Source organism: Clarias gariepinus, chromosome 8 (assembly GCF_024256425.1).
Source record: "Clarias gariepinus isolate MV-2021 ecotype Netherlands chromosome 8, CGAR_prim_01v2, whole genome shotgun sequence".
In the NCBI taxonomy this organism is placed as follows: Eukaryota; Metazoa; Chordata; class Actinopteri; order Siluriformes; family Clariidae; genus Clarias; species Clarias gariepinus.
In genome coordinates, this window is record NC_071107.1 from 19,472,599 (window position 1) to 19,601,401 (window position 128,803).

The 128,803-nt window shown below is 37.1% G+C and overlaps 6 protein-coding genes across 10 annotated transcripts; 2 read left to right on the plus strand and 4 right to left on the minus strand.

The window, feature by feature from the left end:
• Positions 1-34,111: 34,111 nt before the first annotated feature.
• Positions 34,112-46,864, minus strand: ipmka (inositol polyphosphate multikinase a). 2 transcript variants are annotated; one of them, XM_053501606.1, is made up of 6 exons: positions 46,415-46,864; positions 42,876-42,961; positions 39,789-39,885; positions 38,657-38,829; positions 35,232-35,313; positions 34,112-35,106 (listed from the first exon to the last, which is right to left on the minus strand). In XM_053501606.1, exons 1-6 carry the CDS (start codon positions 46,575-46,577, stop codon positions 34,547-34,549), a joined length of 1,161 nt encoding a protein of 386 aa, XP_053357581.1. In that variant the 5' UTR covers positions 46,578-46,864; the 3' UTR covers positions 34,112-34,546. The 2 variants fall into 2 exon arrangements, with proteins under 2 accessions (XP_053357581.1, XP_053357582.1); XM_053501607.1 differs by lacking the exon at positions 46,415-46,864 and adding an exon at positions 44,995-45,077.
• A 3,752-nt stretch (positions 46,865-50,616) lies between these two features.
• cisd1 (CDGSH iron sulfur domain 1) lies at positions 50,617-54,413 on the minus strand. Its single transcript, XM_053501610.1, has 3 exons — positions 54,261-54,413; positions 53,565-53,770; positions 50,617-51,106 (listed from the first exon to the last, which is right to left on the minus strand). The coding sequence occupies exons 1-3, from the start codon at positions 54,286-54,288 to the stop codon at positions 51,017-51,019; spliced, it is 324 nt and encodes a 107-aa protein (XP_053357585.1). The 5' UTR covers positions 54,289-54,413; the 3' UTR covers positions 50,617-51,016.
• A 1,045-nt stretch (positions 54,414-55,458) lies between these two features.
• Positions 55,459-70,396, plus strand: dhx57 (DEAH (Asp-Glu-Ala-Asp/His) box polypeptide 57). Its single transcript, XM_053501605.1, has 22 exons — positions 55,459-55,891; positions 56,539-56,736; positions 57,094-57,989; positions 59,963-60,147; positions 60,247-60,368; positions 60,453-60,648; positions 62,018-62,142; positions 62,223-62,356; positions 62,458-62,512; positions 62,934-63,151; positions 63,998-64,114; positions 64,418-64,514; positions 64,594-64,767; positions 64,893-65,093; positions 67,816-68,092; positions 68,175-68,270; positions 68,370-68,453; positions 68,731-68,868; positions 69,043-69,117; positions 69,198-69,332; positions 69,422-69,622; positions 70,004-70,396. Exons 1-22 carry the CDS (start codon positions 55,470-55,472, stop codon positions 70,145-70,147), a joined length of 4,290 nt encoding a protein of 1,429 aa, XP_053357580.1. The 5' UTR covers positions 55,459-55,469; the 3' UTR covers positions 70,148-70,396.
• A 113-nt stretch (positions 70,397-70,509) lies between these two features.
• Positions 70,510-75,896, minus strand: galm (galactose mutarotase). The gene is made up of 7 exons (XM_053501608.1): positions 75,601-75,896; positions 74,460-74,614; positions 74,130-74,336; positions 72,064-72,145; positions 71,315-71,465; positions 71,028-71,202; positions 70,510-70,854 (listed from the first exon to the last, which is right to left on the minus strand). Exons 1-7 carry the CDS (start codon positions 75,785-75,787, stop codon positions 70,777-70,779), a joined length of 1,035 nt encoding a protein of 344 aa, XP_053357583.1. The 5' UTR covers positions 75,788-75,896; the 3' UTR covers positions 70,510-70,776.
• Positions 75,897-85,962: 10,066 nt separating this feature from the next.
• Positions 85,963-102,874, plus strand: atl2 (atlastin GTPase 2). 4 transcript variants are annotated; one of them, XM_053501916.1, is made up of 14 exons: positions 85,984-86,085; positions 91,320-91,376; positions 91,471-91,811; positions 92,016-92,150; positions 92,240-92,344; positions 92,471-92,521; positions 95,177-95,233; positions 95,377-95,469; positions 95,550-95,688; positions 95,770-95,897; positions 98,794-98,850; positions 99,281-99,352; positions 100,135-100,566; positions 102,013-102,874. In XM_053501916.1, the coding sequence occupies exons 1-14, from the start codon at positions 86,013-86,015 to the stop codon at positions 102,130-102,132; spliced, it is 1,860 nt and encodes a 619-aa protein (XP_053357891.1). In that variant the 5' UTR covers positions 85,984-86,012; the 3' UTR covers positions 102,133-102,874. The 4 variants fall into 4 exon arrangements, with proteins under 4 accessions (XP_053357892.1, XP_053357891.1, XP_053357895.1 ...); XM_053501920.1 differs by having other exon boundaries at positions 86,063-86,085; positions 91,281-91,376; XM_053501917.1 differs by lacking the exon at positions 91,320-91,376 and having other exon boundaries at positions 85,963-86,085.
• A 3,696-nt stretch (positions 102,875-106,570) lies between these two features.
• Positions 106,571-115,364, minus strand: hells (helicase, lymphoid specific). The gene is made up of 23 exons (XM_053501266.1): positions 115,071-115,364; positions 114,808-114,905; positions 114,619-114,716; positions 114,314-114,436; positions 114,057-114,104; positions 113,889-113,913; positions 113,722-113,783; positions 113,585-113,623; positions 113,198-113,422; positions 112,322-112,504; positions 111,445-111,588; positions 109,999-110,195; positions 109,813-109,909; positions 109,533-109,694; positions 109,252-109,400; positions 109,013-109,157; positions 108,813-108,896; positions 108,591-108,710; positions 108,384-108,500; positions 108,106-108,265; positions 107,917-108,013; positions 107,284-107,360; positions 106,571-107,167 (listed from the first exon to the last, which is right to left on the minus strand). Exons 1-23 carry the CDS (start codon positions 115,076-115,078, stop codon positions 107,076-107,078), a joined length of 2,550 nt encoding a protein of 849 aa, XP_053357241.1. The 5' UTR covers positions 115,079-115,364; the 3' UTR covers positions 106,571-107,075.
• Between the last annotated feature and the right edge of the window lie 13,439 nt (positions 115,365-128,803).

Genomic DNA, 128,803 nt, shown 5'->3' on the forward strand with positions numbered 1-128,803 from the left:
AATTGAACCCGGACCCTGGAGGTGCAAAAATGACAGTGCTAACCACTTTACCATAATTATTTATCTGCACTCAAGCATTATACCAGTATACTGACTAAAGTTTAAACTGGACTGGACATTCATCTACACTGTAAAGTTTAGGGTAAAAAATATATTGTTGGGGTTAATAAAAAGTTTTGTTTTTTTACTGTCAGCAGCAAAATCAGTTTTTTTTATTCCATTATGACCTTTAAATGGCTAAGCTGTTATGTTATTTTGAATCTAGTGAGTTAATGATGCTGTTCAGGTTGGCTTGGTGACAACTGGTAGTTTAAACTTATACCAATTAGCCTGGATGTTTTCTGTAAATTCTAATTAAATTAGCATTTTATTAGACCACACTTAAAAATCTGAACTGAAAACTGAAACCAGCCTGAAATAATTCACATATCTAATGCCCCTTCCAAGCCTCCACCCACACACACACACACATCATTCGGTAGATCCCCATATCCAGAGTGACTTACATTTTTATCTCATTATACACCAGGCAATTAAGGGTTAAGGGCCTTGCTCAAGGACCCAACAGTGGCAGGCTGAACTGTGAAGCTGCACTCAGTAATCATTGTGACATTCAAGTGAGCTATCAGGCATTGTAGACACATGAATTTTTATATATACCGTATTATATACGGTATATATATATATATATAAAAATAAAGCATTACAGGGCATGCTCTTATAGGAAAATAATCAATGACAGGATGGCATGATGCAGATTTCACAGAAATCACCTTCTATAATCTAAATCGACTTCTATTAATCATTAACCTAAAATCAAATTATGAATTAATAGTATTAAATTTAATTTTGTTGCTTACCTTATTTCAAGTTAATAACAATTATATTATTGTAATAATTGTGTGATTTGCAAAAAGAAAACTATCAATATTTATCTCTAACATACGTATAGAAATTAATAACCACTGATTAAAGATAATTCTCAATACTTTTTCCTTTTTGTTTCCTTTCCAATTAATGGCTGGAGCTCTTTGTTCCCTGTTTAGTAATTATTTCTACATTTTCTCACAGATGACTTACTCTGACATTGTTACATTCAGAATGTAGGTGGAGTAAGCCTCTGTGCTTGTCTTGTCCAACCCTGAGAGACAAGTCAATTACTTTGATCAGGATGAACAATGTGGTAGAATCTGATTAAGTACAACACATTCTCCTTTCAAGGACTCCCCAAAGCTTGCTCTACTGCAGCTATTGCAGCCCTGCACAAAAGTGCATCAGGCTAAATCCTTCCATCCTAAATCACAGACCTCAGTGTCATAGTGCTGTTAAAGATGCGCAATTGATAATTGCACATTAATTTGTCATTTATAGCCTCAATTAACATGAAATCTTTGATGAAGGTAGCCCACATGAAGTATATTTAAAGAACAATTGAAAATCAGTGTTGTTTAGTCAGTATAATTATTAGTGAGGGGAGGTCACTCATATTCTGTACTTTTCATAATATTTATATGCTGGTAAAAGCTATATAAAGATGTGCATTTTAATCTTTTTCAAATGCTGACTCACACCTTTAGTAACCGCTTATTCTTATCCAACCACTCATTCTTATCTTTTTAGTAACCACTTTATCTTATCCAATTCACCTACAGTTATATTTTTAGAAGTGGGAAAACAAGAGGACACAGAGGAAGTGCTACAAATATAGGGAAAATACTGCACAAAAACTCTATAGAGTAACCTTGATCTTAGGATCAAATAAAAAGACTGAAAGGCCAAACATGCAAAAGCTCATCTTGAATTTATAAACCTGTTGCTATTCACTGAAGCATTGTAATAATTAAAAATGAGTGTTTAGACCGAAGTTGTTCACTACAGTGGATGAATTTTTAAAATACGTTTTCTCCAGTTTCTCATTTTTAATCTATGAGTACTACAACACATGACTAACTTGCTTCCTAATACCAGAACATTACTTTTGTTGAATAATGTGTGCTTAGTTTAAGCTCAGCTTTTTGCATTTATACTTACTGTATACAATTTCTGTATACTTTTCTATTTTTAATTTTCTATTATACATTCTTTATACCCAAACTTTGTTTTTTTTTTTTAAGTCATCACTACTTTGAGTAACATTGGAGATGGCAATGCAAATTAAAGCTGTTCCAGGCACCCTTGCCTATAGCAAAAATTCCACACATCAATCAAATTCTTATACTTGTGCCCTGAAAATGCTGATAATTAAAACTGTCTGCACTTAAGCTAAAAATACAAACAGCCGATGGCATCAGCTAGCTGCTGCAGCACATATCATTATAAAAGCTATCAACAACTTTTTATGCACTTACAGTAGGTAAAGAGGTCCACCTCTAGTACTGGCTTTCAACTTTCTATCCTGTAAGTCTTTAGCTTGGTAGTTTTACCACCAAAATATTAAAGATATTTAAAATAATTCTAATTCCAATTCTAAGCCTTTCACAAGGTTTTTAAGCAACAAGCAAGGGTTAAGCATCACAGGCATTTGATGGATAACATAAATTGTGCACTTAGTCTAGCACCGCATCACTGCACCTAACTTCTCACTCTTCCCATTATTTTACTCTTTGTAACCAACAACCTTCAGGTGCTATATTAAGCACATGTAGTATAAACTCTAAAGTTTATAACTCTAAAGTTATTTTGATGTCAGTTTAACAACAGACAGGTGCATATAAACTGCCTGGCCAAAAATAAATAAATATATTTATATTTAATAAATGTCACACATTCTAATTTTTCATGGTGGTCAATTTATGTGTAAAAAATTATTGCCCATGCTTTTAGGTCCACTCTTTTATCATTTGAATCCTGGAATATGCCCATACCTACTGGAAATAAAAAAACATTGATGTGATATCCTGGTCATTCAGTACATTCAGGTCATTAGCTGACTTCATTTTATTGCCACATAATGTTGCTGAGCCTAGACCTGACCACCTGAAGCAACCCTACATCACAACACGGCCTTCACAGTTGTGTACAGTAGGGCATTCTGGGTACATCACTGTATGCTTTTCCCTTCTTACTCTGATGGGCCCACTACTCTAGAACTCTAGAGAAGGTCAATCTGGACTTATCAGTGTAGTCTGGTTTTCTCCAACAGTCCAAAGACATTCAGATTAGCCTAACTGGCATTTCCAATTAGCTTAAATTGTATGAGTTAATGAGTGAGTGTGTGTGCTTGTATGCCCTATGATGGATTGGCACCCCATCCAGGGTGTACACCACTTCATGCCCTCATGACTCTCCTGGGATAGGCACAGGGCTTCCAGTGACACTGAACATGATAAGCAGTATGGGGAATGAAAGAGAGAGAGAGAGAGATAGGGGTATGTGCTGCTTAAACTTAATATGTTCTGTGGAATAGGACGTTATGCAATTTGTATGTCAAATTAAAATGTTATATGTCACATTTACAACCATATACAGTATGACATGCAGTGATATCCGTTTGGCTGTTGTGCAAACACGGTGTTATATCTATATAAATTAAAGCAAAGTTTTGTCTTTATATTAGTCAGAACTCACTCTTTCAATGATATCTTTTTTAAATGTTGGAGGACTTAGAAAAATGTTTCTGTATGCCTACAGTATCTGTCTGTATGTCTGGCAGCCCATCCAATTTTGTCACATGCATCACGCAAAACTGGCTAAACAAAATTTAATGAAATTTTGCCAGTTCTTTGGTATTTGCCTATAGTTAAATCTTTGCCATAAATTATATCAAAAAACGTTGAGTAGAAGGGATGTTATGAGCAGTTATGTGCCAGATTACGTGACAGCATCCAGCACTTAAAAAAAAAACTAATTTCCTGTCAACAATACAGTAGGCACTAACACTAGCGATTAATAAAGCTATGTGTGATACTGTAACATAATTCCGTTTCACCAAATCAATATTTTAATTTTTTCTACTTCTGTTGTCTCTACAAAATCATGCTCAAAGCACAGCACACACTAATATTGTATATAACATCTAAATCAACATATTATTGATAGTAAATTGCATACTTAAATTGCCAGAAACACAGCTGCACCTATCCATTTTGACAAAAATATAGGTGATGCGGTTATAGTGTTTTGCAAAATCACACAAAATTTACAATTATAAAAGCATACTGTTTTGGCCTTCGTGCTTTTTAACACTCTTGCAACTATAAAACATGTACAAAATATTAGCCTTTAGTGTGCGATACTTCTTGCTTCGTTTGAAAAAAATCTAATTCCTAAAAATCCATAAAACTATTCATTTGGACATTGGTGTTTGGTCAGTTTTATGTGTATTGGTGACTGTTTGTACAGACAACAGTAAGAGCAGCTTTTTAAAAGTGTACTTGGCTAATACTTAGTGTAAATGCAAGAAGGAAGAGTTTTTAAAATGGCAAAGCAAGGGTTATTTTAGTTATTTTGTCTCAGGGACATGTGCTATTAGTGCTTATCTGATTGTTTATTTAAAATGCCAAAATTGACATTTGATTTAATGTTATTATATGCCAATGTCCTGATTTTAGTGAATGTTACATCTTAATTAATGTACTTTTAAAATACCTTTTTTTTCTTCACTTTTTGTGCCCTAAATTACAAATTGTTTGAAGAAGAATTGCAAATTAATTATTTGAGTTATATCAATTTAATATCTGTTTCTTTCTAAACATTACCTGTTTCTGGCTAATCAGTGAACTTTACCACATAATTAGCTGCTTTGACGCTAAGATAAAATAAGACAAGATAAGTCTGCATGATAAGACATCTGGTTGGTATTTTATACTCAAGAGACCAGAATAAGCTTAAACAGATCTAAAACAAGAATGCATCAACAGTACAGTATGTCAAGTTCAGTGTGGGTTATACAGTATGTGTTTGAAAAAAAAAGATCCATATCAAGAATTAGAATATTTCAGAGCCAGTGGATTCTTTCCTTGATCCTAACCTATAGTGCAATCATTTTTATAAATTAATGATAAATCAGCTGGAACTGGGCCAGAATGGTCACGGGATAAACCATGTTGAACATACAGAAACAAGGAATACTTGGAGAATGCATAGTGCTGTGCCTGAGCTAAATCTAAATATTCACATGGTGTTTTACTGTAAATCATGAGATGCATAACTATTGAGCAAAACATAATTCAAGAGATAAATTAGATATGTCAACAGGACAAATATCTACTCATAACAAATGATCTCAATGCTGATAACTGCATATACTGTATTTAATTACCTGTCAAAATCTAGCAGAAACTTTACATTTTAAATTAATATGAAATCTATTACCTACTAGCTTACACACATAGTACAGAACTATAAAGAGGAAGGTATGTTTAATACATATATGGCAGCCACTGCAGTGTTAAAATAAAATGGTAAGTAATTATTATTCACTTTTTGTAAAACATGCATATTGTCTGGCATCAGTTTAAAATACCCTGGTGTAATATTGATGAACATACACATGGAAACATTGTGTTGTAACACAGCCTGAAATATGTATTTAATATTTTGGCTTGCACGGTTTGGATGTATTGGAGTTGGAAAGATCATAATTGTGTATTGTAAAGAGGTTAACATTTGTTTATTGTATCAACGAACCTGGTTCTACATGCCAGCAGAATTGTAGGAACCACTGGTGTAATGTTTTCAGGGCTGAATTAATGGCCAGGCTTTCACACAGTAACTCTGCTGGGTTCTCTGAGAAAATGCTGATAAGCTATTTGACTTGTGTTTTGTTCTCCTCAGAGAGAACTACTCAGAACTCAATGGCCCAGTATGATTTGTCACCAAGCTGGAGGTGACCATTACTGGTAGTTTTTTACCAGAATTGCACTGGGGAATTGTTTGACATCCACTATATTTTCTTTGTGCAATATCTTTTTTATTCCATCACACCCACGGATTCATGACGTGTTACTCACAAAATAACTCTTACATACTCATACATGGTAAAAAGAATGCAATTTCATTTTAACTTACACCCAAATCCTGCCAGATATTTAGAAAGTTTCAGAGTGCTCTGGGGAAAAGAATTTAAAATCCACATTAAGGTTTAGTCACTGAAGTGAGTGTGAGAAAGCTCTAAATGTGTCAGCAATATTAACCTCCTCTTGTAGAAGTCATTTTATAATTACTGTCTGATCTTTATGTTTCTCTGATATCAATGAGTCACAGAGTGGTTGGTGTATAAAGGCCTTCTGATATACATATGACCTACTTAGAAAGGCTGCAGAGGTTGTAAATAACCTTTACTCTATAAACTAGCCAAGACAAGTCCTATTGTATTCTGTTAAATAAATTAAGCCAGCTTTATAAAAATCAGCAGAGATGATTACATAGCAATGGCAAACTATATAACTATAGAATGTTAAACACATGAACAAATTTATAAAGGACATCCAGGACACATGCTGTAACTGTGGTAATTTACTCTTTGGAGATATTTCAAAGGTTGGCTTTTCATGTGAGAATAAATGACTGAAGCTACGGAGAATAAACAGTAACATTAAGTTACTGTAGGATCTCAATTTACACATTTTATTTTATACCTTAGTGAAGTATATACAGTACATTACATTTGTTAATATAGCATTGGTCTGTAACATGATTAGCTATAAAAAAAAGGATGTCTTAGAGAGTCTCTCAAAAGTAAAAATGGACAGAGACTCTTTGATTTGTAAGAAAGTATGTAAAAAGAAGTGTGGAACACTTGAAAACTACGTTTCTCAATGTCAAATTGCGAAGACTTTGCAAATTTAATCGTCTAACATCATCAAAAGATTTAAAAAAACTGAAGAAATCTCTGTGTGTAAGGGCCAAGGCCAAGGTCCTTTTTTGGATGCCCGTGGTCTATGGGCACTCAGATGACACTGCATCACTCATCAACATATTTGTGTAACTGACATTTCTAAATGGGCCCAGGAATACTTCCAGAAACCACTGTTGGTAAGCACAAACTGCCGTGCCATCTGCAGATGCAGATTTAGCCAACTAAAGCTCTATCATGCAAATAGAAAATTGTACAGTATGTAAACGATGCTGTATTCTCTGGGCTAAAAAGAAGGGGAGACCTTCCAGCGTGTTGTCAATGTTTGGTTCAAAAGGCTGCATCTCTGATGGTAAGGGCGTGCATAAGTGCCTACTGTATAAACAGCTTGCCCAGCTTGTTTGAACTTTTTAACCATCAACAAAGGGTACATCAGCTAGTAGTAAGTAATCAGAATGACATGTATTCTTCTTTCTATTTTTTTGATAACAAAAAGGTTTAAGTGCCAGCAAATATACAGAACTATTTTCATTGTATAATATACTGCAAAGATTACAAGAGGGAAACTGGGATTGTAAAGTGAATAATGTCCAATGTACACCAGAGATGAATGTACACTAGGCGCCACCACTAGGCGCCACCCTTTCACATGCAAAGACTAAGAACATCATGAGGCGTTACAGAGACTATAGTCTTTTTACTTGATGATTACTGGTGATAGATCCTTTTGAATCCTCCATGCGTAGCTGCCTTATGACCTTATGCCTGCTACTTGTTGGTCTTTACCTTTCTTGGTTGCTAGATGTTATGAGATACTGTGGGTGAAAATCATGTAACAGCAAATTAACAACTAATTTGAGAGAAGCTGAGAGTTATATGCCTTTAAAAAAGGATATTAAACACATGTCTCTGTGTTCTTCTTTACACTGTACTGTAAGTGCTCTTTGCATGTACAGCTTAATGATACAAAAAAAGAGGGGTGGTATGGATTATCTTTAATCACTGATCATGTTTTTGCTTTACTCCTCCAATGTATTCATTGCCTTATTGTTATCTGGTATGTAATACATCTGTAACGCAGCATAGATGGTCTACAGAGACAGGAATAAGGCAATGAATACATTGTGGTGCATTAATAAGGGTTTTTTTCCTTGATGCACACCTACCCTTTCCTTTACCCAAGTCTCATTTTCATCCTCATATATTGTTCATGAGCTGGCCCTCATGTTTTCTGCCCTTAGAGAGGGTGCTAAAAAGCTGAGGTGGCGTTACCCACGTTCATCTCTTTCACTGGGTGTAGCCTCTAGAGCCCAGGCCTATTTATCACACTCAACATAAACATGGGCAGCTACAGAAATGGAAGAAGAGCAGAGATAGTACTTACGAATAGAGTAAAGAGAAAGGGCAAAGAGACCCAAGTGGTAATTGGGAGGAGGGAAATTAAATATAGGTATGAGTAAGCAAAAGCTAACAAGCACTGCTGCTGTAAATGGGTAACGAAAAATGTAAAGGAATTATGCGTTAAATATTACAACTATGCATATAGTATATTATATTTTTATACTTATGTGCAATTCAGTGTGTATTGAGATTCTATATCCTATATCACAGTTTTTAAATCTTCCAATGTGATTTTTTTTTTCAGATTATTTTACATTATAATTACAATTCTACACAAATTAGAAGCATATAATTTACAAATTTACTAATAATTTGCTCCTACCACACAGGACACCTGGCAATGTGTAGATAATTTAGAGCACGCCACCTGATGATTAAAGAGAAACTTCGATATTTCACCACCTCAAATGCTAGCACAAAAGAATCATGTAATACTTCAGGAAGTAACCAGAGATCATAGTACAGTATATGATAAAATTGCATTAACACATAATCCAGAAGTGTGAAATGTTAATAAGGTAAAAAAAAAAAAAAAAAAGGTATTTGTTACGACCCTTCGTGGTCTAGGGTTATACGGGCCGCACATTTACATTTGGTAGACATTGGCTAGTCGAATTCCCAGCACGGGTTGGAACCAAAGTGATGACACGCTCAATACTTTATTAGCAAATGGGTGTTTATTTACATAAAGTGCAAGAGGTAATACTAAGTGAAATATTTACAAGTTAAACCAATTGTTTAAAGGAAGGCACTAATTGAGAGACTAGCAATGGGTGCTGCTGAAAATAAACCAAGAAGAAGAAAAAAACCCAGTCTAACTAATCACAATACCCCTCCCCATCTAGTCTCCTCTAAAAATCAAAAAGGAAAAGAAAAAGAATAAATAAATCAGATAAGCAAAAACATCCCAACTAGCTACACTATCTAAATCAAAAGGGATACATGGGTTGGCACACACCCTCTTACCTAGTGTATCTCTAGACAGCTGGTTACCTACATGTTGACATGTATACCACGTGGCTTACTTCCCTAAACCAGTCTCTCAACCACAAACATTTTTACCATATTGGCTGGGGAAAGAAACAGTATAGCCAGAACAAAGTGAGTCTCAAGACTGCCTCTACTTTCTGAAATGGCTTCTTAAAAAGACAGCTGGAGGATGGGGATTGGTCGAAGCACTGGGATGTGCTGCAGCCAATCAGAAGAGTGGAATGACTGGATTGGTCCCAGCCCTGAGATGTAGAGCAGCCAATTAGAAGCAGCAAGCACTGGATGGAACCACTAAGAAACATGAAAAAAAAAGCAAAAAGGGCAACAGACAAGAAAACAACTACACAATAATGTTCTGGAACGTAACAGTATTTTTAATTAATGTTACAATATTGACTTAATCTGTCTGACGTCTGATGGATTGGATTCCAGGGTGTAAAATAGCAAAATGTAGTTTAGTCTCATGAGACTGAATTGAGCTTTTTTCATTACAAGCTCGACTCTATTTCTCCTAATCCCCACTTAGGAGAAACAAAGAGACATAACTGAGACACAAAGCGAGACATAATTTTGAGAAACAGTTAAGAAATCTGACATGTACACGAGTAACAGAACTGCTTTTAAAGGAGAAGCAAATGAGCCACATACCGTATAAGATTATGATGAGATTAAAATCAGATTTAAATGAGATGCATGAAACAAATTAGAAATATTATAGTTTTATTGAACATATCAAAAGCAGCATGCATGAATGAACATATCATGACAGCATACAGTGAAATTATTTTACAATTCACACAATGTAACAGACACCAGCAAAATCTGGCAAATCAAGACACTAAATGATACAAAATGTCATAAAACCTGATAAAGATATTAAGTGTTACACTGTTAAACTTAAAGTATAATTTATACAGGGGTTACACAAAGTCCACAGCATTGTGACAATCTTCCAGCGAAGAAAAAAAAATCAAAAAGGGGTTAAAACATTTTAAAGGAAAATTGGTTGCTTGCTGTATGCAAGGGCTACAAGAACGAGCCAATGCCAGGAAAAGTCTTCTCTTACTGGCTCTCAGTCTCCTCTTGTGGTGGATGTCCAAAGTCTGCAACTCCTGGAGTTGCTATCTAATGGAAACATTTGAGATTTACCGAAACACCATTCAGCTACTCCATTCCCAACTTTCTGAAGGTTGAGAGATGGGCTTGAGCTTGCTCATGGTCTGGTGCCACCTGTGGGTGGTTTAGCATGCGGAATAGCATATGCTAAACCATATGCTAAACCACCCACAGGTAGCATTTAAATTCCTTGTGTAATTAAAAAAAAAACGTAAACTGTTTAAATTTTAGCTAAGTATACCAAAGGTTTTTTGTTTTTTTTTTAACCCAGCTTCACAGTCCGCTTTATCTTCTTCTTCAGTTTTATCTGCGGCAGGCAAAGGTGGTGCGCTACCGGGATAAATGATAACGAGGATAAATAAAGTGTTTTTTTTTTATTATTATTATTTAAAATGCCCTGCACATACTGGCCACTTAACCATTTTCAGGCTTAGAGCATGTGTGGGATAAATTGTGGAAAGTTATGTCTTTATTAGAATCTATCTGTACTGTAGGCTTCATTAGGTTGGCCATGAAAAAATGTTGAACATTTAGTCATAAATGTATAATCAAAAATAGGTTTGGTCTTAAATGATAAGTGTAAACATTATCGCATTGCTTCACTTCTTGATGAAAACATATTCTGTATATTGTATTTTAGTTCTTTATTGTTCATTGTTGTATTTTTAAAAAATAAACAAGCTTTCAAAATAAAACATGTACAGTATCTATTACAAAGCAATTTTGTAACTGACTTTAGTTGTTACCAACCTACATATCTTCATTTCAGAGATCCAACCTACTAACCCTCCACTCCATCTATCTGTATGGAAAAGTAAGATGAAGTATATAAAAAAGTACTAACACTCTTTAGTGTAGTTGGCACTGTTTGTCAGAGAACCCTAGCCCTTAAACCAAAGGCATTTTTAGCCATTCTTCACATTATGTTTTAATAAATATACTGTATATGAGTCAGGATTGTGCAATATAGAGTGGCATTTTTCCCACAGAATCTATTCTTTAATATAAAGAACTAGATTTTATTTTAACTAACTATACACAAACGACTAAGCAAAAATTTTGAAAAGGAAAATATCAGAACATATCAGAAAACCCAAATGCACAGTTTACAATTATTTTATACTTTATGTGGGAAACACTGCTTTGGGGAAACAAAAAATATAGTCGTACACAAGACAAATGTAAACTATCTCTGAGATTTAAAGGTAATGAGCCACATTTGAGACACCTTTGAGAAAATGCAAAAACGGCTAAATCTCATTCAAGTGTCAAAGACGGCTCATTTCTGTCTAGGAGACAAAAAAGAGATTAACATGCAATCTCATCTTGGAGTTTCTTTGCTATGGGCCGCCTTGTACCCTAAGTCTCCTGGGATAGGCTCATGGGCCGCCTTGTACCCTAAGTCTCCTGGGATAGGCTCAAGGCCCCACTGTATTTAGGATAAGGCAGTTTAGACAAGAAGTCAGTGAGTAATGTCTGATATCTGTGAGATATATGTAGTATTTTTTGCCATTTTTCTTCTTGCCGCCTATATATGATTGAATTTGTAGCTATGTACATGAAACCTATCCTCCAAGGCTGGTGATAGCCTACCATCATGCCTTACAATGTCCTTTCATCTCCTTATGGCTGTCATGAATATTTCATACATTGCGCGTCATTTAAAACTCCAGTGCTACTAACTTGAGTTTCCTCATTAGCTTGATAGTCTTGTTATCTATCACTTCCACACTGTCTATGAGCTAGCTACGATGCTCCCTTTCTACTTATTTTGGTTTGTATTTCTTTCGTTAATGAATGTGAGCTCATACTTTGGCTCCTTTCACATGCTTTGAACAAATGTGACTAAATGTAGGCACTGTTTATCAAACAGCAATATTTTAATTGTAAATGTTCTATGCCGCTAATTTGTAGCACTAGATCTGAGAAACATGAACCTGCAGAGCATCAGAGCCAGTTCTTTTCAGGATTAATGTTTTGCAGCAAGTCCCTACACCGCTACATCTCATGAATTTGCTAATATTGTAGCATGAAGCCATCCCTCAGTCAGAGAAAAGTTGCAGTGTGTCTATCGGTGGATAGACCGTGGATAAACAGTAAAATTGAAGCAAGATAGAAGAACAATATTTAATCCTACTGTTTTGAAGTCTTTTGGTCAATTAAAAGTCAGCCCCTTGCAAAAATTCAAAGTATAGACTGCACAGAAAAGAGCTTGGAGAGATCTACCACTTGTGCAATAGATATGTTATTATTATTATATTATATATTTTATTTTTAATATAGTTATCAGAGTTATAAGATGTACCAAAAATATGACAAGTATACAGAATAGTTTAAAAATACTTTAGTCTATAATGTTTTGGCTTAATAATAGCAATATATACTTTAAATATTATTAAATATTATTGTCTTATACTTAAAGTTCAAATATGCTGTCTTGTAGTTTGGGTTAAAATAGAGTAAAATAAAACAAATGTAACTTTTTCCTCTAATAATACACAGAATAGTATGTACAAGTTAAAAAAACAGTTTCTTGATTTTAACTATTCTTTAATGGATGTCGTTTTATTGGGTAGCTCCCTGGTTATTACACCCTCATCACTAAAAAAATCTAAGAAAAAAGCAAAAAGAGCATGCTGCTTTAGGATTCAAAATAGTCATCAATCTTGAAGAAATGTTGTTAATATTTAAATTCAAATAGAAAATACTCCCTCTCTCACCTCCCACATTGCCGCAGTAGAAATGGAAGACTCTCACAGTGAAATGAAACAACATGCCCCCATAACCAATGAGCTACATAAAAGAACACAAAATTACACAAGACTATATCACTGCCAGAACCTGTTACCTACAAGTTGAAGCACTACAATGATGCATCACCCAATGCCAATGATCGGGGAGGGGAAGCACTCCAGGCAGGCAGGGGTCAAAATGCTAATCCTAGCCTAAAATCTATAACTATCTGACAAACTAGTGGACTACGCAGCATGAGGGCAGATCTACACATGGCAAGAGGTCAGCTGACTCCCTTACTATACGGTTTGCCCTGCAGTTGCCCACCAATCCCCAACCAATCCCCATTCCCATCTTATAAGTTTTCTAACATTGTGAATTTAAAAACCAAATCACAGCTATGTCCATAAGCTGTTTATAACTTAAACAAACAGGATCGCTTTAGAGCATGAGTGAGCTTCAATCTGTACTGCACCTGAATGCTTCACACAGTGCTGCTGCAGTTTTTCAAGCTTCAAGTGGTTTCTCAAGAGCTTCTCTTTGTGGAGTTGTGATGGACTACACCAGTTAAACTCAGTTACATGTTACATTTGTTAAACAGTATTCAATAACATTGGTTTGTGCATGTGAAGTCACTCACTAAATGGATTTCATCATAAAATGGACAAATAATCAGTCGGCTTTATGCCCCCTTTATTGCCAGACTGGGAATATATAGATCATGATATATGAAGGTCACTTGCACACCGGCAGTTTGCCCCCAGTGAAAAAAAAATACACTTTAGTGTATTACAAATATATTGAAATCCTCAATAGTACATTGCAAATATATAAAAATAGTACCATCAGTTAATATATAAAAGGTATACTAACATCATGCTTTTACCAAATTTTGGAATTATACTTTAAATATACTTCAAAAAAATTGTATTATAGTACACTTTCCAAAAAAATATTATTGGAAAATATCATTTAAGTGAAAGTTTTGTTTAATTTCCAAAGTATACTTATTTAAATTTGTTTTTCAATGTATTTTTGGTATGTTTTCTAAAAATATGCTTGAAATATTCATTGTACAAATGTACAGAAAGTATACATTAGAATAAAATTTTTAATATACGGTAGTCTCAGTATATTATCAGTTAAATGTAAATGTACTTATTCATATGTACTTATATTTAGTGCACTACTTTCTCGTGCGCATGCTTTTAGACTCGTTTTTGCACACTGAAGCTCTCTCTCCCGCGCGCGCCCTCAAACTCGTTTTTGCATGCTGAAAATCACTTATGCCTGTTCAAGATCATTTCTGTGTTTAAACTTTCTTCTATGCGCTCACTGTTATAAAGCGACACTTGCACGAACTGCAGGAGTGATATAGCTCTTCAACTATTCCAGTCAACAAGAGACTATAATCAGTGCGACACCAGCCAATCAGAAGCGGGAGGCGAGCAGATTCGGACTGTCTGATTGGCTCCCCAGTCCTCCGCTTCTAGTTTGAAATAACGGGTGGAAGCTGCATCGTTGCGTGCGTTCGTTGGTATCGTTATTATTTTATTTTTATCGACATAAGGTAAATTTAATGGTTTTTATTAGGTAGTTTGTAATTAAGTACATACTTTAAACTATAGAATGTATTGTCTAATATGTTGTTGCTAAATCTTATGTACTTTGCTTTGGTATAATGGCTCCGTAGCTCTCGGCCTGTTTTCAGTCTCCGTGTAACAGCTAGACTCAACACACCAGGTTTAAACTAATACTGTACCTGTATACTCTAATACTAATGTCTGTCTGTGTTCACACAACAGTTTAAATTTTAGTCTGTGTGTTTGTAAGACAACCTGACTTTTGTTGAACATAAATAAACTATAGTAGTGCTATTTTATAACCTTGTGCAAATTAAATCTGTTGAACTCTTGAATAAAATCTGCCTCATAATTACTGATGTAATGCTTTTATATATCTGCTATAGAGGCAGATTTTATTCATGATTTAACAGATAAACCAAGGCAGACATTATTATTAAAATATTTAGGTACAGAGTAACGCAGTATCTGCGAGTAACGCAGTTTGCAAGTGTTCTGCAAGACAAGCAAAGATTTTCAATAAACTTTGACTTTAAAAACAAGCAATTCTTGGCTTACAAGTACTGAGTATCATGTATAACGTATACGCTTCTTGTTTTGACGCATAGCGTCATGTGATTACAATTGAGCCAATGGTCTTTCTCTCTCTTGCGCTGCAAAATTGTGGGTAATCATCTCCCCTGCGCGATCTTAGTGCTCGTTTCTTACTGGTATAATCAACATCCATGCACACATATACTGTTTACCACTGTATAACATTGTGGCCCTGTGTGCGTGTAAAACATATTTTATTTTGTGTTTGTATGCATGTGTACTGTTTATTATAACACACGTGTTTGTGCGTGTGTAAAGCAAAATAAAGTCTCATTTGAGAGGTTAAAAATCCATTTTCTCTCTCTCTGTTTCAGCATGCCATTATGTGTGTGCATGCATGTCATTGGACACTGTTCCCCTTCACACACACCCCCATCCTCCTCTCACCTTTACACACACACACACACACACACACCCCTCCTTCTCCCGCCTTCACATACACACACACACTCTCTTTCTCTCTCTAATGGAAGCACTGCTCTGTCACGATTCTTTTCAGAGGTAAAGTGCAGGTTAATTTGTTTTATTTTTACTTTACAGCAGTGATTCCATTAGTGAGAACTTATGCAAGTGTTATTAGCGATGTTCCTCGTTTATTTTCTGATAAAACAGTCTTTCCGTTAATGTGTGTGTGTGAAACCTAAATAAGAAAGAAGGAGAGGTTACAGTGTAAGATGAGAAGAGGGAGGGGGGTTTGATTCCTCCTCTCCGCTTGCTTTAGCTTCACAAACATATACATAGTGCACAAATGGAAACCCTTATCTGTCGGGATTTATTTTTACTTTTTTTTTAAAGGTAAATGCATGTTAATTTGTTTTATTTTTACCTTTTAATCAATTTACCTATTAATTATTTTTATGTATATATTTTTTGGGCTGTGGAACGAATTATTTGAGTTTGCATTATTTCTAATGGGAAAATTCGGTTTATGAGTGTTTTGAAATATGAGCCCACTTTCGAAAAGAAATATGCTCGTAATCCAAGGTTCCATTGTACATTATTAGTTTACCCCTGATGTGTTGATTCTAGCTGTTACACAGAGACTGAAAACAGGCAGAGAGCTACGGAGCATTATACCAAAGCAAAGTACATAAGATTTAGCAATAACACATGTCAATACATTCTATAGTTTGAACTATGTACTTAATTTTACTAATTAAATATATACAACTACAGTACAACAAAAAACATGAAATTTACCTCATGCCGATGAAAATAAAATAATAACGATACAAATTAACAAACTAGTTAAACTAGAAGTGGAGGACTGGGGATCCAATCAGAAAACAGACAGCCCGAATCTGCCCGCCTCCAGTTTCTGATTGGCTGGTGTTGTGCCGATTCTAGTCTTTGGTTGGCTGGAATAGTTGCAGACTGCAGAGTTCTAACGCTGCTGCAGATTTTGCAAGTGTAGCTTATGATAGTGAGCGCACAGAAGAGACAGAGTTCAAACATATTAATTATCTGGAATGCATAAAAGTGATTTTCAGCACGCAAAAACGAGTTTGAGACCACGAGCGTGGGAGAGAGATTCAGCGTACAAAAACAAGTCTGAAAGCGCACACGCATGAGAGAGTAGTAAATACACTAAATATGGGGTAATGTCGTGTAGGGACACAATAAAGTGGGCAGTTTCTGCAGTTTAAAGAGTAAAAAAGTTTAAAATGTTAGGTTATGTTGTTCGTTTTGCTTTTGTTATGTTTCTTCAAGTGGACTCATTTCCTCTTGGGTGTGTGCAGTCATGCTGTCATGTGTTTGAACAGTATGACAGTGGATTGATGATACTGAAGTGCAGTAAGTGCATTAAGGAGAATCGTAAATAACAGAATGGTGTTGTATATCCCTGAGGCAGTGTTGTTAGATAATTCATAAAACACTCGCTACAACACTGTGATACATCAAGCAAACCATTGCAAAAAAAAGTGAAACATTTCCATTTAGTTGAACAGTTGGTTGGATTTAATGGTTCCTCTGCCTTTGTTATTTGCAGAAATTGCAAACAGAACAGACCTTGTTCATACTACTGTATGTGTGTGTGTGCACGTGCGTGTTTCAACTGAAGTGTTAATTTCAGTTATTGTATTTTGGTATCAGTGCAAACTTTGATGTATAAAGAAAATAAACATGTTCTTAATCCTGAATATGTATTTTTAATTATTTAGTGTAGTCCACTGGTAAGAGTCATATTAGTTATTTTCAAGTCTACTTACAGTTTAATTAAATGTATATTTTAGGTTTATTAAGATATATCAAGAAATTATATCTAAACAGAAACCTAATAATAATAATAATAATAATAATAATAGAAAACTACATTTATGATGTTACATTTACTTGAAGAAAACTTGCATGTAGAATTTTTGTATAAAACTGCTAAACTAGAATTTTCCTGAGGGTCTACTTGGAATGATACTTCTATAAATTAAAAAGTGGGCTAGAAGTCATACCTGTAAGTTCATCAATAGTATACTTTAAGGTATAGCTACAAAATAAAATTTATATGTAAAGTTTAAAGTTTTAAAGTTTTACACATAATGTATACTTAAGCATTAACTTTAATTTCCAACTTGACTTAAATTTAGTTAATTAGATGAACTTTAAGTATAAGTTTTTGATAATAGTGCTAATTGCCCCCACACCACCAAACCCCATATTGGGAATACACATGCTATGAGACATTACCTAGTGTTTTGGCTAACTGAAATCTGCCATTTAAAAAATTACAGTAGTATAATTGTTACAAGAATATTGATTTTACTGGTGACAGAAAATAATTATAGAGCTTAAAGTCATAACAGACTGAGCTACAATGGCTTTACAATCATAACAAAAAAAAAAAAGCAAAGAACTCCCTGCTGGGGGTTTGTTAGAACGGTTTAAAGCAGACAAGGCTTTGCAAAAAAAACAAAAAAACATATAAAGAACTTTAGCTTTAGATCCAGGTTGAAAAAGGTATACCCCTTTATAAGGCTCCTTATTAGATGTATTCTAAGCTCCTGGGGCTAGTACGCCTCCCAGGAACCTATGGCCATCGGATTTAAACAGAAATCCAAAGTGGAAACCAAAATTTTTAAAAAAGGCACTACAATTTTGACACACAGTAACAGATGAAGAGCATAGATAGTGCTCTAAAATTCATATTTTTAAACAGTGCAAACTATGGTATATTGGTCAATGGCAGGAATGTTAATTTAATTACGGAATATTTTAATGCCAACAGAAACTAATATCCCAAACTAAAATCAAAAGGCTGACTACAATACAAAAATAGGAATTAAATGTGTGTGAGAAGTTTTATTTATTTTCCAAGTTTTTTTTCATGATATTAGAGGCAAAACATGTAATTTTAGTCAGTTTACCCAGTAGGAAAATGAAGTTGGTAAAGGAAGTATTAGGTGCTGAAATGAGTAAAACCATATAATCTTGTAAGCCCTTGGCAAGTTTTACTCTCCAGTGACTCTTCAAAAATGTCCTGGGTGAAAAGGTGTGGTAAAGCCCTCTCTCTCTAGTCATACCTTTCATTACTTTTTGACTAATGTACAGTATGTTATATGGACACACTGTTTCCATTGTTGCCAAGTTGGAAACATAGTTATATACGTAGAATGTCTTTTTATGTTGTAAATAAAATCCCCACAGCAACAGTCAAGAGTGAAATGCCTTTCCAGAGTAAAAGTCATTAAAGCAAGGGGAAACTAAATCTGTAATGCAATGTTAAATAAGAATTAGCACATTTCATAAATTCTGTAAGTAGATAAATTGTTCATGTTGTAGGGATGCAGGTTTTTTTTTTTTGCTGAATTTTCATAAACTGATCTTAATCTTGTTTAAGTATGAGATCTTGTTTGTAGTTACTAGTAACGTGTAGTTATTGTCATTGAAGTTTATAATTAAAATGGTTACTGAATAATGATGTGATAAAAAAATTCTGCAAATCAGCAAAAGCACCATCATTTATTCTTAATCTTCAGACATGAATTACATTGCATATAGTTAATGCACTTTTGTAACCCATTTCACATTGTTAAACTGAACACTTAAGCAGAAAAAATATCATAAAGGATGAGCAGTGCGCCTTTTTTTTTACCTTTTCTCCCCGTCCATAAATTTCCCTGTAGCTGAGCAATTGTGACACATGTCAACCACCAGGAGAAAAATAGTTTATTGAATTTGACAGCAACTCTAAAATGTACACAAGTGGTATGATTACAACCAAAATATAGGCTTTGAATGTCCATTTTCTTTTGTAGCTCAGAGATAGTACGTATGTAGGCTACACATTGGTTCCATATCATGTGTTTGTATGGATTTCCTTTGAGACCTTTATTCCTTTTAATAGCAGGTCCTGTTGCCACCATGGGGCTTAAAATGGATTCAGACTAAATCCATTAAATTAAGTCCTTGTTTCTTTTTAAAGCAAATTCTAGAATAAATCTTTGCCTGTAGACCAACTCTGTGTTTAAAAATGTGGCAGGGATGTTATACATATATACATACGGTACATACATACATGCATACATATACACCCACATTCTTTTTAGGCAATGTACTGTAAGTGATCAGGCAAATGTACACAGTTCCACAAAGTATGTCACACATTAAGAAATAAACCTGATTACTTATCCTAAAACCTAAAATATTTTTTATTACGTTTTTTCCTATCATTAAATTAGCTAACATGTTCATGTAAGCATATTTGACAATAGATTACTTTGAACATGTACATGTAATTACTGCTAAGCTGTATTTCTTGTAGTCATCAATTGCCTCAAAGCTACATTATGGAAGATAAAAAAACTAAATTTAAGAAAAATATTACATTTGTATTGACCAGATCTTACACTTTACTTTAAATAGTCCCTTAAGTCTGTCCTGAAGTATTGTAGAATGGATTACCTTTTGTACATTCACTTATCTGGTAGAGATTGGGTCCTAGTTTTTTCTTATGGTGGAAAATGAGCTGCGATCTCCAGAACTGAGAGCACTCAAAGGCCCACATAGCTAATCAACATGAGAGATTTGCAGTGCGTGTGGCAGAGAGATTGTTCTGATCACAGGTGAGATGAGAGGGCAAAAATGAGTGTCCTTCTACTTTCCCTCTCTCTAGCACCCACAGCTCTTCAATCTTTTATTGAAGTCTATTGTAAGTGACTCTGGTAAAAGAATTACTTTTCTTTCTTTATTTTGCTTTCATTTCGCAGAATGTTAAACAAACTGCTTGGGAGAAGAAACACTGCCTTTAAAAGCTGCACTAGTACCTCTGTGTTTAATATATCACAGTGTAGACATAATTTCTTCTGTAACTATAGAAAAAAAGACTATGAAAAATTGAAGACTATGCCTTAAGTCATTCGGTAATGTTAGATGCTCTGGGAGCTACAGCTGCAGTCTTGTACTGACAGCAAATAAGAACGGACGTGTGTGTGTCTGTGTGTGTGCTCCACCCAGTGGCAAAAAATGGGTTCACATAAAATTTATTATATGCGGCATATCTGATACAAAATAGAATCTAGACCAAAAATAAATCCATCTCCGTTTGTCATACCAGACACCACAACCATAAATTATTTCCTCCTATAACTGTGATATATGGTCGAATGTGCAACAGGAAATGTGTTTTAGGTTTTTTGTGGGGGAGTTTTTCCCTGATTTTTTCTCCCTAATTTAGTCCTATCCAATTCCTCCCCATCACTAGGGGCTCTCACATTAAAGCTATTACAACCATTTAGTCAGGAGGGCAGAAAATTTTTTATTATTTTTCGAACTGCTTGCTCATACTGGCCCTCGGCTGTGAGAGGCTACAGCATCACCCGGGGATCGAACCAGCGATCCCTGAATGATAGGGAGAGCACTTACCCACTGTGCCACTTGGGGGCCCGTGTTTTAGTTTTAATAGAAGGCCCACTTCCTTAAGTTGCGTTGATGAAGACTTGGGTACAAAACTGTTTTTGGCAATTTTATTTGCCTATTATTGTAATTATTTTAGGAATTTTAGCAATTGTAGTTATAATCCACCATAGCAAAAAATTTTATATAAATGCAGTCCAAAGCCATCTTCTTCATGAATAAGTGAAATCATCAGTGAGTGGTCTCCATGTGGTGAAAATTCCAACCCGAAATGGGGTACCAGATAGGACCAAAAGAAAACACGGACATGAAGGCTCCCTGGTATGTAAAGCAGCCAGCCATTAAGAAACCTGAGTAAAATCAAAAGAGTGGGGGAGAGACAGCAACCAAAGATACTGGGCCCGGTTTCTCGAAAGCTTTTTATCGCTAAGTAGTTCTTAAGTTGTACCTTAACCTCTCTCCTAACGTTATGGCACATTTCCGAAATGTTCTTATGCTAAGTATCTCTTAGGTAAGTCACACGTTCGTAAGGTTGGTCTAGTGCAGTGATTCTCAAAGTGTGTGGCGCGCCCCACTAGTGGGGAATACAGGCATGACAGGTGGGGCGCAATGAACAGGAGGGAATTCGTGGAAAATAATAGGAAAGTACCTATTCTAATTCACGCAAAGAAATGGATCATTAATACAAGTAAATTAAAATAACATCAGAGAAAAAGTGGAACCATAGTGCAACAATAACGGTTTAACGTCGGCGTGTTAATTGCAGAGGAACAATATATAAGGAAACATTCGGTAATATATACGTCATTTCATTTATTCCTATGTGTATGCTGATGTTTTTGTATTTTTGTTAAACATTAATATTTTATCAGGCAGTACTAGTCTGGCATTTCTAGTTTCCAGTGTGGCAACAAAGTTGCTTTTTGATCCTTCAGGCGCTGAACAGAAGGGAAGATCAATATCGTTCTACGCTTTTTGTTGCTGTGCGGCATTTTGCGATGATCCCTAAATCATTCGTTGCGCCGTAGAGAATAATGGTGTTTATGCTTCTAAACGTGTATAATTTAAGACGGATGTGGCTCAAAGACAATGTAGAGAGGAAATATATGTGAGTATCTTATTCGGGGGTTTATTTACGCAGCTATTGAATTCGGAGATGCAAATATAAAACTAACTTTACAGCGGACACACACAGGTGTTATGCGCTAAAATGCCCCCCTGCCACGGATTGCCCCTCTACATAATCTCTATCAAATATTATATTAGGACATACATTCAAAGGTTTATTATTATCGAATATATTATTGCTATTATAATTAACCATAGGCACGTGACAGCCGTCGATTAATACAAATCCCCCAAAGGGATTATTTTATGGCACATTTATTTTGCAGGGGTTTGTCAATGTACAAATAACTAATTATGTATCAGAAATTACACTAAATAAATATTGTTTGTGGTGAAAAATTACAGGAAACGATTTTTATTATAAAATAAGCAATATAAAAATATACATGTTGTAAATGAAAAAAATATATAATTTATATATTTTTTCTCCTATACAATTTTTTTTATATTGCTTACTTTATAATTTAATTCATTTGTTATAATTTGTAATTTGTAAACCATAAACCTATAAATTTATGTTTGAATTCATGGTGGGGATGGTGGGGGCAGAGGAGAGACCTCTGTGTGTTTTGTGTCTTAAACCGCTGGCAGCAGACAGCATGAGACAAAGTAGGAAGACACTTGGAGACAACACACCCCAGTCACGTTAATAAGCCACTTGACTTCTTTGAAAGAAAGCTCTAGATAAGTAACAAAGTAAGCCTGTTATAACAATTGCACGTGTATATTATCTGTTTTGAACTTGGTGTTATTTGATCTTACTGGTTTAGAAATTGATTTTTCAATAAATATTAAACTTGGCCGTTTTGGTTATCATTTTGTTGACAAGTGGGGCTTGAAAATTCTCCCACCCCCTTAAGTGGGGAATGACAGAAAATGTTTGAGAACCACTGGTCTAGTGTATGGAAGCACATTATGGCACGTTATCAAAGTCAAATAAATGATGGAATATACTGTAGGCCTGTTTAAGAATTTTATTTTATTTGATATCAGAACTAATAGAGTGACTTTTATTTAGCCTATTTCATAATGTGACTAATGCATTAAAATTGGCAATCACTTTTAATATTAAACAGGTGGCAAACAATTTGGGAGCGATACAGCGTGTTGCTGTGCTAAACTGAAGACGGCGCCATCCGCGGAGCCGTGTGGTTCATGTAAATTTTGCCTTTAGACAAAACTTCAGCCCTTTTCATATTTTCCCTGAGGTCGCTATTTTTTTATTTTTTTTAAAGGTTTCTAAAGGTAGGATTCATTATGATTCACAGCGAGTTTTTGCACTGTGATTACGTTTCCATCTTTCCGCGTGAAAAATTAAACGTTTAATTTTTTGGCAGTTCTCGCGGAAGCTTGCAGGCGTTGCAGAACTTCGCGGAACGTCGGCGGGCAATCGCGGCAGCTCACGGTGCCTAACATCGCATCTTACCGTGAGTCAAGCCGCATAGGTGAGATAGGGGTACTGTATTAGGCACCGTGAGCCGCCTCGAGTGCCCGTCTGATGTTCCGCAAAGATCTGCAAGGTCCGCGAGTGAAACCGTGTAGATGAGATACTGAAGGGGAATTAAACCTCTACTCTGGCATCGTATCCATTCTATAAGTGCGCTATACAACCCCAACCACTGACATCTTTCACATTGTTTCTGCTGGACAAAGAGCTGGTAAAGCTGGTAAAGAGTATTGTCAGCTGTTTGTCAACCAACTATGATTGTATACCAGGTTCGTTTCACTGTCACCTGTACATGAAAATATTAGCGACAGTTTGGTGATTTCATTTATATATTTGTCTATTATGGCATGCTATTGATAAGTTAACCCATGTCGAAATAAACGTTATTAAAAGAATTTAGTGCCATGTTTAATTTGTATAGAAAGTGCCATCTTTCTAAACGCTGTCATGCAAAAGGAGACAAAAATCGATTCCTGAGCAACCGATGTCAGCTAATTCAGTACCTTTACTGTAGAGAGTGCCTTGTAACGTCGGACGTAAGAGGCAGCGACTTAAGAAGACTCCTAAGGGACAGTTCGAGAAATACACTTAGAAAAGTTATCACTTTACGTAAGATATATCTTAAGAGTCTTCTTAGCGCGCGAAGAGTCCTTAGACTGAAAACTAAGGAAAAATATTTACAAAACACTTGACTAAACAAATAAGTTTTAGCATAGACGTAAACAATGAGACTGTGTTTGAGTTACCAATACAAAATTTAAAGCTGCTACATAGCAGTAATGAAAAAGGCTTTATAAGAAAAGGCTCTGCCACTCCTTTTAGTATTCATTATACAAGGGACCAACAAAAATCTTTTAATCAATGAAGGCATGGCAGATTATATTATACCATCCGTTCCCTTAGGTACTGTGAGGTAAGACTGTTTCCTGATTTATATGTCAGTGTTAGTATTTTCAAATGAATGCAAAATTTCTCTGAGTATCCAGCTGGTCTCTGAGTATGATCCATGCTGTGTAGATAAGACAGGGGTGATGTGGTAATATTTTCTGGTTCTAATAAGGACTTTAGCAGCAGCAATCCAACTGGACTAACTGGAGTTTGCTTATGCACCTTTTGAAACTAATGAGTTTAACTATAATTAAACTAATAAAAGTTCAAGGTAGTTTCTCCACAAGTGTAATATTGCTGTTTATTTTATGTAAATTTTATCTTTCAAACTATTTAAGATTAGTCATTTATTGGTCCAGGTTAAACCTTTTAATTGCAGATATTATATATATATATATATATATATATATATATATATATATATATATAATAGACATGTTTCTACACATGTCTGTCTATATTTGCCTATTCAGATTTTTAACTGAGAATGTCTGACAAGTAGTGAGGTATTTCAATCGTTAACCTGTTATAATATATAACAATGTATATAATATTGATGTTTATGTTTAGAATATTGATCCGCTGTTGTGGATAATTAAGTGATATGACATGAGAGGGAGTGCTGTTGTGTTTGAATATCAGCACAGCTGTGACGTAGTCATAGGCAAGCAGGAGAATAACTTAGAGGCAGTTATTAAGTGGAGAAAGTTTTGTTATAGAGGACATAACAATATCTGATGTGTTTTCTTGGTAAAAGTGCTTCTATGTCTGATTTTAAATACTGTATGAGTTTTAGCAGGCCCTTAGTAATGGCATACTTTTATCCATGCTGAAATCTGACAGCTAATGTAATTAACTACTGTGTAAAGAACATCAGGTACACATAGTGATACACATCATTAAACAAATGAGTGCTGTTACCGAGTCAATCTGATTGCCTCTCGTCCAATCAGACTGCTCGGTTGGAAAAAATATTTGCAAAAATGTTGATTTGTGTTTTTTTTTTGTGGCACTGTTGTGGGTTTTACCACATTTCATTTAATGTTTGCAAAAAAATACAAAAGTATTTTGTTATTGTTCAATAATTTTTTTAAATGACAAAATATTTGAAAAAATACTTTAAATGCTAACACTTTAAAAATAGTTTCCTCAGTAAAACAAATTATACAAACTTTCTTTAAATTATATGCATCAACTTTCAAAAGATTGACTTCAGTTTGATTAAAGGAATTATGTTGGTTCAGATTGACAAGTGTGAATCATTACCTCAATACAGTGGGCCTAAACTAGAACCTTGTAGACAACCAAACTTTACTTCAGTATGTATGAAATACATTCATATTTAAACACTTTAAACTTAAACCAGCCAGCCTCACTTGAAAAAAATAAATCTTACTTACTGTAAAAACACCCCACTTACAGGACAGTTTTTCCATTTTTATTTTAAATATACTTTTTTAAATGTTTACAGACATAGAGCTGAATAAATAAATTAACAAAATAAAATGACCTCAAACTAACTTTGCAAACCTCAGAAAACACACCGTAATGTTGTTTAACAGGCTAAGCAGGTTCTTAACTGGTGACCTGCTGGGGCTACAAAGCTTGTTCTGCCTATTTTAGCAATCTAAACTCTAACCTAAGCATTACCTGAAATGTCAACAGTTCGAAAATTGTGGAGATAAAAGAATATTGGACACTCGTAATTTGGTGAGAAAGTGAAAGTTTACCTTTCATTTGAACTCCATGTGGAGCAGTGAAGCAGAACCGAAGCTGTTATCCAAAAAGAAGCACTTGTGATCTTGTTACTAAGAAAATTTGTACTTTTTTATTTTACCTACAATTATCGATAAGAAAGCAATGATTAGCAATTAATATATAACTCAAATATCAACTTGATTTATTTTGTTCATGTTACTTAACTTTTCATTGTTAGTCAATCGCTATTTGGTTAAACAGAACAAGAATAACATTTTTTAACAATTGTTTTGTCAACAGCACTGCTGTGATTTGACTTTACAGTGCCCAGATGATAAGGAAAATGTTTTTTCTGTTGTGTCAGTTTCAGGTTGGTTTTGTTCTGCATTGAAATGACGCATCAGTCTGAGCACACGCATGGAAGTGGTGCTATAGTATTCGCCTTATCATCTGGAGAGTGTGCCTTTGAATCTCAACAGAGCAGAGTGGGATTTCTGATGATCAGGTGGGACTAGGTGTGGGCAGGTAGTATTGTTAACAAGATATTTATTTAAAAAAAAATTCTTGTTCTGTTTGATCAAATTGTTTTTGACCCACAATAAAAAGTTAAGTAATGTGAACAAAAATACTCAATTTGGGTGGATTTAAGACTTTGAGTTAGATGATTATTTAAAGGGGTCATACAGGCCTACATGCACTTTTTTAAGCTGTTTGGACTGAACTGTGTGTTAGGAAAGTGCTTACACATCCACTCTACGATGATAAAGAGCCGCCCAGTGGTTTTCTTTTCATTAATTACAATAACATGCCCCTTCTAAAATCAGGCCAATCGCAAATGCCTGTCAATGTGATGCCACATGATTGACACTGGTGTTTTAGCAAAGACCCGCCCCGAGTAAGAAGAAGCTGTTGGCCATTGTTTTTCGCCGCTGGAGCAAAATGGCGCCTAAGCGAGTGTTGTGTACAGTTGTTGGGTGTAATAGCGGACACAGCAGTTGTCATTTACTACCTAGGGTTAGTGACCTAGGGTACCTACCTAGGGTTAGGTGGCTGAATTTAGTTTTTGAAGCTAACGTCCCGGCCGATTTACCTAAATGCGTTCATGTTTGGGATAATCATTTTTCACCAGACTGCTTTATAAACGCGGGTCAATATAAAGCTGGTTTTACTAGGAAGCTGCTTATAAAAAATGGATCTGTACTAACGCTTTGTGTTCGTGCTTCATCTTCACCAGGCTCAGTGAGTTATTTATTTTTCTATGACTCTTTGCAGATCGCCTTTTCTAATAATCACGATGAATGCGGAGTGTAAGTTAACTTATACTCTCATAGAACATGATCATGGCTTTTTCTCTGTGTACATCCTTTTCTATATAATTCCTAATCGCCCATTTATAATAAACAATGGATTAAGGTGATTGTCTAGTTGCAAACTGTGTGGGTAGTCGGAAAACTATATTATGCTTACCTTTGTTACGTTAGATGGTTTATAACGATGTCTGTCGAAGATTAAGAAGTCATGTAAACACATCAGTAAACACATCGCGTCCGTATTTCTCTCGGTAAGTTTCTCCGCTTTATGTTGTTGTTGCTCGCGGCAGCGTAACAGCCCGTTAATTCATGCCCATGCAGTGATGAGAAAGACAAATCGAGTCAATGCATGTTCATTCTTTTAATTTCTGCGTTGTCAGGCGATATTACAAACTTCCGCGTAGGTTCCGTACTTAAATCAAACCAAAAACTACTTAAGAAAACAGGCTTAGGCTCTATATTCCAGCGTTTTCCAGTTTGGACTGCATTACCCACAAAGCACTGCGTTGTGGGCAATGCTTTGTGGTTAATGCAGTCCAAAGCATTGCCCGCACTGGACTACACTTCCGTGGCTATACCCCACGTGTGTTGTGAAGACACGCCCCACAGAACTGGGGGGGCGGGCTCAGCAGAGGTCATGAGCATTTAAATTAGCATGTACTGAAACAGGTTGCTGAGAACAGAGCTAGTTTTTACCAGGTAAACCAGGTGTTTTTTTTACACAATAATTTAGAATTTTTAATTAACGTATAATACAAACTTTTCATTAGGACCCTAAAGATCATATTAACATTTAATGAAAAATGTTTCTGGATGATCCCTGGACGTTTTAATCCTTCAAAGTCTTGTTGGCCCGGGAATCGGCTGTACATCTGACTGATCTCATTTCATCGCACACAAGCATCAAGTTACAAGTTATTTTCTACTCCATTGTTTGAGCGAGCGCCGCTGCTTAAGCGGGATTTTTGGAAATTTAAGCCCGTAATGTGCTTGATTATTGGAGTTGGACCAAGAATTGGATTTAAAACTGTTTTAATCCTTCATGGACTCGGCTGATAAAAGCCACAGTTTTATTACATCGCACACAAGCGTCAATTCCCAAGATTTTTAGTTCAAGGTACTCGCGTATGAGCGTGATTGTGTGTCTTTGTCGGAGCAGGAATCCTGGAGTTTTAGGTTCAACAAGTGCCAGAATTTGTTTGATTGGGATTTGGATTTAAATCTGACTTATTATATCGTGCATATCTGCGTACTGTTCATATTACATCATACGCAAGCATTCAAGTTTTCAAGCATTTATAAGTGATCCGGCCTAAGTCATTTTGTGTGCGTGATTGTGTGCCGCTGTTCGAGCCTCAGATTGGAATCTGGAATTAAATCTGGTTTGTTGCATTGCACACATTTGCTGTATCGCGCACAAGCATTCAGTTTACGAGCTAAATCTGACTGTGTACTCGGGATCCTGGACATAATATTTTATTATATGGGACTATATATATATATATATATATATATATATATATATATATATATATATAATTTTTTTTAAAAACTCTTTGGTTGATAAATTGCTTGCGTACATTATGTGCGTTTAACTCTTGGATGCATGTTATTTTTAAGTTTATTCTTTTGGATACCTTGTCAAGTTCATACTAGTGGCAGTGGGTATGTTTGAGGTTTATTTTCAGTGTGTAATCCATCAACTGTAAATTCTGATATTCGGACACAATATGGAGTACCTACTAACTTTGTTATGCTCAAACAATACTATGAATTGCTGTACCCCATGGATTTTAAGTATCTGGATTTTATGAAATGTGCTTTATCCAGGGAGGAAAATTATTGTATGACTAATATAACTTGTTTGGGGTCTATGGCTGGAAGAAGAGTGAGGAATTCAGTTAAACAAAGGAGTCTAATAGTTTTAATGTTGTACAATACATTCTGGGAATGTATCTCCAAACCCAGGGCCTTATACTGCCATAAGTTTCACTACTCCAGCTTGAGTTAAGTTAAAAACAAGATCTGCATTGGGTTTTATAAATTTAAATGTTCGTAGCTTGTTGCCCAAATTGGATATGGTATACATCTGGGCTAAAAATACAAATGCAGATGTGATAGTTATATCTAAATCCTGGCTTAACAAATCTATTTCAGATAAAGATATCAGTATTACTGGTTATAAGGTTTTTAGATCAGATAGATTAAAAAAGGGTGTGGGGGTAGCAATTTATGTCAAAGAACATTTAGAGGCATCATTGCTACTCTCAGTTTCAATAGCTAAACAGTATGAACTATTAGCTTTAAATCTTTCTGTGTCCAAAACCCTTCAGATCACTAAAGCTGGTTGTTATAGGCCTCCTTCGGCTACTAGCAATGCTGTACAGTCATTAATACATACATTGACCTCTTTGGAATATAAGGAATTGATCATAATGGGTGATTTTAATTTGAATTGAATGCATTATTACTTCAATTCCGGATGTTGAGTTTGCTTGGGAATATTTTTATAATAGTTTTATGTCAATTATTAATAAACATGCACCTTTGAGAAAATATAGAGTTAAATGTCGGGATAACCCATGGTTCTCAACCGTCTTGTGTGAACTTATTCAAGAACGGGATGCAGCATGGGCCAGGGCTAGACAAACACATTTAAACTCTGGTTTGTTATGTTTTAGGCAGCTCTGAAATAAATGTACAGTTGCAACTAGAAAATCGAAATCTGATTATTTCCTTGATAAAACCACAGAAAATTTGACAAATTCTTGGAAGTTGTGGAGGAATATTAAACTGTTAACTGGTAATAAATCCAATTCGGGGTTTCCTTCTTGTTTAACGATAGATTCTACCAAAATTACAGATAAAAAACAAATGCCTAATAGTTTTAATAGATGTTTCATTGCATCAGGGTCTGTATTTCAGATAAATAATAATACAGTTTTTGACCTAGATTTTCTTAATGCTGAACGTAAGCTATGGTCTAGTGAGTTTGCTTTTCAGCATATTACTTCCACTGATGTTTATTCGGCTTTAAAGGAACTAGATGTTAATAAATCGTCAGGTCCTGATCATATTGCCCCACTGTATCTAAAATTAGCAGCTGATTTGATTTCGCCTCCATTGACATATTTATTTAATCTCTCATTATTAACTAATATAATTCCTAGGATTTGAAAATCAGCATTTGTTGTTCCTTTGCCGAAAGGGGGAGATTCTACCCTAATGGATAATTATAGACCTATATCTAAACTGTGTATTCTCTCAAAAGTCTTAGAAAATTTAGTTAGTAAACAGTTGGTTCAGTACTTAAATTGTCATAATATTCAGAACTCAATGTGTTCAGGTGGAAGGTGCTCAGTCAGATTTTCTGGAGATCATTAAGGGAGTCCCTCATGGATCTGTGTTAGGGGCACTATTATTTAGTATATATATGTATATAAATTGTTTTGATTTTAATATGGATAATGCAAACTTCCATTTCTATGCAGATGATACTACTGTTTATTGCTCAGCTCCTTCTAAGCAACAATCTGTGGCTTCTTTACAGTCTGCTTTTGATACGATTCAAAATAGGTTCTGTGCTTTGAAGTTGGTTTTAAATATTGACAAAACAAAGTGTATGCTATTTTCCAATTCTAGAACCTCAGAGAAACCTATTGTACTCCAAACTTATCAGGGGAGCCAAGTTACATTGGTGTTGGAATACAAATATTTGGGCATTATTAGTGACAACACATTGCATTTTAGTTCACATATTAAGTATTTGCAAAATAAATTAAAGAAGCAGCTTGGTTTTTATTTTAGAAATAAGTCATGTTTTTCATTTAAGGTTAAGAGAGAAATAGTTTCTGCTATGTTTTTACCAGTTCTTGATTATGGGGATGTAGTTTATCAGCATGCCCCTTCTTATCTTCTTTCATCATTGGATGCTCTGTATCATGGAGCTCTAAGATTTATAACTGGATGTAAATTTTCAACACATCATTGTGAATTATATAATAGAGTTGCATGGCCTTCTTTGAGTATTCGCAGAAAAATGCATTGGGATTTGTTGATATATAAAGCAATTTTGGGTTGTTTACCACTTTATCTCTGCTGTCTTATACAAAGGACTTCGTTTAGGAGTTACTCACTACGTTCTCAATCAATTTACAATCTTTGTGTGCCTTTTGTTAGGACTGAACTTGGTAAAACTTCTTTTAAATATGCTGCTACTTCAGATTGGAATCTTCTTCAAAAGGAGATAAAGTTACAGAACTTAGTGTCACTTAAAAATTTTAAGTCATTATTGTGTAACTTAGAGAGAAATCAAATTGTGTGTGATTGTTTTTAATATGTCAATTGTCTTCTTTGTAATGTCTGTTGTTATTTGGCTGCCTATCTTGGCCAGGACACTTCTGGAAAAGAGATGTTAATCTTAGTGAGTTTTTTTTTCTGGTTGAATAAAGGTAAATGAAATGAAATGAAATCATTCCTGCTAGATAAGATCATTACTTATATTGTTCACTCTTAATAGATGAATTCTTTAAACATCAGAGGAATTCTTTCTAACACCTTAAAGAACACGTCATATTTTTATGCTACACTCTCAGTCAATCACTTCCTCCACATTATCACTTTTATACACTACCTGTGGCAATATAAGAAAAATGTTCTATGCTGCATGTGCTTAAAAACAATGGAAGCTATCTGTCACTCAGGCCATGAATAATGATTTCATATAGGTTTTAAAACCGTCTTGAGTGTAACACACACAGACAAACACCCACTTTCTTTACTAAGAATATTATTTTATAACATTATAATCTTGATAGTATTTGAAAATGATGGCCTTCGACCAATTTGTTAATGATTAAGATTGGAATTTTAATACATTTTACTTGCCCCTTCTTTTATTTGATTATAAAATCATGGCTTTTTTTCTCTTTTGCCAAGATTTTGCATATCCAATTAGGTGGCCAAGAAAAAGAGTCTGGTGAAACCAAGTGATCCTAACAAGAATTACAAAGTCAGATTACTCATTTAAAGACTATTAAAATGTTTGTCTGCAGCAAAAGAATCATCATTTGAAGTGATGTTAAAATGCACAACTCACTTACAAAATAGACATTTTAAGTTCATAATTCAAACTTTTGTGGTGAAATATAAAGAAGTAACAGCAAAGGTTATGGCTGGAAAGAATTTAAAATCTTTGGGTTTAGGTCTGTGCTCTAGGAGTTTACTTTATTCTTCCAGTTATTTTTCTGAAGTCATCTATATTACATTCACTATCACCTACATTCAGCTGTTCCTTGGGGTGAAGTTTGGTGATTTAGGGTTAAAACATTAAACATACTTTCCTTTGTGTTCTAGCACCAACACCAGCAGTGTCTTATGTATAACTGATTGTTACACAGTAACACAGTACATATCCTTCTCTATATAATGCAGTCAGGTCCATAATTATTTGGTCAGTGACACAATTTTCATACTTTTGTTTCTATACACCAAAGTAGAGTGTGGAGACTTTCAGGTTTAATTCAATGGATTAAAAAAAAAAACTTTGTATTACATTTTGCAATACTTTTTAACAATTACAGTCATTTAAAAAAATCAAGTCTCTTTATTTTTACAGGCTCACAAGAATTGGACAGCATAATGATGAGCAGATTCATGCTTGTTATTTTGAAAGGTACAAAAAAAGTACAAAGATAAAAAAGTTAATTACAAGTGTAGAATTTGCATTTGATAGCTGTTCATGGAAGCTCTCAATACTATACCAACCAAAGCAAGTGAAGGAAGATGGAAAACAAATCTAGAGATAGCAGATTACAAATTTGGTACATTCTTAAAAATAAAGAATGCACTGAAGAGCTTGTCAATGCTTAAAGGCCTGTAAGACAACTAAAGTAAATGGTCACTGAATTCTTGGCTTTGAGAATAAAATCCACTTGTCAACATCTAGTCAAGCCAAGAACACTCTGAAGGAGGAACTGTAGGTGTATGTGGGCATGGGCCTGTATGGCTGCCAATGAAACAGAATCATTAATGTTTATTAATGATGTGACTGCTGGATAGAAGTAGCAGGATGAATTGTGGAAATGTATAGAGTTATTACTTTTGCTCAGGTTAAGTAAAATGAAAACTAATAGAACAGCACTTTATATTAGAGATGGATAATGGCCCCAAAAGCAACAAAAAGCTAATGAAAAGATATGGAATTTTCTTAAGAGTTTGAGCCATTCACCTAACTTACAACACAGCTCAGTGTGTTTTTTTATTTACTGAAGATGCCCAGACCTACAAACAAACACCAACTGATGGTAACTTCATTAAAGGAAAATCATCTCAAGAGAGAAAACTCTGCATTTGGTCATGTACATTGGTTTTAGACTTCAGGCAATCATTGACTGAAAAGTCACTTTCCAAATGCTTATAGACCTGACTGTAGCTGCCTCCATCACCCTGTTTTAACAAAAAATTGCAGATGTCTTGAGCCACAATTCATTTCTTCATATAAAATTAAATTAAATTATGTAGATGAAATTAATTAAAATAGGGTTAAAATAGGATTAACAAGCCGCAAAGTGCTTAAAGATACAATTTAAAAAATGGTTGTTTATTAAAAAACCTCAGCAGCAACCTAATTTCGCCTCTTATCTGTTCCAACCACTCAGAATTCAGTATTAGCAGTGTACTAATCACCTACCTGATCATCTCTCATTGTCTGCACTTGTCTCTCACTGGTTTATGCCTTAGATGTTTTTCATGCTTAAACGATTCATAAGTCATTGTGGGGCTTAACATATACAAGTATAGGGACTATACTGAAAATTAAAGCAAAAAAATTGCCAAAACTGACTGCCAAAAAAGTCCCTCAGAAATACTGGAGAACTATTCCTCAAGACTACATAAAAAAAATACCCTGACACTTTGGAAACAAAATATGAAGAAATGAGCAGTGCATCAAGCCTTTTGCACAGTACTCTATATAACATTTAAAAAAAAAAATCAATTCTTGGGTGACCTGTAGTCAGTCTTGCAGAATCTGCTCCAGAACAAATAGGAGGCTTTTCAATCCATACATGTAGCCATCATCTGAACTGTTACTAGGAAACACATGGGCAAAGTCAATCATCTTGACCTCCACATTTTCATCCTTTCTTCCATTTGAGCTCTTGTTTTCAACTGCAGTGTTTATGTTTGCCTCCATGTCAGCCGTGATTCCCTTAGCCTGGTGATGTAAAGAGTGAGATCCAAACCCATTCGCTTTCCTCACATAATGAAAGCCTTCAAGAATGCTATTACAGCTTACCTGCCCAAAGGAGCTTTTCAACTTTGAGCTAGTGAGGTCAGCATTACATTTGTTCTCTAACTCAGCTTGCCTATGTCTCTTTCCTGTCAGAGTTACACTTATGTTTTTTGTATTGGGTCTGTAAAGACAGCCCTCATATACAAACAACAAAGAGCTGGCATAAAAGTGGAGCTGCTTTTGGCCCTCAAACCAATGGAGGATTTTACGGATTTTATGGATGCTTAGAGAAATGGCATCTTTTCTTAGCTCCTCTCCATTATGGAAAAATCTAGCTAATCCTGCAAAGAAAAAACAGAACACTTTACTTACTATCTGCACAGGAAAAATATGAAACTTGTATTCATATTTCCATAAATTGTAACTGGAATAATGTGAGAAAAAAATACTTAAATTTAATCCATACCATTTTTAATTGTTTCCTTTGTCAGACTGCGTCCATACAACTGTTCATGGGTAATATAAGTTCCTGAAGCTATGTGGTAAACCTGAAAAGGAGAAAATAAGACTGTGGAGACATCACATGATATCTTTGATTGCACTGCTAGTTGTTGTTATGGAAGTAATTAATGGTCAAAAACATAATCAAAACAAAATGTAATGAATATCCTTGTGTTAGCGGGGGTGTGGTCAAACATCGATCGGAAGCAGGGAGAAGCAGGTGGAACCGCAGATAACACGTAATGATTAATGTGTGTCTTTGTGTGCCTACAGGAGGGAGACAGAGAGCCAGTGACCTGAGAGCTCAGCTGAGAGCAAGGTGTCTCAAGGTGTCAGTTCATCTGTTGCTGCTATTGATAGGGTCCAGTTCACTTCCTACCACCTCCCCTCCAATAAAATGCTGGTGTACCCCAACCTGAGAAAGGTGAATATGTAGTGGGTTGGCTGGACCCCTGAATGACAATGCCAGTGCTTTCACTATGACATCCAGTCAATACTGCCATTCACTTGTTTGTCTTTGCACAACAGCTCTGGCATGCTTTTCATAGGTGGCTGCTGGCAAAGGAGTGCAAAATTGAGGGGATCATCTACCAGGTGGTGCTGGCACTGTTCATTGCCCAGCTGCCACAGAAAACACAGTGCCCGACCAATGCTGCCAAAAGAGGAAACGCGACTGGCTTAGGACCATTTGGCAGTGGATCTGGAAGCAGTCAGTTGTCTATCAACACAACTTTCTTTCTCTCTTATCCTAATGTTGGGCTTTCCCCTCCCATACCTTTCAACTGGTAAAGACATGCCATATCGGTTAACACTCAAACTAAAAGGGCACTATCCTCTTTTTGATTTAGAAGATCCTGAAAGGGATTCTGACTGATCAGGGCACCATGTTGGGTGGATTGGTTGAACAATTTATTCCAAAGACTTGAAGACATGATTTTATTCTTGATGAGAATTAGAACTAGGATAAGTGGGTTAAATGCCACAGGCCTCCATGAAATTTTTCTTTCCTGAATAAATTACTGTATGGGTGCCAGCGCGATGGAATCCTAGACATCAATTAAGAAAATTGGGGGGAATACCATCTCATCATCTAGTAAAAATTCAATTTAGTACATTTAGTACTGGGGCTCCCCACCAGTGTGTTTGGGTCAGGAATACACACCATTAGATGAAGTGTTAATACCAACAACAACAACCTAATTACTTGCCAAGTCACGAGGACCCGTTGAGAGCAGGGTGGGTATGTCTATATGGTTAATAACTACAGTGGAACCTTGAATTGCCTGTACCTTGGTCTGCAAGTGTTTTGCAAGACAAGCAAAAATGTTAAATAAATTTTAATTCGGTAAACACGTGAGGCCTTAAAATATGAGCAGTAGCATTGTGGGTAATTGTTTACCATGCTTGGTCTCAGTACGTGTGCATCTCTCGTATAGTCAACATCTGTGCGTACTGTTTACTATAACACTGTGGCATTTTTATTTTGTGTTTGTACAGTATGTGTGTATGTGCGCTTGTGTGATTTAGAGTCTCTGTCAGTAAAGTGGTGTGTGTGTGTGTGTGTGTGTACATGTGTGAAAGTTGTCCTACACAGTAGCCCCCTACCTCCTCCTCTCCTCTCTCTGGCTTTGTCGGTAAGCTTGTGCTTTTGTGTGTGTGTGTGTGTGTGTGTGTGTGTGTGTGTGTGTGTGTGTAAAAGTCGTACTACACAGTAACCCCCCCCCCCCTTCCTCCTCCTCTTCTCCTCTGGTCTCAAACACTACAGCTACTATTCTTTTAAAAGTTATTTCATTTATTTTGTATTCATATTTTTATATATATTAATGTATTTTATAATATTTTTAGGTGGTGGAATAAAATCATCAGAGTTTTCATTATTTTATATGGGGAAATTGGTATATGAGTATACTTTGATATATGAGTGCTTTGATATACAAGCATGCTTCTTGAATGAATTATGCTTGCAATCCAAGGTTTAACTGTAGAAGGTTATAACTATAAGGTTAGGTGAATGAATAGAGGATGCACCCAGATCTCAGCCCTATGACACCTTGGAGGAATGTAGTTTCAACAATGGTTGTTCCTGAGAGAGTACAGACAAAGAGAGGTAAATCAAAAAGATGTGGTCCAATTAACCCCATTCGTCTGAGGATAGTACCTCCATAAAGAGCACCAGTTTTGCTTAAAGAACTGTCTGATGTATTCTCGCCTTTGCCGAGTGCCACTAATCTTATCGGGCACATGGTTGTGCAGCCAACCTTATGGATTACCTCAGCACAGAAAAAATGTTGTTCAACGTCAACTCAGAGCTGTTCTTTATATGGGAGAAATTAAGGAGTTGTAGTGATTCATGAAGGCTTGTGATCTTCGTGACTAAGTCTGATAGGTCAGTCTGGTTCTTTGTTCACTATAGGAATGTGAAAGCAGTGTCTCAATTTGATGCATAGCCAATACCTCAATCAAATGACACTGGAGATTAAAAAAAAAAGAATATTGTCAGATTTTCTGGACTCTTTTTCAGACTGTTTGGCTTACACAAATTCATGACTCTTCTGTTTAGGTTGTTTGGGGCTCTAGCAACATTTCAGCATCTAATCATACCTCATCCAATCATTGGTATTTGTATTGTTTTTAACCATTAGAATTTGAGGTGATCCATGGATCAGGGGCACAGATTAATGTGATGGGTTTGCATTCTCATAAGGGGGAAACATCAGCATCAGGCCAGAGTGGTTCAAAGTGGACAGAAGCAGGTAATGTGGAATGATTTTTACTGTGGTGGCTTAAGGCTCTCTATGTGCCTACAGGAGAGATCCAGTAATCTAAGAAAGAGCTCAGCTGAGAGCGCAACATGCTGTGTGTGTGTACAAGCGTGTGAGTGAAATTAAAGACACTGAAATCTAAAGCAAATTAAAGCAGAAATCACAGTGTAATTTCCACATGACTCCAATCCTTCATGGGGGGGTCACAGTCCTGTTTTGATAACAACACATACATAATTAACCATTTTGAATGTCCACTGAATATCCCTCCAGAATGGTTACTATGTGAATAAGTAGTCATGGTTCAGCAGCCCAGAAAATGTTTATCCTGGTCAGGGTTTTATGCTTGATAGGATTCCACTCTATCGCTGGGCAGCTTTAACAATTGCTATGCAAAACATTTAAAAGGGTTCATTTTAATTAGATTCAATTTAATTTGTAAGATTTCCCCACATCTGTAGCCCATGAGACTCATGAGATAGTAACTATATAGCAAGTTCATTAACATAAAAAAAGTTAATAAAAATTTATTTTAAGTCAATGATGATACCGCGTATAAGGTAAATAATTAATGAATATTTACTGTATGTAGACAAAGATTTGATACTGAAAACATACACAGTCTCACCCTCATTCCTAGGATCAAGAACCCAATCTCTTCCATTAGAGGATACTTTCTAATGTGCTCTTCCTGTTTCTCTTGTGAGGCAAACGGATCATAGCTCTTCCTCCCAATCTTCACATCCATAATACATGGACATGCAAACCTGCCGGCCACATCCTCCAGCTTCAGATACAGCTCTAAAAAAGAAAATGCATAAAGGCAGAGAATGTTTTTACAGATTAAATGCACAAAGAAATTTGGATATTAAATACAGTAGATAGTTACTATGTATGATAGTAAGGTGGTCCAGCACTACAATAACTGGTTGTCATTTTCACAATTCTGACTAACAGTAATTTCTTGACTAACAGTGATTTCTTGTTCAACATAAGTAGGAAACATGTAACAGTCCTATATCAATTTAGTCAATGCTGTATGAGATGGTTGTGATGCAGATTCTTTGCTGAGAGACTTGATAAACCTTATAACAAATCGATTCTTTTCACTGAAGCTGATATTCACCGGTAAGTCAATCCAAAACCTTGAATCAACTGATTAGAGTCTCCATGACAAAAACGCTTTATTGTGTTATTGTGTGCTCTTGTTGCGATGGTTTAAAGTTTAAAGCTGGCTAAAAGTTATACATTAACATATATGCAAAAAGGTCAAGATGTAGAACTATCCTGTAAATACATCCCCTTGTCTCTCTCTCTCTCTCTCTCTCTCTCCTTTACACGCACATATACACCTTATTTATTCTTTAAATGCCGATTCATCCATTGACTCATAGACATGTCAAGGAATATACTCCAACCCTTATGTCCCTCTCAGATTACATTCCACTAACTTCTCAGATAAAACAGGCCTTCTAGCATTGCATCCTGTTCCTGTCTGATATGATGTCAACTATGCAAACATAACACATTTACTGAGAGGTGATTCCAATCATAAATCATTAACCAATGAATCAATAATTTATTGAGGAATAAGTTAACTAAATCAGGCTTTCGTCAAACCTTAACATTTCAATGTATAACATAACCTTAAGCAAAACTTTGTTGTCAGCTCAAGCTGTTGTAAATACATGGCCAAAGATTGGCCAACGTTCAATTCCAGATTAAATAGGTAAACACTGGGCAGGCGTATCCTATCTCACCATTTGGTTTATCCGAAGTTGACCATATACCATAGTATTTGGGTAAGTGTTGTTGTAAGGCCCGTAGGTGTGGATCTGTGCAGTCTTGGGCAAACACCTAGAAAAAGACATTTACGTGAAGGTTAACAAAAAATAATAGTATGTGAGTCACATTGGTTCTAGTTCCTTTAGTAAATTCCTTCAGTATAGCATATCTGCTAGTTGGAACACTTAAACAAGGAAAAGGCTGTTTTCACAATTTAGTTTGTCAACTATGCTATGGGCAAAATACAATATAAGAAGTATATAGAATATCTACATCTTTTTCATCCTTGTTTCTTCCTAGACGTGTTCATACATTTCATGTCTATTAATAAGTACACTGCCTGGCCAAAAAAAGGCACATACTACATTGTGCACGCAAGATTTATTTCAATTACAGCACACAATGTGGTGGCCAGTTTCTGTCTGAAAATGATTCATCATACTCCCAGAAACACTCACTCACTTACTCACTCATCGTCTATACATTGTAAAAAAAAGTCCAACTAGATAAATGTTGAATGAATTAATACTGTATTGTTGGGCCAACTTATTACAGTGTTATTTGTTGAGACAACAGATAACAAGGTGTTCTTGAAAAATGTGGAGACAGAGACTGAATAAACTACAAAAATCAAGTTGAGCCAGCAATCTACCTTCCCTGAGATGCAATCATGTGATTCATAAGACCCCGCACAATCATGTGATTTATAAGACCCCCGCCCAGCAGGACTGATGCTATCAAACTACACAAAAGAGGTAAAGATGGCCATTTTGTGAATTCTCTATTTTGGGTAAATATTTAATTTATATTTTTTTAATCAAATATGTTTTAGTTAAAATAAATTAAATTTTATTTGTATCGCGCTTTTAACAATTGACATTGTTGCAAAGCAGCTTTACACAATTAAAATAATTATTTAAGTTTGTATGAGATGTGAACATGTATGAATCAAAATGACGAGACTGTCCCTGATGAGCAAGCCGAGGACGATGGCAACAGTGGCAAGGAAAAACTCCCTAAAATGGTAATAGGAAGAAACCTTAAGAGAAACCAGACTCACCAGGGAACCCATCCTCATTTAGGTGAACGGATAGCAGGAATTAATCTGCAATTAATCTATGTCTGTGTTAGTTTGGCTTCAGAGTTGCTAATGCTTATCTAATGCTCACCCGATTATTTTAAAAGATCACTCCAAATATGTAATTACTTATGAGAATGACTAAGTAAAACTCTTTAAAAATATCAAACCTTTTTGAATATGAAACAAAGCATAGCTTTAACACATCGTTAGAATTCCAGATACAGTCTTTTACACACTCAGGTGGTATATAGCCTTATTAATATATTTAATTTTAATATTTTGTGAAATTATACTTCGTCTTTACAAGAATTCTCTTGTTCTGTTGAACCAGAGCTCTGCTGTGGAGGATTGGGACAGAGATGTGACGGTTGGCCTTTTGGAGCTACTGGAGGAGAATGAACAAGGTGTTGAAGTTGTAGAATCCCTCGAGGGCCGCAGCAGCTTTAGAAATGATGTTTGGTCAGGTCTGTGCTCTAAACATTAATTTCCAAAAGGACTGGATGTACAACTATGAAGCCATTCAACGGTTTTTTATTGGACTTGGAGAGACACTCCAAGGTTCTAGGTTTTGATGATGTGTTGAACTGGGTTCTTAACCAGTTCCAATAAAAAAAATTACCTGCTTTGCTGTTTTCTTTGCTTGATGCAGCCCATGAATTTGACCCTTTTAAAATGGCAATCTTTTTTGGCCAGGCAGTGTATATTTATTCTAAATATTTTCTTTAAAATATCATGTTTCACCCTTCTGTTGGAAAGCATGTTATAAGATCACACAAATATGTTTCATTTAGTTTTTTTAAGCTAAACCCTAAAACCACTAAAGTTAAGAACACCCTTTTTATTTATTTATTTTATTTTTTATTTAAATTTAGTCGTGTCCATTTTTCTTCCCGTCACTAGGGGGGGCTCCCACATTAAGGCTACTTACCTCCATCCAGCCAGGAGGGCCAGGGGCTGTCACACGTTTCCTCTGAACCATGTGACACCAGTCGACCTCTTTTTATCGACCTGCTCGCTCACGCACCTTTGGGGGCAGCGTCACACACTCGGAGGCCAGCGCTATCCGCTCCCTCCGTGTGCGCAAGCTTGCAGACGCCCCGAATGGCGTAGAGCCGTGCAATTAATGTGGGAGCACTAATACCTCTCATCCCTCCCTGCTGAGAGAGCTTGGCCAATTTAGCTCTCTCAAGGCCTCCGGCTGAAAAGTTACAGCATCACCCGGGGACCGAACCAGCCATCTCCGGATGATAGGGCGAGCACTTTACCATTGCGCCATTTGGAGGCCCTAGAACACCTTTTTTATTATTTATTAATTTTAAACTGTTACATACTGTAACATAAACTAAACATAAATCTGTTTAAACAATGTCTGCAAATGTTCTGCCAAATGTTATCAACAAAGCTCCATCCTGTAGATCAAAAATCAGGACCCGCTGACAAATTACATGATGTAATTTTCTCTGTAACATACATTTTAAACACACTTGTGAGAGCTTCTCTCTGTTTTTTAAAATATGCTGCTCCTCTTGTAGGATCAGCATTCCAACAGGCCCTGTACCTCCTCAGCTACTGACACTTGTTTGAAACATCAGAACTTGTAAAATGTGTTGTTAAGCTGTTTTTTGAAAGTGCACCAATATGAATAATGCATGTTATAACATATGTAGGCTAATAATGGCAATGATGGAATTTTATTTTAAAACCAAGACACCCTAAAATAAAAAAAATGCCATAGTTGTCAGTTTGGGAGTAAGACAGTATTCAAGTTTATGAAGCATAGGATGTGTACAATGTTTGTGCGATAATGTGTTTTCCCTCAATAGGTAAATAATGATACTTATATACCTATATGATAGAAAATATTTAGAATAAATATAATTATGAAAATGGAACCAACATGTACTATACCCCAAATTATAGAATGATTTGTAATGTAGGTTTTGGTAAATTGCAATGTCAAGTTTTGAGTGGTGGATAATACCTGTGTGTAGAAAGTCATCTCACATGGGCCTCTGGGAGGAGGCTGTATCTGTTTGAGTACTGTGCCATCAAAGTGCTTAAGGATACCTAAGCAATCACACAAAGATACACACACACATTGCATCAGGACATATTTAACAATTATGAAAACTGAGTTGATCGTAATGTAAAACTATAACTAATTACATAATAATAATAATAATAATAATAATTAAATAATTTGTACTATTTATGTTTTTAGATAATTAAATAAAACATGAAGGCAATTGAAAAATATAGCCTACATAACTGGATATACAATATACAGTAGGTCATTTCATTTCTGTATTTTCTGTATCGCTACAGTTCTCTCTCTCTCTCTCTTTCTCTCCCTTTCCCTACAGACTCCTAAACAAAATCTTAAGACCAGGGGAAATATTACAAGTATTCATACTTCTCACTGGTAAATCGTAATCAGGTTGTAAGTAACCAGGTTGTAACTTCTTCAAAATGCCAAAAGAGAAAAAACATAAGCAAGAGACAAAAAAATAGAGAGTAGGTACTGTAATTTATGTAAAACTGTATTTAAACTCGAACAGGCTGGTCATCAGCTGATCAAAAGTTTAAGACCATAGCCTTTAAAAGGTAAAAATTGTGCAAAAAATATGTCACTGTCCTCCAGACAGTAACACTGTCAAAAAAGTTCACCTGCACTAAGCCATAGGATCTGACGGGCTGTTCGTTAAGACACAGGCTGATCCTCGACTCAAATTAAGGCCCTTACTGATGCCGAGTGCAGCCAGATAACCATAAGACGGCATCTGCGAGAGGAGAGGGCTTAAAGAACAAAAAATGTCTTCAAAAGCCACATCACCTCTCACACCACAAACCTGCCCATTTGTTATTTGCAAGGGAGCACCAAGCATGAGACATTGAAATATGGAAGAAAGTTTTATTCTTAGATGAGATAAAAAATAATCTGCATGGTCCTCATGGCATCCAATGATACTGGCATGACAAGGAGATTCCACTGGAGATATTTTCTACACGGCACAGTGGAGGAGCTTCATTTGAGGTGCTTTTTCCTTTAATGGAAAAATGGAGGTTTAACTTGTGCAGGGGCATGGCTATGTGAACATGATGAAGCAGGTATACCTTTTGACTGAAAGCCCTCGTCTGTGAAGTAATGACTGGGTTTTTTAAGAGGACAATGCTGCAGTTCACAATGTTTGCCTGATGAAGGACTTCTTCCAGGACAAAAACGTTAAACTTCTAGACCATTCTGCGTGTTCCCCTGATCTAAATCTTCTTGAGAATATTTGGGGATGAATGGCAAGGCGAAGTTACAAAAATGGACTTCAGTTCTAGACTGTGGATATCCTTTGTAAAGCCATCTTCACCACCTGGAGCAACGTCCCACCAGCCTCCTGGAAACGGTTGCATCAAGCATGCCAAAATGACTGTTTGAAGTTATCAACAAAAACAGTGGTGCTAGTTACTACTGAGTCCTTTTTTGACACTTTTAGTTCTGTTGTGGGTATTTTGGGGCTATGGTTTTAAACTTTTGATCACCTGATGAACAGCCTGTTGCCAATCTCTTTTCTTTTTTTTTTGTCTCTTGTTCATTTTTCTTGTTTTGACATTTTAAAGCAATTCTTTCAACCTGTGAGCACATTACAGCTCAGTCATTCTTGAGAACTGGGACAAAGCATGTTATTCTATTTTTATAAAATTAATATATTGTTGAACAGTGTGGTGTGGATTATCAAACCCTTTTTTAAGAACAACCACTCAGTTAACATTTATGTACAAATGACAACCATTTTAGTGCATTACGGGATTTTTGTCAACACTGTCAGAAATTAAAAGATGCATTTAAATTATATTTTCTTGCATAGGTTTTGTCTAATAATAAAGTGTTCTTTCTAACTGTTATTTAATTATTTAAAAATAATAAATTATTTTAATAGCATAAAAACTAGCTTCCTCTTAGTTATTACAAAAATCCACTGCTTTTTACCCAAAAACAGTAAAGTTATTAATAAAATATTTCTTAATGTTAGGAAATGTAATATTTCATTACACTATTGTCGTAACAATTTACTAAAAAAAATAAATACATAAACACCAAAAATTCATACCTGACAGTGTTGACACACATCAGATGGTGATAACATCTATAAAACAAAAATTTTGTTTGTTTGTTTGGGCATCAGGCAGCGGGTGGTGCATGGCTGGTGAGTGGTGGTGTTTGCACAGGTGTTCACATACAATTATCACCTTTTATGTCATGCTGTGGGCATGTCACAGGCAATTATCTATTATAATATAGGTGTGTCACAGACGTGTCAGTAATTATTTACTGTTATAGTAGGCAGCATCATCATCAACGTGATTAATCATACAGTGAAACCTCGGATTGTGAGTAACACGGTTTACGAGTGTTCTGCAAGACAAGCAAAGATTTGTAATAAATTTTGACTTGAAAACTGAGCAAGTCTTGGAGTACCGAGTATCACGTATTACGCAGGCGCTTCTTGTTTTTATGCCAAGTGTCACGTGATCACAACTGAGCCAACGGTTTCTCTCTCTCTTGCGCTGCGGAATTGGGGGTAATCGTTTCCCTTGCTGGGTCTTAGTGCTCGTCTCTTGAACCCCAATCTCACCTATGCGGTTTGACTCACGGTAAGATGCGGTGTTAGGCACCGTAAGCTGCCGCGATTGCCTGCCAACATTCCGCTGGCGTGCCGCGAAGTTCTTCAAGGTCCGCAAGCTTCTGCGATATGTTTAATTTTTCGTGCGCGAAGATGGAAACGTACTCACAGCGGCAAAAACTTGCACTGAATCATAATGAACCGTACTTACGGCCACCGTGCAAAACTGCATAGTTGAGATAGGGGTATTACTGGTATAATCGACATCTGTGCATATAATGCATGCATTCAGCAACTTAAACATTAGAGTTAGAAAAAGTAATGAATTAATTAACAGCCGGAAATGAATTAACATGTATGTATTTTACTTATCACGCAATAATTGATTTTTATTTATTTTAATCAGTTTTATCTATTTGAAAATGTGAACCTTTGTTCTGGACAAGGACTTTTTCAGGTCTAGTGGGGACACTCGAAAATCATTTTAAGTAGGATTTGAAAAACAATTGTTATGTTGAGTTGATTCAGCTTATAAAAAGTATCATATTCAAAATATGAATAATTTCTTTCCCAGTTTTCAAGAATGATATCGGGCGCGTGCGCACACACATACACACACACACGTACAGTAATAATTGTGCTTCTCATTTACTTATAAACTGTCCCTCTAAATAATCTGTTTTACAGACCCACAAAATGAAACACAATGAACTGTTATCAGCTGTTCACACAATAAGTCTCCTAAACTTAAATTATTTAAATTAAGGAAGCGCGTTAGAGCTGTGAAAATTGGTCTTTGTGTAAATGCTTTAATTTACCTGTACAGTAGTTACCAAACAAAAATAGTAAATTACGATTTGTGATAAATAACAAAACAATAGTGGAAGAGATTAGCGGGTTAACAGACCGACGTTATGGACGCCGTACTTGTGTCCAGCCACCTGGTGAGCGAGCGGCACTGGAGTCCGCGCGCGCTCCGCTTTCCCGCGCTCCCATTCTGCCGCGTGTTCATGGTGCAGTCCCTCATCAGCGCAGGCACACGACTTAAGTTCTAGATCCTCTGTAGACATTGTAAGATCCGACTATCTCATCACAGCATAGCTATGATATTAAACTCTGGACTTCATGCCCCACTCACCACACCTGGAAGTCGGCAGTATAGATAAGAAAGACCTAGTTTGACCGAAGTCCCACTGAAGATTTATAGCCCCACAGACTCTTTAACTCTCAATCCCACTTCCTCATGAAAGCAACCGCAGCCATTCAACAGCTGTCCTGTGCACTAAAGAACAACTAAATCCCTTGTCAGTTTAAGGTGTTCTGTCCACCTGTACCACTCACACTTCAGGATACTGACTCGCTGCTGGTTCGCGTTTCGGTCCGGTTTCGATTATCGTTCACAAATTTGCATACCCTCCTAGTCGTGCTGGTTATTTAAAGTTAGGAACAACTTGTCAAGCACGTTTCCATATGTCAAATGCATAAAGTCGCTAAATGGTGGCAAAGTTTAATCAGTCTTGAATCTGATTGGACAGAAGGCGTTTACTTTTTCTACACCACCACAATGCCGACTGTTAAATGATTTACTTAGATCATTCACGAAGCTTGTAAATTTTGAAAAGCTGTGATTTTTGTTCTTTTGTTATTTATGGTTTCTTGTGCACACATATTAACTTCTAACCATAAAGCAAACATAACTGTGAAAATAAACCTCATGTTCCAAGAACTTCTTCCCATAACATAACTTCCTGTGTCCTGTGCATACAAGAACAATTTTATGGAATTTTTCAGTAGCAATTAAGTGCAGCCTTCTGGTGAAGTTAATATGGCAAAAGTAAATGTTTATGGAAGGAGTCCCCTGTGTTAGGCATTTTGAATAATCATAGGTACAGCTAAGTTCAGCAATAAGGGTTTTTGCTTTCTCAAATCTAGACTGAATAACCCCCCCCCCCCTCCCCTCCCTCTAACTCTAACCCTAATCCCATACATTTTTAATGGGAACATTCTGTCATTTATAACTCCCAAACAAAACATCTGCCTGAAATGGGAGCGGTGGCTACCAACGAAGCTTTTCAATGCTACCACCCAAATCTCTCTACGACCTTCTCTTTCTTCAGATACTGATACTGGAAGATGGGAGTGGCACCAAACGATTGGGCATCCTCTAATTAGTAGAGATACCAAGTTTCAGCCTTCTAGGACAAAAACTAGACTGAATGCACCCATACCATTGGCGGTAAAAACTTTACCCCTATATTCTAACCCTAACCCTACACTAATTTAAGGTCAAGCTTTTCAATGGTACCACCCATGTCTCTCTACGACGTCGTCTTACTGAGATACTGCATGTTACTAATTGATCTCTAAAGATTTGAAATATTTGCTATAAATTCATTTGCTGCCATTGATACTGATCTTACCATTATCAAATTCAAACTGGATAACTTTTTAACAAATGAATGTTAGCAAAATAGCAAGACCTACCATTGCATGTTTTTTTTTTTTTACTAAACAGAGGTATTGTCCTCTAACTAGGCAAAGAAATCCTTTAAGTTCATAGAAATTTAAAGTCTTTAATTACTCCAGCATATTGAGAAGTTTTCCGAAGCAGTGCCAAGGTGCTCTTCCTCACGGTCGAAACTGCAGTCCGGAGTCATTTGCTGGAAAAGAGACCCTCGGGATTTTTAGAATAATTTTGAAGGTTTAAATAAAAAATGTTGGGAGTTAAAGGTATGTTTTGTTTCTTGAAGTAGTAATTAAATTACATTTATTGAATTTCAATAATATGTCAGTAAAGTACACATATTCTGCACTGGTATTGAACCCTAACTGCTGCTCTAAATAGCTTCCGATTTCTTGAACAACCTTGTCAGAAAACATATCCTGTGGTCGTGACACAGATGTTACTCTGTTTCAAAATTATTATTAGGGTCAAATTATTACAACTAAGGAGATTGCTGAAACTAATAAAATTGAGTTAAGAACTGTAAATTGCATTTTTAAAACATGGAAGGATAGTGGTAAACCACCATCTTTGAGGAAGAAATGTAGCCGGAAAAACATCCTAAATAAGCGTGAAATTATGCAACCGTCATGCCTAGTGCCTACCATATAAGCGTGTGGTGGTGCAGTATTATGATCTGGGGTTGCTTCTATTGGTCAGGTTTATGTTCAGCAACATTATATGCCCAAAAAAGAAAGGTCTTCCTTTCTGATATGGATGTAGTCCAGTGCCAGGATTTAGCAGGCTCAAAACGAACGGTTCAAGGAGCCTGAAACATCATTTTCATACATGGATTGGCTACCATAGAGGCCTGACCGTAACACCATTGAGAATCTTTGGAATGTGCTGCAAAAGGCTTTACGCAGTGGTCAAACTCTCTAAATGATGGATACAAGATCTTGTAGGGAAATTAATGTGATTCTGGATTGAAAGAAACATTGTGACATTGCATAAGTTATCAAAACAATCCCACAGTCATAATCAAAGCAAAAAACTGTCCACTGAAATATTGGACATTGTGACTTTTTTGGCTGTGCAGTGTAAAATATGCAAAAGAGAATACAGAAAGGCAACTGAGAAATTAGGAAGAAACCTTAACAGGAGCATTAAAAGATACCACATACTCCTCTGGGTCACATCAGATTAGGATTATGTCAATTACAGTATTCTTTTACAGAGAAAAGGCAAACAGCATCTAATGTGCTAAAAAGTGCTTGGTATGAGCATACTGCGAATAGAAGCATAGATTCCTTCAGCATTTAATCACTACAGTAGGAATGTTTATATTGTAGTGCAGGTTACTAGACTTTACAGGTGAGGTCCAATCATTCGATCTGCATCATAAATGCAAATAGCTACAAGATAAGGAAGCAGAAGAAGCTGAGCAGGAGTGGAATATGTGAGTATTCCAGAGTATGTTGCCTAGTGCCTACATGTGTTCAAAAAGAGACCGGCATTTCTGCTCTTTAATCTCTAATCTTTGCCAAAGCAACACATGATGAAACATAAGGGCCACCTGAGAGCTTATGTTAGACTCCTGTCTGATCTACAGTATGCATTTTGGAGTCAAGTAGACAGGCATTTAGTTAAGCATTTCAGTTGGTGAAGAATTGCCAGCAACTAAAGAGGGAATTGTAGTACTATAGAATGTAAACATCATACCAAATAAACTGTGTTAAATCTTTAATTAGATATTTTCCTAAAACATTTTATTTATGTAATTAATATGCAAGTATGAGCAGAGCTTGGCCCTTGGAGACTTGTTATTGATATCTTGATATGTTATTGAGTCTATATATAAATGCACTTTGCATCTCACTGCCTTGTGAATAGTACATAGTGTATTAAAATTACTATTTGCCATGTGAAAGTTTGCCACAGAATATAGATTTATTGCTGATGTAAACATAAAACAGCAAATGAAAGTCTGTTATTTATACAGCGATAATACTAAAGTATGACTGCAGAAGTGGTAGGATATGTAGTAAAAATAACTAAATAGCATCACAAAAATGTAAACCACATTTACCAGAAAAAAAACAGACAACTGGACGATTTGTGACAATTTTGTTTGTTAAAGTTTAATCGACTAACTAATGATTACCAATCAACATTGTTAACCAATGATTTTTCTCGTAGTAATGTCACTCGTAGTCATTATCACTACATTGCCACAGCATATGTTTACTCACTTGTAATTAATAAGTTTACATACTTAAGGTCACATGTTTGTTTCATGACAACACAAAGTTATATCGTTTTTGTATGCTTATTGTAATTTTGAGCCAACAAGTCATTTAGGCTTAGCTTAAAAAAATACAAATAAAAAATGTAAATCTTCAATGATCATTTAAAACAAACTATATTACAATTATCAAGTTACTACTGCATCAAAATCAGGTACTGGTATATTATATGAACACAATAGTGTTAAAAAAATGTTCACATATTTACTGCTTTTATAATATTTGTAAAAAAAAAAAAAAACCTAAAAATCCATTTTGTCACTTGTTTGGTCTTGGGTGTTTTTTTTTTAAGATTATAAAATGGGACATTTTGCAAAGAAACATACACACTGATACAGATCCAAACACACACATTCACTGTTTCTTTAAGTTCATGTACTTTTTTGGTTCATTTATTTTCATGGCTTTCAAATATACAGTTTGTTATGTCACATTGACCCATAATTGCTTTTGTCAACATTGGTTACAGCAATTTCACCAAGCCTTGATTAGTTGACAAGCAGCTAGGAATCAGTATAAGAATCAGAAAAGTGTAGTGCTAAATGTTGGGGGAAACCTCAAAATATAAACCTGCACTAAGACCAGAAGAGAGAATAAGACCATGATACAAGATGAATATTCAGACACAGGCAGCTTTTGCAAAATAACCTAAAAATCATATAACAAGCTTAGTCAAAAATCTGAGGCAATTATATACTAATCTCTGTTAGTGCTTTAATGAGATTGCAAACACCTACTCTAAATACATCAACTCTCTCACTCATGCCTCTTTCCTTTTAATGACCAATGGTCCTACATTATCTCCTGTCTCTTGATTGTGTTTTGCATGGGCACCATCACAGTATGGAAACTGAAATACAAAAAAACAACAAAAAAGGTCTGTTATTTTGCAAGTTTAGTTATTTTCCACAGCATTATTTTTGCAGGATGTTACACATAAGGCACTGACTTAATGAGTGCATTTGCAACAATACATATATAACAATACTTACAGTAAATAAAAATGAGTAAAAGTAAAACTGAATAATTTCAGCTTTTGTTTTAATTTTAACAATTGGAACTTGTACCACATAAAAATCCAGTATCCCAAAATATTAGAATATTTCCTAACATTACTCAAAAAAGGATTTACAATACCGAAATGTCAAATCTCTTTATGCGCTCAGTACCCTTTTTTATAAACTGCTTTAATAAAGGCCAGGTTGCATGGATAGCAGCCTCCACCTCATCTGTTTTGGGTTGAATGTTTTTGATCTCCCTCTTGACACTACCCAATAAGATTACTATAGATAAAGCTATAGTACCATAGATTTAGGTCAGGCTAGAAAAAGGATAAGCCTGGTGGATGGCTGCGTTGACTTGATAAAACATAGTGAACCAACACGAGCAAATGACATGGTACCTCACATCACTGGGACTGTGAAAACCCTCACACTGGACTTCAAGCACCTTGAAATGTTAAATTTACCTTTTTTTTTTCTTTGATGCTTTTTTTTAATGTTTTGATACTGGGAACATAACAGTTTTAGCCCATTTCCTAAAGATGTCCATGTTGTGGCTGTTGATGCTCCAGCCTCACTCCACTCCTTGTGAAGCTATCAAATCAGCTTTGATGTGGACCTTTTTCTTACCGCACTCTCTTCATTCCCTTTTCATAGATATGCTTCTGTGAACTTTCGGTGATGACCTTCTGTAGCTTTCCCTACTTTGTGGAGAGTGTCTTATGGAACCAAAAGATACACTATATTTACAGTACTATGCAACAGTTTTAGGCAGATGTGAATAAATGCCTAAAGAATGATTTCAAATATATATATTTAATTATTTATTTAAATCTATTCACGAAAAATCTAAATCAAATCACTATTTGGTGTGACTACTCTTTGGAGGTGTCTGATTGGCCCCAAATCTATTCTGCAGCAAACATACAGCTAATGTCATTAAGAACTATATTCAGCGTAGAGAACAACAAGGAGTCCTGAAAGTGAAGTTTGGCCCCCACAGACCCCTGATCTCACCTAGCTAGAATAACTGGTAGCAATTCTGGTTTTGCAAGGAAATAGTAGTTACACCAAATACTGATTTGATTTGGATTTCTCTTCTGTTCACTTACTTTCCATTTTGTTAATTGATAAAAATAAACTACTAACACTTCAATTTTTTGCATTACAGCATTTCTTTCACATCTTTTGCACAGTATTGTATACTGTATGAGTAGTAATTCACTCAAACTCCAAATAAAATGTTCTAATATTTTGAGATACTGATTTTTTTTTTCCATTTTCATGAGCTGTAAGCCATAGTTATAAAATAAATAGGCTTGAAATATTTCACTTGATGTGAAATGAATCTAGAATACATAAGACTTTCAGTTTTACTTTTTATATGAGATGCACTGTATATGCATATTTTAAGGAGGTGTAGTTGCAGTAGACTTTATAAAAAATATATACATCCACACAGTGATTTTATTGCTTTCTTTGTTATGACATGCAGGGGATAAATTGATCCAAACTTGTTTTAAAAACATCACTTCCGTTTCTTTTGACAGCGAGGGTGGCATCTCTGATAATTTGTCTCCCCTACAATAAAACACATCTATCTGGAAGGCCACTACCCAAAACACATGTGCAAGTCCAAAAGTATTAAGACAGCACATGCTATGTATTATAGTTTTCCTTATGAACAAAATAGGTGATGCTAATAATGAGTTCTCACCTATTTAATTACCTATGTAATTAGCCCAACTGAAGAGTTGGGCTAATTACAATCTGCTGATTTAATTAATGGATGGAACGAACACTGTATGTGGCAGGAATTTTACTTTCTAAACCCGGGGTGTCCACCTCTGCATGACATTTTACTAAAACTAGGAATTCTCAAGAGAACTTCTGACAAATTTGAAAATAATGTCAGAGTACTGCAGAGTCCACTCTCAGCCAGATCCAACAGGTTTTAAAGTATAAAGGCGTTCAAACTAAGTAGTGATTGATAAAGAGCAATTTGGTTGCATAAAATAAGTTTGTCTTATTATCTCAATTGTCATTATTATTAGTGTCATTAAAATATTGCATTTGTCTTTTGTCTCAATACGTTTGGCCACTTATAGTATTTGTGTGGTTGTAGAAAGCTACCGGTTTTAACAGAAGCATTATAATTTCATTCATTGTTTTTGCTCCGAGTGTTTTGTTCATCTCCCTGGTAGACACCGGTGACTGGCAGAAGCTGTAAGTCGAGTTGTCAGTAGAAAGCCATTTTGGCACCGATCCAGATAATATGCAAGTTCTGCCTGATTTACTGCGAGTTACCTTCTTAGATCTCCAACACCTACAGTAGACAGCCTTATCACCCAGGTCCTCGATGTCGAAAGCATGCACCACTTTGGGGTTGTCTTTCTGGAGGTCCAGGTTTACTTTTGGCTTGACACATTTGTCTTTGGAGAAGAATGTTTTGTGGATCAGAAAGCCAACGGCCACAGCTCCAGCAGTGACAGACAGAGCTGTCAGCACTTCACCTGTTAAACACCAGCGGCGCTGTTAATGTTATGTAAACATGAATATGCAGCTTTAATCTTTAAGGTCGCGCCTCAGACACGAGCCTCTTCACTTCCATTCAATTTACTACTACGATAATCTTTATCTACTACTTCTTTCAATAGCTCTACTATTTAGTAGCACTATTATCATTATTATTATTATTATTATTATTATTATTATAAACCAATCATGTGTGTTGCAAACAGAACTGTTTGTTATATGAATGGAGTTTTACACTTGGTCACTAAATTAAGCTAAAATTAGGTATAACTCGAAATTACATTATTTATTATTTTTATTCAACTCTTGAAATAAAACAGGTTGTTCACACAAGGCGCACTGACACGACATGAGCAGCCATGGGAGTTACCTTTAAGTTAACTATACATATATGTAAAGGTCATTAACAGGGTACCTGTACAGCTCCACGTTTAACATATTATATGCGCAAATATAACAAAATATTACCTTTAGACAATGTTGGTGAGCTACTCATGTCGAAGATTCAGGCACCCTAAGAGACTAAAACGTGAAAAACCCTCTATTGTCCTTTGCGAAAGGCTAATGACCCATATTTTAAAGCGCCTCCAAGCTGTGGGTGGATCATTCACGCGAATCAATGCTGCAACAAAATGCGCATACGACACCAAGTAAAGTCCCTAAGATTATTTCAAAGTAACTGAAAATGCAACATGTGTAAAATTTTATGCTGCATTTTTTTCATGAGATTAACAACTGGTGAATGTCGTATTGTTTTATGGACATTATTCGAGATATTATTTCAGATCTGCCGGTGTCAGAATGGTTAAAATGTATGAAATGAAAAAACTAGTATTATACAATTGTATATAAATATTAGAGGCATAGAAACAACACAAGCAATGAAAAAACGATAATTGATAACAAATGGCTCTTATTTTGAATTTCAGGTTTACGTGTGTGAACCGGAAGCAGTGTCAATGCCGGTGCCAGAAATCATACTCTATCCAGCACAACTGCTGATCTGTTGAGTTCAGGAAGCTGTTGCTCGGGATGGTTTGTAAGTATCAATCCATTGTTTTGTTCTGGGACGTTTTTATAAACAGTTGACAGTTACGAAAAGCCCGAGCTAGTCAAAAATAAATCTCAATATAAAGTAGTAGAGGATGAGATTAATGGTTGTTTTGTTGGTCATTCCTGTACAAAGCACTTTTATGGTCATGCCAGTAAGATGACATAGTATGACTCTGCATGGCGTTCTGGAGCTCTCTGATGCAATTATTCAACAGCATTCAAAGTATAGTTTTGTTTTCACGTTGCTTGTCCAAACTGATCACTTTGGACTGGAGAGAGCTTCTATATGTCATATGAGAGATACACTATATTGACTAAAGTATTTGGCCAGACATGGTAATTATTGAATTCAGGTTTTTATCAGGTCTCTTATTTCCAGTGTAGGGCAATCTTAATACGTCAACATACCAAGAGATGATATCCTTCCAACATGACTTTATCCCAGTACACAAAGCAAGGACTATAAAGACATGGTTTGACATGTTCGGTGTGGACGAGCTTGACGGACCCATACAGTGGCCTGACCTCAACCCCATCGAGTAACTTTGAGACGAACTTGTATGTACAAGCTGACTTCACTAGTAAGAAGTACATGTTTCATTCTCTTTTACAGGCTGAAAGGAAATGAGTGGGAGAAGAAAAGCAAAACCCAACCGGGGTGGAGGACGCTTTAATAAGGGTGGTGGTGGCGGTGGTGGTGGAGGAAAAGGGGGAGGAGGAGGAGGAGGAGGAGGAAAAGCATTTGGTGACTTGGAAGATGATTTTAGCCTAGATCTTGGACCAAGTCGGTCGACCAAACCTCCCTCTAAAGGAAGAGGACGTGGAGCTTTTACAAGCAGAGGCCATGGGGGAAGTAGAGGAAGGGGACGAGGCTCTCAAGGTTTTTTCAGAGATGACTCCAGGCATGGCAAGGAAGAGCGAGATCAAGTTAAATCTGACCGATTCAAGCTGCCACTACAGAAGATACATATGACATCAGAAAATCGGCTACAAGTAAAGGAATTACTGAAGGAACTTCAGAGTCAGGAATATAATACTCCAAACAGGTTAGTGACTTCAGTATATGGACATGTGTCTATCAACTGTTAATGGTTAGAACATTAAAAGTGGAAGGTCCTGGGTTTAAACCCCAGCACTACCAGGTTTCTACAGTTGGGCCCTTGAGTAAGGCCCTTAACCCTCAACATCTCAGATGTATAATAAAACAAATGTAAGTCTCTCTGGATAAGTGCATCTGCCAAATGCTTTCATTATAATCAAATTCAAATCAAATTCAAATTTTATTTGTCACATACACAGTCATACACAGTACGAAATATAGTGTAATGCTTACACGACCGCCAGTGACCTTAAAAAGAGAATTTAAAGCTTATAATTAGTAATAAATATATATAAAAGAAATCTGATAGAAAATTTAAATAAAAAAATAAAATAAAATTTAACTAGGAAAAATAGAACTAAAAATAGAAACTGAAAATAGAAATATACTGTACAAATAGAAATATAATGGAGCGCAAATATGCATAGAAAAAGTGACTTTGTGCAAAGGTTATTAAAGTGTCTTTGTGCAATGGTCAATCGCTAAATTAATTATTATAACTAAAAACCACATGACTAGAAAATCAAACCTAAATCTAGGCAAAAGTTTTGAGCTTTTTTAAGTTCACGTTGGCTCATTTATGTTTTTACTCAGTGGCTCAGACTGTGAGGATGAAGAAGAGGAGGAAGAGTATGATGAGCTGGACCACCGTGAAGACGGTCAGTTCTGGATCACTCAGGACAATGGTGTTGCGTGTGCAGAAGAAGGTGTCTGTGGAGAAGACAGTGAGGAGGAAACGTCTGTGAAACCAGAACCTGTTGTTTCCCTGTTTGCCCTAGGCACCCTCTGCAGGTACTGTACTCACTATCTTTGTGTCTCAGCATATTTTAACATTTTAAGTCATGCTTTAGCCCTAAGCAGTGTGAAATACTGTTATAAAATTGTTTAGAATAACAACCTCACTGTTTAAGATTTGTAATTTAATGAGACCTGAATTTAATATGTTAGAATTGAAATAATTTCACTGCTCTGATGTGTCAAAATAAATCACGATTTAACATTTTTACATTTTTTTCCCATGTTAATATTATTCAGTTAATATGTGTTATGTACAAGCAATGAAAACAGAATCTTGTACAATGTAACTGTTTAACTTTGCCCGGTTAATTTCTAGATTTTTAACAATGTTTTTACGTTTGCTTGTGTTAGGTATGGCTTTAACCGAGAGCGTAGTAGACAAGCTCTGGAAGCAGCAGAGCGCAGTGGGCATGGAGAAGTCGGAGCAACGCTGGAGCTCCTTCTCTCTCAGATGTTCACTGAAGCATTTGGCTCGGCCTCTCTTGACCTTCAGGTTCCAGACCCTCCATCACATGAGGAATGCATGACCCTGCACCAGGAGGAGGCAGTTGCATTAACCGCCATTTATGGAGAACGCTTCTGCGAGAGAATTAGTGGCCGCGTCTGGATCATCCACCTGGATCTGCTTTGGGTGACCGAAAGCCGTAGAAGCAACTCGGATTCAATTAGGAAAGGACAGGTGAAAGGGGCGTCATCCACTCAGGTGTGTAAATTCTACTTAAAAGGATCAGGATGTAAATTTGGGAAGCAATGCCGTTTCAAACATCAAAGACCAACGGAGTCTAGCCATCACAGAGACCCGCATGGGCCGAGCCAGCCTGGTTTCAGTAGCACTGATAGCCCTGTTTATCAGCTGGAGGTCCGCTTTCCTCTGGGAAACCGCTACCCCTTTCAGCCACCGTTAGCTGCCTTCAGTACCACAGATGAGGCAATCTCTGGAGCAGGACGCCTTAGCGTGACTGAATATCTTTTTGGCCAGTCACTTTCAGCTGCACAAGATGGTGAGCCTGTGGTCTACACTCTCATCTCCTGTCTTGAGGAAGATGGGCCAGTCAGAGAGCTCCTTCGGGTTCCACATCACAAGTATAGTGCTCCACCCCCTGTCTTGGCCCCACCCACCGTTACTGCAACAAGAACTCGTAGCGCAAAGTGCAACTCAGCCAACAGTACACCGAGCAGTACAGCAGTTTCTTCACGATTCACTAATGCAGCACAGAATACCAACCTCACAGTCAGGCATGCAGAAGGTAAGATAACTTCTGTTTAAACTCATCGTATTCAGAGTCTCTAAATGAAAATGAATTATGAATTATTACCTGAGGACACTTGAGTCGTAAAACGATGAATAAATTATATACTTACCTATACGAATGTCCTAAATCTTGTTATCTAAAGCATGTGTGAAGGTAAATATATAAGGTGTAAATATTACTATGTTCCATGACTAGATTAAACCCATTAAAAATAAGAATGAAAAATTTTTCCACAAATGTGATTATATTAAGAAAGTACTTGAAAATAAATGATACTATGAATGTGGAAATGACCCTTCACTGCAAACACTTAACATGATCATAATCACTTAATTAATAACCTTTACATAAGTCTGTATTACTAATGACAAGCCTAACTTTCATGATTATACACACAAATTTATTCAGTCGTATGCAAAACAGGTGTTTGTATAGAATCCTCCGATACCTACATCTGGTTGTATTTTGAAAGTCGCATACATTTATTCTCCATGGTACTTGCTGTATAGTTCAGGGCTCCATGCAGGACACAGAAGAAGTTCCACAGGTGTATGGTCATGCAGATTTAATGATGCATCTTAATGCTACAGCATATAACAACATTCTAGACTATTGTGTGCTTCCAGCTTTGAACATTTTTACATCCACCTGGAGAAGGCCTACATATGGATGTAATGCTCAGGCGACCACATATTTATGGCCATACAATGACCATAATCACTGTGTTGTTGTTTTTTAAGTGTTTTTTTATGTGAGGGTGAGTCAAAAATTATCCACACACATTGTAGAATGCATTTAAATTAACTAACTTTTAGAAAAGACAAATACAATTATACAATGCATACACTTTCAATCAACAAACTTTCGTATCCCCTCATTAAAAATGTCTTAGGCTGAGTTGAGCAGCAACCCATAAAGGTTTTGCTTTCTTCACTTCTTCATTAGAAGCGAATCCTGGCCCTTGTAGTCGATCAGTACTATATCGACGATGCTTTAACACCTCAAAATGAAGTTTTTGCAGTGTGTATGGGCAGAAGTGTGCCAATGTGCATTGTCGTGCAAGATCACAACGCAATTAAATAGCAGTCCTCTGCGCTTAATCTAAAGTTTAGGCTTCTTAATAAGAATCTCTCTGTTAAACCTTTTTCCTGATAATGTTCCAATACTTGGCAATGAGAATCCCAGAAAACTGTATGCATCAATGATCCAGCTGATGGTTGATTTTTGAAGTTTTTCTTGGTTGGAAATTGAAGCAGCTTCCATTCTATACCTACTACGCCATTTACTTTTAGGCTTAAAGTCTTTTCAGTCTTTTTAAGAAACTTTCAACTTCCTCTGAGCATCGGCCTAAATTTAGTTTGCAGATATCCAAACACTTTCTCCATACTGTTCACAAAGTCTTATAAGTAGATAAACAACAGCACTAGGTACACCCTCAGAGCAAAAAAAAAAAATTACAGCACAAAGCTCTTTTTTTGTGTAAATTACAAGTGGGGCATCCATTTTTTTCCCCGCACCACAATGACAAATGATCTGATGTAGCATGTTCACACCTACACAGCAGTGACTGGGAGACAGTAGTCATGAACGGTAAGAGCTAATAAGACAGTGCGAACAATAGATGCTTTAATATAAATGGTGTGTCGATAATTTTTAACTCACCCTTGTAGGTTGTTGGTGCGATTACACAGTAAGGTTGGTTACCAAAAATATTTTATTCTGTCAGGCTTTTGCGTCTTGTGTGTTTGTATCCTAGCAACAGGATGCATCACTAAAGCATCTCTATACATTTACATGTATATCTCTATACATTTACATAGATTTTAAAGTGTTGCCTTGTAATAATATACTGTCTTCTGCTTCAGGCACATCAATGTTCAGTTTTATTTTCAGTACCGGTATTAAATGCTGAAAAGTAAAAGTTTTGTAAATGTATCTACAGTTCTGCAATGCTTGTATTACTACAGGAGACAAACAGACGTCAGAAGATACAGAAGATGAGCAATGTGATGAAGATGCTGAAGAAAGCGTTCCCATAGAGAATGAGAGCTATGTGAACTTTAGAAAGAGGATGGAGAAAAGAACTGAGAAAAGAGCTGAAGAGGTGCTGCAGGAGAACAAGAATCTTTGTAGAGAGTTCAAGAGAAAACCGGTAACAGCTTTTACTTGTGATGGGTCACTTTTTACTCACCTCACTGACTCCGGACCCAGGAATATACAAACTGTATATTAAGTTTTATTTCTTTACCAGTCTTCCAGGCGCTATGCGTCAATGCAGGAACAGAGAGTCAAGCTGCCGGTGTGGGAGAAGAGACGGAACATCCTAGATGCTTTGGAGAAGAATCAGGTTCTGGTGATCAGTGGCATGACTGGGTAAGTTGGAAAATATCACATGTTGTGCTGTTGGTTGTGTTAGAGTTTAAGGCCCTTTCCAGTGACGTACATGTTTAATTTCAGGTGTGGTAAGACAACTCAGATCCCTCAGTTTATCCTGGATGACTCTCTGAGTGGACGAGGGGAGAGTGTGGCAAATATCATATGCACTCAGCCTCGTCGTATCTCTGCCATTGCTGTGGCAACAAGGGTTGCTCAGGAACGGGCCGAGGCTTTGGGCCACTCCACTGGATATCAGATCCGTTTGGAGACTGTCAGAGTAACTATCTCTGTCTTTTTCTTACACACCCACACACACACACAAGTACATAACCATAGCTCTGGCATGCATTTAAAGTATCAGATTTATACAGTCTCATCTCAACTTTTCATCCAAGAAAGATTTCTCTTTTGGTTCTTTTTTGGCTATTTGATGTACTGTGCAGCAATCGAAGACAATTAACAACTGCAGAGAGAAGGTGGAAGAAATCGCAGCTTGAGGCAGATCTTGTCTCTTACCGTGCTCTCTGGTCTAAATTCTCATGTAAAGTGATTTTAGCTATAACTACCTTCTACACTGATCATGTCATGCTCCAATCTTCCACCATCTGTCCATTACACACAATCCCTTCCACAATGCTCCAGGCCATTTACAGTACCTTCTCCCCTTCATCACAACTATCATCAACCTTTCCTTATCATGTTCCTGCTGCATTTAAGAAGGCATGGGTTACTCCCTCAGATGTTCATGTGTCCACCCAGATCTCAGCATGTCTGGCAGACATGTCATCTTCAACATCAGCTCATTAACTAAAACTGTGTAAAAACTTAATAAAACCGAGCTGATGATCTCAGATCACAGAACAACACTTTACTCTTTAAGATCACTATTTAAGTCCCCGCTCACACCCTTAGAGTGATCTTTTTCTCTCACATTGCTTACCTTTCTCGCTCTTGTCAATTTCCTCTTTATAAAAGCCGAAGAATTTCTCTCCACACAGGCCTCTCAGGTGCTTGTCCAGGTCCTTGTTATTTTAAGACTGGGTTATTATGGCAGGTATGCCTCTGTGCACCATTCATCCTCTGCAGCTGATCCAGAATGCCCCTGCATGACTAAGTTCTCCCACACCGACCCACATCTCTGCTCCTTCCACTGGCTTTCTGTAGCTGCCTACGTAAAATTTAGAACACTGATGCTTGCTTATAAAGCTAAAAATGGTCCAGCGCCCGCTTACCTTAAAACACTTATCACACCCTACACTACAGCACGTTCCCTCGGATCCTTCAGCACTGCTTAACTGGACCCACCATCTCTCAGGGATCGATTGTGTTCTGGTAGTGCAATGAACCGTATAGATTAGTCACTGGCAACCTTTAAACAGCGATCAATGTCTCTCTTAGACCTATTAGACCCAATAAGCCCCCCACCTAAATTCTTTCCAACATTATTTGACTCATGGTACTTCATAGTGAACCAATGTAAGGATATATCTAATGATGAAAACTGATGAAAATAAGAACAAAAACGAATCCCCAATAATTTTCCCCAACACCCATTGTGCAGTGTTTTAGGCTAGTGTTAGGTAGTTTTATAAACTTTCAGTGCATAAAATTACGTATATTGAAACTGTATATGCATGTGTCTCCAGTCCTCCTGCACTAGACTCCTGTTCTGCACAACTGGTGTCTTGTTGCGCAGGCTGGAGGGAGACGCTCAGCTCAGCGGAATAACTCACGTCATAGTAGACGAGGTTCACGAACGGACAGAGGAGAGGTGAGGGAATCTGTGATTACAAATTAACACCCCCACATTATGAGCACATTGTGACATCTGCATCACTTCCTGCCTCCCAGTGACTTCCTGATGCTGGTTCTGAAGGATCTGATGTTACAAAGGTCTGACCTGAAGATCATCCTAATGAGTGCTACCCTCAACGCTGATCTCTTTTCTCAATATTTCCACAAGTGCCCTACCATCCACATACCAGGCAAGGATACCTAAAAATATAATTTTATACATATATTGCTTTTATTGCACAGTTCAGAAAATAATTTAATTTGTACTTATAACATCACTATTCTGCTTCAGGACATACATTCCCAGTAGAACCATTTTTTCTTGAAGACGCTATTGCGATGACCAGGTAAAAAAAATTAAATACAAATGCAAATACATTTTTATCTCTTATTAATGAATTCAACTTCATAAATAAGAAAAGGATGAAGACGAACAACCCGGTTAAATGAGACGCAATTTTTATCTCAAAGGTTGCCCAATGTCAAACAAATCAAATTAGAGGCTATGAATAATAAGGGCAGAAAGGTAAAACTATAAAAAAAAAATATTTTAAGTACTGGTATTATATTTTGCATGATAAATCTAAAAATGAATTATTAATACATTTGCATGCTTGTGTATAATAACATAATTAGATGTTAGGTCAATTGTCCTAAATTCCTAAAATCAACTGATAGCCAACAACCAGGAAAAAGATGTACTGGGTTTTCAAGCAATTAACATACAACCCTGATATGAGTATTGTTACATGAATGTGTGTGTGTCAGGTATGTAATAGAAGACCGCAGCCCATACCGGCGCTCAGCAAAGCAGAACGGCCCTTCCAGTCAAAGGGCTGGGAAAGCACAGCCTGCTATGATGAACATGGATGATGATGATGAGGAGGATGGCTGGTCGTTTAATTCCTTTGCCAAGAAAGATACAGTCAAAGACTCCATCCCTGATCAGCAACTCGGTGTGAAGGAGCTCACGCTTCGATATCCGAGTAAGGAGATGTATAACTACACCTGTTAAATTCTTCACTTGTGCATTTTTGTAATAGTGGCTGATTACTTCAGTTGTGCAGTGGTAACTGTCATTAAGCTAGACATTTGAACACTTATAATAATGTGCAAAGGTCTTGAGCCACCCCTCATTTCTTTCTATTCTGCTTCCAAAGCACCAGACTTTCTTTTATTTTTTATGTAGTTTTGAGAAATAGTCTTTCAGGCTTGCTGAAGGACCTTTTCGGATCTCATCTTTGCCAACTATTGGCTTTGATTTTTCAGTTCACTTTCTGTACCTGACCCGTTTCAGAGAAATGTTTTTTGTTTAAGCCCCATAGTGATTTATAAATCATTAAAAAAAAAAAAAACTAACACTTATAAACATGGTATAATGTTTATAGGTGTGTGGTGTACCCACTTCACTTCTCTCTGTCCAATGAGGAGCAGCAGGCAGTGTTTACATGGCCACCGGAAAGTGTGACCAAAATCATTATCAAAAAAACTTGAAGCAGTATGAAAGGGTATGAAGCAGTGAAAAATCTGTGCAGATGATGACTGATGATCAGGCCAGTTATTAGTGCACTAGTGATGCTGAATGCGGAATGGTTTGAACAGACGAGAGGGGAAATGAGGTTAATGCTGAGGTTGTTACATAAACAACCCATTTTTAATTCTATCTTTAGGCACTTAAATTTACTCTACATCATTTAATTTAATTCATTATACGGAAATGAGAGGTGGATCAAGAATTTTGCATAGTACTGCATTTCTGTACCTATCTAAAACCAAATTCTTTATTTTTTGGTTAACTTATGGTTTGTACTGTATATGTCTTGATATATAAGCTTGCTCGAAAGCTGTGGTGAAAACTCTGGCCGCAATGGACCTGGATAAAATCAATATGGATCTTGTGGAGAGTCTGCTGGAATGGATTGTAAATAGAGATCACAGTTACCCTCCAGGTAATCATTTTATCTATTGGTGTCTGTCTGTATGTCTGTCTATCTGTCTGTCTGTGTGTGTACTGTATGTCTGTGTGAAATGGCAGTATGTGATGCACTGATGCAAAAAAAGAAATGGAGACAGATTGCATGAACTGTTTCAGTTCTTCAGCTTTGTTATTCTGTGTATATCTTGATTCATACACATTCACATTCCATACAAACTTAAAAAATTCTTTTGATTGTATAAAGCTGCTTTACGACAATGACAATTGTTAAAAGCTTTATACAAATAAAATTTGATTGAATTGTGTATACGTGTAGGTGCTGTTCTGGTCTTCCTGCCAGGGTTAGCTGAAATAAAGCAGTTATATGAGCAGCTGCAAGCCAATAGGATGTTTAACAACAGAAGAGATAAAAAGTATGTATACATACAGACTTAATTTGATCAAATGTGCACTTTGTAATTTGATGTGTAAAACACTGTATAATGTTTATAGGTGTGTGGTGTATCCACTTCACTCCTCTCTGTCCAATGAGGAGCAGCAGGCAGTGTTTACACGGCCACCAGAGGGTGTGACGAAAATCATTATCTCTACAAACATTGCAGAGACATCAGTAACCATCGATGATGTGGTGTACGTCATTGACTCCGGCAGAATGAAAGAGAAAAGGTAAGAGTTCGGAGATGCTGCATGACTCTGCTGCTTCAGGACTGGAGTACCTTGTGCAAGACAGTTCATGACTTGTATTGTACTTTAGGCATATAATGTCATTCAAGTGGTCTGTTTATGTACAGGTACGATGCCAGTCGCAGTATGGAGAGCCTTGAGGATGTGTGGGTGTCTCGTGCTAACGCTTTGCAGAGGAGAGGCCGAGCCGGCCGTGTGGCCTCTGGAGTTTGCTTCCATTTGTTCACCAGCCATCGCTTCACTCACCATCTGAGCCAACAGCAGCTGCCTGAGATCCAGAGAGTGCCATTGGAGCAGCTCTGCCTCAGGTATGTAGTCTGTTTAGGTTTAAAATGGTGACTTGCAGTGTATTACCCAGACACGAGTATACAACAGACACAATACACGCAATGAATAGATGCAAAGGTAATAAAACAAAAGGCATCTGCTGTTATAGGAAATAATGATTGATTTGGATACAGGAGTTTAACATGCCAAATTGTTTTCCAATAACAGTACACAAGTTGAGTGTTTGGTTACAACTGGTCATGCTTTTTATCTATTCATAGTTACAGTCTAAAAAACAAGTAAGTTCCTGTTATCAATGGCGCGGTGACTTAGTGATTAGCACTGTTGTCTTGCACCTCCAAGGCCTGGGTTTTAATCCCTCCTCGGGTCTGTGTGCATGGATTTTGCATGATGGCTTTCTCCCAGGTGCTCCGGTTTACTCCCTCTATCCATGTATGTATGTTTTTGTGCACCCTGTCCAGGGGCAACCCAGCCTTGTACCCTGATTCTCCAAGAATAGGCTCCAGATACCACACGACCCTGTATGCAGGATAAAATGGTATAGACGATAACGGAGTTCCTGTTATCCCTTACATCCATAGCAGTCGTTCAATGGATTTTAAGTAAATAATCTAAAAAATATATCTTGAGATATATAGAGAGGTTCTCCCACTTAAAAAGATAAGAGGTATAGATAATAGGTATACCTTAACTATGAGAGACAAAAAAATCCAGAAAATCACATTGTAGGATTTTTAAAGAATTTATTTGCAAATTATGGTGGAAAATAAGTAATTGGACAATAACATTTAATCTCAATACTTTATACTTCATCTCAATACTGTTATATACCCTTAGTTGGCAAGGACAGAGGTCAAACATTTGTTGTAAGTCTTCACAAGGTTTTCACACACTGTTGCTGGTATTTTGATCTATTGCTCCATGCAGATCTCCTCTAGAGCAGTGATGTTTTGGGGCTGTCGCTGGGCAACACGGACTTTCAACTGTCTCCAAAGATTTTTTATGGGGTTGAGATCTGGAGGCTAGGCCACTCCAGGACCTTGAAATGCTTCTTACGAAGCCACTCCTTCATTGCCCGGGCAGTGTGTTTGGGATCATTGTCATGTTGAAAGACCCAGAAACATTTCATCAATGCCCTTGCTGATGGAAGGAGGTTTTCACCCAAAATCTCATGATACATGGCCCCATTCATTCTTTCCTTTACACGGATCAGTCATCCTGGTCCCGTTGCAGAAAAACAGCCCCAAAGCATGATGTTTCCACCCCCATGCTTCACAGTAGGTATGGTGTTCTTTGGGTGCAACTCGGCATCCTTTGTCCTCCAAACACAAAGTTCTATTTTGGTTTCATCTGACCATATCACATTCTTCCAGTCCTCTTCTGGATCATCTAAATGCTCTCTAGCAAACTTTAGACGGGCCTGGACAAGGGGTACTGTATTACCTCATAACCTGTAGCCTCCAGCACACCATCTGTATTACCTCATAGCCTGTAGCCTCCAGCACACTATCTGTTCCTTAATAGGTCATCCTCTGAATGTGAATGTACTGGCTTATGCAGGGGGACACGTCTGGCACTGCAGGATTTGAGTCCCTGGCCGCGCAGTGTGTTACTGATGGTAGCCTTTGTTACTTTGGTCCCAGCTCTCTGCAGGTCATTCACTAGGTCCCCCGTGTGGTTCTGGGATTTTTGCTCACAGTTCTTGTGATAATTTTGACCCCAAGGGGGGAGATCTTAAATGAAGCCCCAGATCGAGGGAGATTATCAGTGGTCTTGTATGTCTTCCATTTTCTAATAATTGCTCCCACAGTTGGTTTCTTCACTCCAAGCTGCTTACCTATTGCAGATCCAGTCTTCCCAGCCTGGTGCAGGTCTACAATTTTGTTTCTGGTGTCCTTTGACCAAATACGTATTTTACTGAGGAATTTACCAATTAATTTATAAGAAAATCCTATAATGTGATTGTCCCTCATAGTTGAGGTATACCTATGATGAAAATTACAGGCCTCTCTCATCTTTTTAGATGGGAGAACTTGCACAATGGGTGGCTGACTAGATACTTTTTTGCCCCTTTTTTGCGTGCGTGCGTGCGCGCGTGTGTGTGTGTGTGTGTGTGTGTGTGTGTGTGTGTGTGTGTGTATATACAGTATATATATTTATATATCAAGAGAGAGGTTGGCACTGTGGCCTTGCACCTCCAGTGTCATGGGTTCTATTACCATCCCGCGTTTTTGTGCATGTAGTTTGCATCCTTGCATGTTAGGTTAACTGGCATTCCCAAATTCCCTATTGTGTACAAGTGTGTGCTTGTGTGGCCTGAGATGGAATGACACCCCGTCCAGAGTGTACACTGCCTTATGCACGAATCCCCTGGGATCGGCTCTAGGCTTCCCGTTACCCTGTAAAGAATGAGCGGTATAGAGAATGAATGAGAGTGACATCAGGGTGGATGGGTTTCCTCCAGGTTTTCCTGTTTTCTGCCCCTTACCAAAAACATGCCAGTAGGTGGACAGGATATGTTAAGTGAGTAATTTTGTTAAAGCATGAGTGCATAGTGCCCTGTCATGTACTGATATCCCCTCCAGTATTCCTGCCTCATGCATGATGTTCTCTGAATGGGCTCCAGATCCATTGCATTCCTGACTAATATATATAGCAGTTACTATACATGCATATATGAATGGACAGAATATACTGTATATATTTATTACATACCTCACTCCCTGTTTTCTTCTTTTTCAGGATTAAAGTGTTGGAGGTGTTCTCCAAGTCTCTCCTGCATTCCGTGTTTTCTCGGCTCATAGAACCTCCAGCACAAGGCAGTCTGGAAGCAGCTAAGCAGAGACTCTGTGCTCTCGGTGCGCTTACTGAAGCGGAATGTCTCACTCCTCTTGGTTGGCATCTCGCCTGTCTTCCTGTGGACGTGCGCATTGGAAAACTGATGCTGCTTGGTGCTATATTCCGTTGCCTGGACCCGGCCCTCACCATCGCTGCTAGCCTGGCGTTCAAGAGCCCATTTGTAAGGGAGGATCATCTTATGCTGCGAGTTAACTTCTGCAGTCCTTATCGTTCATAACTTTTCTACTGTATCTCCTTCTCAGGTCTCTCCATGGGATAAAAGACAGGAGGCTAATGAGAGGAAACTCAGTTTTTCTCTCGCCAACAGTGATCATCTTGCCCTGCTACAGGCGTATAAGGTGGTTGTGATTTCTGTGAAAAATTTGTATTATATAATACATAAAAATTTTAAATACAACAGTGATAATGGAATTATTGGGTCTGTGTATGTGAGATAGGGTTGGTGTACTGCAGCCCAAAACGGTTCACAGGCTGGCTATTGGTACTGCAGAGAGAACTTCCTGTCTATCCGGGGACTACAGGTGAGTCTGGCTTCCCAGTGGTTAACCCTCCTGTTACCTTCAAATTTACTAAGATCTTTTATCCTTAGGGTTCAACCTCCAGAGAATAATCATAATTAATTTGCTACCCAAGTTTATGTATAAAAGTTCCTGAATATGAAGCAAAAATAAATTATTTTAATAGACTTTAAACATTAAATGGCCCAAAGATAATAGGAGGGTTAAGTGATTTTTTAATGTAGTTCCTAGAATTGCACTCTGATTTAAGGATATATTTGCATATATAATTGTCTTATAGGAAATAGCATGTCTTAAAAGGCAGTTTGCAGAGCTCCTTTCTGATATTGGCTTTGTAAAAGATGGACTGAAGGTCAGAGACATAGAGAGGATGAGCTGTAAAGGAACAGATGGTGTGCTGGAGGCTACGGGCTATGAGGTAATACAGTACCCCTTGTGCATGCTTATTAAGATTTGTGTATCTCTTGAAAGGATAAAAGGGAAGGTGATGTCTGGGATATACCGCACTGTATTTGTTAGAATAAGGCTGACTCTGATCAGACAAATCCAAGCTTATAAACATACTTTTGCTGTGTATCTGTCTCTCTAAAAGGCAAACTTAAACTCTGATAACACAAAGCTGATGTCAGCAATGTTGTGTGCTGCCCTCTACCCCAATGTCGTCCAGGTTAGTACACATAACACTTTCTTCAACTGATCAGGATTATGCTTTGTGCATATTGTGAAATGTGCATGTGTGTTTGGTAGGTGCGATCTCCACAGGAGAAGTTTAGGCTGACGAGTAAAGGCGCCATGAAGATGCAGCCTAAAGCCGAGGAACTTCGTTTCCTTACAAAAAACGACGGAGCAGTTCACATCCATCCTTCATCCGTCAACTTTATGGTAACGTGCCACACGTGCTTCTTTTTTCACGCAATTGCATTTATATTAAGTTTTGTAAACTCATTTTACTTGGTCTTTCTTACAAACAGGTGCGTCATTATGACAGTCCATACCTAGTCTACCATGAGAAAGTGAAGACCAGTCGCGTTTTTATCCGAGATTGCAGTATGGTATGTGTGTATCCCATGGTGCTGTTCGGTGGGGGACAGGTCAACGTGGAGCTACAGCGTGGAGAGTTCATCATCTCTCTGGACGACGGCTGGATTCGATTCACTGCAGCCTCACATGAAGTAAGCGGGCGTGTTGTAGGAATATGGCTTTGCATTGCATTAAATCATTTATACACACTTCAACAGGTATCCATTGTTGAAATATAAATTGAATTATGGCAGCAATGTCTTGTATTGTTTCCTCTAATGAGAGCAGTAGTTCCATTATCGTTGATTCTAACATGTGACCATGATTTTTTTATTTTTTTTGCATATACTGTATTTTCCATGTAGTACTGTGTATACATTTTTTGAGCCCCTCTTTATACATTTCATTCTATACAGCTGTAGACAGTATAAAAATTATATTGATCACGATTAATTGTTCATTGCATTGACATGTTTTGTTTAATATGAAAGGTGTCTCTCTTATTTGTTTTTTGTTTTCTTTCCTGCATGTAGGTTGCTGAGTTGGTGAAGGAGCTGCGTTGGGAACTTGACCAGCTCCTGGAAGAGAAAATCAAAAACCCCAGCATGGACTTGATCACCTGCCCACGTGGCTCCCGCATCATACACACCATCGTATCACTTATCTCAACCCAGTAACATGCGTGAACATACCCATCCATAGGCATTGCATGCAAAGTAATTAAGCATGCATCATATCTACCAAGTATGTATTTTGTACAAAGCAGAATTATTTTTATATTTAAATTGGAAATATAGATGCATCCCTTATGTAATTTACACATGTACTGTAATTTGGCTATTACTGTATAGTTCATACTGGATGTTTGTTACAAATAAAAACAAAAAGCATGTGCATTAAAAAAGGGACTTAAAAGGTATAGACATTTCAAAAATTGTTTGATTAGCTGGTTTGCTACTGTTGCTGTTTAGATATTCTACTATTCTCTGCCATTTTTCAATCAGTTTGGTATAAATAATGAAAAACTCAACCGACAGAATGCATTGACTGTTATTTATTATGATCATTGGATGATTGTATTAATACAGTACTGTATATATCAGCTACAAGTTAATACTGAGCAAATCACAATAATAAAAAAAAAAATGAATCTAAACTTATTTTCATTTTACCTGAATACACAAAAGTGCTTGAAATTTATAATCCAGTTTTACTTATTTTATAAAACATGTTTACCTTTGATAAAACTGTGGCTTCACAGCTGGCAAAATCATTGTACTTAAACTGTTCTGGGTGTATTTATGTCTCAGGCGACTGAGAAAATAAAGCGTGTAGTATGAGTGTACTCTTCGCCGGGTCTCAGCAGAGCTTCAGGAAACTGTTGCTAAAAGGAACAGAGTGAAAATCTCAACATTAATCTGAGTTTTTTTGTTTTTGTTTTTTTTCTCACTGACTCTCACATAACATGATTTTTAAAGAAGTGGAAGAGCAGATTATACATCTGGACAATCTTGTAGCAGCAGTGGATCTTTTTAACACCATCTTGCATTTCATTACCTGATTAACAGCATCTGGCCAGTTTTGTGTCTCCAGACAAAAAGCGCTGTGTTTTGGGTATGATGTTCCTCCTTTCCCTCCAACTGTCCCATCCAGGAAATTGGAGGTATAGAATTGAACGCCAGGCTGGGTGGTGCTCACCTCTAGAACACGCCCTGTCCCAGGATGCACCACTCTTTATCAAGAGTAATAGATGAGATTTGTTAGACTATATACAGTCACTGCAGTTGTGGTAAAACTAAACAAGGATCCAAAGATTTTACAAGTACATATGAGAACAAATTTACCTTGCACACTTCATCTCTTGTTTTGATTGTCCTGGAAGCCAAAGGCAGAAATTGTGGTCAAACCCAGGGCCAGGAAGTTCCTTGAGGCGAGACCCAAGAAGAACAGGTTTACGGAGGTCAAAAGGTGAATTTTCTACAGGTCTAATTTCCCCTGTGAAGAGAGATACATTTTTTTAAATTAAAATTTTACTTGTCTCACACACAGTACAATATGCAGCGAAATGCTTATATGACCACGATCAATAGGAAATAAATATGGAATAAAATATAGAAAAACTTTTGCTATGGAAAATATAGCGATAGAAGATAAGAACAAAATATAGAAATAACTTAGTTGTACGAATATAGAAAATGTCCTTAAGTGTGCAATGAGCAAAAATGAAATAGAAAAGTGTGCAAATAATTAATCCATTAATTATGCTCAATAAATGTGCTGTAAAAAAAAATTGTCAAGGTCAAATTCTGAAAAGTAAACTGGTAACATATCTATAATTATAAGTATAAAATAAGTTTTATCTGTGAGGATCAATCAGTCTAAAGAGACCACATTACAGTTATAACTTTAACGTGATTCTAAAGAATGTCTTACGCTATATACTGTATATATAAATAGATTTCTCGTGAATGTTTCCGTCCTACTTTAGGCAAATATTAGGCTTTTTGCATTGCTTAAAAATGTAAATCTACAGTGTAATGTAAAAGAAACAAAAATCATTTCAATTCAAGAAAAACACTGAATAATCAGCTACCTGTCGGGATCATGTTGTCATCTACAGGCAGGTATGAATCTGCTGTGATACTTACTTCATGGTCATAAATGTCTGATGCACCCTGAGAAGGAAAGGAGAGGCAACATTGCTGGTTTTGTTATTCAAAATAGATGCAAATACACTAGTAGCCTGGCAGGCCAGCACAAAAAAGGGGGACTGAAGCGCGCGCGCACACACACACACACGTGTATATGTATAGTAGCACATAAAATCTTAATTAAGAAATAATTAATATTTTCATTATGATAAATTTTATATGCTGAATCAACTCAGCATAACAAAATCGTTTTTTTTTTTTTTATCTTAAAATTGTTTTTATTTTATTTTATAAAGCATCTCCACTAGACCTGAAAAGGTCCTTGTCCAGAACAAGGGTTCATGTTTTCAAATACTGTAGCTAAAAAACTGATTAAAATAAATGAAAAAAAAAATCACTTACTGCGTGCTAAGGCTGTTTAGAGTTTATTTATTAAATACTTTTTATCTGTAATTTTTAATATCCTGGGCTTCCATCAACACCGTCAGACATTTTTTTTTTTTTTTTTAAATAAAGTCAAGCAATCTTGTAGTCAAACTAAACTCCAAGAATCCCTTCATGTTTAGCAGCTCAGGTTCTTGTAAGTTTGATCATTTTTTTTTATATTTTAAGGATTTGACATTGGTCATAACCATAACATGTCAACACCATCTGTCTTACATTATATTCACTTGGAGTAATTTCTGGTAAAATTTTAAGCACATTAAATACGTATCTAGCAAATTTTGCAAAAACAAAGTGGCTCCCACATACATTTCAAAGGTTAGCTAGCATAGAGTGGAATTTTGTCAACAAAATAGGTAACCTATTGTGTGACAGTGCATGAGAAATACATCCAAAGTAAGTTTTATTTCATTACTTGCCCCAGCACAATTCCCAGCCAATGCCCAAACCCCAACCATTGGATACAGTCCCAGTCCCAAGCCCGGATAAAAAATGGGAGGGTTGCATCAGGAAGAGCATACGGCGTAAAACCTGTGCCAAGTTGTTGGTGGCCATATTTGAGGTTTACCTGCGGCTCCGCCCGCATGCAGATCCTAATGTCTGTGTGCTACCATAACCTGCAAATGGAGTGTGCAGTCAAATTGCTGCCACTCCTCACGCTATTCCAATGTTTCGGTCACACTTAATTCTGCCTGTAATAATCCCTGTCGCTGTAGACGCTCTGCAGTCTGATCCAGGGTTTCGGTGGCTAAGGGCTCGCCCTGACGTACTCGTTTTTCGATGCAGTTGATGCTGCCTAACATTACTGTTGGGAGGTGACACGCCCATAGTATAACATAAAGGCTGATAATTGCCTGTGACATGCCCACAGCATGGCATGAAAGATCATAATCGCATGTGACTACCTGTGCAAACTACATTGCCCACCATATATATATTTTTTAATAACCACAATAGTGTATTTCTAATATTACTTTTTTTTTTAAACATAATTTTATTAATAAGATTACTACTTTACTGTTTTAGGTAAGTAAATAAAAAATTTTTGATTAAAATATTAAAATGTGCTGCATTAAATGTTTAAATACTTATATAATAGTTGAAAAAAATGCTTGGTTATTAGACTCTAATGTAGTCTATAGTGATCTAGTGTATTTCCTCCCTCATTCTACATATCACGTGGGAGGCCTGGGTTCCAGTTCATCACAGGTCACAATCTTATACACACACACACATACACATACACACACACACACTACAGCCAATTTGGAGACACCAATTACCCTAATCTGCATGTCTTTGGATGGTAAGAGGAAACGGGTTTACCCCAAGTTAACCCACCAAGTATGGGGCAAGCTTGTAAACTCCAAGCACACACCCAAGGGCAGGACTTTTGGAGGTGCGAAGCCACAGTACTCGCACCTCCAATGTAATAAGATACATCTTATCTATACACAAGATAAAAATCTTGGTTACTGTCAACTATTGCGCCATGTTAATTTTGTTGTCATATTTGGCCTTTTAGCATTCTGGACATTTGTCTACAGCAAATATATTGTCTTACCTGTCCAGCCAGGTTGAAGTAAGAGTGATTGGTCAAGTTGATTGGTGTAGTTTGGTCAGTTTGGGCACAGTACTGTATACTTAGTGTGTTTTCCTCCAGTGTGTAGGTTACAGAAACCTTTAGATTGCCGGGATATCCCTCATCACCATCAGGGCTCATGTGGCTTAGTCTCACTCCATTAGGCACAGCCTCACTGCTCCACACAGCCTAAATATTACAGTCCAGGTGATAAAGAATGTAACACAAACTAAACATATAAAGACGTTGTTTCAAAATCAGATAAGTACAGTGTCAGACAAGAATGTGTTTATTTATCGTCATTTTCCTTACCTTATCAAAGCCTCTGATGCCACCATGCAGTGAATTGGGTCCATTATTGATGGCCAACTTATACACTTTTCCCTCAATTACAAACTGACCCTTAGCAATACGGTTGGCAACTCGCCCTACCAAAGCTCCAAAGTAGCGTGGATTAGTGAAATAACCTATAAAGACAGAATATTCAAAATAACAATTTAGTCTAATTGTAAATTTGTACACTTTGCCCGAATTTTTACATTTTAAAATGTATATTTGTGTCCTTGGCGTAAAATCCTTCTATCTTTCCAATCTACCTTTTTTTTAGGTCATGAACAGTCAATTGGATTTGAATTCTACAGGGCAGCAATGGTTAGCACTGTGATTTTGTACCTCCAGGGTCTGTGTGCGTTAAGTTTGCATGTTCTTTCTATGCTTGGTGGGGTTCCTCCTGACATCATTTCTGAATGTTAAAGCATGTCAGCTACATTACTATTGGAAAGTTTACATTAATTTTAAACTGTATTTAGGCAAACAGTACAAGATGCAAAACTTTTATATATACTTTTAATAATTTTTCTTTTTTTTAAACTGACATTATTAGCGATAATTCTACCCCTAACCCGTTGGTGCGGTTAGCACTATGGCCTTGCACCTCTAGTGTCTGGGTTCGACTCCCGCCACGGGTCTGTGTGCATGGAGTTTGCATGTTCTCCACCAGGCTGTAACTGGTAATCCCAAATTGCCCGTAGTGTGTGAATGAGTGCGTGTGCCTTGGGACGGATTGCCACTCATCCTGGGTGTACCCCGCCTCGTGCCCTAAGTCTCCTGGGACAGGCTCCAGGCCCCAGCAGTATGGACGATGATTTAACTTAATGTACATTAATGTTCATGTTAATGATCCAGTAAATTATCCCTCTGTAAATAGTATTGTACATGTAACATTGTTAACTAAAGGCCAAAATAAATAAATAAACTAATTAATTAAAGACTTTAAATAAAAATTAACTCCAACGTTTGGTGGCAGCATATAACAGTGTATCCTGTTAAACTCAAAAGCAAGTCATCAGGGTAAACTCAGGGTTTGGAAAATCTTGTGATTTACAATATACAAAGACTTCTTCCAGTGATCCGACAAATCGGATTAATGAGGAGAGAACTACGATAAACTTACTTTCTAGATCATCAAATCCTAACACTATGTCCGCACTTTGTCCCTTCCGGTCAGGTGTTTTGATGGCAGTTATAACGCAGCCTAGAGAGATGATTTCTACACTCACACTCTTAGATCGCAGTGTCCATTTTTCAACAGATCGCTGACCGGATGCTAAACTTAACACCTCTTTCTTTACCTCAGACATCTCATCAAAAGTCTGCTAACACAAACAAACTGTTTGTAAAGTCAGCTGTAGCTCTTCACCCACGGAACTCAAAATCGGAACCTGCTAGAGATGTGCCGACTCTTTGAACTGACTCTTTTACATGAACACTTGGAACTGAGTTGCATTTCTGAAGAATTATTTTTTTCCTCACTGAAGACGACACAAACACGTGATTCCATGAAACCATGTGATTAAAAACCTAACATAGTTGTTTGGCATTTCCCATCTATTTTTTAAGGAGACACACACATACTGCACATCCAGCTAAAACACCAGAAGACCAGCTAATCTTTCGATGAGGCTGTGTTCATAAAATATATGCGACTATTCTCTGTGACTTAAGCAGCGTATGCCAATAAATACCTAAAAAAAAAATAATGCACTGTCCTAGCAATCTCTGCAGCCATAAAGCAATTTGCATACATATAAAACGTGTGAAGTTATCTTGCATGGATTTGCATATATTTTATTGCAAATGCAATACTAAGTATGACGATGATAACTGAGATTTTCACATAAAGGTTAATCGATCAGTCGGTAAAGACCAACCGTTTGGGGTGATTTGCAATAAACTGGTTGGGAATCAAAAGAGTCAACTCTTCCAGTCCAGTGAACAAACCCTTTTGCGGAAAAGGCAGGACATGTGATAAAATGACGTCACCATACCGCGACACTTCACTGTGTGGAAAATTCTTCCTTTTTTTTTTGTTGCACAAAACAACATACAATCAATCCAAAGCAACATAGCCAGTAGCCTACATAACAAAAATAAAAAAATTACACTGAGGGGAAAAAAATCTCCCATATGACTTACATAAATGTAAAATTTTAAAACTTTTTTAAATAAAAATGTTGAGTTAATTGTAGTTTAGCTCCAAACCTGCGATTTGAGGATGCATAAAGGAAGAATCACTAGTCTCATTTAAAGGCTTGCACACGCACATAGTAGTAATCATTTTTTAACAAGTTGATTGTTTGATATTGCTCTTGCAGTGCATTTCTGTTAACACTTGTGTGTCTACTAATTTATGCAATTATCTAATCAACTAATCACATGGCAGCATTGATGCATAAAATGACAGATACATGCAGCCGCTTTGGCTAATGCTCACATTCACCATCAGAATAGGGAAAAACTAAGTGATTTTGACCCTGGTTTGATTGTTCAGGGCTGAAAGGTTGGGTTGGGTATTTTTACAGTATAAATACTGATCTGGGATTTTTACACACAACAATCTCCAGAGTTTAAAAAATGTAGAGTAAAAAAGGGTCAATTTAGAAAAGGCCAGACATGTTTGAGCTGACAAAGAGGCTACAGTAACTGAGATAAACATTCTGTACACCTGTGGTAAACAGAAAAGCATTAAAGAATGCAGAATATGTCAGAATAAATCTTAATACAGATGGACTACAACTGCAGACCACATCAGAATATATTTCTGCCAGCCATAGACAGAAAACTGAGACTGCAGTAGGCAGGGAAATCTCGCCCCTTTTTTATTAATTTAGTGATACTAAAATGGTTCTAATGTTTTCCCTGTGGTACAGAGATCTCTTTCATGGGCTGCTGTACTTTTGTTTTTATTCTTGTGTTTCATTATATACTGTAGAATATGTGTGCCAGGACATGAGGGGAAAGAATGATATATAAGTAAATCTAAGCAATGCCTTGGCAATATGTTTTTAACAGTAAAAGTAGACTTTTTAAATTTATGGTGAATTGCAAATACATTACTTACAACTGTAGATATTTAATTAGAGTCAAAAGGAAGTGCTTCTAATTTACAAACACTTCCACCACTTTCACCACATACATTATTTAGCTGTGTAATGACAAACTTAATATACTGTATAATTAACTGTTGTATTTGCATATAAGAACATAATAAAAAATAATTATATATAATATATATATACTCATGTACTCACCTAAAGGATTATTAGGAACACCTGTTTTTTAATTTCTCATTAATGCAATTATCTAATCAACCAATCACATTGCTGGGAAAGAAATGTGATTTAAGCAATTTTGAGCATGGCAAGGTTGTTGGTGCCAGATGGGCCGGTCTGAGTATTTCACAATCTGCTCAGTTATTGGGATTTTCACGTACAACTATTTCTAGGGTTTACAAAGAATGGTGTGAAAAGGGAAAAACATCCAGTATGCGGCAGTCCTGTGGGCGAAAATGCCTTGTTGATGCTAGAGGTCAGAGGAGAATGGGCCGACTGATTCAAGCTGATAGAAAAGCATCTTTGACTGGGGGTGGGGGCACTCTTGCGTGGCAATGGGGTAGGACGTGTTTGGCTCGTGCTCTCGCCGAACTCTTGTTTTTTTATATAAATAAGCGCTTTATTTTATGAAAACACTATATAAAATTTTATATGATTTTACTTTAAAATAAGAGGGAAATTAACATGCGGGTCAATGGAGGAAAAACTACGCAAATATAAATATGACGCATCATCTAATACTAGGCCCAACGTCGCCTTGTCTTCGTGCTCCACCGTCACCCGGTTCCGAGCAACACCACCCCCTCCGGGCAGTCCGGAGAAAATGGATTCTGAGGACTTGAAATCCGAGATTCTTAGCTCATTAAAAGAAGACATCTCGGCAGTAATTAAGGCTGAACTAAAAAATGCGCTTGCCGATGATTTCAGCGCCCTTAGGAACGAGATACAATCCGTTAAAAGGGAAATTATAAACAATGCGGCGGCCTTTCACTCTGAAATACAGGAGATAAAGACCGTGATACAGGAGGTGGAAGGCGGCCTATCAACGTGCTCAGACGAGGTGACAACTTTAAAATCTGTGGTCACTTGTTTGAAAACAGAGGTAGCCGAGCTAAGAGGGAAATGCGAGGACATGGAGGGAAGGATGAGAAGATGCAATATCAGGATAGTGGGGGTGGCTGAGACGGAGGGATCGAACTCTAGTGTGTTTGTTTCGAGGCTGCTGAAAGAAACACTACAACTGGAGAAGGATGTGCTTGTGGACCACTTGCATAGAATTCAGGCTCAAAGAAGATCGGATGGAAAACCGCGTGTCATTATGGCTAAACTTCACTATCACCAAGACTGTGTCGAAGTGTTGAGCCGTGCGCGCGCTCGGGCTCCGCTGAGATTTAACGGAGAATCAGTTGCCATCTTTCAGGATTATACTGCGAGTGTTGCCAAGGCCAGGGCCGCGTTTACCGAGGCTCAGAATCTACTGCGCAATCATCAGGGCGTCCGGTATGGCATTCTATACCCAGCCCGTTTACGTGTTTCACATGACGGGAGAGAAAAGGTATTCACAGATGCAGAGGAAGCCGTGAGGTATATCAGGAAGAACATTATCCCCACAGAGGCTTGAAAACTATGAAAACACTTAACTTATCCGTCTATACCGGCCTATACCGGTTTTCCAGCCTAGACCGCGTTTAAGTGGAGCAGTGACCTTTTGTTCGCGTTGTTTTTAGCTCCTCCCAGAGGACGTAAAGGGTACTGTTCAGTCATGAGCAGGAGACTTTCCACGGATAATTCTGACATGACAATATTTACTTAATAGTCTCGCTGCTGATGGAAACATCACTAATTTTACTATTGATATATCGTTAAGGTTTCCTGCCCTACTTTTTTTTGTGTTTGGTTTATTTATTTTATTGGTATTATTGTTATTATCATTATCATTATTATTGTTGTTATTACTATTTTATTATATCTTTTAATTTATAATATAGCTCTTAATTGTGAGCTTGTGTTGCTTAGTTGCAGTTTAAGAGAAGCGTCTAATATTATTGCCTTTGCCGGTGTCAATAGGCTTACTTTAACTGTTTTCCTTATTGTTATTACCATTATTATTACTATCTTATTCCGCAGATATTACGACATATCATAATGCGCTATTTGAGTAACTTTAGTATGTTGGGTTTGGCGGGAGCGTGAGCTGTTGGCTCTGTAGAGCTCCCAACACAAACAAACACTTAATGTGTGGATTTGTTTTTGCAGGGTATTTTGTTCACCATGTTCTTGTAGGTGATGATTTGGTTTATCCGGAGGTTTTTTTCTACCAGACTTATTCTGTCAGATGTCCATGTCAATTTTCACTCACTTTCAAGTTGCTTTTATGGATTTCATACATATAAATACTTCCCCTTAAGATGGCAGCTATCCAAACTTCCAAAAGGCTGGATGGCTGTTCAGTTAATTTCGTGAGCTGGAATGTTAAGTCACTTAGACATCGCATTTCTTCAGGAGACTCATTTACATACAACGGATCATTTCCGGCTCAGAGGGATTTGGGCGGAACAGATATATCACTCCAATTTCCATTCAAAAGCTAGAGGTGTGGCCATACTCATCAAGAAAAATACACCATTCACTATGACTAGTATAGAGGCTGATTCCTTGGGGCGATATGTTATTGTGGTGGGCCAGCTTTATTTCCTCCCAGTCATTCTGGCCAATATTTATGCACCAAACTGGGATAACCCTGCATTCTTCTCAAATATTTTCTCTCTTACCTGATATATCATCACACCACCTTATTCTTGGTGGCGACACAAATTGTGTACTCTCCCCTGTTTTAGACCGTAGCTCGTCCAAAAAAGCTCCCCTTTCTAAATCAGCACAGTCAATTAAACTTTTTCTCAAAACATATGGTATAGCTGACGTTTGGCGGTTTCGTAACCCAATTTCCAGAGAATATTCCTTCTTTTCTTCTGTTCATAAGACCTTTTCCCATATAGATGCTTTTTTCCTAGACAAGAGACTTCTTCCTTTTATTACCAAATGTCATTATGGAGCTATAGGTATATCTGATCATGGTCCCCTAATTATGAAGAGCATCTTTAACTGGAATAACCACTCGTTACTACCGAGGTATGCAGCAAAGCATTTGTGAAGCCAAAACACGCACAACCTTGAGGCGGATGGGCTACAACAGCAGAAGACCCCACCGGGTACCACTCATCTCCACTACAAATAGGAAAAAGAGGCTACAAAAGCACGAGCTCACCAAAATTGGACAGTTGAAGACTGGAAAAATGTTGCCTGGTCTGATGAGTCTCGATTTCTGTTGAGACATTTAAATGGTAGAGTCAGAATTTGGCGTAAATAGAATGAGAACATGGATCCATCATGCCTTGTTACCACTGTGCAGGCTGGTGGTGGTGGTGTAATGGTGTGGGGGATGTTTTCTTGGCACACTTTAGGCCCCTTTGTGCCAATTGGGCATCGTTTAAATGCTTGGGGATGTGGTGGAAAGGGAACTTCGTGCCCTGGATGTGCATCCCACAAATCTCCATCAACTGCAAGATGCTATCCTATCAATCCGGGCGGGCCAACATTTCTAAAGAATGCTTTCAGCACCTTGTTGAATCAATGCCACGCAGAATTAAGGCAGTTCTGAAGGCGAAAGGGGGCCAAGCACCGTATTAGTATGGTGTTCCTAATAATCCTTTAGGTGAGTGTGTATATATATATATATATATATATATATATATATACATTGTGTGTGACAGCAGGATTGTAGTCGGACAGTTCTTTCTATTACCATTGATAACTTTTGAATAACAAAGTTATTAAGTTAAACTCTAATCTCAATCAACAAAATTTAATATTGAAGTTATATATTTTCTACTTAGACCATATTACTTCCCAAGGAGCAGAGCATTTTACCCCCTCCAGGTAAGCTCCTTTGCATTTTGCACAACGATGTGGTCAAATGGCCTAAGCTTTCCATAAGAAGTAAAACTAGAGAGAGAGCGAGAGAGAGATAGAGTTGTTTTACAACCTTGTTTTACAAGGTTTATCACACAAATGATTATTATAGTACTATAAAATCAAGCAGATACAGTGGGGGGAATAAGTTTTTGATCCCCTACAGATTTTCTGTTTGCCCACTTACAAAGAAATGAAGGGTCTATAATTTTTATTATAGGTTTATAGTAAAGGATTGAGACAGAATATTAACCGAAATCCAGAAAAAGCACATGATACAAATGTCATGAATTAAGTTGCATTTCAATGAGGGAAATAAGTATTTGATCCCCTACCAACCAACAATAATTTTGCCTCTCACAGACTGGTTATGTGCTCTTGTGGTACGAATATTAATTTAAGAAGGTGCTCCTAAAAACAATGTGGTATGTGTATAAAAGCCACCTTTCCACAAAATCTCTATCTTCCATTCAAACCTCACAAAAGAGGTTTTGACAGCAAAGAGCTGTCAAAGCAAGTCAGGAACAAGATTTTAGACCTGCACAAGGCTGGAATGGGCTACAAGACCATCAGCTAGAAGCTTGGTGAAAAGGAGACAACTGCTGGAGCGATTATATACAAATGAAAGAAATACAAAGTAACCATTAATGGCCCTATATGCAAGATTTCACCTCATGGAGTAAGAATAATCATGGGGAAAAATGAGGGACAGCCCAGGACTACACAGGAGGAGCTTGTGAATGATCTCAAGGCAGTTGAAAGCACAGTCACCAAACAAACCGCTGGTAACACAATACGCCTGCATGGATTGAAATCCTTCAGCGCAGCAAGGCTTCCCCTCCTCAAGAAGACACATGTACAGATCTGTCTAAGGTTTGCCAATGAACAGGGAAAGATTGGGATAAACTGATGTGGTCAGATGAGACCAAAATTAAGCTCTTTGTCATCAACTCAACTTGCTGTTTTCGGAGGAAGAAAAATGCTGACCATGACACTAAAACACCACAGTCCTGCCAGTTAAGCACAGAGGTGGAAACATTATGCTTTGGGGCTGTTTTTCTGCTAAAAGTACAGATTGACTTTGCTGCACCAATGGTGGGGCCAATGGATGAGGCCATGTGTTGTAAAATTTTGGATGAGAACCTCCTGAAGATGGGTTGTGGATGAGTCTTTCGGCATGAAAATCACCCCAAACATACTGCCAAGGCAACTAAGGAGTGGCTCAAGAATAAGCAAATTAAGGTCATGAAGTGGTCTAGCCAGTCTTCAGACCTTAATCTAATAGAAAATTCACAGAGAGAGCTGTAACTTCGAGTTGCCAAGCAACAGGCAAGAAACCTTAAACATTTAGAGAAAATCTGTAGAAATAGTGGATCAAAATGCATCCCAAGATGTGTGCAAATCTGGTAAACAACTACAAGAAACGTCTTCCCACTGTGCTTTCCAGCAAGGGTTTCTCTACCAAGTACTAAGTCATGTTTTGCTTGGAGATCAAATACTTATTTCCCTCATTGAAATGCAACTTAATTCATAACATTTGTATCATGTGCTTTTTTTTAATTATGGACCTTTCATTTCTTTGTAAGTGGGCAAACTTAAAAAATCTGTAGGGAATCAAATACTTATTACCCCCACTGTATGTGTTTGCTTATAACTGCTGTTTAGTATAAATGTCTATATAAATTGTCCGAAAGTAATCAGTATGACTTGGTTCGCTTTGTTATGATATATATATATATATATATATATATATATATATATATATATATATATATATATATATAGTCAATATTAATAACATTGCAGATAGTGCATATGTATTTTTAGATGCATAATAAGGATTAGTGTCCATCACAAGAGAGACCCAGATTGGAGTGTCTCTAAGGATCCTTTTTTTTTTTTTTGCTGTCTTATAACCTATTTTCAGGCTCTTTCTATAACCACCAACAAGGTTTAATATTATAAGGCCAGTATAATCGTTCTGGTTGCATTGTTTTTCACTCATTTATACAGATCAAACATATCAAATATGTTAATATTTGATATGTTCACATATCAAATATTCACATTCTGTCTGTCGTTACCTTGTTATAACAGTGTTGATGTGATGTGGCCTCTTTTTTTATTATTGTATTAATATTAGTGTTAATTATATCCTAAATTCAGGTAACCTGGGACACTATTTTCATGAATACTTCTGTTCTCTGGAACTACCTGATCCATCCCAATGCTCTACTTCTGTTTGGTGTTCTCATTACCTGAAAATTGCTCACTGCTGCTAACGATGGCACCACATGCAAGCTTTAAGTTATTAGTATCCTGATTTCCTAAATGAATCTAAAGGCATACTCATAAGTTGCTCATAGGTTCCTGTTTACACAATTGTACTTTTTGAACATATTGTATACACCACCCGGCCAAAAGAAGAAGAAAAAAGTAGCATACTTCAAGACTTAATTTTATTAACACATAACATTGCTGAATCTAAACCTGACCAAATGAAGCAACATTACTGCCTCCAGGGCTTGTACAGTGGGCACTATGCATGATGGTTGCATCACTTCATGCGCTTCCCTTCTTACCCTACCTAGCAAAAAGTCAACTGTAAATAAGATTGTCATTCTCATAAAACTGATGGACAACCAATTAGCTTACTGTGTTGCAAAATTTGTTCTGCATATATGATGTGTTTCCGCTTGTCCTCTTTGAATGAAAGATCATTGTTAATCTATAAAAAAATTATTCTGACTGATCACCTTTATCCTATGTTATGTTATATCCTCATGGGAACAATCTCTTCTATGAAAACAAACCCCTAATCCACAAGGCATGAGAGCTCACAAATTGAAAGAGTATAAAAATTTTGTTAACCATATGTTATGCCGGTCCCAGTCAATAGATCTCAGGACAATTAACCACCTATGAGAAATTCCCAGTAGAGGAAATAACGTTTGGAAGAATGGTGACCATACCTCTAGTAGAGTTTCAGAGACATACAAAATCCATGACAAGGTTAACTGATACTGGTCTACTGGATTTTGGTTGTCCAACCCTTACTTCTCCATCTGTAGTTAAACCTATAGTTTAGATGACCACTTAAAAAAAAACAGCTGCCACTATCTTGAAAAGAATATTTTAGACAGGCTGACCTCCAGAGGCACGGTGGTGTAGTGGTTAGCACTGTCACTAGGGTCTGGGTTTGATTCCCAGCCAGGCTCGTCTCTGTGTGCATAGAGTTTGCATGTTCTCCCCATGCTTGGTAGGTTTACTCTGATTACCCTGGTTTCCTCCCAAAGGCCTGCAGGTTAAGCTAATTGGCATTTCCAAATTGCTTGTAGTGTGTGGGTGAGTGTATGTGTGTGTGCCCTGTGATAGATTGGCACCGTGTCCAGGGTGTACCCTGACCCATGCCCTAAGTCTCCAGGGATAGGCTTAAGCCCTGAGAGCCTGAATGAATACAGGATAAAGCAGTATAGATGGTGATTGAGTAATGTAGACCTCCAAATTTACTTAAAAAAGTATTTTAAGATTACCCAAAAGTAAATGAGCTATAGTAAAATTTTAGGTTTAATATCATTTGCTCGATCAGTTTGATTGGATTTTTTCATTGTAACACATCCTCTACATAGAGAAATGTGACCTTTGTTAGTAAGAATTCCAAAGACTTGTGTAGATTACCTTTTTTTTTTTGCAAAAAAAAAATTTCATGCTATGTAGGTTTTGAAAACCAATATTGCCTGTAGGATTCTTGCCTGCCACACGGAAGGCCCGTGTTCGATTCCCAGCCAGGGCCTAAACCCCAGCCACTGGATGCAGTGCTGGTCCCGAGCCTGGATAAAATAGGAGGGTTCTGTCAAGAAGGGCATATGGTGTAAAACTTGGGCCAAGTTTGACACAAGCGGTCTCGCCGATGGAACAGCTGAAAGTCCAACACAACTAGGGTGTAGTCGACTGGTTCATGCAGTTTTTACCATTGTATTGGGTTGATAAGCAATTATCTTATCAAATATCGACAGTCCAAATGAATAACCTTTGGTTGGAAATTACCACAATGGCAGGCGTGCAAATATCTGAAGCTCACTGTCACTCACTTATCATCTAAACCGCTTTATCCTGTATACAGCATTGTGGGGGTCTATCTGGAGCTTCAAATTATAATTTTTTTACTATTATAATATAAAATGTCTGATATAGCTGAATTTATGGTATGCAGTAAAAACATGTAAGTTAGCAAGTTGTTTAAAATGTATTTATATATAGTTTATATTTCGATATGATATGATTTTATTTTATGTCTTGTGAAATGTGATTCGAACAGCAAGTCATTAGACATGACAGAGAATAGCCAATGAAATCCTTTTATTTAAGACCACGCCTCTTACCAGTCACGCCCCGCATCGCGGTTCGCGTGCGCTTGTCGTTGGGGCGTGGCTAAGCAAGATCAAGTTCAAAGAGGGAAACGAGCTACGAACGTCACGCTGCCTGGATATTTTAACTAAGCAAGATGGCGGAGCGCAGGGGACAGAGAAATCAGGAATTCTTGGGGACAAATCATATAAGTAACAATTTGGACGAAGGTAATAAGAGAACGGAAAAATAGGTTGAAGTTATATGTTTAGTGCGATACTGTATCCGTTATATTTGTGAGAGTTTTTGGTGATAAAAGTAGAAAGCTGTCGATTTGTGTGTTAGAGTAAAGTTAATTTTAACAAATAGGGAAAGTTTTCAGCAGGTCCACTCGTCTTGTCGCAGTGAGCTAATTTAGCTCAAACTTTAACTAACCTCTTGCTCCACTTTGACACACACACAAACACACCGAAAGGTTTCTACAGCTCATGTGTTATTGCGGCGGTATTTTGTGTCCGTGTTTGTAAACCGAAAGTTGCTCGCGTGTAATACAAAGCTTTGTATTCCTGGAGGAACTTCACCAGCTCTCTAAAGGATCATGTGGATTTAGCATACACAAGCTTGTGGCCAGTAGTGTGTGTGTGTGTGTGTGTGTGTGTGTGTGTGTGTGTGTACTCCAAGAGTACAATCTGTATGTATAATATCGAGGATTCAATAATATGTATGTTTATGTTTTAAAAAGGCAATGTCTTTACTTTAATTTGTGTTCAGTTTAGTGTGTTAAGAGTTAAGATCGTTTCGCAACAGTCCGAGAATATCAAATGTGGCTCGTGTTAGGCAAACTGACACTGCAACTCACACTGTGTGTGCGCGTGTGCGCGCACAGTAACTTGGCCCAGTGGCATCCGCGCTTTCTCCTCACTCACAAGTGGTGTTTTTAATCATTAAAAGTGGAGCTTTGGTGACGTTATTGTGAGTGGTTGGAATGGTTTTAACATGATGTTGATCCTCCTTGTAGCAGAGCCTGTGTGAGGGTTTCTGAAGTTTCTCCGGCTCGAGTTACTGCAGGATCGGTTTCTTTGCCTCGTCCTTGGTCTCGCACTGACCCTCGAATCCAGACAGAATGCGAACGAAGGGAGACGCTTGGCTCTGAGTCAGTTTTTGATTTGTGTCCTCTAAAAGAGCGGAAAAGGCCAAATGTAGAGGTGGACAGGGTGCAGGTTTATGGCGGCTAAAGCGCAGGGTTTAGCGCGAGGCTCCGCGAGCCGGGAATAGAAAGTGGAGCAGCAGAGCGACACAGTAAACATCCCAGGAGCTCTGTATTAACCTCTGCATCAGCATGGGCTTTAACTGCACAGCAATGCGATTACAGATATTAAGGCTGCTAACAAAATCACGATCTGGAATTTGCTCCTAATTTAATATTATAATAGTTTCTAAATTACTGCTGCGAATGCTACATTGTAAACTTTTCCAGAATACCACACACAGGTCATTAGAAACCCTTAGTGTTAAGGTAAAGATGATCTTAAAGCAGCAGACCACATTTCTCTGTGTGTGTGTGTTTGTTTTAGCAACTGGTAGTTCATACCAAGCTGGCTTTTTATCAGGAGAAGGATGAATTTAACTGTAGGGATGGGAATCATCAGTTACCTCCCAATATGGTACTATCACGATACCTAGGTGCTGATTCGCTTAGAATAGAGATTCAATATTGTGTATATACCTTAAAAGATTAATAATCAATAAAATGTAGCCCATTCCTTATAACATCGTTTTTCTCACTTAAATAGACTAAGTGCCACTTTTAAAAGAATATGAAATAACTTCAAATGCAATTGTTTAAGATTTGACTTAGCAGCGGCGCGTATCTCTGTCATCCTCCATAATTATTATTTCTAAACAAACTTGGCATATAATTCACTCCTTGCATGTGGGATAAAAATGTGAAAAAGAAGTAGGAAAAAAATAGAAAAAGGTTGAGTGGCTCTGAGCACGCTGTCACATGTAGCTTTAACACATCTATGCAGGGCTTCTGTTGCACGTGATTTTCGACTAATTTGTGCTCACGGTCATGTGCGACTTGTGTAAGCAGGTGTAATGAGTGGGATTGAGACTAACTCACATAATTTGGAGAATAGGTAGTTAGAAGGCTTTTAAAGCAATTTTTTACAATGTAATGTCATAAAAAATGGACGTACAGAACCATCTATTTCTGAGGTTGATCGGTTAATCCGTCGTCTTTGCCAGTGAAACTGACAACCTGCCAATTCTGGTTACAAACAACCGGTTCATCTTCGGTTCACCCCCCAAGCTCTATATTATTGATGGGTGCCAAATCACATAATTGTGCAAAAAACAGCTGGAATGCGGAAGAATGGCTCACCTTTTATCTTGTCCATACTTGAAGACAGCTAGATGGAAGATTGTATTATGTGTAAATTTGAATCATAATATAAAAGTAATATTTTGCTGTATAAAGTTCTACGGCTATAGGTTTCTAATGTTGAGTCGAGCTTAAAATGAAATGTCAGCTTATATCTGTGTATATTTGTCTTTTTAATGCTATTCAGTGGCATTCCGTTTTGATTTGTAATTACATTCTGAGCGGTTGCTGTTTAAGGCAATAGATGTATTGGTGTGTTTTAATTGTAATTAATTATTACTTGTATTACCAGCAGTCTCGCTTGATTACATGTTGATAGTGGCTCTAGTATTGCTGTAAGCAAGATGCTGCAGGCCAAGTGCAACAGGAAATCTTTTGCATACAACCGCATGATTGCGAGTGCAATATGGTTTGAACAACAGTTTTATAAATCAATAAGCAAAAACAAATTAAAAACAGCCAGGCAGCTGACATTTCAGAAATTGTATGGCCAATACATTATTTGTTTGCTCAGTGAGTGAAAATGCATTCTAAAGAAGCCTTGCTCACTGAGTTGGATAATCAGTTCGATAACGCAGTAATTTGTAGATTTCTGTAAAATGTGCATTTGGTGAAATTGGCTTTGCTTTTTCCATATTCTTCTGATCATTTTTTTTAATTTTTTTTTTTTAATTGTTGTAGGTTATTTATTAAATTTTTCATTTTTTAAAATTGTTTGTTTTTAAAAGGTTTCGGTGGTGATGCTGGAATTTTACATGGTGAATACGATACAGTTAAACAAAATCTACGCCCTCAGAGTGCCACTTGTCTACTGGAATTATTGGACCAGAATTAACTGTTTAACATCTCCCAGAGTTTGTGCTATAAGTGTCTCATGGCTTTCTGAACTTTACAATAAATGTTTTTGGAGAAGTGGCCATTATAAGGATGCCATCGCTGCCTTGTTTTTACTAAATACCACTAGGACTCAGTATGAACCAACAAATTGAGAAAATAAAAGCACATATAAAAGGGTGCTTGGTAGGTTCCCTCCAGGTACTCCAGTTTTCTCCCACAGTCCAATACATACAGATTAGGCTAATTGGCATTCCCAAATTGCCCGTAGTGTGTGTTGCACCCTGGAATAGATTGGCAACCTGTCCAGAGTGTTTCCTGCCTCGTGCCCTGGGATAGGCTCCAGAGGTCCGTTCTTCGTACGTCGCTTGACACATCCGAGATGAATTGACACATCTAAGATGAGATCATCGTGCTAATTACGATCCGGCTAAGTCGGTTCTTCGAGCTCACCTGTTGTTGATGATTAGTATAGCTGGATTGAGTTGTCTAGGATTATTGTGCGCTCGTGCGTTGGTTTAGAAGGCGATATGATCGACAGTAGAAACACTGATCACAAGCCCTCTGATTGGTTGACGAAATGGAAAAAGAGCGGCTCAACTTTTTTTGTAACACGTGTTATGCGCTGAAATGCCCCCCCTGCCATGGATTGCCCCCCCCTACATAATCGCTATCAAATATTATATTAGAACATAAATTTCATGGTTTACAAATTACATGAGACAATAAAATAAAATAAGCAATATGAAAATAAATATGTTGTATATGAAAAAATAGAAATATTATGTATACTTTTATATTGGTTATTTTATAATAAAATTAGTTTTGTCCAATTTATCATTATAAAATATTAATTTTTAATATATATAAATATTTATTAGCATATTTTTATGACAAACCCCTGAAAAATAAATGTTACAAAATAAACATTATACAAGAATTTGTATTAATGGTCTTGAAGGCTGTCTCGTGCCTAGGGTTTATTATAATAGTAATATCATATTTGATAATAAACCTATGAATTTATGTTCATATATAATATTTAATAGCGATTATGTGTGTGTGTGTGTGTGGGTGGGGGTAAGTCCATGGCAGGGGGCATATACTTTTTCCACGTGAGTCGGTCATGCTCTTTAACCAATCAGATGTGACCTAGCCATTTCAACCAATCATAACCTGGCAGGAGCGCAGGCTAAATCCTGTTTACATGAAATAAACCTGCTCCCGAGCAGGTTCAAGCTTACGGATATGTTGCTATGACAAAAAATGCTAGAAGCGCATCGAAGAACGAAACAATCCAAGATCAGGTCAAATCCACAACAATCAAATCCAGCTAACTGAGTTAGCGACGTACGAAGAACGGACCCCAGGCCCCCCCAGGACCCTGTATACAGGATAAAGTGGTGTAAACAATGAATGAGTGAGTCTATGAATTGCATATGATTATTTGCTTTAGGAGAGAGCAAGCCTACTTTCAAAGTATGTTAATAAAGAATAAAGAAATTTTTATCCAAAACCTAAAATTGCGATCATATGGCCAAGGACAGTCTCTTTTGTTTCTTTAAAGGTGATTCTAACGAATGCAAGTAAAACAACCTTTAAATTATTTCTTATAATAATAGTAAAATAAATCTTCTTATTTGTATGACTTGGACTTTCTTGTAGTCTTAGAGTTTTCTCATTATTAGATTACTCAAGTGTTTTGAGCACAGTGATCGACTTCTTGCCTAAAGCAGATATTGTTTAGTCATTAGCTTATTTTATTAATGTAAATGCACCCATTGTCTCTATGCTCAGTAATTAATTGGTTGTATTTCTCAGACATGCAGGTAGTCTGTAAGTGTCTTGCTATTGTGAACCAGGCCATGATCTTGTTCTGTAGTTTTATAAAGGGAGTCGTGAGAACAGGAATATGGTTTATTGGAGGTAAATCTAAAGGAGTGCTGGCTTAGTCAAATAGAAACAACCGTTTTATCCCGGTCAGACTGTCATGACCTCCTCAGCACTGAGCAGATGCTTTTGATCCTCTGGAAGCAAGTAAAAGACTCCATGGTTATTAATAAGAACTTGGTCTCATTAGATTTCCATCGTCTATAAATAAACTCTCTGTGGCATGTATGGCTCTGTGCCTTGCTGTTACATTAACAGCAATAGCTTCAAGACAGTCTTTTATGTTTATATTGGTATACTACTGTGTATATGCAGTGATAATGATGACGTGCAATACACTATGAATCTGCACAGGACCACAGACTGTGCAAATAGTGCAAGACAGCAGCCATATATTTGACCACAGTTTCAGTAAGTAACGTTTCTCTTTGTAACTCTGCAGAGCTGTTTTTTTGCCATATTAATGCCAACAGAGCTTTTTGTATATCTTGTGTTATTTACACAGATATGACTGGCGTAGAGGAGGTGCCACTGTGTCGTCCTTCCCGTGGGTCAAGCAGGGCGGATGACTTCAGCCCAAACACAAACGGAGATGCTCCGTGTGCTGTGGAGGAAGATCTCAAACCCGAGGAGGAAGAGTTGGTACCAAAAGCAGCTCGGCCAATACAGATAGTTGTTGCAAATGGGAACGACCATAAGTTTGAATTGGATGAAGTGGCATTGGAGAAGATCCTAATGCAAGATCACATTAAAGACCTAAATGTGGTTGTGTTGTCTGTGGCTGGTGCTTTTCGCAAGGGCAAATCCTTCCTACTGGACTTCATGCTACGCTATATGCACAATCAGGTTAGCGTTTCTTACTCCAGCATGTTGTTAACATGTCCTTAAATGATCTGCATGCTGTCAGTAAATAAGGCCCTTGTCTTAACTGGCATGCTATAAGTGTTTTCTTGAAATGCAAAACCAGCCTGGCCTGTTAATATTCTTCAATATAAAAAAAGTTATAGGCCGTTATAAGAATGCAGGTCTTGTTTTTGATATATTCTCTAGTCATCTGAGTCATGGATGGGAGGAGATGATGAGCCATTAACAGGTTTCTCCTGGAGGGGTGGTTGTGAGAGAGAGACAACAGGAATCCAGGCCTGGAGTGAAGTGTTTGTTGTGGACAAAACTGATGGCAGTAAGGTAAGTTGTTCCTTCATTACTCATCATCTGTTCAGTTCACAACTTGTTTGTCCTCAAATAGTGTCCAACCCAAACTACTTCTTTTTTAGGTTGCTCTCCTGTTGGTTGATACTCAGGGAGCTTTTGATAGTCAATCCACTATTAAAGACTGTGCTACGGTTTTTGCCCTCAGCACTATGACCAGCTCCATACAGGTGTGTTTTTGATTGACAGTAGAAAGATCATCTAACATATGTTTTCAGGCATGTTTGCAAGTCTGGGTGGTTACTGGGTGTGTGTTTGTTAATATGTTTGCAATGTGTTCCCTTTGTTTGCTCTAGGTTTATAATCTCTCGCAAAATATTCAAGAAGATGACCTACAGCATCTCCAGGTGTGTGTATGTGTGTGGTGACCTAGCAAAACCCATGGTCAGATTTTAACATGTTTTCTTACATAAATTTTCTTGTGAACATTTTTCCTTTGTACTTGTCTCAACCAGAGTTATGAGACAATGTTAAAAATGTATTTGGATATTTGCACATTTTGGGCTAACCTCAAATGTAAAAAAAAAAAAAAAAAAGGAGAAAATTGTAATTAAACATTCAATTACTCTTCAAGCGAAAGACACCCTATCTGGTTACCCTGTATACCTATATTTTCTAATACAATTTTTTTTTCTGCCAAATTTTAAAGTTTACAGAGTCAAATGTAATCTTATATCATGACTTTATTTATTGGCACCATCTACACTAATTTCTGTCCAATCACCAGAGGTAAAAGTCACTCACAGCATTCAGACACAAAGCCTCATTGTTGTTGGCCATCACGCCCAGATATGGTTTTTAAGCATCACATTCCAGATTTAGCCCTACCCTTTGCTATTAATATAAGCTGAAAAATTCTGAGGGGGCTTTCCACAAAATTTTTGAGTGCAGCTGTGGGGATTTGGCGGCACGGTGGTGTAGTGGTTAGCACTGTCGCCTTGCACCTCCAGGGTTCGGGTTTGATTCCCGACCAGGCTCGGTTTCCGTCTCTGTGTGCATGGAGTTCAGTGCATTTTCTTCCTGTGTTTGGTGGGTTTCCTCCAGGTGTTCCGATTTCTTCCTGCAGTCCAAAGACCTGCAGATTAAGCTAATTGCTGTTCCCAAATTGCCTGTAGTGTGTGAATAAGTGTGTGTGTGTGTGTGTGTGTGTGTGTGTGTGTGCCCTGTGATGAATTGGCACCCTGTCCAAGTGTGTGCGCTAAGCCTCCTGGGATAGGCTCCAGGCCCCCCGCGACCCTGTATACAGGATAAAGCGGTATAGACGATGAGTGAGTGAGCTGTGGGGATTTACTCATTTACCCTTAAGAGAATTCATGATTTTTGGTATTAATATAAGATCTTTTTATTTTTAATATATTTTTTATGGTACTTTCAGGCAGTTTTACCTAGATGACCAAAAATGTGAGCACGTCAGCTACAATGCTATTAAAAAAAATTAAGATTAGTCTTAAATTGTATTTAAACTCTTAATGCTAGGTGGGCACATATCACTTTTATATGAATCTAAAATTTAGGAATGATCCTGTGGGTGACATTGTTGCCTGAAAATGTCTAAGATAAGATAAGATAAACCTTTAGTAGTCCCACAAGTGGGAAATTTGTTTTGCCATGGCAGCAAGTGGACAGTACAAAGTGAAAATTAAGAGACAACAGAATAAAGTAAAATAAGATAAAAATAGGGAAAATAAAATAACAAATACTAACTGTATAAATGTATACTATACAATCTGGCTATAAAATATGGACATCTGTGTAGTAAAAAATATTTACATAAATATATATTTAGACAATAAGTAAACACAGTTGACTAAGTAATGTTTGTACTCAATGAATATATGTATACATACAGAAAGTGAATGACAGGCATTTACAGTAATATTCTAAATGTTTTAAATGTTTTAAATTGCACTTTGCCCAGTTATGGTGGTTCCCCGAGACAGAAAGAAAAATTGCACGTTTCACCATAGTATTGCACATGACTGGAGATATTGCACATCACTATAAAGTTTAAAATGTTCCTTCATAATATTGCACATAACTACAATGGTGTATTTGATGTGTGTGTTTGTTCGTTTGTGCGTTTGCTTGTGCGTATGTGGTCAGAGTCTAAGTTGTACAGTCTGACAGCAGTTGGTAAAAAAGACTTGCGGCATCTCTCCTTCCCACATCGTGGGTGCAGCAGCCTGCCACTGAAGGAGCTGCTCAGTGCTGTCAAATACTCCTGCCTGGGGTGGGAGATGTTATCCAACAGGGATGACAGCTTAGCCACCATTCTCAGCCACCTCCACTGGGTCCAGAGGGCATCCTAGAACAGAGCTGGCCCTCCGAATCAGCCTAATATAAACTGTCTATATGTGAAAGAAGAGTTTTGTCTGTACATTGCTCAGAACTTGCTCTTTTGAAGATATATTTACAATTTATACTTTGGAGGACCTTAAACTGTCTCATCACCAATCTCAGGAAATCTTCTGTTAAATTACTGAACAGGGAGTGTATTTGGCTGACGACAAAGGAAGTACAACTTTGCATAAACAAGGTGTAAGATAGTCAATCTTACAAAATTGTATTTCTTTGTGTTCGAGTTTTGCCATATAGAAAGGTAGACAGATGTGTACGTGAGCTTCAACCTGAAATAATATCACGGATTACATAAAAGCTGACTGGTGGCTCAGTGGTAGGTGTTTCGCCTGCCATGCGGAAGGCCTGGGTTTGATTCCCAGCCAGTGCCCAAACCCCCCAGCCACAGGATGCAGCCCGGATAAAATGGGAGGGTTGTGTCAGGAAGGGCATCCGGCGTAAAACCTGTGCCAAGTTGTTGTGCGGACTGGATATTCCGCTGTGGCGACCCCTTGCCGGGAGCAGCCGAAAGACCAACAACAACATTGAAGCTGATCAAATTATTTTTAGCTTTAAGCATTTATCTATTTGTACAAACTCTTTTCCCCTCTTTTCAATGACTGGTACTTCAACTAGTATTTTATATATATTTCTTTTTTAAATAGCTTTTTACCGAATATGGTCGCTTGGCAATGGAGGAGGTCTATGAAAAGCCATTTCAGGTAATAAATACTTTGATTGTTGGTTTGTAACTTGTTCTTGCTTAGCAAATTACTGTTTATGTCTGTTTATTTAAGATGTTTGATTTAGATAATTGATAAAATATTATAAACACATTTTTTTGTTAATGGTTGTCTTGTTTCAGAAACTGCTGTTTCTAATTAGAGACTGGTGTTACCCTTATGAACATGAGTATGGACTAGATGGAGGGAATCGCTTCTTGGAACGGCGGCTGCAGGTAAGTTATGAAGAACAAATTTTACAACTTCTCAATGCACAAGAAAACATAAGTAAGAGTTGTTTGTGTTAATTGTTTAGGTGAAGCAAAACCAGCATGAAGAGCTACAGAATGTGAGAAAACATATCCACTCATGTTTCTCAAACATTGACTGTTTTCTGCTGCCTCACCCAGGCCTGAAAGTTGCAACCAACCCCAACTTCGATGGCAGACTTAAAGGTTGAACTATTCTTCCTTACTAAACGAAAAAATGCACACATACCCAAAATATTGTATTTTAATCTTTCAACACGGCTACAGATATTGATAGTGATTTTAAGAACGAGCTGCTGAAACTGGTACCCTTACTGCTGGCCCCTGAGAACCTGGTGGAGAAAGAGATAAATGGTGCCAAGGTGACATGCAGGGACCTACTGGAATATTTCAAGGTTAGGCTTATTTTATAAACATATAAATTATAAACACAATATGCATTGTATTAATATCTTGTACTAAAACAAAATCTGTTTGTTATATAATAGTCAATCCGTTTGAGATATAATAGTCTCTTGACACTTTTAATCCACCTAGTGTGAAATCCGAAAAGTTCTATATGGAAGCAGCTTTACTGTCCTGGGGTCGACCCTGAGCTTCAGTTACTGTGCATAATGTTTTGTGTGTTCTTTGTCATCCTTAGCCAAAAAACAAACAAACTTGCAAGTAGGCAGATTGGTTTTAAAGGGACTGGATGGGTGTGTGAATGTGCGTGGACCGTTGACATGGTGTTTTAAATTTTTTTTTTCTGCATTGCACGTACTGTTGTTGGTATAGGATCTATGTCTTACTAGACCAAAGTAGGCTTTATACTAAGGGTTGCTGCAGCAGGAGTTTAAAGAATAACACTCAATTTATACAGCTGTTCATGGTACTTGTAATGCCATGTTGAAGAATTGTTTTACAAACCATATTTTTATCACAGCTGACTTAATTGTTTACTATTATCTGTTAGTGCATGCACGATAGCGTATAGTCGTGGTCAAAAGTTTTGAGAATGACACAAATATTAGTTTTTACAAAGTTTGCTGCTAAACTGCTTTTCTTTGTTTCAGTTGTTTCTGTGATGTACTGAAATATAATTACAAGCACTTCATATGTTTCAAAGGCCTTTTTCGACAATTACATGACATTTATGCAAAGAGTCAGTATTTGCAGTGTTGGCCCTTCTATTTCAGGACCTCTACAATTCGACTGGGCATGCTCTCAATTAACTTCTGGGCCAAATCCTGACTGATAGCAACCCATTCTTTCATAATCTTTTTATCAGATCTGGGGAGTTTCCAGGCTATGGACACAAAATGTCAACGTTTTGGTCCCCGATCCACTTAGTTATCACTTTTGCCTTATGGCACGGTGCTCCATCGTGCTGGAAAATGCATTGTTCTTCACCAAACTGTTGTTGGAGTGTTGGAAGAAGTTGCTGTTGGAGGGTGTTTTAGTGCCATTCTTTATTCATGGCTGTGTTTTTGGACAAAATTGTGAGTGATCCCACTCCCTTGGATGAGAAGCAACCCCACACATGAATGGTCTCAGGATGTTTTACTGTTGGCATGACGCAGGACGGATGGTAGCGCTCACCTTTTCTTCTCCAGACAAGCCTTTTTCCAACAATCGGAAACAGGCTTTATCGGAGAATATGACTTTGCCCCAGTCCTCAGCAGTCCATTCACCATACCTTCTGATCAATTTGTCCCTGATGTTTTTTTTTTTGGGGAGAAGTGGCTTCTTTGCTGCCCTTCTTGACACCAGGCCATCTTCCAAAAGTCTTCGCCTCACTGTGCGTGCAGATGCGCTCACACTTGCCTGCTGCCATTCCTGAGCAAGCTCTGCACTGGTGGCACGGTGATCCCGCAGCTGAATCCTCTTTCGGAGACGATCCTGGCGCTTGCTGGACTTTCTTGGACGCCCTGAAGCCTTTATACCAAGAATTGAACCTCTTTCCTTGAAGTTTTTGATGATCCTATAAATTGTTGATTTAGGTGCAATCTTAGTAGCCACAATATTCTTGCCTGTGAAGACATTTTTATGCAACGCAATGATGGCTGCATGCGTTTCTTTGCAGGTCACCATGGCTAACAATGGAAGAACAATGATTTCAAGCATCACCCTCCTTTAAACATGTCAAGTCTGCCATTCTAACCCAATCAGCCTGACATAATGATCTCCAGCCTTGTGCTTGTCAACATTCTCACCTAAGTTAACAAGACGATTACTGAAATGATCTCAGCAGGTTCTTTAATGACAGCAATGAAATGCAATGGAAAGGTTTTTTTGGGATTAAGTTAATTTTCATGGCAAAGAAGGACTATGCAATTCTGATCACTCTTCATAACATTCTGGAGTATATGAAAATTGCTATTATAAAAAACTTAAGCAGCAACTTTTCCAATTTCCAATATTTATGTAATTCTCAAAACTTTTGGCCACGACTGTATTTCAATAAGATGGCACAATTCATAAGCACCAATTTTAATAAAGGAAAAAACCCACTTTGTTTAACGTTACGTGGTGAATGAGTGGTTAAACATGGTATTGCAATTTACCCATCATGCTCGCAGGGAACCCAGGCCGAGTTGGCTTTCTTAAAAAAAAAAATTTTTAACATTTAAGTCTAAACATTAACCAATCAGTTAAGACCATCTTCATAGTGTCGTCAAACTCTGATTTGTGAGAACCATGTCAGGGGAAGTAAAGTTAAATTTAAAAGTTGATTTAAAAAAAGAATAATAAAAAATGAAGGATTGGTTAATCAGGTGAGGCTGCTGTCAGACCACCAATAAACTGTGAAGCCAGACCCAGACCCCAGGGGGGGTAGACTTTCAGTGAGGAAATTGATGTCCACACAGAGTGGATTACTGATTGTAATAAACTTCAGCTGTTTTAATGGCTGTGACTATTGTATTGCTTACTGTGTCTTGCTTGCTTGGATTAGCTGCATATGTTAATTCTCTGTAGTGGTCATTTCATTGCAGCTATTTAAACAAAATAAGAAGCATGGAAAGCATTTGTTTGCCAGGTTCATATAATGTGGCTTATTAGTGTTTAATACCTGTAGCCTATTGATTATTTTGATATAACTGTAAATTCAACGTTTCTTGATTGAGTTATTAGCATCTTTTCTGCACGTTAAGCATCTGGTTATACATTTGGGACTGGACTTACATAAATGAAAAGTTAAGAACTCATCTAAAGTTTTTACTTGTGGAATATATTCAATATTAATGATTCATTTCAGAAGTGCACTTCCAATCAAGCTAAACATCTGATTCGTGCTGTTTTTGTATTTAGGCATACATCAAAATCTACCAAGGTGAGGAGCTCCCTCATCCCAAGTCCATGTTGCAGGTATGTACTTTCCCCTGTAGTAAAAGATCCAATTGCTGTGCTGGTTAGGATGTTATGTATGCTAAAGTCCTAAAGTGACATGACTGTAGAGTGCATTGCTCAATTATTTATTGAAAAAATAAGTTTTAACAAAAGTTTAAAAACAAATGTTTTACTTTTGTGATTTAAGTCAAAGTGCACTTATTTGCATTTTTTTTTATGTTGATAGCAAATCAGTGTCAGGGATTCTTTTGTATATTTTTGTATATGTGAATTTTTTGTATATTGGTAAATTCTTATTCTGGTAAATGGGAAACTGGGTCTTGTATGACTAAAAATCCAACTTCCTGGAAGTTTTGCCAAGATGGCTGCCATGTGACCATACTTTATTAGAAAGACTGTCATTTATTTTTATTTCAAATTACTTACTCACTGGGCTTTTATCCTCAAGGCAACTGCTGAAGCCAACAACTTGACAGCTGTGGCTGGGGCAAAGGACACGTACAGCCGGACTATGGAGCAGGTAGTTTTCCCTTAGGATTAATAAAGTACTCTGTCTCTGTCCGGATATTTATTTATTTATTTATAATCAGTTATACTGTATATAGGAAACATCTTTAAATAAACCAAAAGATTTTGACACTGGCAGAGGTGGCTAGGTGGTTAAGATGTTAAATTACGGACCAGGAGGTCCCTGGTTTGAGCAAGGTCCTTCACCCCAATTGCTCAAATACGATCAGGCATCGAGCTGGCAACCCGACCCTGTAAATAACTGCCACAGAAATGGCGGATGAATATCCGTCATCCAATGTGCAGAACCATCCATCCATCCATTTCAAGTAACCCTTATAAATGTAGTCCAAAAATGAGTAATAACATGATCTCTCTAACAAAGCCTAGATGTGATGTGACGAGGTAACCTAGATAACTCAAAATAGTTTGAGGGCATTGTACTAAAATAGGTTTTAATGTGGCCTGGATAACTCCATCTCAAACGCTGAAGCACAATGTTTAGATTAGATTAGAATCAACTTTTATTGTCATTGTGCAAAGTACATGTACACAGCCAAGGAAATGCAGTTAGCATCTAACCAGAAGTGCATAAGTTGCCTATTTACAATAAATAACAGTGTGGTAAATAGTAAAAAGGTATGGGTCCATGTATACAGGGGTAAGAGTGATTTAATATACAGTAGGTAATAAGGATATGTTGTATATGGAAGTGTAGAGTATAAAAATTGGAATTGGGTACTTAGTTAGTTATTTCTTCTTGACACTTTTCTTTCTACCTTTCTCCATATGTAGATATGTGGTGGAGACAAACCATACATGGCACCAGTTGACCTCCAGCGCTATCATGATGAGCTGAAGGAAACCTCTGTCCAGAAGTTTCGTGCAGTTAAGAAAATGGGAGGAGTTGAGTTTAGTCAACGATACCAGGAACAGCTAGAGTCTGAGCTTGATGAAGTTTATTCTAATTTCACCAAGCACAACGAAAGCAAGAACATCTTCTATGCAGCAAGAACGCCTGCAACTTTGTTTGCGGTCATGTTTGGCATGTACATAATTTCCACTGTAACAGGGTTCATTGGCTTATCACTGATTGCTGCCCTGGCCAACCTTGTGATGGGGGTGTCTTTGATGTCACTGTGTGCATGGGCATATGTGAGATATTCGGGTGAATATCGAGAAGTGGGCGTGGCTATAGATCTTACAGCAGAAGCCTTGTGGGAGCAGGTGGGTGGAGATTTATCCATTTTCTTTTTTTTTCCTTTTTTTTTCAACTCTAATAATTAAAATGTTTATATCATTAATTAAAAAATAATTATTACACATTATGTATTCCAGGCTTTAAGTCAACATTTATAATTATGTGTAAGGTAATTCTTGGCTCCTTTCGCCATTTTAATTCAGGAACTTAGTTTCAGAAACTCATTAACAGCCAAATGATTATTCATTTTAAAGCATATAGCTGTTTATGAAGTAAAAAGCTATCAGTACATGCCTGATAAACTGAGTAAATTATTGATTTGATATTGACTAAACTAGAGAGCAGTTGTTAGCCAACTATTAGGCAAATATAAAATAAGAAATTACTTTATATTCTTGACGGTTAAATATTAAGTGTAATGACTTAAAATTTGAGGACCAGATGTTATGTTGCATACGTTTAGGTGACCCATGGAACTACTTGAATCATGTTCTCCAATAGGCTGTCCCTTCTCTGGGTCAAGGAGTCCTTGTTTATTTTAGCATCACTGCATTGCAGCTGAAAGAAGCAGCACGCTTCATGCCCCCTCTCAGTCCTGACTTTTTTTGTTGTATACTGTTTTTACATACCACCTCGTCCCATCATTATTTATAACTATGTTGTTCCAACCAAACAGAATCTACACCAGATTCTACCTTTTTAATCAGTTAATATGGCCTTCATTTAACCAGCACGTTGTCTTCCTGCTTGCAGGATGAAACCCTGCATCCACATTGGCCTGATGTTAATAGGCTTGTACACTTTAGAACATGGAATAGTACTCCATCATCTGCTTATACAGTGTCATTATTATTATAATGTTCCACATATACATTTTATGCCTTCATTACTAGGTATTACTTTATTGGGTTCTCCATGCTGTCATCCGATACTCAATAACATGTCTCAGTATTGAGAGGGTTGTAGGTAGTAAAATGTTTGTAGGATTTTATAAACTGCAGTCAAACGGATTATAGTTTTGAATCAACTCTAACAAGGTCAAGATGAAATGTCTAACATTATTTTTCTTCAATAGCTTCCTTTTCAATGTGGTGCTTGTATATTCATGTTTAGGAATTTAGACATGTTTCTGTCAGTAGAAAATTGTTGTTGTGGCATAATATGTGGTAAAATGTCGGATTTGTATAGACTCATCCTTGCAACCACCAAATTAACTACATTTAGACATTAATTCTAACATGGTCAATAATTTTAATGGAAATGCAAATTATTAACATAGCATTCCTATCAACACCAGTTCTACTTGTACTTGATGCACAGATGTTTGCGCCAAAGTAAAAATGTCAAACACCTCCTAAACTAAAGATCTTCCTTCCATGACTTGTAAATGTTTCTGCCTCTATTTTTGTCTTCTCACATATTCATAATATTCCTGTTGCCAACTTTCTCTTATTGTCTTTACTTTTCTTCAGGTGCTGAAGCCAATGACTGAGCAATACATGGAGGAAAATATGCGCCAGACTGTAGTTAACTCCATAAGAGCCAGTCTGACTGAACAAGTGAAGCAAACTGCAAAGTTAAAAAACAACTGACCCCTTGCCATGTCTTTCATGTCTCTTATGTTCAGTGTGTACAGAATGTGTTTTTGCACAGTTTTATTGTGGACTCTTGTACCCTTAGGTTGCAGAATTAAAACCAAAGTTTACAACCCAGACTAGACATGATGCACACGTTTAGTAAGTGACTGAAGCTTTGTCACTATAATTATAATATGCATACCTCCTGTGGGTTTTGTTTCTTCTTCTTTCAGAAGTAGATATAAAAAAAAATGAATCCACCATTATTTTGTCAGTTTTACCAGTTCAATGTATTGTCTGTCTCTTTTTGGATCATTATTTTGTGCAATTTGAATTTATATTCAGAAACACACAAATTAAATGTTGACATTTAAATGTTGTTGAATTCAGGAATAATGCGGCAGTTCAATGTCTGCTCACTCCAGAACTTTTACTTGTTTAAAAACTGACCTATTTACTCAAGGCACTTCTTCACATTATAAAGCCATGCAGAAATGTAGAAGAGAAATGTATCATAATACCCAGCATGTATATGAATGTATAAATATAATTTTAATTATATTTCTAGAAAATGGGTTGCGTCTGTTAGTTTAGAATTGGGTAATTTAAATGTGAATTCATCTGCTTACCTACTGCCACAGTACTTGGTCATATCACACACAAGCCTGCACTGCAATGTGTAGGATAACTTGCTTCGTCTGCCTTCTAAGGCGATGTTGTAATTTATTTTTTATGTGATTAAAAATATTTAAATAGCTTTCCTGTTTTTTTTTTTTGTTGTTTTTTTAACTATGCACAGCTCTCTCTTGTCTCTTGCATTCATTTTATGTATATTACTTTTAAAGCAGTATCCACAAGGATCATCTTGTTAAGCTTTTCAGGCATGTATACTCTCATGATGTTTAAGTGTGCAAAAGTGATGTCTACAGCCGTTAGGGTTTCGGTTAAAGATGCTTGGGTCTGACTAGAAGGCCGTTGATGAATGAACAATAATCCTTTTCAGCTCTTTTATTGCATAGCTATGGCTATGTTTCCAGTTTCTATGGGGACAGACATTTTAAACAGTTTAAACAATAGGGTTCAAGTGGCTCCATAGCCTGTTTTCACAGTCTGGTTTAGGCTGCAGGAACAACTGCACGACCTGATAAGGTAAGAGCTGAAAAGAAAAATACCTTTGGTTATTTTATTCATTTGTGGGTTTTTTTTTTTTGCATTAACACAATGTTGAGAGTAAAAGATTAAGTAAAGAACCAAGCATTTTAGCTGGTGATTTATGATCAAACTTCATTTTCTTTCAGTAGTAAAATAAAGCATTTTTATAAAGGAATGTGCTTTATGTTTAAAGGGATTTTTAATGTTCCTGTAATTATGGCTGCAAGTTCTAAAACAACTGATTCTTCACAAAGTGATGCTCTTCGAAGGCAAGGAATGCTTTCCGAAGCCTTGGTAAAGTTTCAACATGGATTTTTAAGATCAAAAGTTATGGAACAAGATTTTCCTTGTGAATACTCAGCATATGATATAATTGGTAATTTTTATGCTAATTACACAAAAGGATCTTGGGCGTCTCTCAAAAACCACAGTAATATGTATTGTGGTTTGGATAAGCAGACAATGGAATTGATGCAAGATATTTTATTCAGAACAGAAGTAAGAGAGGATGATGCTGAATTACATACCTTGGGGTTTAAGGTCCTGACAGCAGATTTACCTCATGCTAATTTAAACACTGACAATACAGAACTGGAAAATTTTCAGGTGGACTGTAAGGACAAAAGAAACTCCCATCTATCAAAGAATTGCTCTGATCAGTCAGATGTATACACAGTGTCTTCAAGTGAAAAGGGGTGCAAATTTCATCCCGAGTTTATTAAAGTTTTGAATGAAAAGCTGCAAAAAAAGGAAATGGAAAATCAACAGATTGTTCGATTACTGGTGCTGAAACACCATGAGTTGGTAGAAATTTTAAAGCTAAGGGAAGTGGAGACCCAGCTCATGACTGAAAGGTTAAAATGTGAAGAACAAAGGAATTTTGAGGTTACCAAGAAATTTAATCATGTCTTTGAGGGCATGAAAGAGCAACTTTCCATGGCCAAAAGCAAAAATGAACACTTCGTCAGGCAACTCAGGGCAATTCTGGAGAAATATGAGCGCCTTAGAAGACGTGCAGACAACATTAAGAAACTTCTAACAGAAGAACGTACAGAGAGAAAGAGATTTCAAAAAGAATTAAAGAAAACCCAACAGATGACTGAAGAGTTGGTAATGAATCAGGCTCTTGTGGAGGACCAGCGGGACGCTGCAAAACGAGAGTTCTCCCAATTCAGGGAGACGATGAAAACAGTGGAGGGACAGCACAGTAAACTTGTTAGTGCTATACAGAGACTTAAAGATGAAAGATGCTCTATGAGAGCTGATTATGGGATCCTTAAAGATCAATTAAATAATACTCAGGTAGAGAACCAACAGCTGACGCAAGCACTTCAAACTAAAGAGCTGGAAAAGAAGCAGATTGAAAAAAGTGTACAAGAATCTCAAATCCTGGTTAAACAATTGTATGAAGAGCTCGATGACTCTAAAATTCAAACAGAAACTGCTAAGAAACAGGTGGACGCAATGAAAAAAGAATTACAAGAAATTCATGAAGGATATAAAGTGAAGACACTTCAGCTAAGGGAGCAACATGAGTCTTGTATGCAACAGTTGGAAACTACGAGATCGGAGTGTGAGGCTTTAAGGGAAGTCGCCTCGAAATTGAAAAAAGACAAGCATGCGATTCAAGAAGAGCTGCAAAGCCTGCAACATGTGAAGGCACAGTCTGAGACTGAGAGCAAAAAGGAGGGAGAGAGATTGAGAGAGGCTGTGAGCCTGCTTGAACATGAGAGAAAGCTACTTCTGGATGAAATGGGAGACTTAAGAAAGGATTACTTCAGTCTCAGTGATCGCATCACACAGAGACTTGAACAACTGGAACAGACAGATGTACCCATGAGCATCACCGACATCTCGTCCAGTCGTCAAATCGGAACATCCAGGATAAATTACGCCGCTGGTCAGACCACACCAAATATGGACAGTAAGTATGACACAAGGTTAATGATTATATTTATATCTAGCTCTAAATCAAGTGAGAAACATATTAGGAAAGTTCAAATTAGCAGAGCGTTGAAGTGAATTGAAATCTGTTTGCTTTTTACAGTGATAGAGCATATAAGGAGGAAACTTGAGGAAGAAGAAAACAACCAGCAGAAATGCCATGCTTTCAAAAAGAACTAAAACTTGGATGTTACTTTTATATCACAGGCAATATTTCTATTGCATTCAACGATGTACGTTTTTTAGCATTATCAATTTGACACACGCTGTTTTACCATCCTCACTACTTCGGAGAATGAAGAAACAATATTGAATTTTACAGAGAATTTCACTCCAGGATCGAGACTCTTTAGGTCTGTGTGTGTGTGTGTATATGGAGTCTGCATGTTCTTCCAGTGCTTGGTAGGGGTACCCCTGTTTCCTCCCACAGTCCAACGATATGCAGACTAGGTTATTTGGCGTTCCCAAATTGATCATAGTGTGTGTGCCATTCGATGGATTAGCAATCTATACCGGGCCTCATGCCTCAAGATTCCTGGGATATACTCCAGACCACCATGTTTTTTTTTTGGTTTGTTTTTTTAAGGAGTGCTTCCATTTTTATTCACACTGAAATAAATTTAAGTGGTTAACTGCTGTTACAATCATCACATCTCACAGCAGCCTCTAAATTGGGCATCACATCAGCATGACACACCTTTTATTGTACACATTTTATGGTATGGATTTTTTGTGGTCTGGGTAATGATTTCTTGGCTCACTTTAAACCTGTTAATACCAACCAGCCATAGCTTAAATGGTAAAGCCTGTCTTGAGTATTTTTACTAGGGTTAGATTTAATTCGCCACAATTTACCAATGTATTTTTCCAGCATAATGCAAAAATCATTTCACACATGAGCGTGACTATGTTCAGAGGCATTCCCAGATCTGAATTGCATAACAGGACACCTACAGGATGACAGTGCTTCTAAAAATCAGCATGAAGGCATGACAAAAAAAAAAAAAAAATCAAAAGAAGGATTTCCCACAATTTGTGGAAGTTATTGCCATGGTGAATTCAAGCTGCTTTAAAAACAGAGGGAATACCTGTTATTAGTATAGCACTCCTATTAAAGCTCAAGGAATTTTAGCTTAAGATAGAAGTACTACTTATTGGGAAGCATATTAAAAGGAGTATATGAAAGTTATTATTTTGAAATTGAAAGTTTGGCAAAATGTTGAGGCTTTTCCCCCCCATAGACCTTAAATTGTGGATTAAAAATAATAAACTAACAGGCAGTCTCAGTCATGTGTAATGTTTTTCCTAGAAAGGTAGTTTCTTGGCATGATGACTACATAAACCAAAAGGCTTTGCTGTACAAAACTATATTTATTAAATTTTCCAAAAATGAAAACTCAATGCAAAACATCCTAGTCCATAATACACAGTACTTGAAAGATGTTCAAAGTGCTTTTGAGTTAACAACACTCCTATGAAAACATTGAAATGCAAACGGATACAAAATGTTTAAGAACTGACTTAAGTAGAAAATGGCAACAACCCCGACAGATTTAAGGTGCATCAAGTGAAACTTTCTATTAAAATTTTACAAATTTGCAGCAATTACACAGCATTCTATAAAAATGAGCATCATGGTAGCAGTATTTACTCTAAATCTGGGAAAAAAACCCTGATCTTCTGCAATCGCAGTTAATTGTTCAAAATCAATATGACAACAATGGATTTACAGAAATGATGGGTGGCAGTAATAACTTTAGTAACAAACTATACAACTTGAATAAACAGCAGATTGAAACCACAGTTTGCTTCAATAGTGCCATCAACTTTTTAGCATATGTGCTTTGTAGATCATTGGCCATTTATGACAGACAAATCTCTGCGTCCTCTTCCTTTGCCTCAACCACCCTGAACACTCCGTCCTTTTCTTTTTTAACACTCTTTTTGGTTCCAGCTGAAACATATGGTTGATTTTTATATAATATATATCACACACACTAATCTTGTGTCATACAAATAAAAATAACAATAAAGATGTAAATACATATACAGTCCTGTTGTACAACTTACCCAACATGTCACTGCGGTCGAGCAAAATCTCTAGATCTTTGTCACTGATGACCTTGCCTTTAGTGCTTTTCACTGCCCTGAAACACAAAAATTGCTCTTTAGACACACAATAATGCTGTTGCCATGATGACACAGGCAGATGTTTACTTTCAATAACCTTATTAACCTCAAAACTATGAAATAACACCTGGAACAAAGTAACAAGAACAACAATCACTTGCTTTTTTAAGATATTATGGTCAGCTGTTCTTGAACACTTCTTGCAAAAACAGTATTGTCAAGTGCATTTGTAAAACCCTTCAAGCACCATGATGAAATTGGATCTCAGAAAAGCAGGACCAAAACTTGCCTCTGCTGCAGAGCAGTTGTTCATTAAGGGTTACTTAATTACTTAGTTACTAGCCTCAAAAATCACCAACTAACAGCATCTCAGATTATAGCCATTATGAAGCCATTACAGAGACGAAGTAGCTGACACATCTCAATATCAACTGTTCAAATGAAACTATTGCATATTTTGGGTGCCTTCAGCAGTGTTTAAGTGTAGAAAGAAATAAAAATCAGGAGAAAAATGGTAGTATTCTTTGAAGAATACACATTTTCATAGACCTGTGTGAGACCTGAACACAATACCTTTCATAATCTTTGGACTTCAGCAAGTCCATCAGTTCATTTATATCCATACAGCTTTTGGACTGATTTAGATCAGCTTTCCCCCCTTTAAACTTCTCTGTGGAGGAGAAAAAAAAAAGGTCATGACAAATCACAAAAAATTAGGCCCTTTCAACTTGTTATTCTCTATTTAAAAAATAAAAAGCTTACTTTTATGAATCACCATCTTCTCTAGTGTCCTCTTAGCAGATGCCCTTTCAAGGATCTTCTCATCAATGGTGTTTAATGTGATAAGACGGTACACCACCACAGGCTTGGTCTGTCCAATACGGTGACACCGATCCTGAGCCTGCAAGTCTGCCTGTGGGTTCTTTAGTCAAAAGAAAATTAAGGATTTAAAAATCTTAGAATTACTTTTTACTGTCATCATTATGACAGTATTATAGGTACAATATAAATATCTGTATCACAAGGGGAAAAAAACATACCCAGTCACTGTCAAATATGATGACTGTATCTGCAGCTGTAAGGTTAATCCCAAGACCACCAGCGCGTGTGCTCAGGAGGAAAAGGAAGACCTCTGGATCTGACGTGAACTTCCTCATCTGCACAGATTAGATAATATAATCTCCATATAGCAAATACACTTATTACAAAAGTAGTCGCAAGTAACTGAACAAAAACATGCTCCTTACGTTATCTTCTCGATCAGTGTATTTCATGCTCCCATCTAATCGACTGTACTCAAATCCCCTGAGGTAACAGTAGTCCATCAGGATGTCCAAAATAGATGTCATCTGGCTGAAAATTAGGACCTGTACAAAGCATCAAAAGCATATGAATACATCTCAAACTAAAAGATGACATATGGACCTGAAAATGCAAATGGTTGAAAATAGCCAAAGATGGTACTTTACCTTATGTCCTCTTTTTTTCAGTTCAGGAAGCATTCGGTCAAGGATCAAGAACTTGCCTGATGTCTCCACCAGCTGCTCATCAATCTGTGAGAGATTTTTTTTTTTTTTTTACTAAAATAAACAGTGGTTATGCAACCCATGCCAATCAGACATGATAGGTTTATTAATATAAAATTAATCAAGTTTAAAATTCGAATTACTTTAAACTCCTCGGTTCCAGGGACGAGTGGATATTCAATAAGATAAGGATGATTGCAGCATCTCTTCAAGAGCATCAGTATGTTTTGTAGCTTCAGGTTGATCTGTGCATCAGTAGGCACCTGAATGTCTACCAGTGGAACAGACCTGTGAAAAGAAAAAAAACTTTACTTTGTATCTGAAAGAATATACATATATAATATAAAAAATCAAATATGTTTGTTTAAACCAGGACACTGACTCCTGCTGACTTTCCATCTCCTTTTGAATTTTTTCGATGTATTTTTCGAGGTCATGTGGAGAGTCATTGCTTTCGGAATAATCCACCACTTTCCGAGCCTTGCGTTTAGGACGCCCAGTAGAGGACATCTTTACTGCTGCAGTGTTCCCCTTGGATTTAAAATGATCAAATTACAAACTAAAAATTAATAAACAGTGCATAGGTTGACTAGAATCACAACTGATTATATACATACTACATTTGAAGTAGTATGATAATTAAAAAAATAAATCAGTCTATACCTTTTCCTGACCCAGCATATTAGCAATGGTTTTGTCAACGATAGCTCTGTAAAAGGTATCCTGCTTGGCTGTCATTGGAGCATATACCACTATCTCTTTCTTTGGTGGAACATCTAAGGTCACATCTGACTTCAATCGTCTCAGTAAAAACGGTGTGAGAATCTGTGCAACATAAATCAGTCAGTCAATGCGCAAAGAGCAGAAATTATAGGATTATAATGCAACATATACCAATTAGTAACTTATGAAAAGACTACAACAGGTTCTGGTTTAATCTTACCTGGTGAAGCATATTCAGGATGTTCTGTTCTCGTTCATTAGTTACAAGGTTCTCAACATCTGACGTGATGGTGCTGATGTCAAACCATGACTCAAAACTAAAACATTTCACAAAACATTATACTTTACTACAAAACTGATCCATACAGACGTCAAGAAATTCATAATAATCACCATTCATGAATACCTTTTTAAGTCATCAAAAACGTCAGGGAGAAGAAAGTTAAGCAGAGACCACAGCTCAGAAAGATTATTCTGCAAAGGGGTTCCTGTCAGCAGGAGTTTGTTGTCAGTCGGAAGCATTTTTAGCTCTTGCACTAAACGACAGTTCAAGTTCTTTATCCTGTGACCCTCATCCACAATCAGGTACTTCCAGTGGAAACGCTAAAGAGATAATTGTAAAAGATCAGGCCGATTTGTCTCAAACACCTAAAAATTGCTTAATCTTTTAATAGTCATTTACAAAATAAACTGCCCAACACAATATAGGCTGCATGATTCTTGCTTAAATGTGAATCACAATTTTTTTCTCTAACACAATTTTCATTTCTCAACCAAACCTTTTTATTGTACTAAAGTAAAAAATAAATAAATAAATCCATAAATCTGCAGTCTCTACATTCTAAAAAACAAAACAGATCACTGAATTCAAAATTAAGTAAATAGTTTACAGTGTGGAATTTACTGTTGTCAAAGGTTTTACTGCTCATTCTTAACATACTTCTAGTATAAATTCACGTAGCCTTCAATACGTTTTCAGTCTGTGTAACAGAATCAATGTGCTTTTTAGGTTTAATTAACTAATGTAGGAAGTTATATCCCATTTAGATTCTTAATTATTACATTCCTGTTTCTTTTCGAACAGCACGAGACATGTATCTTAGGCTGTTAATAATACTGATATAAACCAAGGTATGTGATGATCAACGCAAGAGAAGAAAGTGTAATTGATACAGTACATGCACATTTGAGGGGACTCGGAGGCCATTTATAGAAGCCAATTAGAAACAGGTCGTCAGAACGCACCCTCTCACCCCTTCTGATCAAATAGGATTGTCCCTCCTCTAGTGTTCGATTTGCTAGAATTGAGCAACCAGTGTTGTGATATTCAGCATGCACATAAGAACAATTGAAAATACACTTAGGGTGTACGAAAGTGAGATTAAGCGGACAAAAATAAAATTGAAGTGCAAAACTAAATTTTATTCACAGGCTTTTGGCACATAAATAGCGGCATACTACTTCACCAATTGAACTATTTAGTTCTGCCCCTGTTACACATCATGTGAGTGACAGCAAAATGTCGGAAATGAGGAAGGGAGATGAGAGATGTAACCAAGTTGTATAACTGTACATTTTAAAAATCTCTGGCCTGATTGGTGAATTTATAGAGTTTTGATTTCCTCTGTACGAGTTTTACCAATGAGTGTGACTGATCTAGCAATCTGGGATTGTTGTCAAGTAGCACATGAATGCAGCTTGACCTGAATGCAGGGAAATAAATGCAAGTGCATAGATGTATTTAAAAAAAATTAAGATCAGATGTATATATTTATTAAGATTGTGATTCCCCCCAATTAATCATGCAGCTCAAGCATCACACATTCAATGATGTGTATGAATCAGTTCTAACCTGAAGATACTTTCTGTCAATCATGGCTATCTCAAACGAAGTCACAACCACTGGACACATATGCAAAGAACCCTGAGGCTTGCGGATTTTCTTGACAAGGTTCATTCGCTCTTTCGCTTGGCCATGGTAAAGCATTATAGACACCTAGGAGAAAGAGACAAGTGATCATCATAAAGAGTGCATTACATTTTAAATCTAGCACTGTTTTAATTTTTTCCTCCAGAAAGTTTCCATGTTAAACCAGAGCTGGGTCGGATTAGTGACAGGTTTGTCCCAATTATTATTACATAAGAATTCTTAAGTTAGACACTAATACACCATCACCAGTAGTTTTGACAACATTATTGTTGATAAGCAAATACTACACTAGTATAAGCCTAAAATCTACAGTAGTCTTCACCACAAAACAACCTGTATTGTGTTCTGTATTTTTCTTCTAGTTGTGTCTAACACACTAATGATAGCCAGCTACTTCACCAAAATGCTAGGTTGGCCTCAGTCCCTGGGTCTAGATCCTGAGTTATTTACCTAGTAATTTTGGGGTATGCTTTAGTTATTGCCTGCAAACAGCTAAGTAAGACTGGACAGCAGTTGGTCCATTCCTGCTTAGCTGGATGGCTTTAAGCACACATGGATTATGCTGTAACTATTCTAGTAGATTTTACAATAACAGTATCGTCATGTAGTGTTGTGCAAGATTTTTTCTTCTGTTGGCAACTTTGTATTTATGACAACTCCTGAAATATAAAATATGGAATTCCTGATAACTTTGGCAACTTGTGATTTAAAAAAAAAATCAGTTATAAATCTAAGTGTAAATAAGATTTTCAAAATGAAAGTACAGTCACCACATAAAAACCCATTTCTGTGGCCTCACCTCTGGAGTGAAGCGCTTAAACTCATTAATCCAGTTGGGCAGAGTGGACAGAGGAGCTACAACCAAAAATGGTCCCAGGACTTTCTTCTCAATCATCATCGCAATATGAGCAATGCATTGTATGGTCTTTCCCAGTCCCATCTCATCAGCCAGAATACCATTTATTCCATTTTCCCACAGCATCTACACAACAAAATAACAGATTTTCATTATCCCGTGCAGTAATTTTAAAATTTAATTAGGAATGCAAAAAAATGTATGAGAAGTAAGGGAAAGTTAAGGAAAAAGTATTTTATGTGAAGCAAAGTATACTTTTTGCTTTAAATTAAATTTCTACCTACAGATAGCAGTGCACTTCTTTGGGTCTGACTAATTTAATATTGAAAATTATAAACAGAAACTTTAAATGTATAGCAAAAAAGCTCAGGTTTCCATCCTGTAGTCCGACTAAAACAGTGCTCACGCTGACATTGGCAAATTCATGAAAGTGAATTGTTAACCTCTTGAGGCCTATCTGCAGTACCATAATTTCTCAGTAGAGGAACACAGCCCACAATTTTGGAATCTGGTTTAAATGATGAAGACTTTAGATTTTTTTCTATCTTGCAAGCTTTATGCCATACTGCCTTCATAACTGTAAAGGCTGGCTGTTCTTAAGACATTAGGTCCAAACCTTTAACTGGCACTGCCAGTACTGCTCTCTGCTTTTAATTCTAAGACACGGCATTTTCATACTTCCTAAATGACTTCATGTGAATATTACACATAACACAATTTAAATATCTGTGCAAACCCCTAACTTATAAATCACATTTGCATAACTTGTGCTACAGCCGCCATTTTACTTTCATAATTTCTCTGTATCCTGTTGCTTACCCTGAGCCATTCAATGCCCTCCACCTGGTACCACCTCATCACACCACCAGTGAAAAGTTGAGGTTGCTGTACAGGCACAGGCTGCCCGTCCACTTTCCTTTCTGGGTCTAGCATCTCCTTGGCATTTTCCCGCACCACCTCAGACAGTCGGCCTTTTATATCCGCGTTTGAGTCGGTCAGTTTTTCTATATCCTCTGCCTCGAGTTTCTTCTGGCTTTGAGTCTCCTAGAGAACACAAAGTAGAAACACTCAAAATAAAGCAAAATCTTGAAATAAATAGCTTCCTAATGTACAATTATTTTTACAAAATTCCAAAAAATATTCTAGGTTGCAACTGCTATGCTATTGTATTACACTTTCCCCTCATAAGCATGTATTTTGAATTACCTCTTCCACTCTTCTTTTCTTCGCTTTTGACAAAATTTCCTATAAAACAAGCAACATTTCAGTCAATGGTGATACCACAACTACTTTATAAGAGAATGTGCATTAAAAAGTAATCATAAAATAACAAATTTGCCAACCTCTTTGGATATAACATCAGCAATTTTATAATCTTCCTCCCTCTCTCTCTTCTTCCGCTCAACTTAAAGAGATTAAAACAAAAAGAGTCTGTCTTTTCAGATTCCCATTTCATCGAACTTCATTCAAAGTTTCATACGTAATATAATTCATTAATATACATCAATACCTTTTTCTGTTTTCTTGCCACTGGCCTGTGGAATTGTGGGATGATTTATTAGTGGGGTATCCATACGATATGTACGATATTACAATATCCAGTAAACAATGACATTTGCAACTCTGGAGCAGGACAATATAATAGGATTATATTGTTAACGTATTACTTCACACTTACCTTCTGTGCTGCTGCTTTCTTTTCCAGTCTCTCTTTCCTTATTTTCTCCTGTGTTGGCAAATATTTTTATTATTATTATTTTTCAAAGACTTCTGTTTAAGCTTTACACACTGCAGGCCTGTGTTCTTAAACACCTTTGCTCGCATTTATAATGAACTTTAATCCTTAAGAATGTCTTGAAGCGTTGAGGACAAACCAGGAAGCAGAAAGTATTCTATTTCTTGGATTTTCCCCTGAAGGCAACAAGCAAAACCCACCTCCTGTTGCTGCTGCTCCATTTTAGTGAGCAGAAACTTGGAGTAGATGTTGCTTTTCTCCAAAAGGTGTTGCAGCCTCTTGAAGCGCATTTCTTGAGTGTCTTTTACGCACGACTGTCTCGCCTGCAAATCACACACATGCACAGAGACTGAAGAAAAAACAGATACAAAGTAATACTTCAATGCATTCAAACTTATTTACACTGGAACATACAATTTAACGTCTCATAAAACAAAAAAGTCAATACAAATTAAACACACAACTGATACTAAGATGTACAGTAAAGTACACCAAGGGTATATACCTTCTCCATCATCTCTCTCTCCTTTCTCTCTCCTTCTTCCTTTAAATTCTTTTCCATTTCTGCCATTTCCTTGGTTATGACCACCTCTTCAAGTTGACCTGCGTCAATTAAAATTTAGTTACGGAGGCTGGCTCTACATTTGCACACGGCTGATAAAAGTTATAAGTAGTCATAAGGAGCTAAGCATACCTGCAGTAAAAACCTCCATTGCAGCTCCTTCTGGCTCCTCACATTCATTGTGTTTGGGACAAAGGGGAGACACACTGCGTGCCTCTTCTTTAACGCTCCTAATAGCAAACAAACAACAGTTTAGGACTTTTATTTGCTTAACCACAACCTTGAGGAAATGCTAAATGTCGAATATTTTTCTGGGGAAAAATTGGCTATTGTAATGAGCGAGGTGTGTAGTAGTAGTAGTAGTAGCAGCTATGAGCTAGTTCGGTGATACTTACACACTCATCGTATCTGCTGTGTCCGGACTTAACAAAACGAGCTCTGTTCGTGTCAGTTCAGATTTTTCCCCTCACTTCAATATTGAGCTTTTATAACCTTCTGTCAAAAAAAATTAACTGTTGCCTCTGGGTTATTGCTAAATTTAAATTAACACCAAGAGCAAAAAACAAGCAATATGAAGTGGAATAAACTCCCACCTAAAATAAACCTAAAAACTAAATAAGCCCAAATAACCCGGTTAGCTAACTGACTCTGACTGCACACGAGCAAACCCGAGCAGATGGCCAGGTGCAGTTGTGTAACCCGGGTTGTGTGGAGACCGAGCGGTTTCGCGCCAGTGTGGACGAACCCAATGTAACCTTCCGGTGGGGAGGATGTGGATCCCGGTTTATCATAAAAATTGCTCGTTCCGTTTATAACCCTATTTTTATAAAGTGCTTAAAATATAGATCTAAATTCCTGTTACTACTTTTTTAAAAAAGAGCACAAATGTCTGAAAAGAACTGTAGTAAGGATTCTGTATTTTATTCCCCCCCCCCCCCCCCGGCTCTGACATGTGTGCGACTTCCTTAATTGACTTTTCCCGCGAAAGATTTTGGCCACGGTAAGTCTGAGGCAAGGAAAGGCGGTACGACTGTTTTTTTTCCTTCTACGGAACGTCTTAATAAATTGTAACACACACGCAAGAAAAAAAAAATCAAACCCACAATAAATAACTGTACACTGTTTTTTATTTATCAGACAGTAGCCCTTGTCCTTAAGATGTGCATTTAGATTTTATGTTAAAGAAATGAGTTGTGTGTATATGTGTATATATCAGGTTTTTGTTTTGGCGTTGTAGTACTGTTTAAGAGACTTTTTTCCCCTCGTCAGGATTTATTTAGCAGTATTTATGCCAAGGAATTTCACATGTTCGTAAAAGTCCACCCTGTGATGTCTGACTGCTGGCTTTTTAACTACAGAAAGTGCCATCTTGCGTGATCTTTTGCTCTCACACACGTTGCTATGATAAGTCAGTGTGTCCGCCATGTTGGTCCTGGCAGGTCTGTCCTGTAAACAAATTAACGTAAAGCAATGAGTTTTTTATTACGGACAACAGGCCCTATAACTTTTACATTAATCAACTGATTTCAATTAAGCGTATTCAAGGATATTTAATTTATCTACGCGTTGTACAAAAACTGGTTGTCTACGTTACGTATTGTAGAATCTGGACAGTTATACTGTAACCAGTCACTATTTAAGAGTTTTACCTGACCTGAATTGTAAAAGCTCGAGTTTGTCGTGCGACTTATTTATTTGTCAAACGTAAATACAGTTGTTGTTTTTTTCAATCCAGAAAAGCCATAGCACCACGGTTTACGTGTATACGTTTACAGGTCAGCAATATGTTAAATCCAGCGTCCATGTATTAATATCTATGGGGAGACAACGTTCACAATATGCCCTCCCTGTTAAAAGTACAGTAGAAAATAAACTTTTTCATTATTTTAAAATCAGATTAGACTTCAAAATAGTATCAGCTTTCTTCTTCTTCTTTGTTTTTCGGCTGTTCCCTTTCAGGGGTCGCCACAGCGAATCATTTGCCTCCATCTAACTCTATCCTCTGCATCCTCTTCTCTCACACCAACTAACTTCATGTCCTCTCTCACTGCATCCATAAATCTCCTCTTTGGTCTTCCTCTAGACCTCCTGCCTGGCAGTTCCAACCTCAGCATCCTTCTACCGATATACTCACAATCTCTCCTCTGAACATGTCCAAACCACCTCAATCTGGCCTCTCTGACTTTATCTCCAAAACATCTAACGTGGGTTGTCCCTCTGATAAACTCATTCTTGACCCTATCCATCCTTGTCACTCCCAAAGAGAACCTCAACATCTTCAGCTCTGCTACTGTAAGCATATTTTAATTAAATATATTTGTGTATGCAGCAATGTAACAATATGATAATATTAATCAACCTAATATTAATCTTAGTGAAATAATATGGAGGTTAAGTGAGAAAAGCAGACAGGTTGTAAAACATAGCAGTAAGGGAATGGTTAGAGTGACCCAGATAAGACAAGATAAGGTGCCAGGTGTCGGACTTGGCCTAATGAAGGATTGAAACAAGTGTTGGATACACGTATACATGTCTAAGTAAAAATATAGACAAATATCTAAAAGATACACGATTACTTTTAGGAATACTGAGTTTAATAAAAGTAGACACAAAAATAAACTAGTATGTGCATCTACCAAATAAAGAGATGCTCATACATGGTCTGTCTCTTGAGAACTGTAGAACAAACCAGAAACAACCAACAGATAGAAAAAACCAAGGGCAAAGAAGGGAGGATAGAAAAATCCTGGAACAACCAACAAAAACCCAAGGACAGAAGAAATAATCAGGTGACAGACACCAGATAAGCACAAGGCACTAGAAACCAGATAAAAAGAGGGGCTAACGAGGTGTACGGGGAACTATGTAATAAACTATACACTGAAACTAAACTTGAAAGAATCAGGGGAATCTCCCTGTGAGACAGCGTGTGTGTGTGAAGATGGCCATGTGGGCAGACTGGACGGGCAGATAAGAAATAGGAAAAATCAGAGACACAGAGCTAGTCTTGTGAATAAAATATTTTAATAAGAGTAGACAAAGAATAAAAAGGCATTTCTACATGGTAATAATATAAAATACAAAGTATAAAAGCCCAATGTAAAATACAAAACATAAGGGGCCAGGGTAAAAGCATCAATAGAAATAAAATTCCTCAGAAGGAACACGGTCTGAACTGCTCTGGCTGTCCGAATCATCCAAAGGGATGAAGTCATCAATGGAGAAGTCGCAGTTGGCTATAAAATAGAATAAAATGTATAAAAACATTGAATGGGGTAAAATAAGGCAAATAAGTAAAATAGTGTAAAGGAGATGCTTACCCATGGTTGGTCTCTTGAAAAATGAAGAACATACAAAAGAAAAACAAGGAAAAAGCCTTGAAAACAAGCGGCACCCCTATATTTTTATAAAAAGATATGAAAAGTGTAAAGATAATAGAAAATAATTATTAAAGAAGATGTATTATAATGGAGAGAAGTTTCGAGCATAGTAAGAGTCAGATAAGCGCAGGGAGAAGTCAAATAACGAGGTGTAAATATAAAGGGAAAGAGTTATAAGCATGGAGAGGAGTCAGATAGCGAGGTGTAAGACATAATGGTACAAAATAAGAGAAATGTAATTTTAATGGAAAAATTAATTGATAAAAACTGAATTATAATGGATTATAATTTTGCTGTGGTCAAACGAGGTGAAGGTACAGGGGAGGAGACTGGAGATCCCCCTCTTAGAAACTGTATAAAAGGAGCATGATTTTGACTGTGAATTCAGTCTGGACTTGGCACTGCTTTGGTTCTGATCCAAGGCATGGCTAGGCTGGCTCATCTGGGTTCCTATTGCTGCAATAAAAGCCTGACTTACTTCATCCAGCTCTGTGTGGTGTAATCTTCTCTAATTCTTCTTTAATTCTCTTTGTTTATGAATTGTTAACTGATTGATATTTTAAATTAACAGCAACATCAACAGGTGGAAGAATTTTCTCCCACACTACCTCCAACTCTGCCTCCTGTCTTTTCTTCAGCGCCACTGTCTCTAAGCCGTAGAGCATTGCTGGTCTCACCACTGTCCTGTACACCTTTCCTTTCATTCTCGCTGATATTCTTTTATCGCACAACACACCTGACACTTTTTTCCACCCATTCCAACCTGCCTGTACCCGCCTCTTCACCTCCTTTGAACACTCTCTGTTGCTCTGGACCGTTGACCCTAAGTACTTAAAATCCTGCACCTTCTTTACCTCTGCTGCCTGTAGCCTCACCGATCCTCCTGGGTCCCTCTCATTTACACACATGTATTCCGTCTTGCTGCGGCTAATCTTCATTCCTCTGCTTTTCAGAGCATACCTCCACCCCTCCAAATTTTCCTCCACCTGTTCCCTGCTCTTGCTACAGAGCACAATGTCATCTGCAAACATCATAGTCCATGGGGACTCCTGTCTTACCTCATCTGTCATCCTGTCCATCACCAGAGCAAACAGAAAGGGGCTAAGAGCCGATCCTTGATGCAGACCCACCTCCACCTTGAACTCTTCTGTCACACCTACAGCACATCTTACCACTGTCTTACAGCTCTCATACATGTCCTGCACCACTCTAACATACTTCTCTGCCACTCCAGACCTTCTCATACAATACCACAGCTCCTCTCTTGGCACCCTGTCATACGCTTTCTCTAAATCTAAAAAGACACAATGCAACTCCCTGTTACCTTCTCTGTACTTCTCCGCCAGCATCCTCAAAGCAAATACTGCATCTGATGTACTCTTTCTAGGCATAAAACCATATTGCTGCTCACAAATGCTCACCTCTGCCCTTAACCTAGCTTCCACTACTCTTTCCCACAGCTTCATTGTCTGGCTCATTAGCTTTATACCTCTATAGTTGCCACAGCTTTGCACATCTCCCTTGTTCTTAAAAATTGGCACCAATACACTTCTCCTCCATTCCTCTGGAATCCTCTCACTCTCCAAGATCTTGTTGAACAAACTTGTCAGAAACTCTACTGCCACCTCTCCTAAGCACTTCCATACCTCCACAGGTATGTCATCAGGACCAACAGCCTTTCCACTCTTCATCCTCTTCAACGCCCTTCTCACCTCACTTCTACTAATATTTGCTACTTCCTGTTCCACAACAGTCACCTCTTCTACTCTTTGTTCTCTTTCGTTTTCCTCATTCATCAACTCCTTAAAGTACTCCTTCCATCTTCCCATCACCCTCCTGGCATCTGTCAGTACATTTCCATCTCTATCTTTAATCACTCTAACCTGCTGCACATCCTTCCCATCTCTATCTCTCTGCCTTGCCAACCTGTACAGATCCACCTCGCCCTCCTTACTGTCTAGCCTAGCATACAAGTCCTCATATGCTTTTTGTTTGGCCTTTGCCACCTCCACCTTCACCTTACTCTGCATCTCCCTGTACTCCTGTTTACTCTCTTCAGTCCTCTCAGTGTCCCACTTCTTCTTAGCTAGCCTCTTTCCCTGTATACACTCCTGGACTTCCTCATTCCACCACCAAGTCTCCTTGTCCACTTTCCCCTTACCTGATGATACACCAAGTACCCTCCTACCTGTCTCCCTGATTACATCCCTGAATATCAAAATAGTATCAGCTTTAATCATTTTAATTTGTTAAGAATTTAAAACAATGCTACTCAATACAGCCAGAGACAGAATAATCAAATAAAGAGAAGGCAATATCTATAAAAATAAGAGACAGAAATGGTGGCAAGATAGGCAGACCCACCTCTACCAGCACACAAACAGAGAGTTCTGCCCTTCATTTATGATTGTTGTAGATGATAAAATGCACCTTTATCAGCCACAGTGGGAGCCTTGATGATCGGTAATTAAAAATTACAGTTAGGGTGCATATTCTAACAGTATTTTGGACATTGATGGGATCAGTGTCATAGTAAAATGCATGCACCTCATTGCATAATATAAGAATACTTCTGGCCGAGTCCACAAGAGGATATGAGCTGGTACTGATGACCAGATACTTTATACCTAGAGTTCAAGTAGGCTTTATTGTCACTTCAACCATATACAGTTAGTACACAGCGAAATGAAACAACGTTCCTCCAGGACCAAGGTGCCACATGCAACATAAATTTCAACATAAAAAACAGAAGAGCTAAAACTAGCTAATTAAGAGGCCTAGTTAGCTGGCTAGCGGAGACAAGACAGTTTGACCTGACAACATAAATTTAACAACATAAATTAACAAAGATTAATTTGTTAATTGACTAATTTGTTAAGCAAATGCCACTGCCTTGGAACAGGTGTTTCAAAAGATAACCCATGCAGGAAAATATTCAACTCGCCTGAATGAGAATTTTTAAGCTGGTTAAATGTGTTCACACTTCTTCATGGATCCCTGACTGTGTCAGCAGGAATAATTATATTCTACAAAATACATTCTACAATGTTTTAATAGGGTCACAGTCTATTTGCAAAGAATCAACCAAACTAACTAATTAATCACCCAATGTAAATAGTACTTTTAAAGGAAAAACCTTCAGTATTTCAAATATGGATACTTCGGCATCAATTTGGTCATTCTTAAGAGTAATACACAAACATGTCTAAAATAAAGACATGGGCCAATTGGTAAAAGCTTAAAAAGGTTATTTTGGGACTTCCAGACTCTTAACCAGTGAAGTACATTCTTATTCACACATTTATTTTCTACACTTATTGATAGGAGGCCTGGAACATACCAGCAGACTTGGGAGGCACTCTGGAGGTATTTCATTATTTCATCTTTAAGGGGGCGCAAGCATGCAATCTCCACACACACACAGAATTTAAAAAATTGGGACGTGAACCATCTACCCTAGAGGTGCAAAACCACATTGCTATTCACCACATCACCGTGCTGCCCTCAATAAATTACAGTACAAACTTTCTCTAAAAATCACAAAGCAATGCTGAAAACATTACACTCAGTTGTACTGCCCCCTTTAGCCACTAGGTGTCATTTTTGCAACATTTGCTTCTTTTTCTTCTAACCCCCTGCAATATTACACATGTAGTCCCGCAGGTCAGCTTGGAGGATAAATACCTTATTTGCTTTAATAACTAGAATCTAGAAAATTATAGCATGATGAGACTACAAATGATAGATAAATGCAGATTATAGTCTTAAATAAGTCTAGCTTTTACACTAAACAAGGTGAAAAAGTGAATTTTCAGGTAGGATCATATAACACTATTTTTTAAAATAATACTTAATGATTATTATCTCCTAATCAGTGCTTCATTTTTTTGAAAATAATACTGTATATGCTAAAAATGGCCATTTTGGGTCACATATAAAATCATCTCTCCAAAACTTCTAATGCTACTCAGTTGAAGCAACAAACTTTAATAAATTGAATGACATTTACCTACATTAGCTACTGACCCAATATTAACCTCCTGAGACCCAGACTCTACTGTTTGGGTACATTATCTCTTTTTGTGTTTTCTCTTTATTAGCACCTGATAACTATGAACTTAAGTTTGTGCCTTTTAACAACTAAAAGTTTGGCAAAAAAATAATACCCTGCCCTCATATAAAGAAATTATAAGCATCTGTAACACACAGTATGACTGCAGATCAATCCCTCCTATTTGTTTCACCCAAATGAGGATGGGTTCCCTGTTGAGTCTGGGTCCTCTCAAGGTTTCTTCCGACAGTATTACCATCTCAGGGAGTTTTTCCTTGTCACTGTCGCCATCGTCCTCTGCTTGCTCATCAGGGACTATCTGACCAATTTTATTTATACACGTTCACATTCCATACAAACTTAAATAATTCTTTTGATTGTGTGAAGCTGCTTTGCGACAATGACAATTGTTAGAAGCGCTATACAAATAAAATTGAATTGAATTGAATGTAGACAATGTAGCTGGGAGATGACGTCCTATCCTCATATTTAGGACAAACCACAAGAGGTCAGCAGAAAGCTAGATTGTTTGACAAAAAAAGAAACGTGGTTTGAATTGAGAAATTCTGAGGGGAAGGCATGAGCACATATACTGTACACTATAGGGCCAAAAGTATATGAGTCTTCCCCAAACCATTTCCACAAAGTTGGCAGTACACAAATGTATATGATATCTTTGTGGGCCATAGCATTACAATTTCCCTTTACTGGAGCTAAGAGGCCCAAACCTGTTCCCGCATCTCTATAATACCATGCACAAAGTAAGCTCCATGAAGACATGTTTTGCAAGGCTGGAGTGGTGGAACTTGAGTGGCTTGTACAGATCACTGACCACAACACCACCAACCACCTTTTGAATGAATTGGAATGCTGGCTACATGCCAGTCCTCCTCTGCTAACATCAGTGCCTGACCTAGCGGCTGAATCCTGACAGTCATGTTCCAAAATCTATTTGAAACCCAAGTGGGGGTTATTATAGAAGCAAAAGAGACACAGAAGCAGTTGGAGATTTGAGGATAGAGTAAGCTCTAATTATATTAGTTTTGGTTTTGGTCATTAATTAAATGAGAGTTTCTTACATTAATATTACACTACTAGTACATTACACATTACATGTGCCAAATATAGTATATTACAGTATCTAATTATTAATACTCCATATATTGTTATTTTTTTCTGGTAAATTTACTATTTGCACCAAAATTTTTGTGACTTAACTAGGGCTTTTCAAACATCAACAAGAAACTCATTCATGTAGACATTATTTTGCCTCTATAATAATAATAATAATAATAATAATAATAATAATAATAATAAATCTCCCACTCTCAGGCATTTTACTGAGCTATGTGCTGAATAAATACTGCAGTCCTTACAACACAAGATTTTAAACTATCAGTCTGGCATTTATTTTGATGTGAAGACTGCAGGGCTGGCATAGCACAATCTGACGAAAGGCCAAAAGTAGTAAAACAAAGTTTCCTCTGAAATTCTTCATGTCTGATAAGACTCCTTGCTTGCTGCCCTGAAGCAACATATCCTCTGCCTGGGCATGTGTTTAAGCTGTGTCACATTTCTGTTTAGCAGGTCTCCCTACTTTACTACTCCTACAGTAACCCCCACTTGCCTTAAGGCACTGTCTCACCTTCCCCCAATTTAGTAATAAAAAAAAAGAATAAAACAAAGAATGTATATATATATATATATATATATATATATATATATATATATATATATATATATATATATATATATATAATCACCAATCAAACTGTTAAAATGTTGTATTTTATATATATAAAAATACAACAAATTGGTGATTAGGTAGTGTATGGTTACTTATACCATAATGTCTCATGTAAATGTAATATTTACATTAGAGCTTTTGTGCGTGCAGGTTATCTGGGAAGTAATTAGTTAAGGCTGCCTGTCTGTAAACATATGGAAATGACCCATTAACCCATTTCCTCCATTGCAGCTCTCTGTCTGTTATTTCAGTATATAGGAGACTGCAATCTTTGTACACAAGCCTCCTCTCATTGTTTTTACTTTGTTAATTTATGTAGATTTTAGAACGGGTCAGAGGTACTATCGAACATCTGACAAACTTTTAGTTGTCTTTTTAAAATTCCATATTCGTGATTCAGTCGTCTTATCTTCTCAGCTGTAAAGTATATTGTATATGCTTGAATGTAACATATAAATGATACAGAACAATAAAAAGACTTTTGGGGAAATTTGAAGAAAATCTCTAGGGCTTAGCAGCAGCATAAGTCAAAAGTTTTGTTTCTAAAATAAAACAAAAAAAAACAAACAAAAAAAAAAAATGAAACCCTGTCAAAGATCTCACCTCACTTCTGATAACACCAGACACAATCTAATAAGTGATGCTGTGTATTTTGCTATAGTAACTATGAGGATAAAATCTCATGGAAGCTTTTCCGCCCTTCTGAAGCCTAAAAAAGTTCCTTTAAGATTCGTGCAAACACAAAGCACAACAGCTATAATCATGTGAGATTTGCAAAGAGATATTGATAGCTCACTTTTTCTTGCAGGAAAATGTTCTAATTGCCTTTAATTTGATTCTTCCTCTTCCCTTGCGACACATGCTCAACTCATAAGTACAGTATCTTAAAATACCTCTAAAGAAATTTTATTAATTTCTCCTGTGGAAACACACGATTAACCAACCAACAAACAAACAAACGAGCAAACAAGCAAACCTTTTAAATAGAGACGAAAACCCAAAAACAAACCCCTAACGGAAAAATCCAACTTTGTTTTTTTTATCTCATGGGGACGAACACATCATTGTTACTGGCAGGAATCTGTTCTCATTTGATGTTTGTTATTCCATTTGATCTCTGTTATATTTTCCAGAGTGTGAGGAAATGAGATGTGGATGCGTTTTTATGGAAATGGTGTTTTGAGGGTGACAGGAAGCCAAAGTCTTTGTGCAGCTGTGCAGATGTGCGTGTGTTCCTGCATGTGTGTGTAAGAGAAAGAGAGAAAGTTTAAACGTGTGAGTTAGCACATCTTTCCAATATTACCAGAGCCCTATTTTCAAGCAACAAGTAAATTAGTATGTCTATTGTAGTATTAAAAGTAAAAATTTGTAAAATAATATGTATTTGATTATGCAAACATGCAAAATACACTGTATGAACAAAAGTATTTGGCCAAATCTGCAATGAGATTGTATCCAGTGACGTATACTTCCAAATGGACCTGGCACCCCTTTTGCAGCTATAACAGATTCTATTGTTTTTGAAAGAATATGGGATTTAATTTACATTAATTCTGTAGAGCATTTATGAGGTCAGGCACTAATGTTGGATGAGAAGGCCCGGCTCGCAATCTCCATTCCAGTTTATCCCAAAAGTGCTCAATGGGTTTGAGGTCAGGGCTCTGTGTGGCCCAGTCAAGTTTTTTCACACCAATCTCATCAAACCATGTCTTTATAGTCGTTTCATTGTGCACTGGGACACAGTCATGTTGAAATTGAAAAAGCTTTCCTCAAACTGTTGCCACAAAGTAAGAAAAATAGCAGGTAAAGTATTAAAGGTTAAGGAGACTGATTGAAACACTCGACTTCAATAATTATCAGGTTTGGCCAAGTGGGCCATATAGTATGATACAACAAATTTGCACTTTACTGAGTCAGACATAATCTGACTCTGACAAAGAAGAATTTAATACTATGTGCTTATTTACATTTTAAAATGTATTATTTCAGTAAATGTGGATTTTTATTTAATATTAATTCAGTATGTAATGGCAATGTCCTTGTACATTTTTATATGTCTGTTTTCTTTTAAACAATATTGATGTCAACAACAACAACAACAACAAAATACACATCACCTGTTCAACATGTAATCACAGACTGTTTGCTTGCAGGTCAAATAGCTGACAATAGCTCTTTCTCTGTAATTACTAGTCTGTCTCACCATTCCGAACCAGCAGGGAATAACCCCTATGTGTGTATGAATCACTTTTAATCCAACAAGGTCACATACTGATGTGTGACACAGTATCTGCTGAACAGCTGGTGTCCTGTGGCCTCATACTGTATTTCCATTCTTTGCTGCTGGTAACGTGGATGGATTTCTCATATAAGTATGTATGTATAAAATACTGTCCATTCACCACTGGTTTACTTCAGAAAGGTAAATGTTTTTGTCATGAAGCCCATGCAGCCAAACAGACAATTCACATGGTGCTCCAAATGTTATAGGATGACTGCCTGCTCTCAGCATGGTCGGGAATGTGAAGGGGGAACACCTTCATGTTTCTGGTAAGCTATTGAGTATTTAATACTACTAAATAGGCAGGTCCCTGGAAAGTATCCCCAATCACATACCTGAAGTGCACTGCTTTGTTATATATTCTTATTTCTTGTTCCAAATATGGGTGGGTGGCATTTACCTGTCTGATTTTCAGTTTCAGTCAGTGGGAACTTTATTCTGAAAAATAGTCCTATTTTACATGTTGTGAGTGGGAGATGCTCAAACTCTGCAATTACAAAACACATTCATTCAGTGCTTACCTGATCTTTACATTATACTGTATATGATATATTGCATTTGGTATATTGTATATGTTTATTCTACTCAAATATTCAGTTTGCCCATGAACCAGTATCAGGTTATTTTAAGACTTTTAAGACTTTAAAGTATTTCTGTAAGCTGCTCTAGATTAGGGTACCTGCCAAATACCAAACCTGTAAATGTATGTGCTATTCCCATTGCACTGATCCGTGCCAAACTTACCTTTCAATGTCAGTCATTCTGATTACACAGCTGGCTTGGTCCCATCAGATGGCACCTGGCATCAGGATCTGGTCATATCCTCCTCTGTACTCCCACTAAAAAACTCTTATCCATCATTATGTCTTACATGGTGGCACTTGAGCTCACGGTCCAGCTTTACAGTCATGAATTTGGACTTGCTAAGGCCACCGCCATCCCAGCATATGGCAAATATAATCATGCCTGCCAGTGAGGCTGTCTACAGTATCAACTTCTGCAGAGAATGCTTGGACTGATGACAGCAGCCACATTACCTTAGGCTTGCTTAGAACTGCAGTCATTCCAGAGATGGGTCATCAGCCTGCCACTCGACACAAACGCTACAGATTGAAAGGTGTTCTTGCCTCAGTAGACAGAGGTCAGTCATTGGCCCACTGATGAGTTTCTGACCAGAAACTCTACAATATATTGTACACACCTCACAAAATAGGGGGATTTGGTGGGGTATTTGATATCACAGGGATCCAGTCTAATGTATAGCAACCAACCTGGGTTACTATTGTAAATATTTTTTTTACAGTTATGGCCCTGTCTTTTTTTTTTTTTTTTTTTGCTTGAAATTGGGCTAATGCTAACTGCTATTATTTACTGTACCTCTGAAAAACTTTTCACAAAGATTGTATCATTCATTTGACAAATTAACTGTAGAAAATGTGTAAAAACAGCAACTGAATAAAATATTGTTTTCTGAATCATCCTTGGTAATTGTTTAATACATTTCATTTAATGATGTTAATGATGCATACAATCACGGCACCCCTATGGGCAGTGAAGATTGGTGGTTGGGGCTTCAGAAATACTGATAACAAAATTAGAGCAATTTCTTCCCTCTATTTGTTTTTCTCCATAAAAATAACTACACCTTGTTTTTTTGAGCGGGAAGAGTAACAAAATCAAAGGTCTTCTATTCTTATAGGACAGGCAACCTTCTAAACATCCTTCTCATGAACTTTGGTGAACATTGTCTCTAATTGTAATGTTTATTATCATGTTCTGATGCAAGGCATACTTTTGCTGATGTTTTGTGTTTAAAGAGTTATATAACTAACTGATATGTTCAGTGTCAAACCTGGAGAGATAGAAGTACTTAGAGTCCAAGACCAACATGGTTCTGTGAAACGGATTCTTGGACAACAAGAGATTTGGACAATGCTGTGTTTAAACATTAAGTCTTTGTGGGTTTCTTAAAAACAGATAGGTCAAATTGGTCAAACTGCAGGTGTCTGTAGTTCTAACTAACTTGAACAAAATCTGGGTGTGATTTCCCATGATGTACACATTAGTAAAGTGGAAAATCAGAACATGTGTTCAAAGTTGAGCTTTGAACTATTCTTCACAAAAATTTCACATGTGAACTATAATTTTTTTTTATGTATTGCGAACAGTTTTCACATATTAAGACATTTTTCACATGCAGAGAATGTCATTTTCCATAAAGGTCAGCATCTTTTTCTACTTTACAGGGGTACATTATATGAGGTGTTAGCATTTGGTGTTAGATCTGTTCATGATAAGTAGAGTTTTCTCACAGATAATAATAGGCTGGTTTGGGGCATTCAGAGCTTCTGACGCCCCACTGATGTCCTCACCTGTTGCTTACTAAAACAACTGTCAGTGCCAAACTAAACAATAAAAGATTTCCTTTAGGAAATTTGACTAATTTAGACTTAAAATATACAGCTGATTTTTCTAATCATCACATGTATATCCTCAGAACAGTGCATCACTGAAAACTGAAAGAATGTCCCAACAGATAACTTACAATTCCTCCCACTTATAAGTGAGGGGGAGATTCAGAAAGTATGGCATTACAGCTCAGTTGACCTTTGTAGGTGTTGCTGAATTCCTTTTTTTTTCTACAAAGAAACTATTATAAGGACTGTAGT

Bases quoted from the DNA above. Each gene is read 5' to 3' on its own strand.
- ipmka (XM_053501606.1), bottom strand. From the start codon at position 46,577: ATGTCTACAGAGGATCTAGAACTTAAGTCGTGTGCCTGCGCTGATGAG. The intron at 39,886-42,875 runs GTATTATCCACC...GTCTTTTTCTAG, and splicing joins AGATGACTTTCTACACACAG to GTGTTTGCCCAAGACTGCAC. The intron at 38,830-39,788 runs GTGAGATAGGAT...TTTCTTTTTTAG, and splicing joins AACTTCGGATAAACCAAATG to AGCTGTATCTGAAGCTGGAG.
- cisd1 (XM_053501610.1), bottom strand. From the start codon at position 54,288: ATGAGTAGCTCACCAACATTGTCTAAAG. The intron at 53,771-54,260 runs GTAATATTTTGT...GGTGTTTAACAG, and splicing joins CTCACCAACATTGTCTAAAG to GTGAAGTGCTGACAGCTCTG. The intron at 51,107-53,564 runs GTAACTCGCAGT...TTTGTATTTCAG, and splicing joins GGTGTTGGAGATCTAAGAAG to TTTCCATACTGTGATGGTGC.
- dhx57 (XM_053501605.1), top strand. From the start codon at position 55,470: ATGAGTGGGAGAAGAAAAGCAAAACCCAACCGGGGTGGAGGACGCTTT. The intron at 55,892-56,538 runs GTTAGTGACTTC...GTTTTTACTCAG, and splicing joins GAATATAATACTCCAAACAG to TGGCTCAGACTGTGAGGATG. The intron at 68,869-69,042 runs GTAATACAGTAC...TCTCTCTAAAAG, and splicing joins TGGAGGCTACGGGCTATGAG to GCAAACTTAAACTCTGATAA.
- galm (XM_053501608.1), bottom strand. From the start codon at position 75,787: ATGTCTGAGGTAAAGAAAGAGGTGTTAAGTTTAGCATCCGGTCAGCGA. The intron at 71,466-72,063 runs GTAGCTGATTAT...CTCTCTTCACAG, and splicing joins TGACAACATGATCCCGACAG to GGGAAATTAGACCTGTAGAA. The intron at 70,855-71,027 runs GTAATGAAATGC...TGTTCCTTTTAG, and splicing joins GGCCAGATGCTGTTAATCAG to CAACAGTTTCCTGAAGCTCT.
- atl2 (XM_053501916.1), top strand. From the start codon at position 86,013: ATGGCGGAGCGCAGGGGACAGAGAAATCAGGAATTCTTGGGGACAAAT. The intron at 92,151-92,239 runs GTAAGTTGTTCC...CTTCTTTTTTAG, and splicing joins ACAAAACTGATGGCAGTAAG to GTTGCTCTCCTGTTGGTTGA. The intron at 95,898-98,793 runs GTTAGGCTTATT...TTTTGTATTTAG, and splicing joins ACCTACTGGAATATTTCAAG to GCATACATCAAAATCTACCA.
- hells (XM_053501266.1), bottom strand. The intron at 113,423-113,584 runs GTAATTCAAAAT...TGTGTTCTCTAG, and splicing joins AGAAAAGAAGAGTGGAAGAG to GAGACTCAAAGCCAGAAGAA. The intron at 107,361-107,916 runs GTATTGTGTTCA...TTTGTGTTTCAG, and splicing joins AAGTCCAAAGATTATGAAAG to GGCAGTGAAAAGCACTAAAG.